At 54.5% G+C, this 134,911-nt stretch overlaps 11 protein-coding genes and 2 long non-coding RNA genes across 24 annotated transcripts in view; 7 read left to right on the top strand and 6 right to left on the bottom strand.

Annotated features, from left to right (window-relative positions):
- Positions 1–13,461: 13,461 nt before the first annotated feature.
- frem1b (Fras1 related extracellular matrix 1b) lies at positions 13,462–37,758 on the top strand. 2 transcript variants are annotated; one of them, XM_076045191.1, is made up of 36 exons: positions 13,467–13,697; positions 14,385–14,717; positions 14,828–14,928; positions 15,287–15,573; positions 15,646–15,869; positions 16,471–16,794; positions 16,871–16,979; positions 17,113–17,244; positions 19,822–20,187; positions 20,291–20,436; positions 20,506–20,702; positions 20,877–20,967; positions 21,171–21,338; positions 21,417–21,625; positions 21,808–21,901; positions 22,403–22,655; positions 22,868–23,053; positions 24,696–24,884; positions 24,982–25,178; positions 25,828–26,053; positions 26,148–26,292; positions 27,020–27,161; positions 27,229–27,427; positions 28,098–28,365; positions 31,209–31,632; positions 33,454–33,655; positions 33,765–33,909; positions 34,223–34,352; positions 34,436–34,511; positions 35,193–35,342; positions 35,527–35,744; positions 35,872–35,913; positions 36,023–36,166; positions 36,321–36,439; positions 36,723–36,811; positions 37,194–37,758. In XM_076045191.1, the coding sequence occupies exons 2-36, from the start codon at positions 14,505–14,507 to the stop codon at positions 37,367–37,369; spliced, it is 6,381 nt and encodes a 2,126-aa protein (XP_075901306.1). In that variant the 5' UTR covers positions 13,467–13,697; positions 14,385–14,504; the 3' UTR covers positions 37,370–37,758. The 2 variants fall into 2 exon arrangements, with proteins under 2 accessions (XP_075901307.1, XP_075901306.1); XM_076045192.1 differs by lacking the exons at positions 34,436–34,511; positions 35,193–35,342; positions 35,527–35,744; ... (3 more) ...; positions 36,723–36,811; positions 37,194–37,758 and having other exon boundaries at positions 13,462–13,697; positions 31,209–31,690; positions 34,223–34,354.
- On the bottom strand, positions 37,601–47,125 carry LOC142900734 (nardilysin-like). 3 transcript variants are annotated; one of them, XM_076045200.1, is made up of 32 exons: positions 46,986–47,125; positions 45,863–46,068; positions 45,407–45,694; positions 45,201–45,283; positions 44,910–45,063; positions 44,725–44,798; positions 44,351–44,446; positions 43,890–44,012; positions 43,671–43,728; positions 43,502–43,575; positions 43,343–43,412; positions 43,120–43,197; positions 42,918–43,038; positions 42,780–42,838; positions 42,611–42,665; positions 42,415–42,519; positions 42,179–42,302; positions 41,992–42,078; positions 41,733–41,852; positions 41,358–41,409; positions 41,126–41,276; positions 40,919–41,046; positions 40,648–40,810; positions 40,294–40,322; positions 39,989–40,127; positions 39,824–39,871; positions 39,669–39,721; positions 39,491–39,574; positions 39,058–39,265; positions 38,759–38,845; positions 38,617–38,681; positions 37,601–38,544 (listed from the first exon to the last, which is right to left on the bottom strand). In XM_076045200.1, exons 2-32 carry the CDS (start codon positions 46,033–46,035, stop codon positions 38,253–38,255), a joined length of 3,441 nt encoding a protein of 1,146 aa, XP_075901315.1. In that variant the 5' UTR covers positions 46,036–46,068; positions 46,986–47,125; the 3' UTR covers positions 37,601–38,252. The 3 variants fall into 3 exon arrangements, with proteins under 3 accessions (XP_075901315.1, XP_075901317.1, XP_075901316.1); XM_076045202.1 differs by having other exon boundaries at positions 37,601–38,454; XM_076045201.1 differs by lacking the exon at positions 46,986–47,125 and adding an exon at positions 46,586–46,725.
- A 173-nt stretch (positions 47,126–47,298) lies between these two features.
- On the bottom strand, positions 47,299–56,664 carry rab3b (RAB3B, member RAS oncogene family). Of its 2 annotated transcripts, XM_076045265.1 has the most exons (6): positions 56,438–56,664; positions 55,915–56,309; positions 54,587–54,811; positions 51,275–51,393; positions 51,002–51,126; positions 47,299–49,454 (listed from the first exon to the last, which is right to left on the bottom strand). In XM_076045265.1, the coding sequence occupies exons 3-6, from the start codon at positions 54,809–54,811 to the stop codon at positions 49,276–49,278; spliced, it is 648 nt and encodes a 215-aa protein (XP_075901380.1). In that variant the 5' UTR covers positions 55,915–56,309; positions 56,438–56,664; the 3' UTR covers positions 47,299–49,275. The 2 variants fall into 2 exon arrangements, with proteins under 2 accessions (XP_075901380.1, XP_075901381.1); XM_076045266.1 differs by lacking the exons at positions 55,915–56,309; positions 56,438–56,664 and adding an exon at positions 55,015–55,158.
- Positions 56,665–57,290: 626 nt separating this feature from the next.
- On the top strand, positions 57,291–61,833 carry LOC142900755 (ELAV-like protein 1). 4 transcript variants are annotated; one of them, XM_076045262.1, is made up of 8 exons: positions 57,291–57,464; positions 57,916–57,977; positions 58,074–58,142; positions 58,246–58,414; positions 59,401–59,504; positions 60,173–60,326; positions 60,477–60,702; positions 61,166–61,833. In XM_076045262.1, the coding sequence occupies exons 2-8, from the start codon at positions 57,942–57,944 to the stop codon at positions 61,500–61,502; spliced, it is 1,095 nt and encodes a 364-aa protein (XP_075901377.1). In that variant the 5' UTR covers positions 57,291–57,464; positions 57,916–57,941; the 3' UTR covers positions 61,503–61,833. The 4 variants fall into 4 exon arrangements, with proteins under 4 accessions (XP_075901377.1, XP_075901376.1, XP_075901375.1 ...); XM_076045261.1 differs by having other exon boundaries at positions 58,243–58,414; XM_076045260.1 differs by having other exon boundaries at positions 57,292–57,464; positions 60,173–60,335.
- Positions 61,834–62,737: 904 nt separating this feature from the next.
- Positions 62,738–66,698, top strand: wdr18 (WD repeat domain 18). The gene is made up of 10 exons (XM_076045254.1): positions 62,738–62,985; positions 63,679–63,789; positions 63,866–63,999; positions 64,085–64,226; positions 64,498–64,641; positions 64,724–64,788; positions 64,873–64,997; positions 66,104–66,258; positions 66,335–66,403; positions 66,504–66,698. The coding sequence occupies exons 1-10, from the start codon at positions 62,776–62,778 to the stop codon at positions 66,630–66,632; spliced, it is 1,284 nt and encodes a 427-aa protein (XP_075901369.1). The 5' UTR covers positions 62,738–62,775; the 3' UTR covers positions 66,633–66,698.
- A 1,373-nt stretch (positions 66,699–68,071) lies between these two features.
- On the top strand, positions 68,072–73,688 carry LOC142900988 (uncharacterized). Its single transcript, XM_076045637.1, has 11 exons — positions 68,072–68,181; positions 69,485–70,338; positions 70,429–70,576; positions 70,669–70,757; positions 70,831–70,877; positions 70,982–71,190; positions 71,278–71,516; positions 71,774–71,899; positions 71,976–72,153; positions 72,240–72,266; positions 72,644–73,688. Exons 2-11 carry the CDS (start codon positions 69,517–69,519, stop codon positions 72,889–72,891), a joined length of 2,133 nt encoding a protein of 710 aa, XP_075901752.1. The 5' UTR covers positions 68,072–68,181; positions 69,485–69,516; the 3' UTR covers positions 72,892–73,688.
- Positions 73,689–74,255: 567 nt separating this feature from the next.
- grin3bb (glutamate receptor, ionotropic, N-methyl-D-aspartate 3Bb) lies at positions 74,256–83,101 on the bottom strand. Of its 2 annotated transcripts, none has more exons than XM_076045199.1 (9): positions 82,281–83,101; positions 78,550–79,178; positions 76,945–78,082; positions 76,478–76,623; positions 76,270–76,385; positions 75,895–76,046; positions 75,633–75,797; positions 75,490–75,557; positions 74,256–75,336 (listed from the first exon to the last, which is right to left on the bottom strand). In XM_076045199.1, the coding sequence occupies exons 1-9, from the start codon at positions 82,869–82,871 to the stop codon at positions 74,679–74,681; spliced, it is 3,663 nt and encodes a 1,220-aa protein (XP_075901314.1). In that variant the 5' UTR covers positions 82,872–83,101; the 3' UTR covers positions 74,256–74,678. The 2 variants fall into 2 exon arrangements, with proteins under 2 accessions (XP_075901314.1, XP_075901313.1); XM_076045198.1 differs by having other exon boundaries at positions 74,256–75,339; positions 82,281–83,100.
- A 1,834-nt stretch (positions 83,102–84,935) lies between these two features.
- tmem259 (transmembrane protein 259) lies at positions 84,936–92,582 on the bottom strand. Of its 2 annotated transcripts, none has more exons than XM_076045236.1 (12): positions 92,222–92,582; positions 91,122–91,473; positions 89,318–89,638; positions 89,043–89,223; positions 88,151–88,261; positions 87,755–87,877; positions 87,564–87,664; positions 87,387–87,444; positions 87,001–87,084; positions 86,789–86,921; positions 86,350–86,449; positions 84,936–86,265 (listed from the first exon to the last, which is right to left on the bottom strand). In XM_076045236.1, exons 2-12 carry the CDS (start codon positions 91,341–91,343, stop codon positions 85,711–85,713), a joined length of 1,989 nt encoding a protein of 662 aa, XP_075901351.1. In that variant the 5' UTR covers positions 91,344–91,473; positions 92,222–92,582; the 3' UTR covers positions 84,936–85,710. The 2 variants fall into 2 exon arrangements, with proteins under 2 accessions (XP_075901351.1, XP_075901352.1); XM_076045237.1 differs by having other exon boundaries at positions 89,097–89,223; positions 92,222–92,581.
- Positions 92,583–93,887: 1,305 nt separating this feature from the next.
- On the bottom strand, positions 93,888–95,063 carry LOC142900762 (uncharacterized). The gene is made up of 2 exons (XR_012928932.1): positions 94,728–95,063; positions 93,888–94,246 (listed from the first exon to the last, which is right to left on the bottom strand). It is a non-coding gene; the product is annotated as an uncharacterized LOC142900762 (long non-coding RNA).
- Positions 94,133–100,196, top strand: med16 (mediator complex subunit 16). Its single transcript, XM_076045233.1, has 15 exons — positions 94,133–94,271; positions 94,538–94,645; positions 95,059–95,228; positions 95,392–95,673; positions 96,432–96,581; positions 96,664–96,769; positions 96,846–97,001; positions 97,479–97,702; positions 97,782–97,988; positions 98,154–98,364; positions 98,436–98,569; positions 98,650–98,842; positions 99,151–99,367; positions 99,556–99,639; positions 99,724–100,196. The coding sequence occupies exons 1-15, from the start codon at positions 94,133–94,135 to the stop codon at positions 99,848–99,850; spliced, it is 2,508 nt and encodes an 835-aa protein (XP_075901348.1). The 3' UTR covers positions 99,851–100,196.
- A 418-nt stretch (positions 100,197–100,614) lies between these two features.
- On the top strand, positions 100,615–104,894 carry plppr3b (phospholipid phosphatase related 3b). The gene is made up of 8 exons (XM_076045636.1): positions 100,615–100,767; positions 101,093–101,201; positions 101,311–101,496; positions 101,759–101,885; positions 101,974–102,169; positions 102,265–102,322; positions 102,926–103,099; positions 103,407–104,894. Exons 2-8 carry the CDS (start codon positions 101,109–101,111, stop codon positions 104,892–104,894), a joined length of 2,322 nt encoding a protein of 773 aa, XP_075901751.1. The 5' UTR covers positions 100,615–100,767; positions 101,093–101,108.
- Positions 104,895–121,183: 16,289 nt separating this feature from the next.
- LOC142900889 (uncharacterized) lies at positions 121,184–121,542 on the top strand. The gene is made up of 2 exons (XR_012928945.1): positions 121,184–121,289; positions 121,343–121,542. It is a non-coding gene; the product is annotated as an uncharacterized LOC142900889 (long non-coding RNA).
- Positions 121,543–124,361: 2,819 nt separating this feature from the next.
- The window catches only part of LOC142900731 (myomegalin-like), a 46,434-nt gene continuing 35,884 nt past the window's right edge, over positions 124,362–134,911 (bottom strand). For 2 of the 3 annotated variants that reach the window (XM_076045195.1, XM_076045194.1), the window contains exons 28-41: positions 133,214–133,440; positions 133,005–133,124; positions 131,936–132,142; positions 131,559–131,693; positions 129,047–129,166; positions 128,677–128,866; positions 128,472–128,590; positions 128,235–128,363; positions 127,950–128,134; positions 127,533–127,622; positions 127,113–127,281; positions 126,989–127,035; positions 126,824–126,915; positions 124,363–125,637 (exon numbers count right to left, since the gene is read on the bottom strand). In XM_076045195.1, coding sequence (XP_075901310.1) covers positions 126,826–126,915; positions 126,989–127,035; positions 127,113–127,281; positions 127,533–127,622; positions 127,950–128,134; positions 128,235–128,363; positions 128,472–128,590; positions 128,677–128,866; positions 129,047–129,166; positions 131,559–131,693; positions 131,936–132,142; positions 133,005–133,124; positions 133,214–133,440 — 1,828 coding nt within the window. In that variant the 3' untranslated portion in view covers positions 124,363–125,637; positions 126,824–126,825. Of the gene's footprint in view, positions 125,638–126,823; positions 126,916–126,988; positions 127,036–127,112; positions 127,282–127,532; positions 127,623–127,949; positions 128,135–128,234; positions 128,364–128,471; positions 128,591–128,676; positions 128,867–129,046; positions 129,167–131,558; positions 131,694–131,935; positions 132,143–133,004; positions 133,125–133,213; positions 133,441–134,911 lie in introns of all 3 variants that reach the window. The other variant, XM_076045193.1, reaches the window with a different exon arrangement.

The raw sequence follows: 134,911 nt of genomic DNA, 5'->3' as shown, positions 1-134,911 counted from the left end.
TTCTGGGGGAAACAAAGCAGCTCGTTAGCCGCCCCCCCGGCCCCCTCTCCCTCCACCCCCCACCCCCACCCCCACCCGCTGCCCCGACTGCTGCTTAGCATAATTAATGTGATCGGCCCACAGCGGCGCTGCGGCCTGCTGCCACTGGGGATCACCGTCCTCCTCCAGCGGCTGCACGGCTGGCTGGAGCTGGGCGGGGGGGGGGCGGGGGGGGGGGGGGGGGTCACTGAGGAGAGCGGGGGCGGGGCCATATGTGGGCCGGGGCAGAGCCCAGGAATAACCACCACCTCCTCCAACAAAGTTTCCAACTGGAGAAACAACACTTGTCAGATCAGACATGGAGCAAGCTATGGCCCGGGGGCCCATATGCAGCCCGTTTGAGCTTTTTAATGCGACCCTCCGAACTTGAAGAAACTGGATTCAAACTGAGCGAGTCATGGCACAGCTGGTTCTGGGCGGTCCTAAGTGGTTTTGGGTGGTTCTGGGTGGTTTTGGGTGGTTCTAGGTGGTTCTGGGGTGGTTCTAGGTGGTTCTGGGGTGGTGCTCACCCAAACACTCCATCCATCTGCTGGATATTTTACAACCCCTTGTGGCAAAACCAGTCATAAGGTCGACCACCACCTGGACTGGAGCTGCTTAACGTGGTCAATGTTGGCTCCATGTCCATGGAGGTCAGAGGTCAGAGGTCAGAGGTCAGAGGTGGGTGTGATGGGGGCAGGGTTGAGGAGGAGACCTTCATGGTCCAGGTGAACTGGGAGCCACTGGACGGCAACAACCAGCTGGTTCCCGGTTTTCCTTTTGGCTTCTGAACGATGCGTTTCCTCTCCTTGCCTGAGGGGGCACTGCAGCCAGTACTGCTGACTCCTCCTCTTCCTGCGACTGGGACCGGTTGGTGACCCTGCTGGCCCCTGATTGGCCGAGCGAATCACCTCAGCAGGGAGATCAAATGTAACCGGACCTTCTGGCAGAGAACTGGGCCTTTAACTGAGGAAACTGGTTTGACTGGTTTATAACTGAGGAGGAGGAGGTGGAGGAGGTGGAGGAGAAGCAAGGGGAGGGTGATGAGGAGGAAGAAAACCTCCTCTTCCAGGAGTCTGAACACCTCCCCGTCAACGCTCCCTTCAGTTGTGGCTTCGTCCTGTCAACGCTGCGTTCAAGGCCTGTGGGTCGTCTGGGTTGACATGTAGCACCACCTGCTGCTGCTGCAGCTCCTCATGATGCAGCTCCTCATGAGGAGTGAAGAAGAAGAAGAGGAAGAAGTAGAAGAAGAAGAAGAACTCTCAAGTGGTTATCAGGAAACAGTGGTGTCTTCACGTGGGGGGGGGGGTCAGGGGTCGAGGGGAGAGTGGGAGGGGTCAGAGGGGATGGGGGGGGCTTCATAAGCAGCTCGTGAGCAGCACCGTCTTTGTTCTCCTGCTCCTGCAGCTGTCTGCTGAAATCAAGATGAGATGGGACAGAAAGTTTGGCATTTCCCAGCGAGGCCTCGGCGGCAGCAGAGCAGCAGCAGCAGCAGCAGCAGCAGCAGCAGCAGCAGCAGCAACTCAACTCGACACGGTGGCTTAAATATTCATAGCAACATATTTTCATAATGTGTTTCCGAGCCGCTGCTCCTCCGTCCTGCTCGGCCGCCGCACGCCGAGCCGCTGCAGGCGCTCCTGAGTTAAAATATTTAAATTGGCGCTGGAGTGGCGCCAGGCGGGTTGCTGAACAGGGCCCTGCAGGCTCCGCCCCCCACAAGCTCCGCCCCCTCCTTGCCACCGTCCATACACAATGTGAAGTGGATGCAAACAGCTGCTGCTGTTCCTCCTCCGGCCTGCAGGACTGTGTCATCAGTCAGGGCTGTGACCAGCGCCACCTGCTGGCTGGTGTGGAGAGGGGGGGGGCAATATGGCTGTGTAATGAACGACCTCGTGTGATTGGGCGGAGAATGCTGCTTCCTCTCCCTCATTAGCGAGAGCTTTAACTAGCGTAGTTAACTAGATGTTTGTCCTCCTCTGTCTGTTGGGAGGAGCTTCAGACACGTCCAGGGTGGTCCTCAGATCACCAGGCTGGTCCTCAGATCACCAGGCTGGTCATCTGGTCCTCCAGGTTGGTCATCTGGTCCTCCAGGCTGGTCCGCAGATCTCCAAGCTGGTCCTCAGATCATCAGGCTGGTCTTTATATCACCAGGCTGGTCCTCTGATCCTCCAGGCTGGTCCTCTGATCCTCCAGGCTGGTCCTCAGATCATCAGGCTAGTCCTCAGATCACCAGGCTGGTCCTCAGATCACCAGGCTGGTCCTCAGATCTCCAGGCTGGTCCTCAGATCATCAGGCTGGTCCTCAGATCACCAGGCTGGTCATCTGGTCCTCCAGGCTAGTCCTCAGATCATCAGGCTGGTCCTCAGATCATCAGGGTGGTCCTCAGATCACCAGGCTGGTCCTCTGGTCCTCCAGGCTGGTCCTCAGATCTCCAAGCTGGTCCTCAGATCATCAGGCTGGTCCTCAGATCACCAGGCTGGTCCTCTGGTCCTCCAGGCTGGTCCTCTGGTCCTCCGGGCTGGTCCACAGATCTCCAGGCTGGTCCTCTGGTCCTCCAGGCTGGTCCTCAGATCTCCAAGATGGTCCTCAGATCACCAGGCTGGTCCTCTGGCCCTCCAGGCTGGTCCTCTGGTCCTCCAGGCTGGTCCACAGATCTCCAGGCTGGTCCTCAGATCACCAGGCTGTTCCTCTGGTCCTCCAGGCTGGTCCTCAGATTTCCAGGCTGGTCATCTGGTCCTCCAGGCTAGTCCTCAGATCATCAGGCTGGTCCTCAGATCATCAGGGTGGTCCTCAGATCACCAGGCTGGTCCTCTGGTCCTCCAGGCTGGTCCTCAGATCTCCAAGCTGGTCCTCAGATCATCAGGCTGGTCCTCAGATCACCAGGCTGGTCCTCTGGTCCTCCAGGCTGGTCCTCTGGTCCTCCGGGCTGGTCCACAGATCTCCAGGCTGGTCCTCTGGTCCTCCAGGCTGGTCCTCAGATCTCCAAGATGGTCCTCAGATCACCAGGCTGGTCCTCTGGCCCTCCAGGCTGGTCCTCTGGTCCTCCAGGCTGGTCCACAGATCTCCAGGCTGGTCCTCAGATCACCAGGCTGGTCCTCTGGTCCTCCAGGCTGGTCCTCAGATTTCCAGGCTGGTCCTCTGGTCCTCGAGGATGGTCCTCAGATCTCCAAGATGATCCTCTGGCCCTCCAGGCTGGTCCTCAGATCTCCAAGATGGTCCTCAGATCACCAGGCTGGTCCTGAAGGTATGCAGGAGGATCTTCTCTCCCCATGTGCCTCCCACCAGTCCAGACTGGTCGTCAGACTGGATTGAGGATTTGTATGTGAACTGGATCAGTACCAGTGGGGGGTGGTTGGTATTTCCTGGTACTGTGAGTCTTCCAGATTGTCGTCACACCTGAACAATCCTTGGCAAGAGCAGCGTGATGAGTTTGGAGGTTGTTCAGCAGCTGTCTCCACCAGGGGGAGCTGCTGCTGCTGCTGCTGCTGCTGCTGCTGCTGCTAGTTTGGCACTTTGTCTCCTGACGCTCCCACTGGACCCCCAGCAGGACAGCAGCTTTGCTCAGGCGCCCAAATGTTTCCATCGATGGCTGAGAAACCCGCTGCTGGATGGCGTTCCACCGAGGAGCTGCTGCCAAGAGCCAATCAGGCAACGGCAGGCGGCAAGGAGCTGCTGCCAAGAGCCAATCAGGCGACGGCGGGCGGCGAGCGGCAAGGCTCTTGGCAGCAGCGAGCACCGTCTCGTCCCGTGAAAGTGATTCTGCCAGAACTATCCAAAGAGGAGAGGAGGCCAGCAGGGGGCGGAGCCAAACCACTGGGTCTGGCTCCATCCCCTTCTGGCCAGTGGGTTAGGGTTAGCCCTAACCCTAACCCATCATCCTCAGTTTTAGCACCACTATAAATCTATCATTGAAGGTGCTGGTTAATTCACCAGTTAACTCATCACTGGTGAGTTAACTCACCAGTTGACCCTCCAGGTAACTCACCAGGTAACTCACAGTCCTGTTAACTGAAGTTAACTCATCAGTTAACCCTACGGATAGCTATAACTGACCAGTTAGCTGCAGTTAACCCTCCAGTTACCTCACAAGTTAACCCACTGTTACTATAACTGGTTGGTTAACTGGTGAGTTACTCACCAGTTAACCAACCAGATGATCTTCCAGTTAACCATCCAGCCCAGTTAACCCACAGTTAACTCCAACTGGTGAGTTAACTCCAGTTAACTCCAGTTAACTCACCGGTTGACCCTTGGCGGTGACCTTCAGGTTTAGACACTGTGGCTGGCTGGTGGTGGACCATGATGGTGGGAAGATGACGACCTTTGACCTCCTCCTCCTCCTCCTCCGGAAGACCAGCGGCTGGAGCTGCTGCAGAGGAAAAACCATCATCAATATTTCACACACCTCAATTCTCCATATGTTTGCGTGTGTGTGTGTGTGATCAATTAAAGCTGCTGAATGGCTGAGTGAGTGTGGGGGTCCAGGAGGAGCAGGAGGAGCAGCAGGAGGAGGAGGTGTGGGGGTCCAGGAGGAGGAGGTGTCCACTCATGTGAGAGGAGGAGCAGCATTTCTGGCAACATCTGGAGGCTCCTCATCCATAATGGAGGCCAGGAGAGAGGCCCCCAGTGGCCAGCGTCAGCACTGCAGCGCTCGCTTCACCGCCCCTCCCTCCTCCCACCGGAGAGGGGGGAGGGGAGGGGAGGGGGCGTGGCCTGGGAGCAACCTGAGCAGCAACACCCAGGTGTTACACAACCAGGAGACACACACCTGAATCTTTCATCAGCCACTGTGTGTGTGTGTGTGTGTGTGTGTGTGTGTGTGTGTGTGTGTGTGTGTGAGCTACTGTTCTTGTCTTCATCCAGGGCTGCAGGGGAGAACACACACACACACACACACACACATAAATATTTTGTCAGATTTTACGATCAGAAGATAAAACTTCTCCTCCTCCTCCTCCTCCGCCCTCTCGTGCTCCTTTTTCTCCTTCTGCTCCTACTTCACCTCCACCTTCATCTCCTTTTACTCCTCCTCCTCCCACATCTCTTTCTCCTCCTTTTCTTACTTAAAGTCCTCCTCCTTCACTGCCTCTTTCTCCTCCTCCACCTCCTTCTTCACCTCCTCCTTCACGGCCTCTTTCTCCTCCTCCACCTCCTTCTTCACCTCCTCCTCCCCGTCAACCCTCTCTTACTCCTCCTCCTCTATCGTCAACTCCTCCTCCTTCATGTCCTCTTTCTCCTGTTTGTCCTCCTCCTCTTTCTCTCCTCCTCCTCCTCCACCCTTTTCTTCACCTCCTCCTCCCTGTCCTCCTCCTCCTCCTGCCCTCCCCTCCCCCTCCAGGTCATGTGACTGATGACCACTGGGCCTCTTGTTGATTAGATTAACGAGCTCATCTCCATAACGTGGCTTCGGTGCTGAAGGCCTCGCTGTCCCTCCTCCCTCCCTCCCTCCGTCATCCGTCCGTCATCCATCCGTCCGTCCGTCCGTCCGCTCCGTCGCCCTCCATCAGCCGTCAGGGCGACGAGCTGCTGGTGCTGACGGCGGTGGAGGAGGTGGAGGAGGTGGGGGAGGTGGGGGGGAGCTGACAGCTCGGCCGCCGTCCAGACGGCTGCTTTGCATATCTGGCTCCGCCCCCCACCTCCCCCTCATCTATGCTAATTTGACATTTCTAAACTCATTTGCATATGTACACATCAAAGTTTATAATCCCCCCCCCCCCCCAGCCCCTCCTCCCGCTGTCTGGGATGCAGCGCCACCAGGCCCCACACGCTCACCTGGACCTCGAACGTCTCGCGGCCTGGAGGAAGTGTAGAAACACAGCCACGGCTACGACCTTTGACCCCTGCACAGGTGCTGCAGCCAATCAGCTCCCACTGAGGAGCGGGGAGGGGGAGGGAGGGAGGAGAGGAGGAGGAGGGGGGGGTCAGCTGACAGGAAGTGGTGACACGCAGCGGCAGCACCTGCAGAAGGCCTGGGCCTCTCGGAGGTCAAAGGTCAGAGCGAGACTGTTTCCTGTTTCCCCTCTGATGTGAATGTGACCTGAAAACATCGCGGCGCTGCGGCGCCGAGCCGCGGTGCTGCGAAGCGGACGGAGCGCCGGGCCGGACAGCCTGCATAACCAATCAGCACTTCCCCCCCACCCCCCACCCCACCCCTCCCCCCTGCTAGCCTCATTAGCTCCGTTAGCGACGGCGCCGCCACCAGGCTACTTAGCATTCAGCTGCATGTCACACCACCAGGCTGACATCATGTAAGCCGGTGTTTCCTCCCTTTGTGACATCAGAAAGGGAGCGACGCGTGTGTTAGCTCAGAGCGGTGGGTGGGGTGACTTTTAAAGCAGCACGATGACCTGAAATGAAGAAATAAATAATAATGAAAAAAACAGAGCCAAAGGTCAAAGGTCACGTGGGCTCTTTAAAAAAAGAACAACAACAATCTGGAGACGCTGTGAGTTGCAGCCAAACTGGTCGTCTGGAGACGTTTTCACACCTCTCTCACACACACACACACACATACACACACACACACACACTCTCTGGCACCAGGCGTCTGGGGAGGCGGCGGCCCAACGGACAGGTCAGCGGGCCGGGCCTTGGCGCCGCTCACCGTCTGTGTGCTGCTGATGTTGGCAGGTCACACACACACACACACACACACACAGACACACACACACACACTGTGACACCTCCTCTCCTGCTGGCTGCAGATTACACACCTAGATGCTGGATGGGAGGTGTGGAGGGAAGCCCCAAGTCCCCCCACACACACACACACACACACACACACACACACAGCAGGCCTGATGTCAGCTGGCTGTGAGAGACGGAGGTCGACGGCTCGCTGTGATTCAGCACCAACTGGGTTCCAGCCAGCAGGACTGGAGCCAGAGCCTGCTGCTGCACCTCCTCCTGCACCTCCTGCTGCTGCTGCTGGAGCCAGAGCCTGCTGCTGCACCTCCTGCTGCTCCTCCTGCTGCTGCTGCTGGAGCCAGAGCCTGCTGCTGCACCTCCTCCTGCACCTCCTGTACCTCCTGCTGCTCCTGGAGCCAGATCCTGCTGCTGCACCTCCTCCTGCACCTCCTGCTGCTGCTGGAGCCAGAGCCTGCTGCTGCACCTCCTGCTGCTGCTGCTGGTGCCAGAGCCTGCTGCTGCACCTCCTCCTGCACCTCCTGCTTCTCCTCCTGGAACCAGACCCTGCTGGTCCACTCCCTCCTCCTCACTGTCAACAGAAGCTCCACACAGTAGACGAATACTGAGCATCATCTGGTGTGTGTGCGTGTGTGTGTGTGTGTGTGTGTGTGTGTGTGTGTCACCAGTCTCCACCACCTTCTCACTCATCTCCAGTCCACACCTCCTTCTTCTAAAAAGAGGTGTCTCTGGCAGCAGCACTTGAGGTCTTCCAGCCACCAGGGGGCACTGTGGTTTCACCTCTCACAGATTGACTGAGAGCTTGAGACCTTCTGAAGGAGACCACCTGCAGCTGGGCGCCTCCTGCTGGCCAGCCGAGGCTTCTGATCTCTCATTCAATCAATAAGGAATCAATGGAAAAATCCTCAATCAGACAGCTGGAGAGCACAGAGTCACCAGCAGGGGGCAGAGACAGGCAGCCAGCCTGCTGTGATGATGTCATCCTCTGGGGACTCCAGCCAGCTCCTCTCCAGCCTCCACCGCTAATCTGAAGCTACTGCTGTCCTGCTGCTTCACTGAGCGCGCTCAGTACGACACGCAACATCCCGCCGCCTCCAGTCCGTCTGTCCATCCATCCATCCCTCCGTCCCTCATCCCTCCATCCCTCCGTCCCTGCCTGCTGAGGGCTGCTGGCTGCTGGCCCGGCCTGCCTGAGCTCCAGGCTCCACGTCAGGGGACTTTAGAGCCGTTTGGAGGAGAAGCGGCGCCGACGTGCAGGTGGGCGGAGCCAGAGAGGGAGAGCTGTCAATCACTCTGACGTCCAGGTCGTCTCCTCCCGGGAGGGGGGCACTGCTCCTGACTCACCTCTGGAGCTGCTGAAGCATCCAGGATGAAGATCATTTTTTCATCCCCAGCAGTTCCTCTGCAGGTTCAGCACCATGACGTTAGCACGTTAGCATGTTAGCACAGAGAGGCCCAGCTGCAGCTTCTCCGTTAACTGGTCAGGGTTTTCTTTAAATCCAAATTGTGGCTTAATTCTGTGATTTTCAGCGGAGAACATTGTGCCTGAAGAAGCCACCTGGAGGTCTGGAGGTCTGGGAGTCTGAGGGTCTAATGGTGGGGTCTGCGGGTCTGATGGTCTGGGGTTCTGGGGGTCTGATGGTGGGGTCTAGGGGTCTGGAGGTCTGGAGATCTGGGGGTCTGATGGTGGGGTCTGCGGGTCTGATGGTCTGGGGTTCTGGGGGTCTGATGGTGGGGTCTGGGGGTCTGGGAGTCTAGGAGTCTGGAGTTCTGGGGATCTGGGGGTCTGATGGTGGGGTCTGGGGGTCTGGGGGTCTGGAGGTCTGAGGGTCTAGAGGTCTTTAGGTCTTTGAGTCTGGAGTTCCTGGACCTCCTCCAGCTGCTCCACGCTGATGTTTCCTCAAACTTCTAAGTCCAAATTCCTTCAACAGTGACGACCAACATCAACATCAAAGTGCACCACCAGCAGTGACAACCTTCTTCTTTGTCTTTGTGCGTCGCTGCTGTGAGTGTTTGTGTGTGCTGTGGCGGCGGCGGTGCCCCCTGGAGGTGCCTGAGGGCTCCGTTAGCTCCGTTAGCTAAGCTAATAGTTGCCGTTCACAGATGAATCCGATCCAGGGGACTCTGCCGGTCGTCTGGTGGGGGTTGGTTAGGGGGAGGGGCCCGGGGTCAGAGGTCAGCGGCGGATATCAGAGGCGGCAGCCGAGCGGCCGGCTGTCCTCGCGGCAGTGAACGCACCGTCGAGCCGCTTCCTCATTTCATGTGGAAAAACCAACTAATTACGTGGAAATATGATAATGTATAACGCTGCAGGAGGTCATTACCCAGACTCCTCGGCTGCCCCCGCCCCACTCACCCCCCCGCCCTTCCCTCTCCTGGTATTTCTCCCAGGGAGTCTCGCCCTTTCACGACTGGGGAAACATTCGCAGCCAGTCTGGCTTGTTTTGCATCAAAAGCCCACCTCATTTGCATAATCTGAGAGTGAGCTCCGCCCCCCTCGGGGGGACCGGGGGTCAGAGGCCACGCCCACTGCCGCGCCTTCACCACCGCTGCCATCCGTTCATCCGTCCATCCACCAGTCAGTCCACCAGTCAGGCTGCAGGCTGCGTGTGTGTGTGTGTGTTTGTGTGTGGGTGTGTGGGTGTGTGTGTGTGTGTGTGTGTGTGTGTGTGTGTGTGTGTGTGTTCTGTTCTCAGGGGGCGTCAGTCACTCCGTCACTCAGTGACCCGACTGATGGGAGTTGACAGCCGCCCAGTGGGGGCGGAGTCTCCCAGTACCGCCCCTTTAATGGGACTAATGGGCCTGAGAGCAGGTCCAACACACACACACACACACACACAGCAGGGGGCGCTCCACCAGACACGGTGGACTTTAGGACCAGGGGGTGAAGGTGACAGGTGTCAGTCAGGTGGGTCAGCTGACCCTCTGAAAGTGATCAGCTGATCAGTCTGATGATGTTGTCACTGGAGGTCCAGTGGAGCCTGAAGAACCAGTGGTAGAGCAGCAGCAGCAGTTCCACGGTGGTCCAGCAGGAACCACTCCTTGACTGGAGTCAAAGGGTGAATTCCAATTCCTCCCTTAACCCTCAATCTCAACCCTCAATCTCAAAAACGCGCGCTCCCGCAAGGTGCAAGTGCTGTCCCGATTCTAAGAACGTCAAGTTGAGGGCTGTATCGCCCTCAATATTGAGATTCTCCGGCACCACCCTTGGCAGTAAGGGCTACCCAGAAGGCATTGCGAATTTTCGCCAAGACATCTTCGAAAAAGATCGCAATGTAAAAGCGAGCTACAAATGGAAGTATTTTCTTAGTTAATAAAGATATAAATATTACGAAACCATTGTATTGTCTTAGTTTAAGACTTTTTTTTTTATGGATTATTGACATCGTTGTTGCGTAACATTTTTTTTTTACTTTACAAGGTTTGTCAACCGGACCGGCGGTCCCGGCTTCACGTTACTTGTGTACATCGTTGTGTAGCAACGGAGGACTTCTTCCTTTTTCGTCGTCTTTTTCTTCTTCTCCTTCTTCTTTGTCGTCGTCGTCTTCTTGACAGACTGGACGTAGCTTTGGCGTAAGGCCTCCCCCCACAGTCTGAGGACGTAACTGCACTTAAGAGGTGTCCCATTTCTAAGCCCTTACACTTATTTTTGAGGGCCAAGATTGAGGGCCAAAGATTGAGGGTTAAGGGCGAGGGTTGAGATTGAGAAGTTAAGGGAGGAATTGGAATTGGCTCAAAGGCTCTGAACTGAACTGAAGTTACTGAAGTTACTGACTTTGATATAAAAGCACACAACTACACAGTACAAAGATCTCCGCTTCAAACTACTGTGACTACTTCTAATGTTAATACTCAGCAAATTACTTTGAAAACAATTTGTCTCTTTTAAATACGTTCAAAAACAAAAGTAACCAGCGGGATTTTCCAATGTAGCAGTAGAAAGTACACACACACACACACACACACACACACACACACATTTATATATACACACATTTGTGTACAAATGTAGTGAGTCAAAGTAAAAAGTTGTCAGGAAAATAAAAATGCAATTAAAGTGAAGACACCTTAAAATCCTGACAGTGCTGATTGCTGATACTCAAGATACACCAACAAAGTATTCACTTACTTCCTGAAGAAGCTCCGCCCCCTGCAGCCTCAGCCAGCCAGGTGGTGGTGCTCCTGGTGACTCCGCCCCCTGGTGGTAGGTGGTGCTGGTGCTCCTGGTGACTCCGCCCCCTGCTGGCTGCTGGTGTCGGTGGTGGCTGGCTCCGCCCCCTGGTGGTGGGTGGTGTTAGTGCCGGGTCAGTGGTGGAGGATCGAGGCTGACAGGAGGCCCGGGGCCTGGAGGTGGGCACGGCGCCAGTCCCCCTCCGCTGCCTCGCTCGCCCTCCCTCGCTCTCTCGCCACGCAAAGGGTAGCAGTCACATGTGATCAGGGCGCCGGACCCCCCCCCAATGAGCCGCCAGCCGCTCTGACAGACGAGCCTCAACTTCTCCAAACAACTTTCCACCACACATGACCTCACGTGACCCCATTTGACCCCCAGTAACCCCCCCACCCCCCCCCACCCCACGCACGCACAAGGAACATCAGAAGGCCGAGGAGAAGAAGAAGAAGAAGAAGAAGAAGATTCCTTTTTACAATGACTTTTTCTGTACCTTTAAATTTCGTCTTATTTTTCTGTCTTTCTTTTCAGTTAACATCACTTCTCTTCTCTCTGCGCTGCACAGTTGCTGTAACGATGCCACTGTGGGATTCGGAACGGCTTCTATTCTAAATCTGCACAGCAAAAATATAACATGAATAAATACACATTGACAAAAATATTTAACAAAAAAAAATAGATGAACGATTAAATACACAAATAAAGAGATCAATCATTTAATTTGTCTCCAACAACGCAAAAAATATTATTAATTATTAATTAATTATTATTATTATGGGCAACACGGTGCAGTGGTTAGCGCTGCGGCCTCACAGCAAGAAGTTCGTGGGTTCGATTCCGGGCCTTTGACCTTTCTGTGTGGAGTTTGCATGTTCTCCCTGTGTCTGCGTGGGTTCTCTCCAGGTTCTCCGGCTTCCTCCCACACTCCAAAAACATGCATGTGAGGTCAATTGAAGACTCTAAATTGTCCGTAGGTGTGAGTGTGAATGGTTGTTTGTTTCTATGTGGCCCTGCGATGAACTGGCGACTTGTCCAGGGTGTCCCCTGCCTTCGCCCTATGACAGCTGGGATAGGCTCCAGCAGACCCCCGTGATCCTGAGCTCGGGACTAAGCGGGTATGGAAAATGAATGAATGAATATTATTATTATTGTTGTTGTTGTGACTCCAAAATGTCTTTCAAGTCATTTTTCAATTTCAATAAAAGTTGAAATCCAGCCTCAATCTGATGCCTTCTGAGAGGAGGAGAAGGAGGAGGAGTAGGAAGAGGAGCCGGAGGAGGAGAAAGAGGAGGAGGAAGAGGAGCCGGAGGAGGAGCAGGAGGAGGAGGAGGAGGAGCAGGAGGAGGAGGAGCCGAGGAGGAGGAAGAGGAGCCGGAGGAGGAGCAGGAGGAGGAGGAGCAGGAGGAGGAGGTGGAGGAAGAGGAGCCAGAGGAGGAGGAGGAGGAGCAGGAGGAGGTGGAGGAGGAGGAGGAAAAGGAGCCGGAGGAGGAAGAGGAGCCGGAGGAGGAGGAGAAGGAGCCGGAGGAGGAGGAGTACCCGAGGAGGAGGAGGAGGAAGAGGAGCCGGAGGAGGAGGAGGAGGAGGAGAAGGAGGAGGGAAACCACAGAGCAGCAGAGACGATCAGTCAAACTCGGCAACAACAGTGATGACCACCAATCGGAAAATTTGAATCTAACCAGCGTCCAATCAGGTGAAGAAAATGAAGGAAAAAAAAACAGCTAATTAGTTTTTAATCCTGGATGGAAAAATATAAAAGGTCTTCATGAACACAGCAAGCTCGCTAATTAGCTTTCTAATTAGCTTTCTAATTAGCTTGCTGACCCGCTTCTAGAATCCAGCTTGTGATAGCACCTTTGTGCCACTGCGGGGCAGTGTGAGCAAAAACAGGAAGCAGAGAGCAGCAGACAGGAAGTGATGCAGCAGCGGCCATGACCCCCACTCACCCCTGATGGTTTTCCCAGAGTTCCGAGCGGCGCTCCGACATCACCTGTTGAAACCATCATAGCCGTGATGAGCAGCTGGGGACGGAAGACAGGAAGTAGAGGTCGCACCAGCAGGAGGTGGCTGGAGAGGGCGGAGCAATGCACACACACACACACACACACACACACACACACATACACACACAAAGAAAGTGGAAACCAAGACAAACTTTTAACCGTTTAAAGGGGCATTAGCCTCCGCTCCTAGATAGCATGTAGCTCGCCAGTAACAAGCAGTCAGTGAACAGCAGGTGGCGCTCACACCCAGACACCGAGTCAGCCAACCTTAGCAACCGTTAACTCAGACATTAGCAAGACAGCTAGCCAGCTAGCCCTCAGGGATTGGGGGCTTATGGGAGACGTTAGCGCTGTTAGCTCGCAGCCGCTAAAGACCCCTAGCAGTGACTTAGCACTTCTCACAAAGACTCCCAGGTCACATGACCCCAGGCAGGAAGTTCCCAAGTGAGAGGTGTGTGTGTGTGTGTGTGTGTGTGTGTGTGTGTGTGTGTGTGCAGGGGGAGAGAGAGCGAAATTAGGGGGGTGGGACGAGCGGGATTTAGGGGGGGGCTGTAAAAGTCCTGAACCACTTCCTCTCTCTCTCTCTCTCTCTCGCTCGCCCCGCTCCTTTGACTCCAGTGCAAACTCGTCCCCTCCATGAAAGTCTCTCTCTCCCTTTGTTGCAGTCTCTCCCTGTAGTTGATGTTGCTTAAGACCAACGAGAAGAGAGAGAGAGAGACAGAGCAGGAGAGAGACAGAGAGAGAGAGAGCGGGAGAGAGACAGAGAGACAGAGACAGAGAGAGAGACAGAGAGAGAAAACATTGTTTTGTGCTGTGTGCAGAAAAACAAGGAGAAGAAGAAGAGAGGAACTCTGGGACGACTGGAGGTAGGCGCCACACACACACACACACACACACACACACACACACACACACACACACACACACACACAGGTTCTCGTCCTGTAATTTTCTCCTCGCTCGCCCGTTCTGACATGACTGCGGTGTAAACACGCCTCCAGCCCTGTGATTGGCTGCTGCCACACACACACACGCACACACACACACACACACACACACACACACACACACACACAATCAGTCCCGGTCGTGTTTACGTTGTGGTTGTGACTCCGCCCCCTCTCGGCGCCACCGTGGGGACACTTCCTGTCCTGAAGCCCTGCCCACTACTTCCTGTGAAGACCCCCCGCAGGTCGAGAGGTCAAAGTGCAGCAGTGGAGGTCATATTGTGAAGAGCTAGAGAGAGAAGAGAGAGAGAGAGAGAGAGAGAGAGAGAGCGAGAGAGAGAGAGATGCTGAATGCTGCCGTCTGATTGGCCGACTGCAAAAAAAAACTACACACACTGAAACCCTTTGATCCCCCCCCCCCCCAGAGGTCAAACAGATTAACCCTTTGTTTCCTGCTGGTCTTCACTCTGAGGTGTGATGGGTGCTGGAAGGGGGGTGTATGTGGGAGGTCAAAGGTCAGGGGAGAGAGGGGAGGAGCGGGGGAGGGGTGGTGGCCTCTCAGCCAATCAGCTGCTTGTGCTCGTTTGTTTGTTTGTCCTCCTGCAGGTTGTGGGAGGAGTCAGAGTGAAGGCCACCTGACCCCTTGACGCATCACACGCCCCCCCCCACCCATCTTTGCAACCAGAGGCCCTGCCCCCTCCTATAGCCCCGCCCCCCCAGCTCCTCATGGCTGCTGTCCAGCTGCTGCTGCTGCTGCTAGCGGCGGTCGCTGCCCAGCGGCCGTCAACGGTGACCTCTGACCTCCGGGTGACCCGGGGTGGCGAGTCCTACCTGACAGAGGCGGAGCTGAAGGTGGAGGTGGTGGGCGGAGCCCAGTGCAAGGTGGAAGTGGTGCTGAACGAGCCGGTGACCCAGCGGGTGGGCCGGCTCACCCCCCAGGTGAGGACACACCCCCCAATCAGGCAGTAGCACCCCCAGTGGCAGCAGGGATCACTTCCTTTCTTTCTGTGTGTGTGTGTGTGTGTGTGTGTGTGTGTGTGTGTGTGCAGGTGTTTGACTGCCCCCTGATGGAGCAGCAGCAGCAGGTCAAGTACGTCCACAACGGCAGCCCCCTCCTGGAGGAGGACGCTGTCATGCTGCGAGTCTACAGGTCGGTCCGGGAAGAAGTCCCGCCCCCTGACCACCTTGAATGCCGACCCTCCCCCCTCATTCTGATTGGCTGGAGTTAAGGGAGGGGGTGGAGTCAGTGCGCAACATAAAGGGGATCCGGGGGGGTCGTGTATGTGCATATTCACACATATATATATACACATATACACAAATACACATATATATGTGTATATGAGGAGTTTATACCAGCACTGCTCCCCTGACGTCCCAACCAATCCCACAGAGCCATCCTCAAGGAGGGCGGAGCCTCCAGAAGGCAGTGAGGGTCGAGCTGGAAGCTGATTGGTCGACGATGCCGTTTCATTCCTTTTTTCTTTCTTTCTCTGTTTTTGCTGCAGGCTGTCGGCCACGGAGACGCAGGTGGAGACAGTGGTGCTGCAGGTGAAGGTGCTGGCTCCGCCCCCCGGCGCCGTACAGCTGACAGGGCGTCCCCTGCTGGTGCCTCACTTCTACGGCCTGTCCAACCCCATCGACCGCTCCGTCCTCCACCTGCAGCCCCCCCCACACCTGCTCTGCACCGTCCGCCTCGTGACCTCTGACCTCGTCGTGCCCGCCCTGGGCCGCTTGGTGCGGGAGGTGGAGGAGGGGGTGGAGGCTAACACCACCGCTGCCACCCACAGGAAGGGTGAGGAACTGCAGCCAGCAGCCCTATGCACAGCAGCTCGCCAACAAGACGTTTCTCTGTCGCCCTCTGCAGGCCGAGAGGTGGAGGAGGCAGAGGAGGTGCAGGAGGTGGAGCTCTGCCCCGGGAATGCCCCCTGCCCCCACCGCACCACGCCAGTCCGCTTCCTGAAGACCAGCTGCCACCACTTCCTGACCTCTGACCTCAAGTACCAGCACCTCCGACCTCCGTCACCAGAGGTCGACTACGTCCCCATCAGGGTGGAGCTGAGGGAGAAGGAGAGTCGGGCCCTGCTGGAGGTACACGGTGCAGAGGAGGAAGAGGAGGAAGAGGAGGAGGAGGTGGTTGAGGAAGAGGAGGTGGATGGGGAAGATAAAGATGGGTAGGAGGAGGAGGAGGAGGAGGAGGAGGTGTGGAGGGAGGAGTCGGCCAGCTGGCAGCAGGGAGGCGTCACTTCCCACCTCCGAAATTAGCCTCCTCGTTATCACCTAGCGCTAGCTGGCACCTCCTCACAGAGGCTGTGGGAGGAGGTGCCAGCTCATCAGAGAGTCAGAGAGTCAGTGAGTTAGTGAGTCAGTGAATCAATGAGTCTGTGTGTCAGTCAGTCAGTGAGTCAGTGAGTCAATGAGTCTGTGTGTCAGTCAGTCAATGAGTCAGTGAGTCAGGGTGTCAGTGAGTCAGTGAGTCAGTGAATCAATGAGTCTGTGTGTCAGTCAGTCAGTCAGTGAGTCAATGAGTCAGTGAATCAGTGAATCAGTGAATCAGTGAGTCAGAGAGTCAGTCAGTCAGTCAGTCGGTCGGTCATTCAGGAAGTCAATGAGTCTGTGTATCAATGAATCAATGGGCCAGTTAGTCAGTGAGTCAGTGGCCCAGCAGGAAGCTGACCGTGTGCTTCTGCAGGCCCGGTCAGTGTGGCTGCCGGTTGAGATTGGGGGTGCAGTGCCCAACACGCGGCCCCGGGCCTCCTTCTCGGCCTCCCTGCTGCTGGAGGTGGACCAGTTCATCCTGACTCCGCTCAGCACCGCCTCCCTGGACGCCCTGGACCACGAGACGCCGCAGGAGCAGCTGGTGTTCAACGTGACGGCGCCGCCCGCCGCCGGCTACATCACCCACCTGGACGACCCCACCCGGCCCAGCACCTCCTTCACCTGGGCGGACCTGCACCACCTGCGGATGGCCTACCAGCCGCCCGCACACGGCCAATCGCAGCGCACCAACTACCAGGTCGGCCCCAAAGCCTGGATGCTAACGAGCTAGCGGGCTGGCTGTGAGGCTAACAGCTGATGGGTGGTGTCCGCAGGTGGAGTTCCAGGTGATCGACGCCCACTTCCTGAGAAGCCCACCCCTCCTGCTGCACATCTCCATCAGGTCGGCCGAAACAAACGCACCCCGAGTCTCCTGGAACACAGGTGGGTGGAGCTATTGGTGGGTGGGTGGAGCTACTGGTGGCTGGGCGGGGCTACTGGTGGCTGGATGGGTGGAGCCAGCAGTGGGTTCCAATTCCTCTCTCTCTCTCTCTCTCTCTCTCTCCTCCCCCCCCAGGCCTGGACCTGCTGGAGGGTCAGTCTCGGCCAATCAGCTGGCAGCAGCTGCAGGTGGTGGACAGGGACAACCCCCAGGACGTCGTCCTAGTGGCCGTGGACGGACCGCTGCACGGACGGCTCACCGTCAGAGGTTAGCCCCGCCCCCTGAGGTGCAGAGGGAGGTGTGGGGTGGGGGTGGGGGTAGGGGGGAGGCTTGTCTAGCTTGTTTTCAAACATTGTTTCATCGTTGAATCGGTTCAGCGTGAACGGATCAGCAGTGAATCATCCAAAGACGAACGGTGCAGGTCGAGCGTGACAGCTGCTGCTCCGGCTCCCTCCCTCCCCCTGCTGGCTGTGCTGGTATTTCCACACTGCTTCCCAGGAGCGTCCTTGTCGTCTGTCCGCTCCTCTGTTCTTTTCCGCCTGCTTTGCTGCGTCCCTCCAGGACCAGCGGGGACCACCGGGGAGCGCCGCTGAGCAGCATATGTCCAGTGGCCCTGCGTGTGTTTGCTAATCAGGTGTAAAATGGGGCCGCGGTGGCGCAGCCAGGGGGCGCCGAGCGCCGCCGTGCAGCCGCGTCTGGGTGGTGCGGGGGGGCGGAGCAGATTGGAGCCACTGCTGCTGCTTCACGCCGCGCTGCACAGACGGCAGCTGCTGCTCCGTCTCCCCGCAAACACACTCACTCACTGCCATCACTACCAGCTCCCAGGGAGGGGGAGGGGCTTCAGCAGGAAGTTGACCTTCCTTGGCCGGCATGATGGTGGAGGTGTGTGTGTGTGCGGGGGGGGTCAGCTTGATTCTCTGCTTCATTTCATCGCAGTCGCCGCCTAACGAGCCGAAAATTAACACATGATGGAGCTGAAGCATGACAACAAGGTCGCACAACACACGCACACACACACACGCACACACACACACACACACAAACACACACACACACAGGCCCACAACTGAGACATCTGAACTGTCACAGCAACAACATCGGAACGCAAAACAATGCAGCAGAGACAACCGCTGCAATCCAGCGACGAGGAGCCACCAGGTATTAACCTGCACCGCCCATCGAGCACCGCCCATCCAGACATTAACTGCACCGCCCATCCAGCACCGCCCATCCAGATATTAACCTGCACCGCCCATCCAGCACTGCAAATCCAGCACCGCCCATCCAGATATTAACCTGCACCACCCATCCAGCACCGCCCATCCAGTTATTAACCTGCACTGCCCACCCAGATATTAACCTGCACCACCGATCCAGCACCGGCCATCTAGTTATTAACCAGCACCGCCCATCCAGATATTAACCTGCACCGCCCATCCTGCACCGCCCATCCAGATATTAACCTGCACCGCCCACCCAGGGAATTAACCTTCACCGCCCATCCAGCACCGCCCATCTAGATATTAACCTGCACCACCCATCCAGCACCGCCCATCCAGCACCGCCCATCCAGTTATTAACCTGCACCGCCCATCCAGGTATTAACCTGCACCACCCATCCAGATATTAACCTGCACCGCCCACCCAGATATTAACCTGCACCGCCCATGCAGTCTCAAAAGCCACTGTGCCACCAGTAACCAGTCAGTCTGCTCCAGAGATTATCCAGTACCTAGATGGCAGCGGCAGGCACAGCCCTCCAGGTGTTAGTCTGCTCCGTGTCTCATCCCAACATTCTCGGTTTCCTTAGTTGGAGGAACAAAGCTGACAAAAGTTTTGGCGGCGGCGGCGACGCTCGTGTTGAGGCCCCCGCTGGATGAGAGGGGTGGGGGGGGGGGGTCTCTGAGGGGCCCCACTGACCCGGGACCCCCCCTCCCCCTCACACTGCAGGCTCCATCCAACCGCCTTCAGCCAAATGGATGGCTGCCTGTCCTACACACACACACACACACACACACACACACACACACACACACACACTGGGACACACAGATACTCGCAGCGCTGCCTTTATGGGCCGGCTGCCCAGCGCCACCTTTGGGCCCAATTACTGGCTGCTTTGCGTCACTTGGACGAGCCGCAGCTTCTCTCGCTAAAGTTGCTAATGAGCTTCGGAACCGACGGCCGTCCAATCTGTGTGGCGACCCGGCCGGCTGTCTGCCTGGCACGCGCAGGCAGGGGGGGGGGACAGAAAGCCCACCCCCCGACACCCCCGACACCCCCAACGCAACATCCCTGGGAAGGACGCCATGTTTGACGCCGCCCCCTGTTGGCGGCGCCAGCTAGCGCCTGGCGCTGCCTTCAGGCGCCAACAGGAAACTTGTTATTTCCAAGTGACAATTGAAGGGGGGGGATTAGGTGGGGGCGTGGGGGGCGCCAACGCTAACACCAACGCCGCCGCCGCACGTGTGGGAGGCAGTAATTGAATGAAAAAGTTTGGCTGGAAACACAAGATTCTCTCAAACAACAACAACAGCAACCAGAGTCATGTGACACATTGTAGCGGGTGAGGGAGGGGGGGGGGAGGGAGGAGTGAGGGAGGGGGGGGGAGAGAGACAGATGTCTGGTCGACCCACTTTCATCGTCCGTCCGCGGCTCTGAAACTAGCTGACAGCAGCGGAGCTCACTGATTGGCTGGACCACGTTGGTCCAAGTCCACCAGGACTGAGTGATGATGGTCTGAAGGGACGGTGGCTCTGGGTCAGTGGTTCTGACCTGGTCCAACTGGTTCTGATCGGACCCTTTGATTCTGTGTGATGATGCAGTGCTCCGTGTGTCCTGCAGGGGGGGCTGCCTTCATGTTCCGGCTGGTGGACCTGCAGGAGGGGGTGGTGGTGTACCACCACTCTGGCAGCGACACCACCCGCGACCACGTGGTGTTCCGGGTGAGCGACGGCGGCAGCGGCGGGCGCCGCGGCGGCAGCGGCGGACGCCACCGCTTCCCCATCCGCATCCTGCCGCTGGACGACTCGCCGCCCTTCCTGCTGGCCCAGCGCCCCCTGCAGGTCAGGGAGGGCGGGGCCGTCCGGCTGGGGGCGGAGTCTCTGCTGGCCGCCGACCTCGACTCCAGCGATGACCTCATCACCTACCGCCTGGAGGCTCTGCCCACCGCCGGTCAGCTGGTCAGGAGGAGCTCCGCCCATGACCCAGGTGAGAGGGGAGGGGGAAGGAGGGAGGTGGTACTGATGATGTCACTGATGATGATGGTGATGATGAGGTCACTGATGACATCACTGATGCCATGGTCCTGCAGGCTCTCCAGTGTCCAGTGGCTTCCAGCAGCAGGAGCTGCTGCAAGGTCGGATCTTCTACGTCCACTGGGGGGAGGAGCTCTTCCACGACTCCTTCCAGGTGTCTCTGGCCGACTGCCAGCAGCCCCCCAACCTGTCAGAGACATTCGTGAGTGGCTCGCTCGCCCCCACCTCTCTCTCTCTCTGTCTGAGCTCACCCTGACTCCCCCACCCCCAGGTGCTGGAGGTGCAGGTGTTCCCGGTGGAGGACCAGGTGCCAGTGGAGGTGGAGGGGAGTCGTCGCTGGTTGACTCTGAGGGAGACGGAGGTGCTGCAGGTGACACAGCAGCACCTGCACTTCAGGGACGGAGAGCAGCCGGGGGCGGAGCTAACCTACACCATCACCACGCCCTGCTGGAGCCCAGAGCATCCTGGGTAAGGAGGGGGGGTGTGTGGAGCTAACTAGCAGTTGACAGGGCTAACTGGGAGCTAACGGAGCTAACTGGGAGCTAACAGAGCTAACGGAGCGCTAACGGGGAGCTAACGGAGCTAACGGGGAGCTAACGGAGCAAACTGGGAGCTAACGGAGCTAACTGCTTGTGTCTCCAGGCTGATGGACGCTGGACGTCTCTTCTTGAGGGACGGTGCTGGATCCATGAAGAGAGACCCCACAGTGGCCGTGCTGAAGACCTTCACCCAGGTCCCACCGAGCACCTCCTTCTTCTGCACCTTCTTCTGTAGCCTTGCTTTTCTTCTTCTTCTGTTATCTACAACTTCTTCCTCTTTGTTCCCTTTTTCTCCTTCTGACATCTCCTCCTCCTCCTCCTCCTCCTCCTCCTGACCTTCCTCCTCCTCCTCTTGACCCCCCTCCTCCTCCTGAGCCTCCTCTCCCTCCACCTCCAGGAGGCCATCAACCACCTGAAGGTGGCCTTCATGCCCCCGGTGGAGGACATCGGCCCCGATCCGCTGCAGCTGCACTTCATCTTCTCGGTCAGCGACCAACAGGGCGGCGCCGTGTCGGGCCTGTTCTTCAACATCACCGTGCTGCCGGTGGACGACCAGGCGCCAGAGGTCAGAGGTCAAAGTTCACACTGTAGCCCCCTGCAGATAGAGGCCCTGGTAACGGCAGCTCCTCTCTGGTTCCTCTAGGTGTTCACCAACCTGCTGCGGGTGGAGGAGGGGGGGGCGGCGCTGCTGACGGAGCAGCACCTGCTGGTCCGGGACCGGGACACCCGGGGGGAGGGGCTGAAGGCGGCGCTACAGGCCACGCCCCTCCACGGTCACCTGGAGCTGCAGGGACGAGCGCTACGGAGGGGAGAGGGCTTCAGCCTGCAGGACCTTAAGGAGCTCAGAGTCAGGTCAGGGGTCAAAGGTCACAGGGTCAGAGGAGGTACCTCCTACTGGTATCTGTAACTGGTAACTGATGCTGATACTGGTGTCAGGTACCGATACCATCAGTAGCATCATGACCAACTGTGACAGGAAGTGCGGTGTTGAGGAGGCGGGGCTTGAGGACCAGGTGGGTTTTTCTGTGCTGCAGGTACGTCCACGATGACTCAGAGACCAGTGAGGACCAGGTGGAGCTGCTGGTGAGTGACGGAGTCAACACTGCCGAGGCCTCGCTGAGCATCCAGGTGGGCAAGGAAAACTAACTAGCTAGTATCCATCTATCTATCTATCTCTCTATCTAGTATCTATCCATCTATCTAACTATCTATCTAGTATCTATCTATCTATCTAGTATATATCTATCTATCTAGCTAGTATCTATCTATCTATCTAGTATCTATCTAACTATCTATCTAGTATCTACATATCTATCTAGTATATATCTATCTATCTAGCTAGTATCTATCTATCGATCTAACTATCTATCTATCTATTTAGTATCTATCTATCTATCTAGTATCTATCCATCTATCTATCAATCTAGTATCCATCTATCTATCTATCTAGTATCTAGCTAGCTAGCTAGCTATTGAATTTCTATCTATTTACTCCTCATCACGTGTGACTCCCTCTCCTCCTCTCCTCCTCCATTTCTCTCTACCCCTCCTTCTTCTCTTCCTTTCCCTCCTCTCCCTCTCCTCCTCCCTCCACTCCTTCTCCTCCACCACCTCCACCTCCACCTCCAGGTGCTCCCAGTCAACGACCAGCCCCCCCAGCTGGGTGGGGCTCTGTGGGCGGGGCTGAGCTGTCCTGAAGGTGGGCGTGTCCAGGTGACGCAGGACTTCCTGTGGGCCAGTGATGGAGACAGTGAGGAGGAGCTGCTCCTCTTCCTATTGGCCAGGAGCCCCAGCAGGGGGCAGCTGCAGCGGGGGGGGCAGCCCACCGACAGGTTCTCCCAGCACGACCTGCTGCAGGGTCTCGTCTACTACGTCCACACAGGTGAGGGGGCGGGGCCCAGAAGGGGGGAGGGGCTCCAATCCCTTCATTCACGATCCCAGAACTTTATTAGTCAGAAACACCCAGAAACACCTCAGGACCACCAGAACCAACCAGAACCACCACCAGGACCAACCAGAACCAACCAGAACCACTCAAACCAGCTCAGTGTGAGTCTCTGAGAGTCTCCTTGCTGTTCCCCCTGTCACCACCAGGGGGCGAGATCGGACCCGAGCCGGTGCTGGACGTGCTAACCCTCATCATCTCGGACGGTGAGGCGGGCGGCGGCGCTGGAGCACAAGCCCCGCCCCCTCCGGTGCCTCTGCACGGCACACTTCCTGTCTACGACCTCAACGTCACGCTACTTCCTGTCAACAACCAGGTCCCCGTGGTCACACTGGGTAAGAGGCTCCGCCCCCACACACACACACACTCACATAGTGGGCGCGGCATTGTATGACGCCACAAGGGGCGGGGCTAGAAATGCCACACCCCTAAAAGAACTAAACATAACAACACTGTCGGTGGATGCTGAGCTGCTATTGGATGATTCTAGCTGTGACATCACAGCCGGATATCAGGTTCTCCCTTTGTGACATCATCATGACCCCTCACACACTTCCTGTCCGTTCAATCAGCCAACAGGGGAAAATGTCATCGTCACGTTTTCACCTTCAGACGACCTCCAGCGTCACGAAAGACACACACACACACACACACACACACACACACACACACACACACACAGTCATTCATTTAAAAGATAACACAATATTTTATGTGTGTGTGTGTGTGTGTGTGTGTGTACGCACACTGATAAGGAGTGCTGAGACACACGCACACACACACACACACACCATCTCCCCTGGGGTGTGTGTGTGTTTGAGAGGCTGCCAGGAGGAGGACAGGAGCTCTGTGGTTCTCAATGGGGACTCACACTGGGAGGACTGGTGTGTGTGTGTGTGCGTGTGTGTGTGTGTGTGTGTGTGTTTCCACACTGTCACAGGACACCAGGTTTGTTGTCTCTCCACACTAATGCGACTTGCAAAGTGTTTGTCATTGGCTCCCACGTCCCTCTGCAAGCGGCTGCTGCTGGAGGTCATGTGACCCTGGCAGAGCCACTCACAGCGGGTTTTACTGGAGCAGCAAAACTGTGAGACCCACTGACGCCACTTTGCAACAACAGTTCCAACTAAATATTATTGTTAACACAACAAACTACCATCTAGGAAGCCACAACACGAGTGAGTGAGTGAGTGAGTGTGTGTGTGAGTGTGTGTGTGGGGGGAGGGGGGGGCTTCAGTCTTTAGTCTGTTCTTATTGTTTGCGTGTTGCATTGTGTAGTTTGTTGCCTGTGGCCAGTTGTTGTGTTGTTGTCGGTCGCTAACGAGGTTAGCACGGGCGGCGCTTAAGTGAAATCTGCCTTTTGTCTCCTGGAATTACATGGACACACACACACACACACACACAGAGCAACCATAATCTCACTGTGTGTGTGTGTCTGGGAACAAAAGCAGTGTCTCTCCGTCACAATAGGTTCCGTCTACGTGCTGCTAGCGGCCTCGCTAGCTGGATTAGCGCTGCGCCACCAGCGGTGGGATAACACACTAATCCTGGCGCCGCTCGCAGCTCGGCCTGAGCCGGCAGGGAGGGGGCGCTCTCATTAATTAACAGTGAATAGAGACGCAGCGGAGAAGATTTAGCCACCGCCTCCACGGCCAGTTTATCAGCCTGATCCAGAGCTGTCCGTCATTAGCAGCTGGCTAGCACACACACACACACACACTCACACACACACACACACACACACACACACACACACACACACACACAGACACACACACACGGATTACAAGGACATGGATCCAGAGGATTGTGTTTAATTAGCAGCAATGCGATGATGGACAGAAGGATGGAAGGATGGAGGGATGGACGGGGGGAGGGATGGAGGGATGGATGGATGATGGTTGCAGTATCGTGTACCTGCAGTGCTGCAGTACCGCCTCCAGCCACCAGGGGTCTCACCCTCTCTGTGTGCCCCAGGCCCCTCCCTGCTGGTGGTGGACGAGGGCTCCAGGGCCTGTCTCTGCGGGGGGCTCCTGGGGGCCAGCGACCTGGACAGCCCCCCTGACCTCTTGACCTTTCACCTGGAGGCCCCACCCCTCCACGGCTTCCTGGAGAACACGCTGCCAACACCGGGCTCAGAGAAGAGCAACGCTGGAGTAGCAGTGGGTCTGTCACGGAGTGTGTGTGTGTGTGTGTGTGTGTCTGTGTGTGTGTGTCAGTGACCTGATCCCTGACCCCTGACTCCTCCCCCAACTCCTGCCAGAATCCTTCACTCTGGCCCACCTGACCTCTGGCTTCATCAACTACGTCCAATCAGAGAGCAGGGGGGTGGAGCCAACGGCTGACCAGCTGTCCGTCAGTGTGAGTGACGGGCTGCACCGCTCAGGCCCCGCCCCCTTCTACATCATCATCCAGCCAACCAATGACGAGGAGCCGTCGCTGCACTTCACCAACTTCACCGTACGTGGATGGAGGGAGGGATGATGGAGGGATGGAGGGATGGATGGTGGAGGGATGGATGAGGGATGGATGGATGGATGGAGGGATGGATGGATGGATGGAGGGATGGAGGGAGGGATGATGGATGGATGATGGAGGGATGGAGGGAGGGATGGATGATGGAGGGATGCATGATGGAGGGATGGATGATGGATGGATGGATGATGGAGGGATGGATGGAGGGATGGATGAGGGATGGATGATGGAGGGATGGAGGGAGGGATGGATGATGGAGGGATGCATGATGGAGGGATGGATGATGGATGGATGGATGATGGAGGGATGCATGATGGAGGGATGGATGAGGGATGGATGATGGAGGGATGGAGGGAGGGATGGATGATGGAGGGATGCATGATGGAGGGATGGATGATGGATGGATGGATGATGGAGGGATGCATGATGGATGGAGGGATGATGGAGGGATGGAGGGAGGGATGAAGGGATGGAGGGATGGATGATGGAGGGATGGATGATGGACGGATGATGGAGGGATGGATGATGGATGGATGGATGATGGACAGATAGATGGATGGTGGAGGGATGGAGGGATGATGGACGGATGGATGATGGAAGGATGGACCCCTCACCTGTTTCTCCTCCCCTTCAGGTGGAGGAGGGCGGGGCCAGCCAGTTGACCTCCTCCGTGCTGAGCGCCGCTGACCTGGACGCCCCCGCTGACCTCTTGACCTTCACCGTGGTGACCCCTCCGACCCACGGACGCCTGTTCCGCGTTGGCCAGGGCGGCCAGGGGGCGGAGCTTCTCCTGCGCCGGCCCCGCCCCCTGCCCCTATCCCCCGCCGTCACCTCCTTCAGCCTGCAGGAGCTGCAGCATGGTGAGGGGGAGGGGCTTAGCACACCTGTCAATCACAGCACCGCTGGACGCTTGGATTGGTTGCTGTGTGTTTAACTGCCACCTCACCTGGCCAGGTGTGCTGATCTGGTACCTGCACGACGACAGCGAGACGCTGACGGACGCCGTCGCCTTGCAGCTCACTGATGGCCACCACAGCGTCCAGAGGTCAGCCAAGGTCACCGTGCTGCCAGTCAACGACCAGGAGCCCCGGCTCCTCAGGTACACACACACACACACACACACACACACACACACACGGTTCAAGTGTGTCTGGACTGGCTGCTCCCTCTGTTTGTCCCCACCTACCTGCTGCTGCTGCTGCTGCTCCGCCCCACTACTTGAGGGCAATGATGATGATGATGATGGTGGTGATGGTGGTGATGGTGGTGATGGTGATGATGTTGATGATGGTGATGGTGATGATGTTGATGATGGTGATGGTGATGGTGATGATGGTGATGATGGTGATGGTGATGATGATGATGGTGATGATGGTGATGATGGTTTCTGAGTAGCTTCCCTCCTGAAGACCTGGTGGGTGTGTCCTAATGTTCTGTGTTGACCCTGAGGAGGGGGTGTGAGGTGTGGGGGGAAGGGGAGCTGAGGGGAGGAGAGCCCGCCCCCCCCTCCCCGGTCCCCGGTCGGCAGCGGCGCTGGCTGCCGATGTCGCGGCCGACCAACCAGAAGGAACAAGCAGACTTGGCAGCTGGCGTCCTGCAGGAAGAGCCCGTTAGTGACGAGTGAGGAAGCAGCCAGACGGCTGCCTGCGACACACACACACACACACACACATACACACACACACACACACACAGTTTTCTCCTCTGATCTCTGGACGCATCAACTCAAACTCTTCATACAAGGTCGCCATCGCTCAGGGGTCGCAGAGGTCAAGTGACCTCACTGTGTGTGTGTGTGTGTGTGTGTGTGTGTGTGTGTGTGTCAGGAATGTGGGCGTGGCCGTGGTGCCTGGCGAGCGGCGCCTGATCTCCAGTGTGGCCCTGGACTCCCAGGACCTGGACTCACCCCCCCAGCACCTCTTCTACTTCCTGCAGGCCGGGCCCAGACTGGGCAGCCTGCAGCTCAAGGTGGGTCTGGGGTCAGGGCTCAGGGGGTCAGGGGGCGGGACTTTGACCTTGGTTCCGCCCCCTACAGACAGCCGAGGGCTGGGCACCGCCGCTGGCGCCAGGTCTCAACTTCACGCAGGAAGACGTGGACCAGAACCGAGTGTGGTACCAACACCGGGAGACCGCAGAGGTCAAAGGTCACGACAGCTTCCGCTTCACCCTCAGCGACCTGGAGCACCAGACCCCGGCACACACCTTCTTCATCACCATACACACCCCACACAGAGGTCAGAGGTCACCGTCGGTTTTTAACCCCCCCATCCACCTCCTGTCTGCACTGCAGGGAGCCACGCCCATGCTAACTGCTGCTAACTCGCACTAACTGCTGCTAAGTGATGCTAACTGGCGCTAACTGGCACTAACTGCCGCTAACTGCTGCTAACTCGCATTAACTGCTGCTAACTGCTGCTAACTGCCGCTAGCCTAGCGATGCCTTCAGTCCTGCACTGGTTCACTGGCTGGTGTCGTCCAACCAGCTGCTGCTAAATCAGGCAGCTACTGTAGTTTGCTAATTCAGCTAGCCGTGCAATACACACACACGCACGGCGCCCCCTGCTGCTGTTGTCCAGCTTCATCTATTATTGATCCCACCTGATCCACCTGGGGTCACCCCCCCCTCCCCTTGGCCCCTCCCCTCCTGATCCTGGAGGAGCAGAGGTGAGAACCAATGACCTGCTCAGCTGATGAATAATTAATGAGCTGGGGGGGGCGTCGGCCTCCGTCCTCTGGGACACACCTCCAACCTGTGTGTGTGTGTGTGTGTGTGTGTGTGTGTGTGTGTGTGTGTGTAGCAGCAGCAGGTTAGAGTCACGCAGCTCCAGGTTTGTTGCTGGACCCTGAAGCTCCGCCCTCTCTCCCTCTACCTTCCCCCGCCCCCGCTCCCTCCCCCTCCTCCAGGTGAGCTGCAGCTGACCACCAGTGGTGACGCTGTGGTGTTGGCGGGCCAGCGGCTGGTTCTGAGCACCGACCTGCTGCTGGCCCGGGACCAGTCGGGTCGTCCCGAGCGGCTGCGGTACCGCCTGACAGCGGCGCCGCAGCACGGGCTGCTGCACAGCGCCGGGCGGCCAGGAGTCCCACTCAGCACCTGGAGCCAACTGGACCTGGCAGCGCAGAGGCTCTGCTACACACACGATAACAGCAGACACACACACACCGACTCCTTCAGGTCAGAACACTGGGACACACACACACACACACACTGGGACACACACACACACACACACACACACACACACAATCCTCAGTAACAGAACTGTGTTCAATTTTCAACACGACAACAGCAGCTGACAATAGAGAAAATAGAAAGAGAGAGAGAGAGAGAGAGAGAGGTTAGAATTAAATCAAGTATTAAATAGTAAAACTAATTCTGTACAAGTGTTCAATGAATTAAACACAAATTAACTGAAAACTCTTAAATTGAAGTAAAATTGATGGAACAATAATTAAAAAAAAAAATGCTAAAATGAGAATCTGACTCGTGTGTGTGTGTGTGTGTGTGTGTGTGTGTGTGTGTGTGTGTGTCAGTCAGTATAAACTCTGGGTAAATCTGTGTTCTTATCAAAGACAGAGTCATGTGACAGATCCAAAAGACACACACCTGTCTGTCTGTGTGTGTGCGTGTGTGTGTGTGTGTGTGTGTGTGTGTGTGTGTGTGTGTGTTTTTGACAGCGCATGATGAATGTGTGTTATCAGGACAACAACAGCAGTGCGGCCACCGGGGGCAGAGCAGCCGACATCAGAGCCAGATGTTAGTGTGTGTGTGTGTGTGTGTCTGTGTGTGTGTGTGTGTGTGTGTGTGTGTGTGTCCGGTGTGCTGAGGCCTGAGGACAGTTTGTCAGCTGGAGGCCTGGAAGGCAGAGTGTGTTGGCAGGACTGAGAGGACAAGACAAAACACACACACACACACACACAGGAGACCTGAGCTGTGTGTGTGTGTGTGTGTGTGTGTGTGTGTGTGTGTTTCAGTAGTGGCTGATATTGCAAATACAAACAGGTCGTTAAATGAGACAGTAGTATCATTATTATTATTATTATTATTACATTATTATTACATTACTATATTATTATTATTATTATTATTATTATTATTATTATTATTATTATTATTATGATTTTAAATTGTATGAAGAGTTGAAAAGGACAGAATTGTGCTTTAGGTTTTGCTGTGATATTTTTCTCTGACTCCTTCAAGTTGATTCTTTCCTCCGCTATCATATTAAAATCCTGGTGTTCAGGATGAATTCTTAATTTAGTCTCTGGTGAATATTGAACAGGTTTTTTATTTATTCTATTTATTTAGAATTTCATAATCACTAGAGTGCATTTCTGACCTTCAGCAGTGAATCATCGAGTCCTTCTTCCCATGATGCACCTGGACAGTTTCCTTAGGCATCTGGAGGGGATTTAATATTGACAGGGATCAATGGCAAAATAGTAACGTAAACATAATAATAATAATCTGTCAAAAACAAACTGAAGAGCACGGATTTGTCTTGAGAATCTCTGAGAGGACTTCCATTTTAAAAAGAAAACATGAAAAATACAAACAAATTCACCTTAAACACTGTGGGGTAGAGCCTCAAAAAAGGGCGCGCAGCGCTAAAATGCGGCGCATTTTGCGGCGGGATTGCGCCCGCAATTTGCGCCACAGATGCGGGGATCCACAAAGGTTTAGGCGCTAATGACATGCAGGCGCAAACACGCCCACGAATGCGGCACCTGAAACAGGTGCGAATGTTGCGGTCTGGCAACCTGAGAGCAGTTTGCGCCAAAGGTTGTTCATGAATGCGTGTGTTTGACAGCGAAACTCTGCTAGGATAAACGCGCTCCTGTGCGCGCCTAGCATTACGATGCAAGACGCGTTTGTCACCAACACCTGAGTACCATTTGTATTTTTCATGGCCGATCTAAAATATTGGCATATATACTCTAGTCTATGCCGATCTATATATACGATTTGGGGAGCCATATATATATATATATTTCAGGCTTTTCAGAGAGGAAAGTTTCACTCAGAAGCCAGAAACACTCTGACAGACAGAAGCTGCGCCTGGTTTTGGCTTGCGGTGTTTGCGTCTGTCAAACTGCGCGCGGACACGAGCGCAAACTCTTTCTGGATCTGCCGCTGTTTGAATTAGGCATATTTGCATAGAAGGGGGTGTCATTTTGCGCGCAATGACTAATTTCAATACATTCAAATGAATCTGGCGCGACCCTGCCGCTACTTGCGCCTCAGCGCATTTTGCGCCGATTTTCACGTTTGCGTCCCCTCTGTGGATCGGAATCACCGTTTTTGGCGCTATTTACACGGATTGTCTGGCGCAAAAGCCGCGCAATCGCTTTGTGGATCTACCCCTGTGAGTGAAGAGCAGCGAGGCCGAGGAGACAAAATGTCCTCGATTTAAATTTTTCTTCTCACACATTATTTTATTATTTAAAAGAAAACAAGACGGAAACTCAGGATTCGTCTATTTGGATCCTTTTTATTTTGAAGCTTTCAGCAGGTTCATTTATTTATTTATTTATTCAACTGTATTTAAAACCTGAATGTTTCTACACAATAATAGAAATATACACCACCTTTATTTTAATTGTATAGTTTTTTTTATTTGCATTTGAACATAAACAAAAATATGGCAATGCATTGACAACAGTAGAGGACGAGGCTGAATGCAATGCGAGGCTTGGAGGAGATAAGAAGGAAGAATTCCTCAGCAGACTGCGATGCTGGAAAGTGAAGACTGAAGACGCCAAAGTACAGCATGAAATAATAGAAGGAGAAATTACAAGATGAAAGAATACATACGTGCATACACAAATAAAAAAATTATATATATATATATATATATATATATATATATATATATGTACACACACACACATACATACATTTACATATGTTTATGTATGGTTATATATATGCATACATATACAAATACACACACATGTCCAATGAGGCATTCAATGACCAGTCTCAGTCTCAGTGATGTTGTGTTGTGTTGTGTGTAGTTTTGTGGTGACCAATGGCGAGTCGTCTCGCAGCGGCGTGCTGCACCTCACCATCCGCCACGCCGACCGCGTCCCGCCCACGCTGCTGCGCAACACCGGCCTTCGCCTGCAGGGCAGCGCCAGCGAGCCCGTCACCTCCCAGCACCTGCAGCTCAGTGACCCCGACACGGCGGCCGCCAACCTCACCTTCCGCCTGACGGTGGCGCCGCGCCACGGCGAGCTGCTGCTGCTGGGCGGGGCCCCGCTGGCTCCGCCCCTCAGCTTCACCCAGGACCACCTGGACCAGCAGGACCTGGTCTACCAGCACCACCCAGGCAGCCTGGAGACCTTCGACTCCTTCAGCTTCCTGCCCAGCGATGGAACCAACGCTGGATACCTGCAGTTCGGCCAGCTGAGGGAGGAGCCTCAGGTCTTCAGCATCCAGGTGAGTCCACACCTGCACCATCACACTGAGGGAGGAGCCTCAGATCTTCAGCATCCAGGTGAGTCCACACCTGCACCATCACCATCAGCAGCACCGGAGGAGCTTCAGGAACCTCACACACCTTAGGCTGCTGCTGCTGTGGAAGGAAGTCCTCAGGTCCACAGGTCAAACCCCTCCACAATAAAATACCAAGCCAAGTTCTGAGGGTTCTGAGGTTCTGAGGTGTGGAGGAGGTCTGGTGGTTCTGAGTTGTGCAGGAGGTCTGGAGGAGGTCTGGTGGTTCTGAGGTCTGAAAGGAGGTTTGCAAGAACTGGAGGAGGTTCTGAGGTGTGCAGGAGGTCTGGAGGAGGTCTGGTGGTTCTGAGGTCTGAAAGAAGGTTTGCAAGAACTGGAGGTTCTGAGGTGTGCAGGAGGTCTGGAGGAGGTCTGGAAGATCCGGTAGGACCTTCGTAGACTCCAGAAGGTTGAAATGTCAGATGTGTAGCTTCCCATCATGCCTCAGTGCAACACTGAGCATCACACCTGGTGACCAGGCCAGGTAGGTCTGGTTGGTCTGGACCGAAGTTGTGAACTGAGCAGGACCAGCCTCAGACTGAACTGCACCATTACTGCGGTTGTAGCGCCACCCAGTGGCTGGATAGCAGGTTATTATTATTATCATTCAGAGCAGCAAGTGGGTCAAGATGCCTTCACTCACACTTTATTATTTCTCTGGACTTTGAGACTAAAGTAATATTTTTACCCTCTATGTTAGATTTGAATTCTACAACCATTCTGTTTCTGACGGACTTTCGTGTTTCACTCAGACTCAAACAGCTCTGCGCTGCGCTGCGCTTCTTTTCATGATTTACTTTACACAGAGCAAGTGCGACGCTCAGTGGCTGCAGCGCGACACTGCAGCAGTTCGATGAGCTGCCTGCCAAGAGTCCAGCAGAGGGCGCAGCTCGTCCCATAGTGGTTGTTGAACAGAAACATAAATAAATCCCCCGAAGTCCTGCAGGATATAGTTTTAAGCAACACCGAAGTCATTTTAATTGTAGTTGTTTCAAAGTAATTTTCAAAACAAACTACAGAAACTGGAAAACAGTGTCTAAAAAAATATCAAACTGGAAGAAAACCCGCATATCTAACCTGAAGAAACAGGGACTCGGCTCTGTTAAGATGTTAATTTTTACGAGGTCGTCGGAGAAAGAGAAGGCGTGGTGACGTCACCACGGAACCACCGCTGTCTGCTCACAGGAGTGTTGTCGTTCCTACTGAATCTACAGTGCGTTTGTGTTGCTCACCGTGTTTCTGCTGCTGCTGCTGCTCCACCTTCACTCACTCACTGTTGACTCAAACCGGAAACAGGAAGCACAACACAAGCCACAGAAACAGAACCAGGGTAATGGCTAGATAGTATCAGAACCGGCTCCAGCAGCTCCTCCACCTGCAGCTGTGATCCGCCAATCAAACGATACCTGCGCCAGCAGGAACAACTCTAGGCTGCCCCCAGTGGCTGGGAGGAACATGACATGACATCTCTGTCTTCAGGCGGATCAGCAGGCGCAGAGCTGCTGCTGTATGTGACTGTGAAACATCGATGTGACATCATCGGCTTCAACACTGTTCAGCTGTCAATCAATAACTCAATAAAGCAGGATTACCTTTAAATCTGGAACTAGAATGAACAAAATGCAGGTAAACTTTAAATACCTGCATTTCACTTTAGTATCCATCCATCTATCTATCTATCCATCCATCCATCCATCTATCTATCTATCTATCCATCCATCCATCCATCTTGACGCTGCAGTCACTCAGTTTGCTGTGTCTCCCCAGGTGGAGTTGGCGGACAGTGCGCCTCCCTCCCTGACCACCAGGCAGAGCCCCAGCACCGTGGTGTCGCTGGGCGGTGGCCGCCACGCTGTCTTCATCACCTCGGCCCACCTGGCAGCGAGCGACCGCGACAGTCCGGCCGAGCGGCTGCAGTTCTCCGTCACCGCGGAGCCGCGCTTCGGCCACCTGGAGAACCACCTGACAGGTGAGGTACGGGGGAGAGCCGGGGGGGGGTGCGCTTCGGCCACCTGGAGAACTGGGGGAGTGGGGGGGGAGCAGCGCACACACATGCACTCAGCCCGCATCTCCCGCAGGCGCCTACATCCAGAGCCGCTTCACCCAGAAGGACCTGCGGCAGCGCGCCGTGCTCTACGTCATCCCGCCCGACCAGGAAGTGACGTCAGACAGCTTCCAGTTCCGTCTCAGCGACCCGGCAGGGAACTCAGCCGCACCTGAGACGTAGGTGCAAAATGAGTCAGGGTGGTTTTAATTTCATTTCCTGTTTCCTGTCAGGGATCTACGGAGGCCTGGAGAGGACAAGCACCATGAGAGAGCCTCACTCCTCCTCCTTCATCCTCCACCTCCTCTTATTCGTCAACCTCCTTATGCTCCTCTTACTCCTCCTCCTGCTCCACAGAAGAACTGAGGAGAGAGAGACTCCTCCCTTGGTTCTCCAGGTTCTCCTGGTTCCTCTCAGGTTTCCTGTGGTTCCCCAGGTTCCTCTAGTCCTGGGCCAGCGTGCTCAGAAGTTCTGACCCTGGTCTCTCCTCAGGCTGGAGGTGTCCTGGTCCAGGATTCAGTTCTCGGCCTCCTGCTACAGAACCTGCGAGACGTCCGGGACGCTGGAGCTCCACATTACCCGCAGCGGGCGCAGCGCCGATCCAGCCTACGTCACTGTGCAGGTAGGAGGCCCTGCCCACCTGGAAGGCCCCGCCTACCAGGCTGGCTCCGCCTTCCTTGACTGTGACTTCCTGTCTGTGTGCAGGTGGAGGAGGGGGGGTCGGCCCGGCCCGGCAGAGACTTCACACACAGCAGCAGTGGACTGGTGCAGTTCGACCCAGGTGGGACGACCTTTGACCTTTGACTTCTACACTCACCTTCACTCTCCCAGAATGCACTGCAGTCATCATAATGATCTTCAGTTGACACAGTGAATGAGAAGCAGAGCTGTAACGATACCACGTCAGAACCAGTAGAAGTACTTCAGTACCGATACCAACACTGAGTACTTCGTAAGGCCAATACACATTATAGTAGTGCTTTGAATTTTTCTTTTTTTCCCCACAGATGTTGTGTACATTCCTCAGCAATAAGTTTCACTGCAGTACAAATACACATTTAACACAATTATCATACAGTTATCGTATACATAGATATACAACTGGTCCCAGCACCGTGGTATCGGTGCGTAGTTCAAAAGTACGAGTAGAGTACTCAACCCGGTCATCTGTACCGACACCAGTATATAGAGTATTGACACTGATATAATGGTATTGATAACAGTATCTTGATACCAGTGTATCAGTACCAATACCCAATACTGACTGGTATTGGTACCGATGTACTATAGATATATTGGTACATCGGTACCAATACCGGACATACTGGCATCGGTACCAACACCAGTATATCAGTGCCGATACCCAATACTAGTATCTGTATCCGTGCATTCCTAGTTCAACGTTGATGAATGAACTTATTCCAGTGAAGTGAGCTGATATTAACCCAGTGTTTGTGTCCAGGTGTCAACATGAAGAGCTGGAAGGTGCAGCTGGTGGACGACGGGTTGGAGGAGAACCACGAGACCTTCACTGTCACCCTTAGAACACCTCACAACGCCGTGTTGGGCCAACAGAGCTCAGCCAGCGTGGAGATCCTGGACCCCCGAGGAGGTGGGCCAGCTGGGGACCTGGATCTGGACCCAGTCCGGGTGGGAGGGGGGGGTTGGCTTGTAGGAGACCTGGACCTGCAGAGCGGGGATGTGGGCCAGCTGGGGACCTGGACCTGGTCTGGGTATTGGAGGGGGAGGTGGACCAGTCTCGTCTGGGGGTCTAATGGTCTCTCTGCCTCTTGCAGGTCGCTGTAGCCACCAGGACTTGCAGCCAGGGGGCGCTGGAAGGAAGGCCCCGCCCCCACCCACTCAGGGGGCGGAGCCTGTGGCCGAAATTGAGGCAGAGCTTCTGTGGGAAGTCCCGTCCCCTCACCCCCCCCGGGGGGACGTCCCAGACCATAGGCCCCTCCCCCAGGACCACCAGACTGGGGTCACTGGGGTCACTGGGAGCGGACTGGTGAAGGTCAGTCCATGTTTCCACCTCATGAAGTCTGAGATGTTTGAATAAGAGTTGATGGTCCAATCACCTCCCCCTCTAACCAGGGGCTTCACTGACTGACTGATGTTGTGTTTTACCTCTTGACCTTTAGGGTGGCGTGTCGGCTGAGGGGACGGCGGACCGAGTGTGGACGGTGAGAATCACTGATGCAGTTCCTCTCTGATCCTCTGGGGGCTCTGCTGCACCTCCTCCTCCTCTTCCTCATCTTGTTGCTCCTCCTCCTCTTCTTCCTCCTCCGTCAGTTCCACAGCCTGACTCCTCTCCGGCTGGAGAAGGTGCAGCCAGGTGACCTCTGGAGCTCCTCAGCTCACAGTCGCCCCCTGCAGGAGCCATCAGTCAGCGACGCTCCTCAGATGGACCATCCAGAGGCAGCACAGCAGCGCAAGGTACACACACACACACACACACACACACACACACACACACACACACACACACAGTGGAGGTGGAGCTGCTCTCTGTGTTGTGTGTGAAGATCTCAGCAGGCCACTGCTGGTCCTCCTTCCTCCTTCTCCTCCTCCTCCTCCTGCTCCCCCTCAGGTGGGGAGGTGGCAGAACAGCTGGTGCGCTGAAGGCTGGACGCTCTACAGGGGGCGCTGTTACCTGCTGGACTCTTCTCTGGCCAGCTGGGGGAGCGCCAGAAGGAGCTGCTCCCTGCGGTGAGGAGCCACTGCCCATCACTCTTCACCTCACCTCCTCGCACCTGCACCAGCTGACCAATCAGAGAGAGGCACGGGTTTATCAGCCCCGCCCCCCTGGTGGCTGGTGGCAGTAGTGCATGAAACATCCTCAACAACTGTCATGTTCCAGCAGAAGGGAAAGGGGGTGGGGCATCATGATTGATAGTTGAACAGTGTCCCTGATTGGACGGGCCAGAACCGTCGGAGGGACAAGATGATGACATCACAAAATAACTTTTGTGTGTGTGTGTGTGTGTGTCAGCTCCAACAGCAGTCTGGTCACTGTGGCCTCCAGGAGGGAGGTGTCCTGGCTCTGGAAGTTCTCCTCCAGGAAGCCCTTCTGGATCGCTGGTGAGACCTTCAATAAATATATGTGTGTATATATATGTATAAATGTTTTATATATGGTTGGTTTCCTCTTGAGCATAGGTGTCAAACTCTGGCCCGCAGGCCAAATTTGGCCCGCAGTGTCATTTTGCATTGGCGCACAAGGCCAATGCAAAATCACTGCTAGCGCTGCTAGCCCGCCGCTATTATACAGCACATGCAGCTGCTAATACTACAAATCCCAGGATGCTCTGCTCAATCCGGACAGGAAGGATTTTATTATGATAATCATAATCATAAATATGAAATGAAATTAATAAAAAACAAGCCTCTGTGTCATGTGACCTGCTGAGGCTCCGCCCACTCTGGTTCCAATGCGCTGACTCCTCCCCTGCCCCTCCCTCAGGCCTCTCCGGGGATCCCTGGTCCTGGGCTGAGGGCGGGAGGTCCTCCTCCAGGCTGCAGGGGGCGCCAGAGGGCTCCTGCCTGCTGGTGGAGGGTCCTCGCAGGTGGCGCTCCACCCCCTGCAGCCCCCACACCCAGCACGCCTTCATCTGCTCCTCCCCCACCGTCCCCCACTAAGCCCCGCCCTCACCAAATGAGGTTCCGCCCACTCCCACCCACTACCAACTCGCTGAGCCCCCAACTCCAGCTGAGGCCCCGCCCTCACCCATTGAGCCCCGCCCACTTCTGCCCGCCCACCACTTTGTACATTAGCTCACTTCCTGTTGTCCTAATAAAGACTTTGTTTGGAGCTCCGCCTCCTGCATGATGATCCTGCATGATGACTCAATCAACCAACCAGCGGCAACATCAGAAACAAAAACTCTCTTTTTACTTTCAAATACTGCAGTACAAAGGACTCCAATAATTTAAGTGATATTTATATGTGTGTAAACATACAAGTCAAACATACAAATGAGTCGAGCTGAACGATTCACCGATTCAATAAAAGGACTCAGAGCTCAGAATCAGAGTCGGTGTGTTGCATGGCGTGGCGTTCACTGCACCTGGGAGAAGAGAGAGACACCGCTGCTACCACCGCTAACGTAGCTATTGACCCTGCAGCTGCTTTGACAGAAAGTGTCACATGACTCTGGCCTTGTAGTGAGGAAAATTATAAAATTAAATTGACCAATCAGCTGCCTCCACGCCACAAAACTGCCTTAAGAAAAACACACTTTAGCCTTGGCTAGGCTCGGCTAATGACAACATCACAGTTTAGCCTTGGCTAGGCTAATGCTAACATTACAGTTTAGCCTAGTCTAGGCAAATGCCAATTTCATAGTTTAGCCTAGGCTAGGCTAATGCTAAGGTGACCAGTGCTCCCCCTACTGGCTCTCCACTGAATAAAACCATTTGACAACCAAAGTGTCTCCAAGCTCCTGCTTGCTCCACAGTCTTCTGGTTCATCCTGCAGCACTTGAACGCAGCTGTGGTCCTGAGGGCCCCGAGTGGGCGGGGCCTAGCTGAGGACCTTGTGGTAGGGGTGGAGGGGGAGGGAGGAGGTGAAGGCTCTGATGTCAGTGATGGGCGTGTCCTCCTGCAGAGAGGGCGTGGTCGCCACCAGGAAGCTCAGCTGCTCCACCTCTTCGTAGCCTGAGGGGGGCGGGGGAGGGGTCTCGGTCGGGGTCAAGGTCTCGGTCTGGGTCTCAGTCGCGGTCAAGGTCTCAGTCTGGGTCGGGGTCAGGGTCTTGGTCTGGGTCTGGGTCTCGGTGGCGGTCAAGGTCTCAGTCTGGGTCTCGGTCGGGGTCAGGGTCTTGGTCTGGGTCTTGGTCTCAGTCGGGGTCAGGGTCTGGGTCCAATAATTGGTCTGGGTCTTGGTCAAGGTCTCGATCTGGGCGCCACCCTCAGGGGGTGGGGCGTCGTCCTCGTGCTCTCCGAAGCCCACCACCTGAAAGACATCGGGGATCGACTGGTTGGGTCTGAAGGTTGGACGCTGGTCCAGCAGGAGGTCAGGAGGTCACTCACGTGCACGCTGAGCTTCCTGCTGCTGCTCCGCTGCTCCTGGAACCACGACAGCAGCTCCTCCTGGGTCACCTGCTTCAGGGCCTCCACCTGCAGGAGAGGGGGTGGGTGGGGGGGTACAAGAACCAATCAGAACCAGGACCAGGACCTGAACTAGAAGCAGGACTCTCAGCTGGAGGCCCTTCTCTGCCACACAAACAGGAAGTGGCTGCAGTTCCAGATCCAGGAAGTCAGCGGGTTCCACTGCTTCTGTCTGGGTGTGTGTGTGTGTGTGTGTGTGTGTGTCTCCCTCTCTCACTCACCTCCTTGCTGAGCCTGGTGAAGATGTACTGCTGCGTGACCACCTCGAACCAGTGGCGCTCCACCTCCTCGCCCAGGTGGGCGTCCTCACACTGCTTGAGCTGGATCAGCGCCCTCACCTGGCTCCTGAAGGCATCGCGGCTCAGGCTGGACAGACGCTGGCCAAACACCTGCAGGAACTCCTCGATCTTCACCTCCACAAACTCTGAGCTGGAGGACACAGAGGGAGTGAGGGGGGTGAGAGAGGGAGGAGGGAGGAGGAAGAGGGAGAGCAGGAAGGCGTGAAGGAGAAGAAGGAGGAAAGAGAAGGACAGTGTGGAGGAGAAGAAGGAGGAGGAGGAAAGGGAGGAGGGGTGGAGGTAGAGGAGGAAGAAAGGTGTGGAAGAGAAGAAGAGGTGAAAGAGGACAAGACGAAGGAGGAGGAGCTGGGCTCACCTGAACTTGGTGGCCTGTGTCTCCACGGTGACGGAGAAGCCCAGCACTCCAGACGTGTTCCTGCAGGTGGGATACACCTGGTACCTGGAGGAGGAGGAGGAGCAGCAGGAGAGACACCCGCAGGGTCAGACGGGAGGTGCAGTGATGGCAAGTGGCCACACGGGGGCGTCTCACTCACCCCAGAGTCTCCTTGGTCCGCAGGAAGTCAAAACACGGCTCCTCCATGTGCATCTGCAGACAGACAGACAGACAGACAGTCAGATAGTGAGTCAGACAGACAGACAGACAGTCAGTCAGTCAGACAGACAGACAGCAGTGATCTCCAACACTCACCACCATCAGCTCCATCAGAGCGTGTTCCCTCAGGTTCTTCAGCCCTGACTGACACACACAGTGACAGGAAGTGGTCAGTGATAGGAAGTGGTCAGTGACAGTGGGGGAATGATTGGCTGATCTGACCCCCCTGTGAGTGCCCAGCAGGGGCTCTTCAGGACCGACCTGGTAGTAGACGGTGACCTCAGAGTTGGCGTCTCCTCTGTTGAGGGACTTGACCTTCAGCAGGTGGCGCTGCTGAGGAAGCTCCACCACCTGGAACAGCACGGGGGCCTCTGCTGTCAGGGCCCGGAACTGCAGCTGGCTGCACGCACACACACACACACACACACACACACGCACACACACACACACACACACACACACACACACACACACACACACACACACACACACACACACACACTCAGTCCCAATAGGACCAGTTGACAGACAGACCGTCCAATCAGGTAAAGGGGGCGGAGACTCACTCAAAGTACTGCAGGAACTCTCTGGACTCCTATTGGACAGAGCAGAGCAAACATTCAGACCCCAGAGTGAGTGTTGTGTCTCTCTCTCCTCCCTCTCTCTCCTCCCCCACCTCCCTCCCTCTCTCCCTCCTTCTCTCTCTCTCTCTCTCCTCCCCCCCTCCTCCTCTTTCTCCTCCCTCCCTCTCTCTCTCTCTCTCTCCTTCCTCTCTCTCTCCCCCCCTCTCTCCCTCCTTCTCTCTCTCTCTCCTCCCCCCTCCCTTTCTCTCTATCTCTCTCCTCCCCCTCTCTCTCCCTCTCTCCCTCTCTCTCCTCCCTCTCCTACCTCTCTCCCTACCCCCCCTCCCCTCTCCTCACCTTGCTGGTGTAGTTGCCCTGCACCAGTCCCTCCACGTACAGCTCCTCCTTCAGCCTGGTGACAAAGGTCAAGAGGTCGTCAAGGGTCAGCCCCTTGACCAGGGCCTGCAGCTTCTGGACCACCGACCAGCGGTGGGGCTCCAGCACCAGCAGACGGAGGTCCCTGAGGAGGAGGAGGAGGAGGAGGAGGAGGGTCACCTGAGGTCACCTGTCTGTCTGTCTGTCAGTGTGTGTGTGTGTGTGTGTGTGTGTGTGTGTGTGTGAGACCTACTTGCCCAGCCTGTCAGGCTTGATGAGGATGTTGTAGTAGGTCTTCCTCAGCTGCTCGCTGAACATGCTGAAGACCCCCTGCTGGGCCGAGAAGTGGGCCAGGTGCTCCACGATCAGCTGGAGCAGCAGCTGGAGAGGGGGTGGGGTCAGTCAGGGTGGGGCCAGGGGGGCCCAGGTGTGTGTGTGTGTGTGTGTGCGCGCGGCCCACCGGCAGCTTGTGGTTGAAGCCCCTCAGCCGCAGCACCAGGCCGTGCTCTCCAGCCACCAGCTTGTACTCCAGCTGGGCCACGTCCGCCTCGTAGGCCGGTTCTGCCAGGTTGTGGGCCAGGACGTTGACCAGCAGGTCCATCAGAACCAGGCTGAGCACACACACACATACACAACAGGATGTCAACCCCTGCTCTGTGCTGTGTGTGTGTGCGTGTGTGTGTGTGTCCTACTTCTCTGGGCTCTTCTGGATCAGCGGTGAGATCAGGTGGAAGCGGATGTAGGCTGAAAGAAGCGAGAACCACTAAGTGACCTTGAGTGACCTTGAGCCAAACACACCATCACACTGACTGGAAATGTAGCGGTTTATATTTGCAGTTCTGAAATGAACACACCAGCAGGTGGCGAGACTGTCCACCAGAGGGCAGACACACACACACACACACACACACACACACACACACACACACACACACACACACACACACACACACACACACACACACACACACACACACACACACACACACACACACCTCTCCCCCCCGCCCCGCCCCCCCCTCTCTCCCTCTCTCTCCCTCTCCTCTTACCCCACCCCCCTCTCTCACCCTTGGGGATCTTGAACTTGTTGTCCTTCTTGTACCACAGGCAGCCTCGCTCCGTGGAGGCGATGCGGACGGGGACGTCTGAGTCCGGCCAATCAGAGGCCTTCAACTCAAAGTCAGTGGCTGAGGGAGAGAGACAGGGGGGGTGGGGGGGGTGGGGGTGGGGGGGCAGAGAGAGACAGTGAAGGTGGTGTCAAAGGTGGTGGTCTCCTCCTCCTCCTCCTCCTCCTCCTCCTCCTCCTCCTCCTCCTCCTCCACTGACCTATGAACCTGTTCTCCGCTGGGAGGTGGAGCTCCGGGTGGAGAGGGAGGGCCGACGCCCACCGCTCCGCCCACTCAGCTGGGAGGTCTGGCAGGGCAGAGAAAACAAGCGCACCTTTACAACTCAAAGCCTGCACATGTGTGTGTGTGTGTGTGTGTGTGTGTGTGTGTGTGTGTGTGAGTCCCACCCTCCACACTGTAGCTGGTTCCAAACCACCTCTCCCTCAGTGGACACAGACCCTGGTGGTCCGGAGACAGCAGCAGGAGGTTGGCCCGGTACGGGGTCAGCAGGGTCAGCGCCGCACTGATCACCTGGACACACACACACATACATACACATACAGCAGGTTAAAGGCCTCAGCCTAGTCCTGGTCCTGGTCCTGGTTCTAGTCCTAGAACTTGTCCTAGCCCTGGTCCTGCTCACCTCTGCATTGAACTGGAACATGAGCTGGTCTCCAGTCAGGAAGTCCTCCTTGGGGAACAGATGCATGTTCTCGCAGATGTTCTCCACAAACTCAATGGGGTCCGTCTGCATGAGAAGCAGAGCAGAGCATTGACATCATCACCGCCATGACATCATCATCGCAGACAGTGAGGTGTCTCAGCAGGATGATGGTCACCTGCTCCTGGTAGTGGAACTCGTTGGCCTCGATCTTCTGGATCTCCTCATAAATCCTGAAAAATCAGACCACAGTTGGCTTGGTGAGCACCGGGGAATGAAGATGATGAAGATGAAGATGATGATGATGATGAGGAGGAGTGTGTGAATACTGCCATCATCAGTCTGACCTCTGCTGGGGTCCCACAGTCTGCAGCATCTTCAGGTACTGGAAGACCAGGTCCACCACCTGCAGGACACACAGCACAGTATGAGAAACACCTGTGTGTGTGTGTGTGTGTGTGTGTGTGTGTGTGTGTGGAGCGGACCTGGTAGAAGTTCTGGTAGCCCTCGTTGGTCAGTGTGATGGAGATGGAGAAGATGGAGTATGTGGTGTTCTGGTCGAAGCCCGTCTCACTGTTGCCCCCAAACAGAGCCAGAGCCCAGCACCTACACACACACACCCACACAGCCAGGTGAGCCCTGCTCCTCTGGTTCCTGCTGGTTCTCCTGCAGAGGTTTTGGACTCACCTCTTCCTGAGCAGTGATAGGATGCTGCCAGTTCCTTCATGTCCAATCAGCCAGGAGATGTAGTGGAGAGGCTTCACCCTGGTGGACACACACACACACACACACACACACACACACACACACACACACACACACACACACACACACACACACACACACACACACACAGAGGCTCCAGCAGGTAGCATGGTACGGTGGTGATGATGTCACTTCCTGTGCTCACCGGTAGTGTTTCCCCTGCGGGGGGACGGCCCAGCTGATGGTCAGGGCGTGGACCTTCCTCACTGGAACCACTGGGGGCACCGTCACATCATGGTCACATGACCACGCACAGAAACAAACAGACATACACACACACACACACAGACACACATACACACACCTCTGTACAGCTTGTTGAAGGACGGAGAGTCAAAGGGCTGCTGGAGGTGTGAGAAGTCTGCTGCCGCCTCGCCACTGCAAACAGCTCACAGGTTAGTCTGACTCACTGACTCACTGAGTCAATCACTGACTCACTGTGTGAATCACTGACTCACTGCGGTGTGTCTTACTTGTTGGGCACTTTGCTGAAGATCTCCCTGACCCACTGCTCCAGAGTGTCCAGAGTCTCTGACACACACACACACACACACACACACACACACACACACACACACACACACACAATAAAGTTATTAAAAAACAGCCATCAGCACCAATGACGGCCTCACTCACACCTGAGCAGGTGAGTGTTCTGAGTGGGTGGAGCCTCTGCAGGGGGCGGAGCTTACCTCTGGACTGGACGGCCAGCGTCATGTAGTGGGCAGAGTAGTAGCGCCGCCAGAAGAGCCGCAGCCGCTCGTACGTGTTGATCTGCTTCTCTCTGGGCTCGTGCTTTAATGTCTGGGCGTTACCTGGGTGGGCGGGGAGGGGTGAGAGAGGGTCAGGTGTTTGGATGGGTGGGGGGTGGGGGGCAGAGCCACACCTTCACGTCCTCCTGCTGCTCCCTTATATGGTCATAAAACCAACCGTCGACCTTTCACCTGTAGTTTTGCCATCGGCTCTCCTCATTTCGACTGAGAGGTCAGAGGTCAGAGGGTCACTCGCGTCTGGGATTTCATCACGGTGCAAAAGTCTCAAGTCTCATGTTGCTGATCACAAAACAACAAGCTTCACTTGTTCAGTTTTCAATCCCGACTGACCGCTGTGACTCCTCTGAACTCACTCCACAGTGTGTGTGTGTGTGTCTCACCCCAGAAGAACTTGCCCATGGGGTGTCCTGCTCTGGCCAGACTGCCAAACAGCATCTCCTTGCGGTGGGAGTCTGAGGGCCGGGCCAGCTGGTACTCTGCACAGGAGAGTTGCAGATGAAGACTGTGTACAGTGCAGTGCAGTACTGCAGTACTACTGTCGTACTACTGAGTACTGTGTGGTCACAACTGCACTGTGCTCCTTCACCTTTCAGGTCCAAACCTCAACAGAAACAAAGGTGAAGAAGTGAAAGTGACTGCAAAGCATTGTGGGTGGGTGGGCGGGCAGGGGTGTCACAGGAATGTGACTGCACCCCCCCACCCCTCCGACTGACACCGTGAGCGCCACCTGGAGGTCAGGAGGTGGGAGACTCACCGCTGTCCACCGCCTCCACCTCCCTGTCGATGGCGTCTTCTATCATCAGAGGGCCGATGAAGAACTGAGCCCACCTGGACACACACACACACACACACACACACACACACACACACACACACACAAAAACAGGGTGAGTCAGGGTGAGTCAGGGTGAGTCGGGGGGGTGACCCCGCCCTGCCCACCTGTCCAGGGCGTCTCTGAAGAACTTCCTCTGGACGTCGAACTGGAAGATGGTCCTCTCACAGTCGGTGGAGGCGTTGTCGCTGCCGCCGTGCTTCTTCAGGAAGGCATCGAAACCGTTCTCTGCTGGGTACTTCTCACTGCCCATGAAGACCACTGGAGGAGGAGCAGGAGGTGGGGGGTGGGGGAGGAGGAGGACAGAGGGAGGAGGAGGAAGAGGAGAAGAAAAAGGAGGATGAAGACAGGGCTCATCTATTGGTCAGTGAGGCTGAGGCTGAGGTCACATGACTCACTGTGCTCCAGGAAGTGGGCGAGGCCGGGGAGGTCGTCAGGGTCGCTGAAGCTGCCCACACTGATGCACAGAGCAGCCGCCGCCGTAGGACACACACACACACACACACACACACACACACACACACACACACACACACACTGATGACCCCACCCCCTCCAGCCACTCCCAGCTGACCATGTGACTGATCACATGACTCCTCCCACCTGTTTCTCCGAGCTCCCTCTCTTCTTCTTCTTCTCCTCATCCAGCTCGTCAAAGTCGCTGTCCTGCTCCTCCTCCTCCTCCTCCTCCTCCGGCTGCTCCTCCTCCTCGGACCCCTCGCCAGAGTCCCCCTCCTCCTCCCCGTCGTCCTCCTCCTCCTCCTCCCCGTCCTCTTCCTCCTCAACCTCCTCCCCCTGCTCCTCTTCAGGGCCGTCACCACATCCGTCCCCCTCTGCTCGGCTGAAGTCGGAGATGAGCAGCGCTCGCAGGCCGTTGCTCAGCACGATGTACCTGAAGGCCACAATCACACAGCAACACAATCACACAACAACTCAACAACAACACACAATCATAGTCACACGACCACAATAACACAGAAACAACACACAAGAACACACAATACAACAACACCAGTTCTCAGCGTGACCGACAGAGCGCCTCATGGCTCCTCTCCCTCACCTGTATCTCTTGGGGTCGCTGGGGGACTTGACGATGTCAGGGTCGCCCTGGTCCTGGTCAGCAGGAGCAGAAGCTCCACCCACCTGCTGTGACCTCACTTCCTGTGGAGGAGGAGGAGGCTCGTCCTGGTCCGAGCCGCTCTGGAGGCCCGGAGCCTTGTTGGTCTGAGGCATCTCCGCCCAGTCCTGAGGGTCCAGCAGTAGGTCCTGCAGGGGCGGGGGTCACACTGGGGGTCAACCACCTGATTCCACCAGGTGAGAGCAGTGCAGGAGCCTCAGTCTGGTATCTGACCAGGTAGCTGCAGGCTATGGATCATGGATCTGCAGTCACTGCTCCACACACTGTGAAGCCCTGATCAGCTGATGCAATGTGAAGCATTTATGTTCTGATGTGGCAGTCACGTGGCCACCTGTTGCTACATGTGGTGCTCCCGGTTTTGTTTTTTTGTAAACTTTATCTCAGACTTCTGATACAAACAAGCAAGTTCATAAAAGAATAATGGTTTTTAAAAAAATACTGACAATGTAAACATTTATTTCTTTCCTTTCCTTTCCTTTTCCTTTTATTTCAAATCCGAAATGGAACAGGAGGACGCAGAGCTAAGCTAGTCTTGGACGTTTGGAAGTTTTTTTTTTTTTGCCTTATACACGAATTGTGCGGTTTCAAATTCTACCAGGTCTCTAAACTTCATGCACTTTGAAGAACTGTATGTTGTGTACTCACGAGACTATGCGACTTCTACACAGTCATTCAGACAAGACAGAACAATACACAGTACCCAGTGGTCCTTGATTCAAAATGTGACCTGCTTTTCCCAGCACTCCAATGCTCCGTTCACTGACTGTACATCGTCTTTACCGGCTCGACTGCAGGCGTTAGCCTAGCTTTAGCCACACACACACACACACACACACACACACACACACACACACACACACACACACACACACACACACACACACACACACACACACACACAGACCAGTGCCTGTAGCTCGAAGCTAAGCTACCGCTTGGTCACGTCTCTAGCTAGCTGGCTAGTTAGCCATCAAAGTGGCTAACTATGACTCGGCAGGGTATTTTTTTTGGCTCTTTTAAACTTTTTGCAAGGAGACAAGCTCACCTTTTGCTTCGGCTACTAGCTTACGCGGCTGAAGTTAGCGCAGGGCGAGCAGCGAGTAACAACGTCTGTGATTGGCTGGAGATCGCTGGGGCGGCAGTGTGGGCCGTTGTGATTGGCCGCGCCAGGTGACGCAGACGGTTAATTCCTGTTTCGTGTTTTGACAATTCCGGTGCTGTGAAAATCTGCTTAATGCTGCGTCCGTATGTCGCTTGGAACGAGTGTGACGTCACGGAGAACGTGACGTCAAATTGGTGTCATCGTTTTGGATTTTTATACACTTTGGACGGCCAAACAAACAAGAAGTAGGCCAGGCTGTTTCTCAGGAAAGATTTTTATTGTACTAAATCGCATCTATAATATACAAACATTCACAATATTTTTTTTTTTGTACAATCACTTTGTGCTTCTCCCCTCGAGCAGGAGTGAACCGTAAGACGACAAGTTTACATGAACCCTACATGTATATATGGATATATACGTCATTTGTCCATGGTATAGCTACACTGCATAAAAATAAATTCATAATCAACAACGGGTATCGTTTCTAACTCTATCATTTACAAATTCACTGAAAAAATAATCATGTGACGACAATGTCAACGTTTTTACAGCATGTTTTCATCACTCAGAGGACACAGTGGTGAGAGGAACACGGAGACGTGGGCTGCGGTAGCTACACAACAACTTGGCAGGATACACATTTTTTTATTTTGTTTTATTGTCTATCGTTGTAATATTTATTATTAATAATAATAATAATAATAATAATAATAATAAAGACACAATTTTTTTGGATCCATCCCTTCTTTTTTTCTCTTCATTTTAAATAATGCACACTGCATCTCACCCGACGTCATCAAAAACATCATCACACTTCCGTCAAAGGTACTCGACACAAACACAAAAAACCCTCACAACTGAACACGCAATAAATATGCAACACGCAAACTCTCTCGCGCGCACACACTCATACAAACACACACGACGCACTCAATGTACTGTAGGAAACACTGTAGACCGCTGTGGGGGCAGGGGGGGCCTTCTGTGTGTGTCTGTGTGTGTACTGTAAACATGGACGTGATGTTTAGCGGCAGTGATGGCGTTGTTGTAGTTGTTGTGCAACCGAGAGGGGGGCAGTGCAGTGCAATCTGGCTGGCAGCAGGGGGGGCACTCTCAACAAACCCAGGGAAGTAGGAGGAGTTTGCACTGACAGGAAGGGGTCGCTAGAGATCATCGGCCTGGTCTGGATCTGATCTAACCTTCCTCATGACTGACGCTGTTTCAGGAAGAATATCATCACATATATGTGTGTATATATATAAATACATACACACACACACACATATACATACGAGTGAAAGAATCACTAGGACACAAGGCTAACGTTTTCCATTGTGTCCCGACTCAACGGCTCCACCAAAACCAAGAACCAGGCTGCAAACAACCGGGTGAACCACAGTAGCAGCTAACTTCGTTAGCATCAGTGCTATAGCTAGTCTATCACTGGGCCCATTGGGGGCGATCTGAGATTGCGTGTTCGCCGCGGCGGCAGCACAACCTGTACTCTCTCAAGAAAAAGAGTTTTGATCCAGGCCAGTGGAGATTCTGCCAACACTGTAATGACGCAGTAATACCAGTAACGCCCAGTTGCAGCTTTACACTCTGTTGGTGACACCCAGAGTGACACCCCAGCCCCTTATTCCTAGTTCCTTATTCCTAGTTCATTTATTTGTTTAATTTTATGAAGCAAAGTTGTTGTTGTGTGTTTTTTTTTTTAAATGGTTCAAAATAGTTGGCAAAGCAGCGACACGTTCCAGAAAAGCACTGGACTCCTGAAAAGAGATGTTGCCGTTCCATTTGGAAGCAAACTGGAATTTAAAAAGAGGTGCTGGTCATTTTTTTTTTTCAGTTTTGTTGTTATTTTTCAATGATACACAAACTTTTGGTCTGGTGTCCATCTCGATGCTCTCTAGTCTAGATAACGTCTTGGTCTGGGTTGGTCTGGCCGTCTGGAGTGCAACACTACACCGGTGGCAGTTAGCGAAGCAGCAAAACCCCACTGACAGAGAGCCCCAGCGTCTGGAGCACACTGCCCCCCTCAAGCCAAAGGTAGGCGGGAACAGGGAGGAGATCAAAGTGGCTGCAGGAGAGTTAGCAGACTGCTCACAAACATAGACAGAAGCAGAGGAGGCTAGCGTGGTAGCGGTCTGAATGGATCTGGTGTGACTGGTTCACAGCAGGGCTGGGGGGGTGGGGCGGGGGAAGTGACAGGAGGAAGGGGGAGGGGCCATCAGCAGCACTTCTGGGGCAGCTGGGCGGGCTTGTCGGTCAGCTTGGTGGTCTTGGGGGCCGCCGGCGCCTCCACGTCCACGCGCTCCGACATCTTGACGCAGATGATGTCGACCAGCCGCTCAAACACCTGCCGCACGTTGATGTTCTCCTTGGCGCTGGCCTCGTAGTACTCGAAGCCTGCAGCAGGGGGCGACATTCAGCAGCAGCAGCAGCAGCAGCAGCAGCAGCAGCAAGAGCTTCAGAGCTCAGCTGCGTACTTCATCATCATTATCATCATCGTTATTATTACGTGGAGAAGTTAACAATGTTTTTCTTTGGTTTTTAATTCCACCACCAGGTGGCGTCAGTGTGTCCACTCCGAAGAAAAACAAGACCGCGCCACCAGCCTCCGTTCTGCATGAGAAACTGCAGCAACAAATCAAATATGCAAATCAATGCTGCTGTGTGGTTGGCAGCTGCGGCGACCCCTGGAGGGGGAAAGAGGGCGTGTTCGAGGGGGCGTGGCCTCACCTCACCGCCACCTTGGAGTGGGGCTGCCACGGTGTGCAGGAAGCCTGCAGTGTGTACAGAGATCAGCCGCTACCACTGGTGAGCAGCCCTGCAGCGGACTGGGAACCAGTCCGACTCACTCTGAACACACAGTGGAGGGCGAGGGGCCTGGTTGACAGTTTCTCCAGGTAAACACACCGCAGGCTGCAGGGCTCTGGTCCAGGTTCTACCTGCAGAACCTTCACACACCAGCCTGCAGTGGTGCTGGTCCACCAGGACCAGTCAGGGCTTCTCTACCGGACTCAGCCTACTTGGAAACGCACGTTGTCCCATATATATGATCTTCAGGTTATTCTCCATAGTCTGTTCTTTTCATATCATATAATATCCACTAGGTGGCGCTGCCTCCAGTGTTATATATTACAGTAGAGTTTCTATCCAATCAGATTTCAGCTGGCTTGTGTTGCCAGGTTCTATGAAATCTGCCTGAGGCCTTCAAGGAACATCGAAGGCTCCCGTTGGCTGTCAGCGAACGCACCACCGTCAATCAGATCTGAGCCAATCAGATGTGAGCCAGTCAGATCTGAGCCAATCAGATCAGAGCCAATCAGATCGGAGCCAATCAGATCGGAGCCAATCAGATCTGAGCCAATCAGGGGCGATCTGAGCCAATCAGATCTGGAGTCAGCGATGGCGAGAACGGCTTCACGCGCAGGCGTCCTGCGGTTGGAGAAGAAGCCCTGAGAACCTCAAAGACTCAACTCAACCTGGAGCTGTGGTTGCCACCACGATGAAGACTTGGCCGCTGAATCCTCTGCAGTGAAGAATGGAAACGAGGCGCATTGACGCAGTGGCTGCAGCGACATTGTTCAGTAGTTTGTTTGGTTATCGTCTCATTGGACCAGTTTGGACCTGAGCTGAAGTTCAGTGTAGTTTTGGTGGTGCCATTAAAACTTTGTTCATCGGTGACCTGGGAAAATGACCTTCATGTCGTAACTGTGATTGAAATGCTCCAGAAACTGAGTTCTGCTGGACCGGGTCTCCTGGATGGAGGGGTGATGGTTGCCAGTGTGATGCTCCATACATCCTGCAGCCTTCATCACATTGAGAACATCATGAGGTGGACTGATGGTCTACACAAGTGAAGTGCACGGCCTACCACTTCCTTTCTGACTGTCTGTAGCTCCAGTCCAGGTGTGTGTGTGTGTGTGTGTGTGTGTGTGCGGGCTCCTCACCCAGCTGGTCGGCCAGATGTTTGCCCTTCTCCGGCGCCACCACTCGCTCCTCGTCCATGTCGCACTTGTTGCCCACCATGATGACCTGGGCGTTGTCCCAGGAGTAGGTCTTGATCTGGGTGGCCCTGCAGGGTGCACACAGAGTGGTCACACACACACACACACACACACACACACACACACACACACACACACACACACACACACACACACACACACACACACACACACACACGTAGACGCACGCACACACACACACACACACACACCCACCAGTCCTGCACAGCGTTGAAGGACTCCTCGTTGGTGATGTCGTACATGAGGATGAAGCCCATGGCGCCGCGGTAGTAGGCCGTGGTGATGGTGCGGTAGCGCTCCTGGCCCGCAGTGTCCTGTACACACACACACACACACACACACACACACACACACACACACACACACACACACACACACACGTGTCACACACTCACTCACACCATCCCCTGCAGGCTGAAGGGCTCATTACAGCCTGGGGCAAGACATCAAGGCAGGAGGCAGCGGAGCACAGTGGTGATGTTGGACACAAGGACTCGGAGGAAAACCAGGAAGTCTGTCTGCTGTTAGCCATTAGCTTGATGCTAACTGAGGCTAATGCTAGGTGATGCTATCAGGCTGGAAGGTTGTGAGATAACAGCAGGTCCCGGAGGGGCTCATCAGGACACCTCCTCCTCTTCCTCATCCTCCTCTTCCTCATCTTTCTCTTTCTCCTCCTCCTCTTCCTCATCCTTCTCCTCATCCTCCTCTTCCTCATCTTTCTCTTTCTCCTCATCCCTCCCTTTCTCCTCCTCCTTCTCCTCTTCCTCCTCCTCCTCCTTCTCTTTCTCCTCCTCTTCCTCATCCTTCTCTTTCTCCTCCTGCTCTTCCTCATCCTTCTCTTCCTCCTCCTCATCCTTCTTTCTCCTCCTCCTCTTCCTCATCCTTCTCCTCTTTCTCATCCTTCTCTTTCTCCTCCTTCCTCTTCCTCATCCTTCTCCTCCTCTCCTCCTCCTCCTCCTCCTCATCATTTTCCTCATCCTTCTCCTCCTCCTTCTCATCCTTCTCTTTCTCCTTCTCCTCTTCCTCATCTCGCACTGGAGGAGCTCAAGGAGGAGAACCCCGGTCAGGACTGCTCACCTCCTAGAGGAGGAGCGGCAGCAGCAGGAGGAGTCAGCGCTGGTCTGGATGCTGCTCAGGACCTTCAACCAGTGTGAGGGTCTGAGTCACATCATGGTTTCCTTTCAGCTCCTCACTGCTGCTGCTGCTGCTGTTACTGCTGCTGCTGCTGTTACTGCTGTTACTGCTGCTGTTACTGTTACTATTGCTGCTGCTGCTGTTACTGTTACTATTGCTGCTGCTGTTACTGCTGCTGCTGCTGCTACTGCTGCTGCTACTGCTGCTGCTGCTGCTGCTGCTGTTACTGCTGCTGCTGCTGCTACTGCTGCTGTTACTGCTGCTGCTGCTGTTACTGCTGCTGCTGCTGCTACTGCTGCTACTGCTGCTGCTGCTGCTACTGCTGCTGCTTTTACTGTTACTATTGCTGCTGCTGCTGCTGTTACTGCTGCTGCCATCAGTCCTTCTAAATTTAGCTCCATTGTGTTGCTTCTCTGCAGCCACTTGCTAATCGCTGCTGCTCCAGAGGAACCAGACTGTGGTGCATCCACTCTGATGTGCACACCGATTATTCTGTGTGTGTGTGTGTGTGTGTGTGTGTGTGTGTGTGTGTGTGTGTGTGTGGCACACAGTGCCTGAGGCCATCAGTCAGTCAGTCTTTGGTTGGAAAACTGTCTCAGTGTGTCCAGCTGATGCCAACATGTTTTCAGCCAATCAGAGAGCAGATGATCGGTGATCATGGGCATGGCCAACTGTTTCAGCTCCGCCCACTGAGGAGGAGGAGGACCTAATCGAAGCCTGACCAATCACATCCTGCTGAGCCATCGCAGGCAATTGGTACCAGCTGTGGACTTCCTGTTGGGTGGGGGAGTGGGGGAGGGGCCGAGCAGCGATGGTGGGCGGTGTCGAGGTCAAACTGTGAGGCCAGTCGGCCAATCAGCAGCCTGAACAGGGTGACCATTCTGTTTACCACTGAGGGGTAGATCCTCAAAGCGATTGCGCGGCTTTTGCGCCTGAAAATCCATGTAAACAGCGCCAAAAACGGTGATTCCGATCCACAGAGAGGACGCAAACGTGAAAATCGGCGCACAATGCGCCGAGGCGCAAGGAGCGGCAGGGCTGCGCCAGACTCATTTGAATGTATTGAAATTAGTTATTATGCGCAAAATGACACCCCCTTCAATGCAAATATGCCTCATTCAAACAGCGGCAGATCCAGAAAGAGTTTGTGCTCGTGTCCGCGCGCAGTTTGACAGACGCAAACACCGCAAGCCAAAACCAGGCGCAGCTTCTGTCTGTCAAAGTGTTCCTGGCTTCTGAGTGAAACTTTCCTCTCTGAAAAGCCTGAAATATGTATATGGCTCCCCAAATCTTATATCGATCGGCATAGACTACAGTATATATGCCAATATTTTAGATAGACTATGAAAAATACAAACGGTACTCAGGTGTTGGTGACAAACGCGTCTTGACTTTCTTTCCATTATGGCAGCAGTCTTGGTAGACTGAGGAGGCATCGTAACGCCAGGCGCGCGCAGGAGCGCCTTTATCCCAGCAGAGTTTCGCTGTCAAACACACGCACTCACGAACAACCTTTGGCGCAAACTGCTCTCGGGTTGCCAGACCGCAACATTCGCACCTGTTTCAGGTGCCGCATTCGTGGGCGTGTTTGCGCCTGCATGTCATTAGCGCAAAAACCTTTGTGGATCCCCGCATCTGTGGCACAGATTGCGTGCGCAATCCCGCCGCAAAATGCGCCGTATTTTAGCGCTGCGTGCCCTTTTTTGAGGATCTGCTGCTGAGACTCCATTTGGAATCAATTGTCTCTGATTGGGACTTGTCCAGGGTGTCCCCTGCCTTCGCCCTAAGACAGCTGGGATAGGCTCCAGCAGACCCCCGTGACCCTGAATAGGAATAAGCGGGTATAGAAGATGAATGATGAATGTCTCTGATTGGACCTACTTATGGACACACACACACACACACACACACACACACACACACACACACACACCCTGCTGGGTCTTAACCTCTTTGCGGCAAGCGGTCTCTTTAATTGCCACCAAGGAAGGTTTCAGTGTGTGTGTGTGTGTGTGTGTGTGTGTGTGTGTGTGTGTGTGTGTGTGTGTTGCCAAGAGAAAGAGTGTGAGGAGCTGCTGCCATGGCAACAACATCGCCGGCGATGATACAAGCTGTGGTGTGTGTGTGCGTGTGTGTCTGTGTGTGTGTGTGTGTGTGTGCCTGTCTGTGTGTGTGTGTGTGTGTGTGTGTGTCCTCTCCACCCAGCAGCTCCTCCAGAACATTGTGTTACGGCCTCCACACATGTTGTGTTACTGTGATATGTTGCGTGTGTGTGTGAAAGAGAGAGAGAGACACACACACACACACACACACACACACACACACACACACACACACACACACACACACACACACACAGTGAGTGCGACTCACCCAGATCTGCAGCTTGATCCTCTTGTCGTTGCGGTAGACGGTCTTCACCTTGAAGTCGATGCCCACCGTGCTGACGAAGGAGTTGCTGAAGGAGTCGTCGGCGTAGCGGAAGAGGAAGGACGTCTTCCCCACGCTGCTGTTCCCGATGATCAGCAGCTTGAACATGTAGTCAAAGTTCTGGTCCGAGCCGTCCCGCTGGCCCAGCCGCTGGTCTGCCTTGGCCATCTGGATCAGCGCCCAGGACCAGGACCAGGACCGAGAGAGAGAGAGAGAGAGAGGGGAGGGGTCAGTGGTACCAGCAGGAGGAGGAGGGAGGAGGTGGAGTAGCGGCAGTGGATTCTCAGGTGAGGCCAATCTGGTGGATCAGGTGGATCAGACTCCGCCCCCAGCCACACCTGAGCCACTCCCCCTGCTCTGCAAATACACACACCAAACTGCCACTTCCTGTTCCTGCTTGACTGCCCAGCCAGAAGAAGTTCAGCCTGAAAGGTCCTCCAGGTCCTCCAGGTCCAGCAGGTCCAGCAGGTCCTGCAGGTCCTGCTGAAATCCAAACCTCCAGACCACCAGGTCCTTTTAGACCGCTAGGTCCTCTAGACCTCCAGACCTCCAGACCACCAGGTCCTTTTAGACCGCTAGGTCCTCCCAGACGTCCAGATCTGCAGATCCTGAAGGTCCTCCTGAAATTCAGACCTCCAGACCTGAACGTCCTCTAGACCTCCAGACCTCCAGACCACCAGACTTCCAGGACCTCCAGACCTGAAGGTCCTGAAGGTCCAGTGGCCTCAGCCTACTGGCTGAATGAAGCTCCTCTGGGAGACCTCTGGAGGTTCCTGGTCAACTGATCTTCTCCACCTCTTCCTGTCTGCTCCTGGGGTTGGCCCCGCCCCTTCCTGTCTGCTCCAGCCTCCGTGGTTGCTGCTCAGCCAATCAGCAGCAGTGGAGCAGCGACCAGCAAACCCCAGGGACACCCCCCCACACACTGAGCTACCATCTGACCCTGCTGACCACGTGACCTCTCTGTGACTCCTCACACCTGCAGAGCTAGCTGGAGTTAGCCTTTAGCCTGTAGCTGTCAACACACACACACACTCACACACACACACACACACACACACACACACACACACACACACACACTGCACCTGTCATATCATGGTGTGTCTGTTTTCGGTCAAAAACAGGACCGTGTTCAATGTTCAACACGACGCAATAACAGCTGACAATAGAGAAAATGATATGGTGTGGAGTCATGGTGTGTGTGTGTGTGTGTGTGTGTGTGTGTGTGTGTGTGTGTGTGTGTGTGTGTGTGTGTGTGCGTCCCTCCCTACCTCTGCTGGGCGGGTTCGATGCGCGCTTTTTTCGGCCCGGTTCGGTTTTTCTCCTGCTTTCTTTCCTCCTCGTCGTCGCGGACGGGAATCCGGATCAGAGGTTGCTGCAGGTGTCGGACCCTGGTCCCGGTTCCGGTGATGGTCCTAGTCTTGGTCTTGGTTCTGCTCCTAGTTCTGGTTCTGTGCGTGTGCGTGTGCGTGTAGCGGCGCGGCGGCCGTGGTTCTCCAGTGGTCCTGCGGGAATGGCTCGGTTCGAAGGCGGCCGGTTCGCTGCTCTGCCCGCTCAGCTCGGCTCTCCGCTGACATCCTGCGTTGATTCAAGGTGGAGCGAGGCGCCAGCAGCCTGACTCCGCCCCCCTCCGCCGGGCGGCTAAAAATAGCCCCTGCCGGCCTCCCTGTGAATGAAGGAGGGAGCGCTTATTTATTTATTTAGTGGTTTATTGACTTATTTATTTATTTCCCACCATGACTCATTGAGGGGGGCGGGGGGTAGGGGGGATCAGCCAGGTGTGTCTCCGCTCACCTGGCTGCAGGAGGAGCAGAACCACCCACGACCACTGACTGGACCCACCACATCACCATCATCGTGTCTGAAGCACCGACCATCAACCAACCCGGAAGCTGCTTGGCAGCACTGACGCTAATCGGGTTGATAGCATGGATGCGACAGTGACAGTGTCGTAATATCTGGCCCGCGAGGCGGTCATCTTAAATGACTACGAGAGCTGCTGGTTCGCCGCTACTACTAATACTACAAATCCCAGCATGCTCTGCTGCTATCCTGCCAGACTATTTACTTGAACAGACTTTCCTTGATGCACGTTTGCTTGCTAGTTCAAGGCTTATTATTGTTATTATTATTATTATTATTATTATTATTATGAGTTGACACGGTGGTGCAGTGGTCAGCACTGCTGCCTCACAGCAAGAAGGTTGTGGGCCTGGGACCTTTCTGTGTGGAGGTGCTATGTTATCTGCTGGGTTCTCTCCATGTTCTCCAGCTTCCTCCCACAGTGAGGAGTGTGTGTGTGTGTGTGTGTGTGTGTGTGTGACACTGGTCCAGGGTGTCACCCTGCCTTCGCCCTGTGATGGCTGGCAGAGGCTTCAGCAGACAGGAGGAAGCAGGTATTGACAACTGATTGTCTGGCTCTATAATAAAAGGTTCACTGCTCTGTCTAGAGGAAGTTTTGATATTTTGGCCGGCGGGGCAGAGTTCGATCCGACACATCCGTGCAGTAAACAGGCTGAAACCGTCAGTCTGACTCCTCCTTGGAGCAGTAACACGCTCTGTCCACTAGGTGGCTCCGGAGCACCGCGTCTTCCATCTGTTCCCCCCTCCCAGCCCCCGACACGTTGAAGAAGGCCAAATCTCGCGATATCTGGTCGCACTTCGCTTCCTTTGTGTGTGGCGCGGAGAGCAGCGGATCGTTCGGAGCTTTTCTTTCCCACCGCGTTTCGTTTTCGTTGACTTTGCAGCCGTTCAACTCGTGTCCGCGGATCAATCCGAGTGCAGTACCCAGGCGCCAGTAACCCGTGACTCACGGCAGCAGGTAAAGAGCTCCAATCCAACGCCGTTAGCCGCTTAGCTGCTTTGTGCGCTAACATGTGGCTGGGATTAGCCAGTTAGCTGCTAGCGCCCGCGTAGGTTCTGGTCCGTTAGTTTTCCGTTGGTTATTTTTTTTTTTACAGGTGGTTCGAGTCGGTTCTGACCGGTTCGGGACTAGTTGTCTACAATGTTGAAGCTAATTCTGGTCGGATTCGTCACAAAGAGCGGCCGCATTTCTGACAATCTTGTGGTGTAAAAAAAAAAAAAAAAAAGAAGGGGGAAAAAAAAATCGCCTTATCCAACGCCGTGCAGTGACGTCACCGGCGCTAACGCGGGCCACAGCTCCGCGCCGGCTTTGATCTGCAGCTAGCAGCTAGGTGGTTGTCTTCGGTTCGGGTTCACTGTTCCCGGTCGATCGGCGCTAACACCCGCTGCTCCTCCTCCTCCTCCCCCAGACCCGCTGAGACGCCGGAGCGACTCGATGGCCCTGAGACGAGGACACATCCGGTATCTGAAGGTGCGCAAATCTATCGCATCCATCTCGGAGTTGATCGTGCAAACAAGCACGCTGTGCGTGTGTGTGTGTAACCACCGTGTGTATTTTCGTTCTCAGGTGTGCGAGGTTCAGAACTCTCAGAGTGACGTCGGAGGTCAACACGTTACTAAAGGTGGTGCTGGGAAGGTGAGCGCTGATTGGCTGGCGGTGTGTCGCTAGAGAGACACCGAGCAGGAAGTTCCCGCTGTGCCAGTGAAGTTGACTCTCTTACCCCCCCACCCCCCAGCAGGAGCTGTACGATAACGGCTTTGCGGAGCAGCTGATGGAGGACGACGAGTCTCGGACCAACCTGATCGTCAACTACCTGCCTCAGAGCATGAGCCAGGATGAGCTGCGCAGCCTCTTCAGCAGCGTGGGGGAGGTCGAGTCGGCCAAGCTCATCAGAGACAAAGTAGCAGGTAAAACCACCACCGCCGCCGCTGCTGCCCCCCAGGGGGCCGCCGTGGTACTGCAGCACCACTGACTACAGGACCCCCACTACTACTGCTACTGCTAGTACACACACAGCACTGCAAACACTGCATGTGACAGCAACACACGTGTACCCCCCCCAGTAGCCCGCAGTACTTCCTGTGTACTCTACTTATTTCCTGTTTCTTTTTCCTCAGCCGCTTCGTGAGCTGATTTTTTTCGTTAATTCCTGTTTTTCAAAAGTGATGTTAATGGATTTATTTCTAGACGCTATTGTGTGATGTTTTTTTATCTTTATGGAAGTGTTCATGTGATGGCTCTCTCTGATTGGATGGTGAATCTTTGATTTGATTTCTTTGATTCAACCAGGATTGGGAGGTTTTTTTGCAGATTGTTTTTTTATTATTCCTTTTCTGGTGTCCTCATCAAAAAAGATTCACCCTGAATCTGAAACACTGCAGTGATGAAACCTTTATTTACTTTTTTTTTATAAAAATAATTTAAAGAGCAGAAGTCTAAACTATGCTGACTGAGGATGAACGATGTGTTTGAGAAAATGTTTTCACTTGTCTTTTATTTTGTTTTTCAGGTTTTTACGCAATGTCTGTAACGTTATTATGATTCTGAGCAAGCGGAGCAAACTGTCCACCCGTTTCCTCACAGTGACTGTAGCGCCTCCTGCTGGCGGCGGCGCACAACATCTCTCTCTCTCGCTCGCTCGCTCGCTCATACCAACAAGCCTCCAGTTTGAACCCCTCCAGATGATTCCAGCAGGGGGCGTCACTCTGAGGAAACGATGCGTTCGAGGTCCCTCCGCCGTCGGTTCCACTCCGACCCTGCGGTCGCTGCTCTGATATTGTGTGCTCTTATTTTCTGGCTGCTGTCTGTGAGCCCGTGCGATGCGAGGCCTCTTCCTAACGCACCACAGTTTGGTTGTTTTATTTTGTTGTTTTCCTTTTTGTGTTTTTTCTAGGCCACAGTTTAGGTTACGGCTTTGTTAACTTTGTTAACCCTAATGATGCAGAGAGGGCTATCAGTACCCTCAATGGCCTGAGGCTACAGTCTAAAACTATCAAGGTAAAGTGCCACAGGTGCTCTTTGATTTTCCCTGTCTCCACTGATAGCTGTCTTATTGTTCCTTGGGCAGTAGAGGGCGATCTCTCTCTCTCTCTCTCTCTACCCCCCTCCCCTCACCTGCAAACTGTCTCATGGATGAAGGTATTTTTTTATTTTTTATTTGATTTTTTTTTTTTGCTCCGCTGTCATGTTGTTGGTTGTTTTTTTCCTCCGACTCGATGATAAATGAGATTTTTTTTTTTAACGACACGTGTTGCCACAGAACCTGTGACTTTGATTCAGTTCAGTGCGACACTGTGCCGAGCTGCTTTTATTTTGATAAGAAAAAAACCTGCCTTTATTTTGACGAGATTGTCAATAAATCATCTCACAATGTTGGATTATTTTTTATTTTTTTGTTGTATTTATTTTTTTGGTTTTATTTCATTTCAGAAAAGTTCTGGTAATGTTTTTTTTTTTGTTTTTTTTTTTTACTTTATTTAAAATTTAAACTTTGGATATTTTCTTTAAAAGAAGACTGAATGTAACTTGATTTATTTTTCTCCTGCTGAATCTTTAATTTGATTATTTTTTTTCTTTTTTTCTTTCTTTCTTTCTTTTTTTTGCTGCCGATCTGACTCGATCCGGCGGCCGACGACTGACGCTGCTCCGTCTCCCCCCTCCACCAGGTGTCGTTTGCGCGGCCCAGCTCGGACATGATCAAGGACGCTAACTTGTACATCAGCGGGCTGCCCAGGACGGTGAGCCAGCAGGACCTGGAGGACATGTTCAGCCGCTTCGGACACATCATCAACTCCAGGGTGCTGGTGGACCAGGCCTCGGGTGAGTCAGGTGACCCGACCCGCCCACCAAACACCGCACATTTCCATCAAACACAGCTAGTTTATAACTTAACAGGGCTACATCTGGGCCCCTGGGCCGTAGCTTGCCCACCCCAGGACTAACCACTCGTCTCCCCCTGCCCCACTGCAGGTCTGTCCCGAGGCGTGGCCTTCATCCGCTACGACAAGCGGTCGGAGGCGGAGGACGCCATCAAGCACCTGAATGGCCACGCCCCCCCCGGCAGCTCGGAGCCAATCACGGTCAAGTTTGCCACCAACCCCAACCAGGCCAGGAACTCCCAGATGATGCAGCAGATGTACCACGGACAGTCGCGCCGCTTCGGAGGCCCTGTCCACCACCAGGCCCAGAGGTTCAGGTAGGCCTCGCCCCTGCAGGGACCGGCAAATCAGAGCACGGCATGCCTTCTGGAGCCAAATTGAACCTCGAAAATCAAACATATCTCTGTCTGCCTTTCTATCTCTACGCACATAGAAATGTAAATAGCAGAGTGCCACTGGCATACAAATACACTACAGCAGATATTGATCAGTTCCAACAATCATTTCTAATTGATTAGTAAGGGCCAGATCAAAGGCTTGAACAGGGACACACATGGATCCCTGGGCTGGAGTCTGCCTAGGTGGTTCTGGGTGGATCGAGGTGGTCAAATACGGCTTCACCTTCAAGTTGGACAGGCCGGATTAAAAATGTTTAACAGGCCACAATTTGCCCCCATGCTTGGTTCTTAGACAGACTGGTGTTGTGCACTGACCTCCACATGGTGGTGCTGCTGCTGCTCCTCCTCACGCCATGCATCGCTTCCTGCCCCTCCCCTCCAGGTTCTCTCCCATGAACGCCGACCACATGGGCAGCGGCGGCGGCGGCGGAGGCGGCGGCACCTCGCCGGGCAACTCCCCCAACGGCTGGTGCATCTTCATCTACAACCTGGGCCAGGAGGCGGACGAGGCCATCCTGTGGCAGATGTTCGGACCCTTCGGCGCCGTGGTCAACGTCAAGGTCATCCGAGACTTCAACACCAACAAGTGCAAAGGTTTCGGCTTCGTCACCATGACCAACTACGAGGACGCCGCCATGGCCATCCACAGCCTCAACGGCTACCGGCTGGGAGACAAGGTGCTGCAGGTGTCCTTCAAGACCAGCAAGGGCCACAAGTAGGGGGCGCTGTTCCCCTAAACCACCACCACCACCTTTTTATTTCTCTTCTCTAGCTGTCAGTGGAGCCCAGTGTTGATATATTCATGTATGTTTACTTTGATTTGGGTTTTTTTTTTTTTGGTTTTTTTTCTCCCCCCCCACCCTTGCCGCCCAGTTCAGGAAGTGTTTTGTGTCCCAGCATGCTTTGTGTTTCCCCGCGCTGTGACATCATCAGCCAGGGACGGCAAATGAAAGTTTGAATGTCGGCTCGCTCACTTTGTTTCTGTTCTGTTCCCGTGTAGAAAAGCAGCCGTGTCTTTAAAATGCGTCTCTATTAAAGGTTCAAGTAGAAGCAGCTACTGTTGATTGACAGCTCCCCCCTGTGATTGACAGCTCCAACAGCCCAATAAGCTGGAAGATGAAGCTTCCGCTCACTAAACAACCTTGAACTCTGGGGGGGATGGGGGCTCATTTTATTTAGTGTTTTTAGAGTGCAGCCGCCGCAGCAGCAGCAGCAGCAGCGCTTCAAGTGTTGTTGTCATAATAAAAGGTGTCTTTGATGGAGAACCTGTGAGCCCTGCACCATCTCATATCTCTGCTTGTGTATGTCCTGCATGAATTAAAGAATGTTTGACAAACAACGCCGCTGCTCTCCTGCTAATGAATAAATAATGCATCGTTCGTAGTGATGATGGCAGTAATATTAGTTGAAGACAGAAGAGCAGACTGGCTGCTGTCAGAACGCAGCTCTCCTGCCAGTGCTGTGTTCTTATTAATATTGGTGGAATACCCCAGAAGAAGAGCCGCTGCTCTCCTGCTAATGTAATAAAACCAGTAAAATGTCTTCTTCACAATGATGATTAAAAAAAAAACTTAACTGTAGCTATATATATTATAGTAGAATACAACAGCAGTAAAGCTGCAGAATACTGCAAATAAATAAATGATAGAATACAGCAGAAGAAAAGCTGCTGCTGGTCACTGATGACTTCATGGTAATACCAGTAGAATATATGGAAGAGCAGCTGCTCTCAAGTATTGTTATTGATAATATCAGAATACGCAAGAAAGAAAAGCTGCTGCTCTCTTCATTAAAAAATGTATTTTATCATTAAAATAATATCACTGGAATTCTGACCGTCATCGAGGGCTACGGTTTCAACCTACCACTGTAGTTTGGTCAGACCAGCAGCAGGGGGCAGCAGTGCACCGGTCAGGCAGTGAGGCGCAGGGGTCGAGGAAGAGCTCTCCTCCAGCACCCAGGGTGCACCGCGGCGGCGGCTCCCTCGTTGTGATGGCGGCCCCGGTGGAGGTGATCGTGAGCAGCGACTCGGGCTCGCAGCTGTGGAACGTGTCAGTGCTGGAGCTCCACAGCGGCTCCAGCCTGCTCTCCTACCGCGGGGGGAACAGCGCGGCCCGCGGCCTGGCGGTGCTGGCGGGCCGCTACCTGCTGTCGGCGCAGCTGGCCAAGAACTTCATCAACGTCTGGGAGATACACAAGAAGGTAGGATGGTAGGATGGCGAGGGTCAGGGAGGGAGACTGGAGCGCTGCGACCAACTCGTGAGGGCTGCTGGTTCGACCACGGACCGGTTCGAAGAGCCGGATCCTGATTGGCTGGGAGCCGTGGAGGAATTCTGATCTATATTAAATATTAGAATAATAAATACCGTAATATAACACACAGACACGCACACACTTATGAAGCGATTGTTTTTAGCTGTATGCTGTTTTTTTTGTTTGTTTTTGTCTTGTTTTTGTGTTGTGTTGTTGGTGTTCTTTCACCTGTGCATAGTTGTGTCTTGGTGCCTGTTTTTACGGAGTTGTGTTCCATGTTGAGTGCAGGAATAATACACATGTAATATTGTTGAAATCAGGAGCGTTAGTCTTTCATGTTAGCAGCACGTGATTTGGTCACAAAAATAATAATGCTGCCCTTTCCTTGTGATGCATTGTGGGACGCAGTGAGTGGACTGTACAGTGGATACTGATGTTCACTGGTGTAGTGACTGTATACTGACAGTGGGCTGCGCTGGAGGACACAGGAAGTAAATCAATGACCGTATGGTTCAAGCAGCTGACCTTACGAGTCCTGCAGATGTTGGTTATTGGTGGTGCTCCTCTGTGGGCCCGCCCCCTGCAGCCGCTGCCCTGTGATTGGCTGTTAGACGTCTCACCAGCTCCCCCTGCTGGTTGCAGGACCAGCTGCAGCAGAAGATCGTGTGTCCAGGTGTGGTCACCTGCCTGAGCGCCTCACCCGACGGCCTCTACCTGATCGCTGCCGTGGCCGACGCCCTCTACCTGTGGGAGGTGAGAACTCCTTCCTGGCTCCGCCCCCCCGCGGCCCCACCCCCTCCACTGACTCCAAACACTGTGATTGGTCCAGGTGTCGACAGGTGCGCTGCTGGCCGTGCTCAGCCGTCACTACCAGGATGTCACCTGTCTGCGCTTCTCCACCGACGGCAGCCACTTTGTGTCCGGAGGGAAGGACAACCTGGCGCTGGTCTGGAGCCTGGCCAGGTAGCCACGCCCACCGCCCGGCCACGCCCACCACCTCTCCTCCATCGCCTCCACCTTCTCCACCTGTCCTGTGTCTGTCTTGCAGCGTGGTGCAGCTGGATCTAGGCCACGCCCCCGAGCCTCGCCACGTCCTGTCTCGCCACACGCTGCCAATCACAGACCTGCACTGCGGCCTCATGGGAGCTCAGGCCAGAGTGGCCACTTCCTCCTTGGACCAGACCGTCAAGGTGACCCTCAGCACCTGCAACACCTGCAGCACTGCTTCCTGTTCCTGTCCCCTCTGCTTCCTGTTCCTGTCCCCTCTGCTTCCTGTCTGTCTCCACTGCTTCCTGTTCCTGTCCCCTCTGCTTCCTGTCTGTCTCCACTGCTTCCTGTTCCTGTCCCTTCTGCTTCCTGTCTGTCTCCACTGCTTCCTGTTCCAGTCCGCTCTGCTTCCTCTTCCTGTCCCCTCTGCTTCCTGTCTGTCTCCCCTACCTCACTTCCTGTGGGCGTGTCCAGGTGTGGGAGTTGTCCTCGGGTGAGCTGCTGCTCTCGGTCCTCTTCGACGTGGAGATCATGTCGGTCACCACGGACCCCTGCGACTACTTCCTGTTCTGCGGCGGCAGCGATGGCAACATCTTCCAGGTGTCCCTGTGCAGCCAGGTAAGCCAGGCCCCGCCTCCCTCCATCCACCGCCCGCTGTCCATAAAGTTCCTGTTTGAACGGTCCTGGCCGCCTCCCTCAGGGTCTCAGCCGGGACAAGTCGTTCCAGTCGGACGGAGACGGGAACCAGGTGTTCAAAGGTCACAGGTGAGCGCAGCCCCCCTCTCCCCCTCCCCCCCTCTGGACCAGGTGTGTGAGATCTGAGCCTGCCCCGCCCCTCCCCCCTCTCAGGAACATGGTCACCTGCCTGTCGGTGTCCATGGACGGGACGCTGCTCCTCTCCGGGTCACATGACGAGACGGTGCGACTGTGGGACGTCCACAGCAAACAGAGCCTCCGCTGCATCGCACATAAAGGTAGGCCACGCCCACACACAGGTAGGCCACGGCCACAACACAGACAGGCCATGCCCACACAACGGCAGACCACGCCCACGATATAGGTGGGACCTGCCCTCACAGAGGTAGATTATGCCCCACAAATGTAGGCCACGCCCACTCCAAGGGAGGTGGTGGTAGAGGAGGTGGAGGAGTTGTGGGAGGAGGTGGTGGTGTAGTGGGTGGTGGTGGAGGAGGTGGTGTAGGAGGAGGAGGGGAGGAGGCTCCATGGTGCTGCTGTGACTGGCAGCTCATTAAGAAGATCCTCTCAGTGCTGACACCTCCTCACTGCTCACTGCCTCCTAATCCCCCTGCTGGCAGCTCCACCACTACCCCCCCCCAACCCAACATCAAGGAGGGGGAGGCTGATCCTCCGTGACAGCACTGTGATTGGTCAGCAACAATTCTGCTGTTTGGACCGAGCCTCCTCCTCCTCCTCCTCTGCCTCCTCATCCTCCTGCCTCCTCCTCCTCCACCTCTTCCTCTGCCCCCTTCCTCCTCTGCCGCCTCCTCCACCTCCTCCTCCTCCTCTGCCCCCTTCCTCCTCCTCCTCCTCTGCTGCCGCCTCCTCCTCCTCCACCAGACGGGTCCACTTCTGCTGCTGACTGAGCCCCTGGGGGCGCTGCAGAGCCACAGTAGGTGGTGGTGACTGAGGCGGTAGTGGGGACAGCGCCCCCTGCTGCCTGCAGCCTGCTAACATGTAGCACAGCAGATATTTTTGGCTCTGAACATTTTGCTGCTGCAGGAATCTTTTAAAAAGTGATTCCTGTCACTCGCTGGTCTGCAGTTAATGCACTGCATAATCCAGTGGTGGTGATGACAATGATGTGGGCGGAGTCTCAGGGCAGGAAGTTTGTTTGAGTTAAGCTCTCAGTCTGGAGCCTCATTGACATTAAGAGGCGGAGCCATCAGGATTAACTTCTCAACATGAGGGGCCGTGGCCTCAGATCAAAAGAGGGTGTGTCTGAGGCTCGGGCAGGTTCTGTGACCTCACTTCCTCTGTGTGTGTGTGTGTGTGTGTGTGTGTGTGTGTGTGTGTGTGTGTGTGTGTGTGTGTGTGTGTGTGTGTGTGTGTGTGTGTGTAGGTCAGGTGACCAACGCGGTCATCATGGCGGCGCCGGCCAACATGTTCCTGCCAGACAGCCGCCCCCCCGCCCACCTCCCCCGCTTCTCCAGACACCTGGGGGGAGGAGGGGGGGAGGGGGGACATGTGTGTGTCCGTCTGGGCCTCTACACACAGGTGAGTGTCTACCTGGGGGGGGGGGCCTGCTGGACACCTCACACTCTGCTAACTCTGTGTGTGTGTGTGTGTCCAGGAGGAGGAGGAGTCCTACCTGCAGCGAGCTGATAGGCTCAACAGTCTGATGAACGCTGTGACGGACAAGGTGAGGGGGCGGGGCTTAGCAAGTCACCTGCCTGACCTGGGGAGCAGCAGGTCACAGTCACTCTGTGTGTGTGTGTGTGTGTGTGTGTGTGTTGGTCCAGACGGTGTTTGGGGACGGTGAGAACACCAAGGTCAGGGTGTCGGAGCTGGAGGAGGAGGTCCAGACCCTGAAGAAGATCAACAAGGATCTGTACGACTTCTCCAGCCAGCTGCTCACCAAGCCCACATGAACACACACACACACACACTTGTTCCTCACTGTTGGTGTTGTTTTTTCCTAATAAATTGTCTTTTTTTCTAACCCTTGTGTCTTTGTCCTCATTGGCTCAGGCTGGATGATGCTGATTGGCTGCTGGTGTGGGAATGTGCAGACACACAAACATGAAATGTTCAGTTAAGACGTTATAAACTTGATCACCAGCGATACTTGACCTTGAATATCTGCCGTCACCAGCGGTCATTCAGCGGTCATTTCTTCTTCTGTGTGGAACACAAGATCTCGACCTCTTCCTGGGCTCAAAGTGTTTAAGACTTAATTCAATATATAATATGAGAAAAATGAAAAAGCTGTAATAGATGGGATAGATCTATAGATATAGATACAACAGATACAGCCAGAGTCATTATACAGCTGAGCCTCAAGACGATCCCACCTGGCCTTTGTCTGCTTTGACTGACATCCATTAGCACAGGTGTGCTAGAAGCTTTTCTATGTAACCAACAACCGCCAGCAGGGGTCATGAATGCAACGACTTCACTTAAAGGAAGACTGAAAAATAAATAGAAGGAACAAATACAAAATGGCTCCTACAGAAATATATTCATGCATATAGATCCATAAATACACTATATTCATTATTTACTGTTATGTTGTGTGTGTGTGTGTGTATATATATATGTATATATATGTATATATATATATATATATATATATATATGTATGTATGTATGTATGTATGTATGTGTATGTATATCTATGTATGTATGTATATGTATATATATATATATATATATATATGTATGTATGTATATGTATATATATATATATATACATATATATGTATATATATATACATATGAAGTACACGCTTTAAAAGGAGGCATTACAAAGTTTGAAAACCATTTTTTTTTGCACAAATATTTGGAACCCTGGAAATATTTGGAACTCTCACTTGGAATATAATTCTTTTTTTCCTCCCTTCAATTGGAATATCATTTTCTCTCTTTCTTCACTCGAAATATTGTGGATTCCAATGACTTGGAATCAGTAACAGCAGCAGCAGCAACAGCAGCAGCAACAGCAGCAGCAGCAGCAGCAGTACCAGCAGCAGTTCCTACCTCAGCAGTTGAACAGTCGCTCTACTTCCTCTCTCTCGCTTTATGTGGAAGAAGGCCTGTTAACCTTCTTCCTTTATAAGCAGCTCTCAGAAACTTTAGTAACTTTCCATTAGCGACCTCAGGCACAGGTGAAAAACCACATATGCATAAATATATTTATGTTGGAGCCATTTTGTATTTGTTCTATCTTCTATTTATTTTTCATGTATTTAGTATATATATCTACTATACATACATATATATATATACTATGTATATATATATATAGTGTGTGTGTGTGTGTGTATGTGTGTGTGTGTGTGTGTGTGTGTGTGTGTGTGTGTGTGTGTGTGTGGAAAATTGTGTTTTTTCTGAGAGCTGCTTATAAAGAAAGAAGGTCAAGGATGCCACATAAAGAGCGAGACAGGAAGTAGAGACTGTTCAACTGCTGCTGCTGCTGAGGTAGGAACTGCTGCTGTTACTGCTGCTGTTACTGCTGCTTTTACTGCTGTTGTTACTGCTGCTGCTGTTTTTACTGCTGTTGTTACTGCTGTTGTTACTGTTGCTGTTACTGCCTCGGTTACTGCTGTTGTTACTATTGCTGTTACTGCTGCTGCTGCTGTTACTGCTGCTTTTACTGCTGCTGTTACTGCTGTTGTTACTGCTGCTGTTACTGCTCACACACAGTCATCGTCACTCACACACAGTGTGTGTGTGTGTGTGTGGGAGACTCTGCCTCACCCCTGTTTTACACCAGAAGCGTTTGCAGAGCGTCAGCAGAGCGTCAGCAGAGCGTCCGCGTCGACGCAGTGAAACGCGGCCACTAAAGTCAATGAGCAGGTTTACACCAGGCGCAGAGCGTCCGCGTTTCAGAAGTGTCCCAGAAACATCCCAGAAGCAGTAAAACGCGACCCGTTGGAAAAGAACGCCAGAATTTATTCTTTGACGCTTGCCGCGTCCCTCCTGCGTCAATTGTAGCAGGTGGGATCGTTCCGACAGGAAATCAATAGTGTAAAAACACGGTGGATCCGGTTGATTTTCATCATAACACACAATGTGCTGTATTTTGTATTTGTATGTGCTGTACTTTACTGTGAAACATCAACGTGACACATCGGCTTCAACGCTGTTCAGGTCGGCCGTCAAACAAAAACAAATTTCACTTTGAATCTCAAACTATGATGAACAAAATGCATCTATACTTTAAATACCTGCATTTTGTATGATGCCAGCAGTTCGCGTTATTATTTTTTTTCTTTTTTACACACATCGATACTTCGAGACACTGTTGGGACAGTGTCTCGAAGTATCGATGTTTTGTTTCATTGTTGTTTTCTTTAAAAACACGCGAAAACTACCTGGGTTGTCGCGCGATCTTGCAATCCTCGCGTGAACCGATCGAGACGCTCTGCTCGTAAAACGCGCCCTGTGTGGGAGGGTGCTGGAGCGTGAGCAGAGCGTCAACGCGGACGCTCTGCTGACGCTCTGCAGACGCTTCTGGTGTAAAACAGGGGTCACTCTCAGCTCTCCTCACTGAGGTCTTGGTTCACTGTAACTCCTGGAAGGGTCTGAAGACTCAATCATCCATTTGGCAGCATAACTGGTTAGACCGAGGTCAAAGGTCACCTCAGTTCAAAGGTCACTCCAGGTCAGGCCTGACTGAGGGCTTGAACAATATCTCCAGTGTCCAGGATGAGTTGTGAGCCCTGAGGAGCGCCCCCTGTGGTGGTGAAGGTGTGACACCTTGCTGTTGTTGTTCTTGCAGGTGTCTTCTGGTCTCCAGCAGCAGGTTGCATCATGGGAAACAAGCTAACTGACAGCCACCACTGCAGTGGCCCTGCACCGCCGGCCCCAGGCGTCCAGCAGGGGGAGCAGGAGAGCGAGGCGCTGCTGTCCCAGCTGCTGGAGCTGGACGACATGCGGCTGTGGCAGCTCCACTGGCTGCTGGGCCAGCAGAAACTGCTAGACCTGCTGGCCCTGCCCGCCCTCCCGCAGCACTGGCTGCACCCCGCCAGCCCCCAGACCACCGCCAAACTGCTGCAGCGCTGCTACCACCAGGACGGCACCATCAGGGTCCTCAGCGCAGGCCTGGGCCTCCTGCCCCAGCTGCACCAGCAGGGGGAAGCCAAGCACACACTGGTTCCCAGGCCAGGTCTGGGTCGGGGCCCGAGTCCAGTCCCGGGACTGCCAAAGAGTCTGTGCCGGGACCCAGACCCGGACCCAGACCTGTTCCAGGACCTGGGCACAGACCCAGACCTGGAGCTGGTGAAGAACGAGCACCAGGAGCTGGTGCAGCAGGTGGAGGGTCTGGAGCAGGTCCAGGTCCTTGGTGAGGTCCTGGACGTGGACCCGGACCTGGTGAAGAACCAGCGGCAGGAGCTGGTGCAGCAGGTGGACAGGCTGGAGCAGGTCCTGGACCTGCTGCAGCAGCGAGGGGTCCTCACCACCTCCAACCTGGAGGCTATCCTGGTCTTTGGCCTGCAGCAGCACAGGACCCGGGCCCTGCTGGACCTGCTGATCCAGAAGGGGGACCAGGCCCAGCGGCTCTTCCTGCAGGCACTCAGCCAATCAGAGCCCTTCTTGCTGCAGATGCTGGCGGAAGCAGGTCCGGGGTTAAAGGTAAGTGACATCATCCAATCAGACTCCAGCCTGCTGAAGCCCCGCCCCCCTGACCTAGCTGTCTGTTCTACTTCCTGTGTGTGTGTCCAGACCTTCACAGACTTCCTGGACCAGGAGGAGCTGGACCTGTTCCACTGGGCACTGAGAGGTCATGTGACTGATGACAAAGTTGGAGAAGGGGCGGAGCTTCCTAGAGGAGAAGCCCTGAGGCTGCTGCTGAAGATCGTCCCCACCTTAAGTAGGCTCGGCTAGGCTAAGCTAGGCTAGGCTGGGCTAGGCTAGGCTAGGCTCTAACCACAGGTCATGTGACCCGATGATGTCATCCCGCAGGCGTGCACCTGCCAAAGTATGACTGCCAGGAAGTGACATCTCAGAGGGGGCGTGGCTGGGGCGAGAGGCCCATCATCATGGATGCAGAGGTGAGGGAGGAGGGAGGGGGAGGGGGGAGGTTGCTGATTGGCTGCTGACTGATGGCAATGTTGCCACCTGCAGGTGAAGGAGGTCACACCTGAGGTCACCGAGGGCGGAGACGTCTTCAGGTAACTCCGCCTACTCATGGCCGAGACGATTGGTTGACAGCCGTGATACCCTGCCCCCTCCCTGCTCTGACTTCTCCCCGCTCCTCTGACTCCTCCCCCTCCAGGCTGCGCTGCCAGAAGCCAGGTGTGTTCCGCTGCAGTGCCACTGGTCTGCAGCTGGAGGGCGCCGGCGAGCTAGTGTACGGGCCTCGGCCCTGGAACCTGGACTTCCTCAAGAGACGGGGCCTCCAGCCGGCCGGCCCCCTCTTCAGCTTCACCATCCTATCAGGGAGCTTCCAGCGGCTGCACCTGCCACACTGCTGCCTGCTCACTGGTCAGTTCCCCTGGGGGGGGGGGGGGGTGTCTTCAGGAGGGAGGGGGTGGGACTTCCTCCCCTAACCACCACCCCTGTGCCCAGCAGGTGGGGGTGGCCACTTCCTGTCGGTAGCCCACGTGACCGATGTCGGGCTGGAGCTCCTCCCACCCGAGCAGGTGACGTCCAGTCATGTGACCGTGGCGCCGCCGGGCTTCTCCTGCTTCGGCCTGGTGCAGGCGGTGGCCAGCAGGGCGGCGCTGCGCGGCCTGGTGCTGCTCTTCCGCCAGCACAGCACGAGGGCGCTGTTTGTGCTGCTGCTGCCCAGCAACATCAACCTGGGCCAGGTGGGACCAGGCCACGCCCACTCACACCCAGGCCACGCCCACTCACTCACACACAAACACAGAGAGTGTCGTGTCCTTTGCACTCGGTGCTGTCAATCAAACAGTTCCTCCAGTCAGCGTGCAGCTCCATCATCCTGGCCCCGCCCACCGCTGCCGAAGAGTCACGTGTTCACGATGACCTCAGCGGGGACGGTTGAGTGGGGGGGTGGGGGGTGGGCGGATCTTCCTGACGGTGGCCGTGTCATGTGACCTGTCAGGTGATCCAGGAGTGCCGCCAGCGCAGCGGCCTGGAGTTCGTGGAGACCAGCGGCGAGTGTCAGCTGATCCCTCAGCAGACCTATCGGCTGAGGGCCTCGCCAGGCCACGCCCACATCCAGCCAGAGGTCAGTGACCCCTGGGGGGGAGGGGAGGGGAGCGCCGACCAATCAGCTGCCCTGACCCCTCCCCCTCCCCCTCCAGACGTGTACCTTTGTGAACGACTGCAGCTACAACCACTTCCTGCCGTCCTTCCATGTCCTGCTGCCGCCAGGCCTCTCCCAGCTGGAGCTGCAGCTGTGCAGCCGCAGCACCTCGCTGCCTCTGATTGGCTGGCTACTCGGAGACACCGAGATCTGGCGCCGCCTCGTCCCCCTGGAAGGTCAGTATCCCCCCCCCCCCTAACACAGAGCTAACAGACCAAAACACCACCAGCTGATCTTCATCTTCTCATCTTCTGCCCTGCAGGTCCTGACAGCAGCCTGGAAACTAAAGGTAGCAAAACCTCTGAAGAGACTGACTGACTGGTTGACTGACTGACTGACTGACTGACTGGTTCACTGACTGACTGGCTGGTTGACTGGTTGACTAACTGACTGACTGGCTGGTTGACTGACTGGTTGACTGGTTGACTGACTCACTGACTGGCTGGTTGACTGACTGGTTGACTGGTTGACTGACTCACTGACTGACTGGTTGACTGACTGGTTGACTGACTGACTGGTTGACTGACTCACTGACTGGCTGGTTGACTGACTGGCTGGTTGACTGACTGGTTGACTGGCTGACTGACTCACTGACTGACTGGTTGACTGACTCACTGACTGGCTGGTTGACTGACTGGCTGGTTGACTGTCTCTGCTGTGTCCCAGACCTGCAGACCACCACCATGCAACTGCTGGGTGTTCTGGACCAGATGACCTCTGATGAACTTCGGCTCTTCCACAGTCTCCTCAGCAAGAGGCCGGCGCCGGTCCCGGCGGGCCGGCTGGAGGCGGCCGACCGCAGCAGGACCGTGGACCTGCTGCTGCAGCAGTACCAGGCAGGGGGCGCCATACAGGTGGCACAGGAGATCCTGGAGAAGATGAACCTCAAGCTGCTGGCCAGTCAGCTGTCCTGAGCCTGAAGGGAGGAAAGGATTGATGAGCATCATTTCCAGTGCATGGCGTGATCAGAAGGTCAACGTGAACGTCCCACCAAGTCCCTCCCACTCCTGTGAACGTTTTTTTTCTGCTGCAGTGCAGCAGTGAGACTGCAGAGGAAGTGGTTCTCTGTGGGACTTCCTGCTCAGAATGAAGGTCATTGGAAAAAACAACTCCGACCTCTTTTGAGAATTGTGAGGTTTGGCGCTGAAGTTAGCTGCTACGGTTAGCCGCAGGTTGTCAGGTGTCTCTCACCAACCACATCCTACACTTGAGCGGAGTTGATTTCAAGGCCTGAATAAAGATCTGTGTGACAGAGTGACTCACGGCGGCTCATTTCAATCAGAGTGCACTGGTGGGAAAAGGTTTCTTCCTGGTTCCAACTAAAAGCTTCTTTTATTGAAGCGGGACAGTCGCTGGCGAGTCATGAGTCGACTTCGTGAAAACAGGGAGTGCATTAACTTCTGACTCAAAGTTCTTTGACTTCTTGTCATTTTACGTACGTCCCTGCTGATTATTTTATTTATTTCACTCAGGTATTTGTGATTATTTTAATGTCCTTGTAAATGGGTTTTATGAATAGTGCTGTTGCAGCCGTTTTTAAATTGATAATTTTTGAAAATATAAGTTGCATAATGCAGATATGCAAATATATATATATGTATATGTATGTATGTATGTATTTCAACTTCATTCTTAAAATGGAACTTTCTTTTTTTCTCTCTTCCTGGTACTCAGACTGTCACCCTTGAAAATAATAAAAGCCACTCAGAGGCAAACTGGACATTTTGTTTTACTTACTTTCATTTGTTCATTTTCCACACCTGCGTCTTCCTGAGCTCAGGGTCCTGGGGTCTGGGGGGTCCGGGGGGTTCGGGGGCTCCTGGGGGTCTGGGGGGTCTACTGGAGCCTCTCCCAGCTGTCACTGGGTGAAGGCAGGGTGGCACCCTGGTCGCCAGTCGCCAGTTCATCCAGGGCCACACACACACACACAAACAACCATTCACACTCACACCACGGATAATTCACAGTGTTCCACTGGAGAACCCGGAGAACCCGGCAGACCCCACACAGAAAGGTCCCAGGCCCGGAACTGAAGCGTAGAAAAACAGCAATAATGATAGTTGTGTTTTTGTCTGGATGGAGGGAGCAAATGAACCCGATGACGCCGCTCATATCGCCCCCTAGTGTCGAGGAGGAGGAGTCCCAGCTGCATGTGAACTGGGACCAGGACTGAAGTCTTGAGTCTCTGATTGGACGGCACGGCCCAATTTGGAACAAAATCAGCAAAACACAACTTTGTACTACAATCACTGAATTTATTGATTGATGGATTGATTGATTGATTGATTGATTGATTGATTGGTGTCCTCTCCAAAAGTAATAAAGAATAACAAACTCGCATTATCAACAAGTGACAGTAAGAAAGTGAAGACATCTGAGATTCTGGGAAGGAGGTCAAAGGTCAAGAGGAAGTAGTGGACCAGTTGGAAACAGGAAGTAGACGTCTGCTGCCCGGTGACCTCACTTCCTGTCGGCGACTGTGGTCAACCAATTGGCTGCCGATGTGAAGGCTCTGCTTGGTCGAGTGGTTTCCGCCTCGACGCCCTTCGCCCCGATTGGTCGACCCGCAGACGTCCTGCAGTGAAAGTGGGCGGAGCCTAAGAGTTCCCATATCACTTCCTGTTTAGGAACTTTATTGCTCTGATTGATCTGATTGATCGCTGCCTGATTGTCACGTGACCTTGGCGGTGCTGCTGCAGCATCAGCTCCTCTGATTGGCCGGCCGGTTCCGCGGGGGCGGGACCTGGGTCATGTCCGTCATGGTGGTCACACACCTGGTGTCAGCGGGGAGGGGCGTGGCTGGGGCAGCAGTGGTGGTGGGCGGGGCTTGAGTGGCTGAGACCGTGGCCACGGTGGTCTGTAGCTCCGCGCTCCCAGTGGGCGTGGCCACGGCGGTCTGTAGCTCCGCCCTCCTGGCCAGCGCCGCCCGCAGCCGCTCCCTCATCTCCTCGATCTCCTGCTGCAGCTGCTGCAGCTCGCCGGGCCTGGGCGGGGCCACGGCGGCAGGGGGCGGGGCTATAGCAGCAGGGGTGTTCCTTAATTGGCTGGAGGAGGCAGTGGTGGGCGCAGCCGAGGGCAGCGAGCGCAGAAGGCTGGCGAGGGAGGGCGGCGGCGGTGGTGGTGGCGGCGGGCCGCCGTTCTCACAGCGCCCGCCGCCACCACTGTCAGCTTTGGCTCCACCCACCTTGGCGTGGGCGCCGCCCAGCCGGGCCAGCAGGCGGCGAGTGTTGAGGGTCTCCAGGCTGAAGTGGACCCGCTTGAAGTCCTGCCCATCCTTCGCGGCAGTGGCGGTGGCGGCGTCCTTCTCACACTGGTTGTTCAACACAGTGGATGAAGTGGGCGGAGCCTTGTGAAGGTTACTGCTGAAACAGGAAGTGAAGGAGGAAGAGGAGGAGGAGACCTTAGACTGAGCTGAAGAAGGTGATGAAGACGATGGTGATGGTGATGAAACAGGAAGACATTGGTGAAGGTGCTTCCGCCGCCACCTGGTGGCGCTGTGACATCACACCAACCTCTTCTCCTGCTGCTCGCGCTGCCGCTTCACGTCCTCAAACGTCATGTTGAGGGCTCGATGGATCTTCTGCCAGAGGAGGAGGAGAAGGAGAAGGTCAGCAGGGTGATGTCACTGGCTGAGGCCACGCCCCCTGGGCCTCACCTGTGACGTGTGCAGCCAGTACTTGAGGTTCTGGTGGCGGCGGATGTGCGGCAGCACCAGCTGGTAGAAGCCGTGCTCGCCTGCCAAGGTGAGCAAGGCTCCGCCCACTCCAATACACAGCAGCAGGAAGAGCCCCGAGAAGTGACCAATCCCCATCTGCAGGGTCTGAGAGGGCGGAGACAGCAGAGTCAGCCTCTCATTGGTCCGCCAGACAGAAAGTGAGCAGCAGACAGGAAGTGAGCAGCAGACAGGAAGTGCTGACCTCGGTGACGGCGAAGACCCGGTTCCCACAGGGAACCACCTTGTACCACTTGTCGTGCAGGAGGTCCATGAAACCCTCAGACTTGTACCTGCTGATGAACTCTGACAGGTTGGAGGTCAGAGGGGAGTTCTGGGGCAGCCCGATCCCGTAACCTGGGCCAAGGGGTCACCAGAGGTCAACAGCAGGGGTCAACAGCAGGGGTCAACAACACCGGTCAACTTCAGGGGTCACCAGAGGTCAAAATACAGGGGTCAACAACAGAGGTCAACGTCAGGGGTCAACTTCAGGGGTCACCAGAGGCTTGGCCCCGTCTGATTGGTCCAGATCAGAGAGTCAGGGCGTGGTCTGCTACCCCCCACCCCCCAGGGGTCTCACCCTCGATGGCGAAGGGCTTCCCCACCGTGGCCAGCTGGCAGTCTGCATCGATGGAGACCTCGTAGTCCAGCAGAGCCTTGTCCATGATGAAGGCATCCAGCTGAGGAGGATCTGCCCTGCGCACACACACACACACACACACACACACAAAGTCAGCACCTCCTCCTGCTGCCTCACTCCTCCCTCAGGAGGTGGGCGCTCCTCCTACTTGAGGGTGGCCACTCCTCCAGGAGTGGTGGGCTCGTTGAACCGCCTCATGTACTCGTGCATCTCCGGGAAGCTCTTCTTCATGTAGTCCTCAGCACTGCTGTCCCTCACCGTCCCAAACCTGAAGCCCCAGGAGGGGTGGTGGAGCTGGAAGAGGAAGAGGAGGAGGTGGAGGAGGAGGAGGTGGAGGAGGAGGAGAACATCAGCTGAAGATCGAAACTGAAGCGGTGATGAAAACTATGAAGTTGATGGTGATGAAGATGGTGATGAAGATGGTGATGAAGATGGTGATGACACTAGAAGGTTCCTCAAGGTGTCTCCACTGAAGGAACCTCCTGCTCTACTTGCTGCTTGTTCTCCCTCCACTTCCAGCTGGACTGAGGAGCTCCAGTAGGTAGGAGAACCTCCTCAGGACCTCCAGCAAGAGGACCTCCCCACCCCCGACCCCTCACCCCCTCTTCTCCTCACCTTGGCGTCGTGGATGCCCGACAGGTCCTCGAAGGTCTTCTCCCCCACCATGACGGCGGCCAGGTTGGCGGTGTAGCTGGAGAGCACCAGCAGGCAGAAGATGGCCCAGAGGTTCATGAGGAAGCGTCCCGTCCAGCACTTGGGCGTCTTGGAGGAGACGGTGCGTCCGAAGAGGATGGCGTAGCAGAGGTTGAGGGCCGAGGAGTAGGAGAAGACCCTGGAGCGGTTGCGTCCGTGGGGCGTCATGCCGTAGGGGCTGTTCCACTCGTACAGCGTGAGGAAGAGGGCGGTGAGGTGCAGCGAGACGAAGATGCCGGCCCACATGGACCAGTGCAGCGGCCACATGAAGGCGCCGATGGGCGCCGCCGTGTCCTTGCTGCGCACCAGCACGCCCAGGCTGGTGGAGAAGAAGGGCGAGGTGAAGTCCACCACGCGGCTACGGGCCGAGTTGATGCTGAAGGAGGCCACGGCCAGGTCAGCGCCGCCCGCCAGCAGCTCGCCCACCAGGCCCGTCCAGCGTCCGCCCGAGCGGGCGCCGTAGCGCCCGTCCGCCACGATGTAGAGGTCAAAGGTGAAGCCCAGGTCCCGGGCCAACTTCTCCAGCAGGTCCATGCAGTAGCCGTAGCAGCAGCGGGCGCCGAGCGCCGCCGCCGCCGCCCGCGACTCATCTTGGCCCGAGTCCTCGCCCGCTGCCCGGGCGAAGAGGCGATCCAGCGCCTGCGAGGTGTTGGCGGCGGCGGCACCGGCGTCCAGGCAGAGCAGGCCGGCGGGGCAGCCGCCCTCCTGGTCCACGTCCCGGGTGAAGACGAAGGGGTGCTCCACCAGGGTCACCACCCGCAGCCGCCCGCCCGCCACCGGCTGGCCCGGCCGCCAGCGAGGCTGCCGCCGCTGGCTGGGCCCGCCGCCGCTGGCCCCGCCCCCTGAGGCCGGGGGGGCGGCGCCAGCAGAACCCCGCCACACCTCCTGGTCCTCCACCAGCAGCTGGCCCCCCTCCCAGCGGCCCACCGTCACCCAGGCGGGCTGGCCCAGGGCGTCCCTACGCAGGCTCCACACGTGGAAGCGCCGCCCGGTGGCCACCAGCTGCTGCTGCACCTGCACCCGACCAGTCAGACCAGGGAAGGAGACCGAGGACAGGAACCTGCAGAGCAGGGAGACAGGAGGACAGACAGACAGTCGGACAGACAGGAGGAAAGACAGGAGGACAGACAGACAGACAGACAGACAGTAGGACAGACAGAAAGTAGGAGGACAGAAAGACAGACAGACAGACAGTAGAACAGACAGGAGGACAGACAGGAGGACAGGAGGACAGACAGGAGGACAGTAGGAAAGACAGGAGGAAAGACAGGAGGACAGACAGTAGGACAGACAGACAGACAGGCAGGCAGACAGGCAGGCAGGCAGGCAGGCAGACAGACAGACAGTAGGAGGACAGACAGACAGACGGTAGGACAGACAGACAGACTGGTCAAATCTGGTCATGAATAATACTTATTATATGTAGTTGAGGCCACTAGGGGTCACTCAGGAGGCAGCAGAAGCTAATGTGGTCATAGGGTGGGTGTGGCCAGTGTGGAGGGCTGGTCCTCCGCTGTGCTGACTCACCTGGTCAGGTAGGGTCCTGGTCCTGGGTGGGGCGGCTCCTCCTCCTCCTCCTCCTGCTCCTCCTGCTCCTCCTGGTGGTGGCAGTCCAGCGGGGTCCCCAGCAGCGCCAGCTCGGGTCTCAGTGCCGCCGCCGCCGCCACGGCCCTGCTGAGCAGCTGCAGGACGTCCCGCAGGTAGGAGTCCAGTGGGTGGCGCTGCACCTGGCCATAGGCCAGCAGGCCCAGCGGCAGCCCGATGGCCTGCAGGGCGTCGGGCCGCAGCGGCCGGCCCAGCACCCAGTGCACCCTGGGTAGGGTGAGGCCCAGCCGCTGGGCGCCGCGCAGTACCGCCGCTGCGCACAGGGGGTCGGCGCCGAGCAGCAGCGCCGACAGCGGCGCCGAGCTGTTGCGGCCCAGGTGGCGCGACAGGAAGTCCAGGATCTGGGTGTCGTCGTGGGCCGAACGGCTCAGGTCCAGGACCGGACCCCCTCCCTCCAGCCGAGACAGCAGGACCCGAGACTCCTCCCACCCCCCACACAGCACCACCCACACCTTCCCCCAACCAGAACCAGAACCAGACAGAACTGTCAGCAGAACCTCAGACACAACTGAGTCTGGGACCCCCGTCAGCATCTGCAGGTGATAGGGGTTCTGGGAGTGGGAGCAGGAGGACGTGGAGGAGGTGCAGGAGGAGGAGGGGCAGGAGGAGGAGCAGGAGGAGCAAGAGGAGGAGAGGCAGGAGGAGCAGGAGGAGCAAGAGGAGGAGGAGGAGCAAGAGGAGAAGAAGAATCATCATCAGTCAGATAAACACCCCACCACGTCCACAAGATTAAATGTGCATTTTTCTCTCTCTCTCACACACACACACACACACACACACACACACACACACACACACACACAAGCAGCTGTTTTCAGAGGGAGGTGGAGGAGGAGGTGAAGGTCTGAAGGTTCCAGGACCATCAGTGAAACAGCAGGAACATCAAACAGGAGGAGGCCCGGAGGAGGTGAAGAGAGGAGGAGGCCCGGAGGAGGAGGCCGGAGGAGGTGAGGTGGAGGTGAAGAGGAGGCCCAGAGGAGGTGAGGAGGAGGTGAAGAGGAGGTGAGGATGAGGTGAGGAGAGGAGGAGGCCCGGAGGAGGTGATGAGGCGAGGAGGAGGTGAAGAGGAGGTGAGGAAGCCCGGAGGAGGTGAGGAGGAGGTGAGGAGGAGGCGAGGAGGAGGTGAAGAGGAGGTGAGGAGGAGGCGAGGAGGCGAGGAGGAGGTGAGGAAGAGGTGAGGAGGAGGCGAGGAGGCGAGGAGGAGGTGAAGAGGAGGTGAGGAGGAGGTGAGGAGGATGATCCAGGAGATCTTCTGATCTCAGCTGGACTGCAGGAGGCTTCAGCTCCACCCTGCACCTCCTGTTGCTGTGCTGTAGTTTCTCCTCCTCCTCCTCCTCCTGGTCAGGTGACCCTCCCAGTGACACAGAGCATTGTGGGAGTTGTTTTTGTTCCGTGTCCAACAGGTTCATCTCACTAAGAGCCCCTCAGAGAAGATCAATGATTCTGAGCTGGAGCGCAGCCACGGATCATCCGTCTCATCCAGCCGCTCACAGCCGCCCCCTGCTGGCCGGCCGCGGCACTGCAGCAGCCCGCCGCTGAGCACCAGAGCCGAGGAGGAGAAACACACACACACACACACACACACACACACACACGCACACACACACACACACACACACACACACACAGAGCCGCCTGGCTGTCTCTGATTGGCGGGGGGGCTTCCAGAAGGGGGGCGGAGCTACAGCAGCGCCAAGGGTCCAGCAGTAGCAGCTGTTTCCTGTCTGACAGGAAGCAGATCAAAGGCTGAGAGCAGCTGCTGCTCCTCCGCCCTCAGGAGCCTCCACCACCAGCCTCCTTAGCACTAGCTTAGCACGGCTAGCGGCTAACTCCTGTTGGACTGCAGCAGCTCCACCTGAAGCTCTGTGGTCCAAAACCTCCTCCACCTCCTCCTCCAGGTGTCCAGCAGAATTAGCCCGCTGTTTGCAGCCACGGTTGGCACCTTCCACACAGAGCGGTCTCAGAGGGGCGGAGCCAACACCCTAGGGCGGTAGCAGCACCCTTTGTGACATCACAGAGGGCTGCTTTCCGGAGGTGAGCGTGAACACTGGAGGTGTTTCCTCCCCTCATTTCTGACTGGACAGTGACTGGGGTCACTTCAGGTCACTTAAGAGATTGTTTTCCCACCCGGGCTCGAGGGGTCATGTGATCAAGACTCTGCATTAATTGATGAGTGACTCTGATTGGCTGCTGCGTCACCACCTCCCAGTCAGAGTCTGGAGCTGCTGTTGACGTCGCAGAGAAAATCTTCATCATCATCATCATCATCATCATCCTGCAGCTCTCTCTCTCTCTCTCTCTCTCTCTCTCACACACACACACACACACACACACACACACACACACACACACACACACACACACACACACACACACAACAAAGAGAGTCACTCTGACTGACACATGAAACACGACTCGGCTGTGAGGAGCGGAGATGAAACAGTGTCGCACAAACTGCATCGACAACCAGCTCAGAGTTCACAACACAACCACACCAACAACAACAACACAACCAATGACAATAACAAGTGACAAAACCACCCTGAAGATACGAGTCGTCCTGAGCAACAACAGCGACCATCCAACTGTGTGTGTGTGTGTGTGTGTGTGTGTGTGTGTGTGTGTGTGTGCGCGTGTTCAGCTAATCATCAGCTGCTAAATTCCTATTAGCAGCCAGTCTGAACTACAATGTGAGTGTGACAGGTCGTCTCAGCCGGGCTGATAAATCCCCCACAATGCACTACTGCCGCTGCTGCTGCTGCTGCTGTCAGGAGTCGTTATTTCTTGGACGTGTCGATAAAGTTTTTCCATTAATTTAACAAAATGAAGAAGAAAATGTGAGAATGTCTGAAGATCCTAATGACGTAAAGTCTTTGTTTTTGTCTGTGTTCTGCTGCAGCAGCAGGTGGCAGCAGACTGTCCTGCACTCTGATTGGTCAACAGGTGAGGACACCTGTCTGTCCGTCCGTCCCTCAGTGCTCCAGGGGGACGAAGGTCATTGGAGTCGTGATGGGGGGGGACTGGTGGCCTACACACACACACACACAACACACACACACACACACACACACACACACACACACACACACCTGCTCAGTGGTTCCACAGTGAGCGGCGAGTGGGAGGGGACCAGGGTCACCTGACTCTGAGGGGGGAGAGGGCGGGATTATAATCTGGGATGAAGTGATTGGCTGTTTTTTTCTGCCTCCAATGGGATCTGTTCAATAATAGTCAGCGGTGCTTTTACTGTGAAGGTCCTGACAGGAAGGTAGAGCTGCTGCACTTTCTGGGTCAACACGAGGAGGAGTTTGGAGGGAAAAATGTATAGAGGACACACACACACACACACACACACGCACACGCACACACAGCAGCCAATCCAGATGACTGTCACTGTAGTTACTGTGAGGAAGGTTCTTTAAAAAACTGAGCAGGACTCACACAGACAGACTGACAGACAGACAGACAGAGACAGAGTGTCTGTCAGTGATCAAAACAGGCGGGTGTCACGTGACGAACGTGTCATCGCCCGGTTCCCCCTCAGGTGTCTCTCACTGGTCCGAGTGGGACCAGTGGACTCAGTCAGAACCGGAACAAAGCGGTGGTCGCTCAGACAGACAGTTGGGGGGGGGGTCAAGGTCACGGTGGTTTACCTGCGTGCGCAGCGGCTCGTGGTGCTCCAGCAGGCTGAGCACGGGCAGGTGCAGCGCGGTGGCCAGCAGGTCGAGCTGCAGCAGCTCCTCGCGGCTCTGCGGGAAGGCCAGCAGGGCGGACACCCCCCGCGGCGCCGCGCCCGTGCACACGCACCGGAACAGCGACTCCGGGTCGGCTGCGGCCGGCTGGCGTGACAGCAGCTCCAGGCTCAGGTTGTAGGGCAGGAAGTTCTCCCGCCCCGGGGGCCGCTCCCGGTCCCGGTCCCGGTCCAGGTCCAGCTCCCAGTCTCGGTCCCGATCCCGGTCATGGTCCAGACCGCGCTGCCGGTCCATGTCCCAGTCCCGGTCCAGGTCCTGGTCCCAGTCCCGGTCCCGGTTCATCGCGGCCACCGCGAGGTTGAGCGCCGTCTGGACGCGCGCTCGAGCCGCGCGCTGCGCCGGCAGGAGCGCGCCCACGCGCACCGTGTGCCCGATCCGCTCCAGGAGGTGACACGGCTGCGGGTGGAGGAGGCACGGAGCCGCCATGAGGAGGAGGTGCAGGAGGAGCACCGGAGGAGTCCGGCGCCGCGAGGACGAGCAGGTGCAAGACATCGTGCCGCGCGCTCAGCATCGCTCTGAAGGCTCCTCCAGACTCCTGCTGCTGAGGAGGAGGAGGAGCAGGAGGAGTTCCCAAATCCTGGCCGAGGAGGAGGAAGAGAGGGGAGGAGGGGGGCGATGGGAGGAAGAGGAGCAGCGAGCCGGAGCGGCTGATTGACAGGAGCAGGGAGGAGGAGGAGGAGGAAGTGAGGAGGTGCCTGTGGCTTCAATTTCTGTCTGCGTTGTCCACAACGCAGACACACACACGCTGTGTGTGTGTGTGTGTGTGTGTGTGTGAACAGCGACTCACTTTCTTTTTCTTTTTACGACAGTTGGTGTCAAACTTCACAATAAAACCCTCCACGTTTTTCATGCCGTCCTAGATTAGCCGCTTTGTGACGTCACGTAACAGGTTGGATATGTGCGTCGGCTCTTTTTGTGTCACGTGACTCCAGAGCTCCGACTCACCGGTGGTCAAAGGTGCGTCGGCCCACCTGCTGCTGCTGCTGGAGGATCCAGCAGGTTTTCCTTCGTCATCCTGAGAACATCAGAGCCCAGCCAGTTACATAACACACACACACACACACACACACACACACACACACACACACACACACACACACACACACACACACTCCCTCACACACACACTATTAATCACATCTCCTTGAAAAAAGCTTGACAGCACAAATCAACATTAATTAGGAAAATAAACGGAGCCGTTTGGGGAACTGACGCTGATGAAGAGCCTCCAGAGTTGAGTCTCTCTCTCTCTCTCTCTCTCACACACACACACACACACACACACACACACACACACACACACACACACACACACACACACACACACACACACACACACAGCAGTGGGTCCCTGGTGAGCTGCTGGAATTATAAAGATGATGATGTTCAAGGAAGCAAAACGCAGGAACAAGACAGGTAGAGGTCTCTGGGACCCTGGGGGTTGAGAGAAGACGGGGGGGCCCTATCAGGAGGCGGCTTCAGATGGGTCACCTGACCAGCAGTGACCCGGCCAGAAGCAGTGGTTGCCGCCGCCGCTATGCTCTGATGTCCTGCAGCCTCCAGCAGGACTGCGTTTCTTCCTTTGACTCCGCCTCCTCCTGCCAGTAGGAGGCGCCACCGCTCTCTTCCTGGCTGGACATCCAGGACCTGGACCATGATACACCTGGGCGGCACTATTTGTGAAGGCCGCTGGTGGTCAATCCTGTAAACACTTGCTGTGTCTCAATTCAAGTTCTGCACCCTTCAGACCGAGTGTCCTCCGTCTGAAGGAAGCGTTCTTCGAGGACCCAGCCTAGAAGGACGGACCAAACCCCGCCTCCCCGGTAACCACTCGGGACGGTCTAGCCTTCGGCGTATTTCCTCGTTTCGTCACCGCCGTTCCCTCTGGCTGGCCAACCCCGGAAGTGACATTTTTATAGTATCAAGCTAACCATTGGTTCGCCATCTAACAATGCCGTTGGATGATCAAATAAATAAAATCCTACGTTAAAAACTGGATACTTTATGTGAAACGTCAACATTTAGATTTATATGTCGTGTCTTAACCAGTACATGCCGCTAATTTCAGCTGACTTCCCAGGATCCCACAATGCTTTGCAGCAGCACGCAAAGCATCATGGGATACCCAAGTGCGCAAAGGATAGTAGCGGTGTATCCTTGGAATCGGCTAAAACTAGTGTGTATTTCCGAGGGCTCATTTTCAGCGTCCTAAGCACCCTCGGGAATTGGGACAAGCCTTTGTGCAGTGCTATGATGCAACTTCCTTTCAAAATGCACACTTCAAGGACGCAGAACCTGAATTGAGACACAGCAACTGTGTTCACCGTGTGTGTGTGTGTGTGTGTGTGTGTGCTCTATGCAGTGACACAGACCAAATGGGGAGAGCTGACTCCGCCCCTCCCCTGTCCCCTCCCCCCACAACTAATAACATGCGCAAGAAGAAGAAAAACAGACGTGGCGAGCAGGCTGTGCACTGCGTTTACTGGACAGGTGGCGCTCACGAGCTACAGTCATCCAGCAGAGGCACCGAGGAGGAGGAGAAGAACCACAACCTGCTGCTGACATCACACCACAGGCTCCACCCCCATCTCCTTTTATTTATTCTCTGGGCACCAAACCCACCCACCTGTGGGAAGGGGTTGGGGGGGGGCATCATAGTGACAAGCTCCGCCCACAGGAAGGAGGGGGCGGGGCCTGATATTGCACATCCATCCAATCAGTTTTTATTTCTCCCCGCTGTCAGCAAACAAACACACAACTGGTGAGCCCACAGGAGGACTGACGATAAGGCATCCACTCCAGACAGGAAGCACAACTGTCTGGCCACGCCCACTTCCTGTTCTCCTCCAACGGGGAAAAAAAAACAGCAGGTAGGTGAATGGAAAAGAAAGAAAAAAAAGGAGGAAAAAACAACCCAAAAAAAAGCAATGGCCAATCTGCAGTCTGTCAATCAGTAATCAATAATCAATGTTGTGAGACGGCCCCACCCACTTCCTGTCCAGGAGTGTGGGGGATTGGGGGTGGGCTGTTCAGGGTGACTAAGGTAGCAGTTAGCATGTTAGCAACATCTTTCCAGGTCATCCATGTGCGCGTGCTAACGTCCCACTCTGATGATGTCATCACTGACGACCTGTGTGTGTGTGTGTGTGGGGAGGGGTATTTACAGCAGAGAGAGAGAGAGAGAGAGAGAGAGAGAGAGAGAGAGAGAGAGAGAGAGAGAGAGAGAGAGACCGCCTAGCGTCATCCTGGGACCTCCTGTGGGGCCGGGACCCTCAGGTTGAGTCTCTGGATGGATGGGTGGAGCAGGTATTGACTGACAGGCACTGAGTCACTAGGGGGCGGGGCTTGGCTCTGAGCAGTCCCAGTCTGTGGCTGCACTCTGTGTGGGGGGGCAGTCTATCTGCGGGGGTGGTGGTGGAGGCCCCGCCCACCTGACCTGCTCTGCACCTCCCTGCTCCCCTCCTGGAAGGGAGTCCACTGAGTCAGAGCAGGAGGTGGAGGAGGGCGGAGGAGGAGGCAGCTGATTGGACAGAGACACCCAGTTCAGCTCCGCCCTCGCCTCCCCGGCTGAGGAGGAGGGTCCGGGTACTGGTCCTGGTCCTGGTCCTGGTCCAGGTCCGGGCTGGGAAGTGCCGCTAGGTCCGGGTTCTGCAGGAGCAGCAGGAGGAGGAGCAGCTGGAGGAGCAGCAGCAGCAGCAGCCGGAGCAGCAGCAGCAGCAGCAGCCGGAGCAGCTGCAGGAGCAGCAGCTGCACTGTGGTTGTTGTTGAGGTTGTCCTGCAGCGCCGTCTGGTTGGCCTGCTGGTTCTGCAGCAGCATCTCCTGGATGCGGATCTGCTGCAGGATGGCAGGAAGCTCGTAGTGGTGGAAGAAGTAGATCATGGAGTGCTGGGGTGGAGGAGGGAGGGGTTGAGGGGGTCAGAGGTCATGTCTCTTACTGTGAGAGCAGGTGAGGTGGTGAGATGTTCCTACCTGGATGAAGAGCCAGGAGGTGACCAGGGCCAGGCTGCTGTACTGGCCGTTGAAGCGGTAGTGGTAGGCATAGAAGGCAAAGTGGTAGAGATAGAAGAACCTGCAAGACAGCAGCAGCACCAGCAGCACCATCAGCTCCACCTGACACCACCCACTGATCTGCTGATCTCCACCGACTCCGCCCACTGATCAGATGATCTCCACCGACTCCACCCACTGATTAGGTGACCCCTTCTGACTCCACCCACTGATCAGTTGACACCCTCCGCCTCCCCCCACATTCTGACTCCACCCACCATCAGCTGACCCCTTCTGACTCCACCCACTGTTTAGGTGACCCACCCCTTCTGGCTCCGCCCACTGATCAGGTGAGCTTCTTTGACTCCACCCACTGATCAGCTGATCTCCACTGACTCCGCCCACTGATCAGGTGACCCACCTCAGCCAGTGGCGCTTGCTGGTGTTGGTGTGGCAGCAGATGGCGTCGTACTGGTCGGCCAGCCAGACGATGAGGATGATGTAGAAGGCCGTGGTGGTGTCGTTGAAGAACTCCGACATGATGGCCTCCATCCCTGACAGACAGGAAGTGACATCATCAGGGGGCTCTCTCAGGGGAGCAGTGGGAGCAGGGGGATCAGGGTGAGCACTCACCCACGAGGGCCAGGATGACGGTGAGCAGAGGGGCTGCTGGGAAGGCGATGGTCATGTTCATCTCCAACATCTGCAGGAGGTCCACTGAGGACACACAGCAAACAGCTCGTCCTCACACACACGCACACGCACAGCCAGGGGGCAGCAGAGAGCACATCCACCACCTCCACAACAGCCACAACAAGCAACTCAAGTCTGAAGGTCCTCAAGAAACCAAGTTCACCGCCTGGGCCGTCAGTCTGGACCAGAAAACAACTGGGTACTGGAGTCTACTGGTGTATACTGGGGACTGCTGGTGTATGTACTGGTATATACTGGTGTGCACTAGGGTATGCTGTGGTCTACCACTGTATACTGAGGTGCACTTGTGTGTACTGGGAACAGACCGATGAAGACGAAGATCTGGTGGTGAGAGTATCTGAGCAGCATGGACACAGACAGGGTCTGGAAAAGACAGGAGGACAGTGAAGGCATCATCATCATCATCATCATCATCAGCAGCAGCAGCACCACCACCAGTGGAACCAGTGCAACCATAGGAGGCCTACGACTGGTCCACTTACAAAGATGACCATGATGACGAAGGCGGCCAGGTAGGAGGTCCTGGCCATCCACATGCTGACGAAGCGGTAATGTTCTCCAGACACCACGTTCCTGAGGAACCCTGAGGAGACACAGAGCCGAGCGGCCGTCAGCCCGGCGGTGCGGGAGAGGTTGTGGGGTCAGACAGGCGGTGACCTCCGGCTCCTCCAACCTTTGTTCTCCTCGTTCTCAGCCAGGGCCTTCACGCTGGACATCAGGATGTCGTCGTAGCCCAGGAACTCGTCCAGCAGGAAGCGGCTGAAGCGGTCGCCGAAGCACTCGTCCTTCATGGGGTCTGGACACACACACACACACACACACACACACACACACACACACACACACACACACACACACACACACACACACACACACACACACACACACACACACACACACACACACACACGACTGAGTTGACTCATTGCATGGAGAACAGACCCTGGTAATTGGTTGATGGGGATCTCCTGCTGTTTCTTCAGATGTATGTGTATGTCTGCCTCTGTCGATCAATAAAGATCTTTCAAAGCGGCAGCAGCAGGTGAGTGTGAGGAGGGCGGGGCCTCACCCAGGGTGACCACCATGACGGGGATGTGGAGCCTCTGCCTGGTGCTCTGGGACAGGCGCAGGAAGCCATACTCCAGCGAGTACTCCACCATGTACTCCTCCTGGGGCCACACTGACACACAACAGCACACACTCAGCACGTGTGCACATGCGCGCGCGCGCGCGCACACACACACACACACACACACACACACACACACACACACACACACACACACACACACACACACACACACACACACACACACACACAGCAGGGGGAGAGGAGCTACACCCGTCTCCAGCCTGGACTGGAAGCTGCCACGTTCTGCCAGGTTCTCCTGCTCCAGGTTCTCCATCCAGGAGTCCAGCCTTCACTTCTGCTGCTGCTCCTGCTGCTGCTGCTGTTACTGCTCCTGCTGCTGTTACTGCTGCTCCTGCTCCTGTTACTGCTGCTCCTGCTGCTGTTACTGCTGCTGCTGTTACTGCTGCTGCCGCTGTTAATGCTGCTCCTGCTGCCGCTACTGCTGGCTCCTCCACTGGGGTCCAGGAGGAACACACAGAGCTGGAGATAGGCAGAACGTGGGAGTCTACTGCCCCCTGCTGGTGTCTCAGGACTAAACATGTCACAGCGGTCGCACTAGAATCTATGTTTTAAATAATAATAATAACAACAACAACAAAACCACAACTCACTAAACATTTTGAGTGGAGTGTATTGTGAGCCATCAACTCAGAGAGAGAAACTCTAATGTTCACAAGGTGGCACTCTGTCCTGGAGGAGGAGCAGGAGGAGGACGATGAGGAGGAGGAGAAGAGAAAGAAAAAGCAGGAGAAGAAGAAGAGGAAGAAGAAGGTGGAGGAGGGGGTGGAGCCAAAGAAGAAGAGGAAGAGGAAGAGAAGCAGGAGTTTACCTGCTCTGGTCATCATCTCCAGCTCAGACACTGAGTCCTGCAGCGGCTGCGTACCTTTAGTGGTCTGGCTGAAGGAGACGTCCTGGCTGTCATTGGCTCCTCCTCTTCCTGCTCCGCCCCCTCCTGCAGCACCTCCTCCAATCAGAGACGGCTTCAGGCGGGGTTCAATGTCCAGCTCAAACTGCAGCAGGGACACACACACACACACACAGGTGCCAGAGGCTTAGCCCCGCCCACTGCTGCCCCCTGGTGTCCACTGAGGGAAGTGCTCCCACCTGCACCGAGCTGTTGTCAAACATCTCCAGGGTGAGCTCCTCCTCCTCCTCCTGCTCCTGCTGCAGCGCCGCCAGACTCAGGGACGGCACCGCTTCTCCTGCTCCTCCTCGCGCCTCCTCCTCGGCCTCCAGCTGCTCCTGCAGGCCGGCTGCCGAGTCGTAGTACTGCAGGAAGACGGAGGCGCGGCTGGAGTTCCTCTGGATCTCCACCCGTAGGATGCCGTCGCGCGGCCAGCGCTCCCTCACCGCCTCCAGGCAGTTGATGGGCGAGCGAGAGAAGGCGATGTGGATGTAGGCGAGGATGAAGAGGACGAAGAGAGCCTGAGGAGGAGGTGAAGGGAGAGGATCAGGTGACCAGGTGTACTGCAAGAAGAGGTGCAGGTGCAGCTCATCTGATATCTCTTCCTGATCCTGCAGATTAGCTCCGCCCCCTCCCACTGCTTGGTGTGCTTCTCCCGAACACCACCAGCACCTCCAGAACCTGCTGCTGGACCCAATATTGGTCTCAGTAGCCGACAGCACCTCCGCTGTGGGCCTGAAGGGGGCGTTAGATACCTGTGTGATTGCACAGGAGAACTTCCAACCTGTACCTCAAATCATCAACAACGCCTTCCATCAGCGCTGCACTCAGCAGTCATGTGGCAACACTGCCCCCTGCTGGAAGGGAGAGGAAAGTGCGAGCGGAGAAGTGGATTATGGCCGCTGTTGTGTCAGTGGTCAGTGAATGAGCCTCTGTGTGCCGAGAGTAAGGTCGGGTGACTCTGCCCCTGGTGGGCGTGGCTACGACTTGGCTCGCCGCCGACTAAGCCGACACGGAGGTGGTGCATGATGATGTCATTAGGGGCCGTCGGGGCCAGCAAGGTCTTCTCCGCTGCCCTCAACACAAGCAGAAAAGTGACTGTTGTCCTGTAAATATGCCAATAAAGTCAACGGCTAAAGTTGGAAAAACCTCTCATCAGGTGGTTTTTCACACGGATCCATACAGAGGAATATCGCTAAAGTGTCATACAAACAGATGATGTACGGGGTCACATGACCAGTTCACTGACCAGTGAAAATGGGGCATTATGATTGGACGGAGGAGGAGACGGAATTTTCTTTCTTTTCTTTTTCTTACAAGTCATCAAAGAGAAAACTCAAACAGCAAACAAATGTAAACAAAAAACAGCAGACTTAACTCGGGTCAAAGTCTGATGCCCTTCACACCATTCAGTGCACACATCTGCAGTCAAAACTGTAAAATTTTTAGAAATATCGCCTTTATTTTGAAAGAAACAGTCATGGAAACGTAACTTGTGATTGGATAATGGGCTGGAGAGACTAAACTAAAGCTGAGAGAACTGATGGCAGGAGGGGGAGGAAGACGAGGAGTAGGGGGAGCTAAACTACCCAATCAGCTGCACTTTATCTTGTAAATAACGAGGCGTGTTATTGCTCAAGTGCTTTGCTGTTGCATTCTCTTTAAAACCAATGCATTTATTGACCGGCTTGTTGCGTCACCGTCTCATCGTTGGCGTCTTCTAGGAAACGGCAACAGTGTGCGTGAAGTCAAATGGAAACAAACTTGTTTTAAGCTCACAGAGCAGCGCTTCAGCTGCACTCGTTTCTGTTGACTAATGTCTCAAAAACACCATTCCTTCTTTGAGTTTCGACAGTACTGACGGTATTGTGAGGTGCGACTATGCATCTAGGTGGGACTAAGTGACAACGTTGTTGAAGGCCTGGACGTGAAGCGCACGGCTCGACCCGGTCTAGACGGCGCCGAGAAAAGGCGTGTCTACAGAGTGTGTGGACAGACACAAACCTTGAGCAGGACAAAGAACTCAAAGACTCTCCTGAAGGACGGAGGGAAGAGCCGAGCGTAGGTGACGGCCATCTTGAAGAAGAGTGCGTGGAAGAGGCGGTCCCGCACGTTGATCAGGGGGTTCTGGTTCATGTTGGGGTTCCGGATGCGGTTGCCCCCCGTGTTGTTATTGTTGTTCAGGGGGACATTGTTGTTGTTGTTGGCGGCCTGGTTGTCAGACATGATGACCTCTGGCGACACCTCTGCCTCACACACTCACACTCACACACACAATCACACACACACTCACACAGCAGCGGGCCTTTAGGTCGGCATGGCTGCGAGCCCGACACGCGGCGCTGGACTCTTCACACTGTGGGACGGAACCGACAACAGTCTCAGAAGTATGACAACACGGCCGCCACACTGGTGATACAGTCAGATTACCCATGATGCAGTCTGGTGAGCAGGACAGGTGGGTACAACACTAGACAGCACACACCTGTCCCAGGTGATAGCGCAGTACAGATTAGCAGCTGTTAGCTTGCCACAGTCCGGGCGCCTCTTGTTATTGCAGTTAAAAATATGACTCAAGAGAATAGAGGTCAGGTGATAGCCTGTCACGTGACATCTGCCACTGACGGACAGCCAATCGGGTGGGTGCGAACAGATGGCGGCGTCGCCGCGATCAATGTGTGTCATCGACGTTGCACAGGAGCGACGACATGTTGTGCAATTCCAGGAATTTACAGTTATAATCGGATTCAACCTGATTGTAGTGACGAATCAACAGAGCCCTCCGTGACATCAGCTCGACAGCTGTGAACGCATGCAACAATACTGGCGTGCATAACCGAACGGAGCGCGTCCTCGGAGACATTGGCGCACTTTGCGAGCACCAAGCAGCGTCATTGTCACACACCTGCCGTGTGTTCACCTCACTGCATCACACAGTGAATTAAGCTCCGCAGATTATGCGCTGTGTATGAAGCGTGTTAGCTCCAGCGGTTGTTAGGTGTTCCTCCGAGGCCCTCAGCTGGTAAACCTTCCCCAGGACGGTGCCCTAGTGCGCCCGCCTCAGCTGTTAGCATAAGCGGCGGCTTGGCATGCAGCTATCTTACCTGCTCAGCAGCACACAGCAGCCGCCTCCATGCTCAGGTCTTGGCCTCGGGTGTTTAAACACAGCAGATTGGCACCAGAGCAGCTGCTAGCAGCTTAGCTGCTAGTGGAGCTAGTTGGCACAGGCAGATAGCCTCGGAGGAGCTAGCAGCGAGCTACAGCGCTAACTTGGGGATAACAAGCTTCAGGCGCTGACTGGAGACATTTCAGTCGGATCCGCTGGACTAAGAGGGGGAAGACGCTCGTTCTCTTCCTCTGGCGGCTCCACTCCAACTCTGATATGAATCAGTAGTGAAATAAACTCACAGCAAACGGGAACTAGCTGCTCGACTGACGGCTGCTGTTACGAGGCGGAACCACAACTGGGGAGGAAATAGTGACGGAGGCCGTGAGGTCCAAACTCCCTCACTTCTGTCTGCAAGGTGGCCGACGGCTGCCTGGAGTCAGAAGGGTTTCATCCATTAAAATGTCTCAGAACTTTGTTTGCGGTCACCCGGGTTCGATACTGACTAAATAAATAAATCAGACTAATATGTATTCTGCTGTGCTGTCGCTGGGGTGACCACGCCTGACTGTGGATGCTAACTGTTGTGTATCTCTTGTCTTATCCTGCATCGTTGTGTTGCCTTGTCTTGTCTTGTTATGTTTCTGCTATGGGCAGCTGAGAGTAAAGTGAATTATCCTTCAGGGATTAATAATTAAAGTTTTCTCAACTGAACTGAACTGTACTGAACTGAACTGGCTAAATAAGTGGTACCGACGTGCCGGTGCCCTGCGCTCGGGGCTTTAAACGTTCACGGCGGGGCGCCCTGATCCGGTGGCTCTGCTCAGCAGGTCCAGACGTCCAGGGGTCCAGTTGTCCAGGCACCGTGCAGAGGATGCAGGACTGCCTTCATGTTTGTTCTATGTACTCCATCGAGTCGGCTGCATGTTTTCTTCTAACCTGCTGCAAAAGTATTCGAAGACAAACACATAGTCACACACAAACTCTGACAATAAGGTCACGTTTCGTCATTGTTTGATTACATTTTCCACCGAATTCACTGACAAACATTCTTGAACAAAACGTGTACAGTTCAGTTGGTGCAGATTAATGTTTAGTTTGGGCTCCATAGGAGCCTTTCAAACTTTCCCGAGCAAGAAAGCGCTTCGCAGCGATACGAGGTTGTCTGCCACCGCCTGGCGTAATTAATGTCAGTGCACTAATACACAGTTCGCGTATTCATCACACATGCCGTACAGCGGTATAGTGCGAAAGCACGACCGAGTTAAATACTGACTGACCGCATGCGCAGTTCTTATGAACTGTATGATGAAGAATTTACAGACAGGCAGTGGAGGAGACGGCCCCGGCCCTGCGGGGTCCTGAGACACCGCCAGAGCGGAGATCGGCGGAAGGTTTGTTAGAACAACGGAACATCATCGGCTCGTTCTCCCACTGGACCGGACTAAACTGCCTCCCCTCAGTTATTTCATGCTTTTATTGAGCAGGTCGAGACTAAACCCACTGACGCAGCCGCAGTAGTAGAAAGTAGGTAAGCAAGCAGCAGCTCGAGTAGAATCTGTGTTGTGGCACAATGAACGGAGCAGAGTCAACCGTCACGGTGCTCCAAGATGATCAATAATAGGAACGAGATGCCTAACGAGTGCGATTGATTTCAGGCAAAGTGTCTTTCTGGACTATTTAGTTTCTATTGCGGTGTTCATTTGAATCAAACAGCGATGTGCTGTGGCTGGCATCCTCCTGTGAACTTCACACTTCCAGCTTCATCCTCAGCCCCATGTATTTCACTGTGTGTGTGTGTGTGTGTGTGTGTGTGTGTGTGTGTGTGTGTGTGTGTGTGTGTGTGTGTGTGTGTGTGTGTATGTGTGCGACCTCCTGGCCTCCTGCAGTCCCTCTCTGAGCTCTCGTCATGGAGTTGGCTTATGTTTGTGAGTGGGAGAAGCGTCCCAAGAGCACCCACTGTCCCTCCATCCCGCTGGTCTGCTCCTGGTCCTGCAGGAACCTGGTGGCCTTCACCACCGACCTGAAGAACGAGGACGATGACAAAGGTGAACGCTGACTGGCATCACGACGGGCACCTGCTGGGTGGACACGCCCACGGGGGGCGTAGTCAGTCAGTTTGATGACTGGCTGACTATCATTACCATTTCTTTAAGTTGGGTGGGCCGGATTATAAAGCTTCACGGGCGGTTATGGCTCTCAGGCTGTAAGTTTGCCCCATGCCTGGACTAGAGTGTGTGTGTGTGTGTGTGTGTGTGTGTGTGTGTGTGTGTGTGTGTGTGTGTGTGTGTGTGTGTGTGTGTGTGTGTTTCAGATGTTAGTCATATGATCCACATCATTGACACGGAGCACCCCTGGGACGTCTACTCCATCAACTCTGGACACAGCGAGGTCATTTCCTGTCTGGAGTGGGACCAGTCAGGTGAGCCCAGTGTGCTTCTGAGGAACAAACCCCTGTATTCTCTGGTTCAGACAAATAGGAACTGGAGGAAAAGATGTTTTACCTGCCTCGACAGTTTGGACCGTGACACCGGTCCAGAATGTGGTTATTCCTCCTGCACTGGTCCGGATTGGCTGACGTCAAATTTTCCTGGTCCGCTGTGGAACTTTGTAGGCGTGGATTTGTCTGAAGAAAATAATATAAGAGTTAATCTCTCACTGAAGACAGTATGAACGTTTGTAGCGAGAGAGAGTGTCCTCTCACTGCACTTCATCAGCATCATCGCTCTGTGTGTGTGTGTGTGTGTGTGTGTGTGTGTGTGTGTGTGTGTGTGTGTGTGTGTGTGTGTGTGTGTGTGTGTGTGTGTGTGTGTGTGTGTGTGTGTGTGTGTGTAGGCTCCAAGCTGCTGTCAGCAGACGGCGATGGTCACATCAAGTGCTGGTCCATGTCGGAGCACCTGGTCAACAGCTGGGAGAGCATCCTGAGCAGCTCCCTGGATGGAGATCCCATCGTGGCCCTCAGCTGGCTGCACAACGGCGTCAAGCTGGCGCTGCACGTGGAGATGGTAACTGTGTGTGTGTGTGTGTGTGTGTGTGTGTGTGTGTGTGTGTGTGTGTGTGTGTGTGTGTGTGTGTGTGTGTGTGTGTGTGTGTGTGTGTGTGTGTGTGTGTGTGTGTGTGTGTGTGTGTGTGAAGCCAGCGGCTGAGGGTCTCCTCCGTCCTCCACAGTCTGGTTCCTCCAACTTTGGCGAGAAGTTCTCCAGGGTGAAGTTCTCCCCGTCGCTGACCCTGTTTGGCGGGAAGCCCATGGAGGGCTGGCTGGCGGTGACGGTGAGCGGCCTGGTCACCGTGTCGCTGCTGAAGCCAGGGGGCGCTCTGCTCACCGCCAGCGAGAGCCTGTGCCGGCTGCGGGGCCGCGTGGCGCTGGCCGACATCGCCTTCACGGGGGGAGGGAACATCGTGGTGGCCGCCACCGACGGCAGCAGCTCGTCCCCGGTCCAGTTCTACAAGGTCAGAACCAGAACCAGAACCGGAGGCAGACCCTGGTCAGGGGCTCCAGGCGTCCAGGGGATGTGACTCTGTGGACGTCTCCAGTAGACACACGAGTCAATTCTCGATTCAGACGATTCTTGATTCAAATCATTTTGAAAACTCTTCAAAAATGAGTGAGAGTGCATTAGCTAAAGATAGAATACAATAGAATAGAACGCCTCTATTAATGCCACAAATTTTGCATAATGACAGCAACAATGTAGTGCAAAGACAAGGAACATTATTTGAATTAAAAATAAATCGAGGAATAAAATATTTCTAGAATAAGAATCAGCTTCACCGACCCGGTTTGCACTTCCCAGACTGGGAGTTGGACTCTGGTTTAGCGCCGTTCTCTAACAAACAGACAGTCAACAGAATGTGCTGCTCGCTGGTGGAATCAAAAATATACACAAGTCTACATATATACTGCAAGAAGAAAAAACAAGAGAAACACAGGTGCAGCGGTACCAGGTGGAGGTGGAGGTGTAATGCAGTAAGACAGGAATCACAAGACACTCACCTCTGATGGACAGGTGAATTATTTACAGTCCTCTGAATCATAATGAACGACCAAATGATGCATTAAAAACTGAATTTAACTTCTGTCAGGTGTGATTTCTAAATTTGGAGGGAACGTTGCTAAAAATCAAGTTTCCAAGTTTATGAATGGATCCAGAGGATGAGAATGGCGATGCCCCCTAGTGTCCTGAGAGTGTGTGTGTGTGTGCGCTCAGGTGGTGGTCAGTGTGGTGAGTGAGAAGTGCCGCATCGACACGGAGCTGCTGCCCTCGCTGTTCCTGCGCTGCACCACCGACCCGCTGAGGAGGGAGAAGTACCCGGCCGTCACCCACCTCAAGTTCCTGACCAGGGAGAACTCTGAGCAGGTACCAACCCCGGCCCAGGAGAGCCCCCTGCTGGCCACCAGGAGCACTGGCGCCACTCTGTCTGTGTGTGTGTGTGTTGCAGGTGCTGCTGTGTGCGTCCAATCAGAGCGGCAGCATCGTGGAGTGTTGGTCCCTGAGGAAGGAGGGACTTCCTGTCAACAACATCTTCCAGCACCGCTCACCAGTCGGTAAGAAGGGCCGGCCAGGTGGACCAGCTGATGGCTGGCCGTTGACCTCTGACCTCTGACCCCTGCCTGTGCCCAGTCGGGGAGAAGCAGCCGACCATCCTGAAGTGGAGGATCCTCACCACCACCGGAGACCTGGAGCGCGTCTCAGCCGTCGCTCTGCCAAAGCTGCCCATCTCCATTTCCAACACTGACCTGAAGGTGGCATCAGACACCAAGTTCTGCCCTGGCCTGGGTGAGGGGGATGTTTGTGAACCACTCTCTGACTCACTCATTCCGTGACTCTGTGACTCTCAGGTCTGGCGCTCTGGCTCTCTGAATCCTTGACTCTCTGACTCCTTGACTCACTCACTCTCTGACTCCTTGACTCTCTGCCCCCTTGATCCTCTGACTCCTTGACTCACTCACTCAGTGACTCTCTGACTCTCAGGTCTGACTCTCTGACTCCTTGCTCACTCACTCAGTGACTCTCTGACTGTCTGACTCCTTGGCTCACCGACTCACCGACTCACTCTCTGACTCACTTACTCACTGATTCTCTGACTCCTTGACTCACTGACTCTCAGGTCTGACTCCTAGACTCTCTGACTCCTTGGCTCACTGACTCTCTGACTCAGTGACTCTCTGACTCACAGGTCTGACTCTTAGACTCTCTGACTCCTTGGCTCACCGACTCACTGACTCTCTGACTCAGTGACTCTGTGACTCTCAGGTCTGGCTCTGGGCTTCCATGACGGCAGTATTCAGATCCTGCACCGTCTCTCCCTTCACACCATGGGGGTGTTTTACGGCTCCTCCTCCTCCTCGTCGGCTCAGAGGCCCGGAGACGAGTCGGCCATCAAACGCCAGAGAACCGGCGCCCCCGGCTTGCACTTCAAGGCGCTGCAGTTCTCCTGGACCTCGCTGGCGCTGGCCGGAGTGGACAACCACGGCAAGGTGAGCCGCTGCCCCCCGGAGGTCAGGAGGTCACACGACCACCGCGAGCAGGAAGTGAACCCGTGTCTCCCCCGTCCAGCTCCACATGCTGCGGGTGTCGCCCTCCATGGGCCAGATGGTGGAGATGAACACGACGCTGCGCCACCTGCTGTTCCTGCTGGAGTACTGCATGGTGACGGGCTACGACTGGTGGGACGTCCTGCTGCACGTGCAGCCCACCATGGTGCACAACCTGGTGGAGCGGCTGCATGAGGAGTACATGAGGCAGAACCAGGCGCTGCAGCAGGTCAGGAGGTCACGGGGGAGGAGGAGGGTCAGGGGTCGCCAGGTGGTCATATGACTGAGCTCATGTGACCAGGTGGTCCCTGGGTAGTTCTCCTCTGAGCTTCCGCCTCAGGGACCACACTTCCCACGATGCCTCAGTTCGGCCCCCCTTCCTCCACCTCCACAGGTCCTGGCCACTCGTATTTTGGCGGTGAAGGCATCGCTGTGCAAGCTGTCGACGGCGACGGCGGCACGAGCATGTGACTTCCACGCCAAGCTGCTGCTGATCGCCATCAGCTCCACCCTCAAGTCCCTGCTGAGGCCCCACGTCCTCAACAACCCCGACAAGAGCCCCGGGGACCGGCTCACCGAGATCTGTGCCAAGAACACAGACACAGGTGGGTCTGGGGGTGGGGGTGGGGGTGGGGGGGAGTGGCGGAGGGGCTGATGATGACCGTGGTCTCCTCAGATATCGACAAGGTGATGATCAACCTGAAGACGGAGGAGTTTGTGCTGGACGGACCCCCTCTGCAGTCCCTGCAGCAGCTCATCCAGTGGGTGGGGGACTTTGTCTTGTACCTGCTGGCCAATCTGCCCAACCAGGTGAGGACCAGAAGGTCCAGGTGGAGAAGGGTCAGGGCCCAGTGGGACCCCCTGGACTCAGGTCTCCTCTGTCCCCGCAGGGCTCCATGGTGCGGCCGGGCTTCGGCTTCATGAGGGACGGCGCCTCCTTGGGGATGCTGAGGGAGATGCTGGTGATGATCCGGATCTGGGGCCTCCTGAAGGCCGGCTGCCTGCCCACCTTCACCGCCACCTCCGACAACCAGGACAGCATGCAGCTGCTCTTCAGGCTGCTCACCAAGCTATGGCTCTGCTGTAGGAACGATCTCACACAACAACACTCTGGACCAGGACCTGGAACTGATCCTGGTCCTGGTCCTGGTCCTGGACTGAGACTTGGTTCTGGACCAGGACTGAGTCCTGATCCTGGTCCTGGTCCTGAAATTGGTCCTGGTCCTATTCCTTGTTGTAGTCCTTTTACAGGTCTTGGTCCTAGTCCCGGTCCTGGCTGTAGTTGTAGTCCTGGTCCTGGTCCTGGTTCCAGTCCTGACTGATGGTGTAGCTGTGGTTTCCAGTGGTGCTCAGTAACTGTTGTGTAACTGTTGCGTGACTGTGTGTGTCAGCCCGGGACGACGGCCCCGGCCAGGACCCGGACGAGAGCCTGATTGACGAGTGCTGCCTGCTGCCCAGTCAGCTGCTGGTCCCCAGTATGGACTGGCTGCCCGTCAACGACGGCGTCATCGTCAAGCTGCAGGGGAAACACCCGCTGAGGCTGCAGTTTGGAAAGGCCTCCTCTCTGCCAGGAGGGGGCACCACCGCCCCGCTGGAGGCCTTCACCAGGTACCCACACCCCCTAGAGACTCCAAGAGACCCTTAGAGACTTCCCAAGACCCGCCGAGACCTCCTGAGACCCTCAGAGACCTGAAGAGACCCTCTGAGGACCCTTCTATATATGTGTGTGTGTGTGTGTGTGTGTGTGTGTGTGTGTGTGTGTGTGTGTGTGTGTGTGTGTGTGTGTGTGTGCGCAGGTGTCCAGGCTCACAGAAGATGGACAACCTGCGCTGTGTTCACATGGGGGTCTGTCCCACGGAGGAGAGCAAGGCCTGCACCAGGTGAGTCAACAGGAAGTGACCTCATGACCTCCACCCTCCCCCTCCAGGTGGCACATTTCATGGTGTTGGCCGTGTTGCATTCAGGTGCGGCTGCGTGACGATGCTGCGCTCCCCCAACAAGACCAACGCCATGAAGCAGTGGGAGCAGCGCTGGATCAAGAACTGCCTGTGTGGAGGTCTGTGGAGGAGGATCCCCCCCACGCTCACCTGACCCTGAACGCATCATGGCGACACACCTGGACACGGGTTGAACCAACCTGAGGACGTCATATACGACCTTAAATGCATCATTAAAGTTGAACACAACATCTAATGAGCATATGATCTGAAGACACCTGACCGCATCACGACAGCTGACCAAACATAATGCCAGGATGTGGCCGACACCCCTGACCACTCCTGAACCCATCCTGCCTGGACAGGGCAGGCGAAGCAGAAACTCCAGAACATATCGGAGGCACCTGAACGCATCACACGGCCCCGACTTTACCTGTAAATAAAGCTTATTTTATTTCCGGTTTGTAATAAAACTTTCAAAATAAAAGACCAGTTTGATATTGTTTGAGTCTTTGGGGTTTTGTGATGAATTCAAATGGAAAGAACCGGAACCAGGACCTTCGACTGGTCTATGGTTGCTCCAGACCAGATGGACTGGGACCAGCAGAACCTCCCTCTGTTACAGTGGCTGAGCTCATCTCTTCCTATAGAGAACACACACACACACACACACACACACACACACACACAGACACACACACGTATAGCAGCACGCGGGGGCGCGGCGCGCGCACTGTCGGCGCGACCAAAACACGCGTACAGACTGGACGGCACGCGCGCCGCCGCTGAACGAACACACTGACAGACGTCGCGCGGCTCGAGACCCTGCGAACCGCAGGAGACGAAGAGAGCGAGCACGTGACGCACGCACGCACGCAGGCAGGCAGGAACACACACACACACACACACACACACACACACACACACACACACAGACTGCGCAGCAGCGGCGGGTCTCCGCGAGGAGCAGCAGCAGCAGCAGCAGGATCTGCACACAGGAGCCGATACCGGAGCGGTTCTGGTACCGGAGGACGAGTCGTGACAGGAGGCAGCGCGGTTCGGTGGTCTGAGGTGAGAACCGTGCGTGCTTTGGTTCGTGTGATCGTGTGAGTGGGTGTGTGTGCGCGCGCGCGCGTGCGTGCGCAGGTGTTCTGTTGGCTGTTTCATTCAGCCGTCACAGACCTGACCGAACCTGACCCGAAAGAACCGGGGGGCTGGTTCGGTCCGCACACGGTGGTCCGCACCGTCACCTGTCCGTCTGTCTGTCCGTATGTGTTCTGATTGGCTGGAGGTGTGTTCGCATCAGCCTTCAGCATATCAGCAGCCCTGTGTGTGTGTGTGTGTGTGTGTGTGTGTGTGTGTGTGTGTGTGTGTGTGTGTGTGTGTCGCTCTGCAGGACCTTGAGGAGGAAGATGATGATGATGGTGATGAGGTCTTCAGAGAAGATGAAGAAGAAACCTCCGAAGGACAGTCTGACTCTGCTGCCCTGCTTCTACTTCGTGGAGGTGAAGAGACCTGACCACGCCCCCTCCCACCTCCCCGGCCCCGCCCCTCCTGGTTCCGCCCCTTCATCACCTGGCCGCTCACCTGTTCTGTGTGTGTGTGTGCGTGCAGCTGCCCATCGTGGCCTCCTCCATGGTGTCGCTCTACTTCCTGGAGCTGACCGATGTTCTCCAGCCCCCCCTGGTGGGCTTCAGGTGCCACGACCGCCACCTCAGCAAGCCTTATGTGGACGGAGGAGACGAGCTCATCCCACTGCTGATGCTGCTGAGCCTGGCCTTCGCTGGACCTGCAGCCTCCGTAACACACTGCACACTGCACACACACACACACACACACACACACACACACACACACACACACACACACACACACACACAGAGGCTTTTGGAGGCATCTCTAACTTATGCAGTTGTGTAGTGCGCCCCCTGCTGGAGGCTGGTGTTGATGTTATCGATGTTATTTTGGGTGTTTGGTCCAATTCAGTCGAAACGCTTTTCAAATACATCTACATGTGTGTTGCTGTGTTGTTTTGTGTCGCTGTGTGTGTGTGTCGCTCCAGATCATGCTGCTGGAGGCTCTGCTCTACTGCCTGCAGTCCAGGCTGAAGCTGCGGATGCCTGAAGGCAGCATCACTGCAGGAGGCTGCAGCTTCAACTCCTTCCTGAGGAGGACGGTGCGCTTCGTGGGTACGAGCACGCACACACACACACACACACACTCTCCCTGGTCTTCTCTCTCTCTGGCTGCGGTGCTGAGCAGATTCGCCCCCTGCAGGCGTGCATGTGTTTGGCCTGTGTGCCACAGCGCTGGTGACGGACGTCATCCAGCTGTCCACGGGTCACCACGCCCCCTTCTTCCTCACCGTCTGCAAGCCCAATTACACGCTGGCTCCAGGGTCATGTGACTCCAACGCCTTCATCACCAGGGACATCTGCTCTGGCCACGACCAGCACGCCATCCTGGCGGCCAGGTGGGGGCGCCACCACACCTCCCGCCCCTCCTCCACCTCCCCCTCCTGCCCCTGACTGACCGCTGCTGCTGCTTCTTCTTCTGTGTCTCCGACAGGAAGAGCTTCCCTTCCCAGCATGCAACGCTGTCGGCCTTCGCAGCCGTTTACGTCTCAGTAAGAGCCAGTGTTGCTACTCCTCCTCTTCCACCACCTCCTCCTCCTCCTTCACCTCCTTCTGTACCTGCTCCTCCATCTCTCCATCTTTGAACCTTCTCCTCCTTTTTGCTTCTCCTCCACCTCCTTCTCCTCTTCCTCCTCTTCCTCATTGCTCCTCTTCCTCCACTTTCTCCTTTTTGCCCCCCCCACCTCTTTTTTGGTCCTCCTCCTGCTCTACCTTCTCCTCCTCCTCCTCCTCACCACCACCAGCAGGACCTCCTGAGATGATGACCTTCTTCTCTTCTCCCTCTCACCTCCTCCTCCTCCTCCTCCACCTCCACCTCCATCTCCTCCATCTCCTCCACCTCCTTCTCCTCCCTGTCCTTCGTCTCTTCCATCTCTCCATCTTTGCACCTTCTCCTCCTTTTTGCTTCTCCTCCTGCTCCTCACCACCAGCAGCAGCAGGACCTCCAGAGATGATGACCTTCTTCTCTTCTCCCTCTCACCTCCACCTCCTCCTCCTCCTCCTCCTCCTCGCAACCACCAGCAGGACCTCCTGAGATGATGACCTTCTTCTCTTCTCCCTCTCACCTCCTCCTCCTCCTCCTCCTCCACCTCCAGATGTACTTCAACTCCACCATCTCTGACAGCACCAAGCTCCTCAAGCCTCTCCTGGTCTTTGGCTTTGCCATAGCAGCAGCTCTGACCGGTCTGACCCAGATCACGCAGCACCGCAGCCACCCTGTCGACGTCTACGTGGGCTTCCTCATCGGGGCCTTCATCGCCGCCTACCTGGTCAGTCCACCTCCCAGCATGAGGCATCGGCCAATCAGAACGAGCCCAGAAACACACACTGAAAATCATTTTTAGAAGGATTTGAATTCAAAATGAAGGCAATAAAAACATTTCAACTGTAATAATAATAATAATAATAATAATAATAATAATAATAATAATAATAATTAATTATTATTTCTCTATGTATTTATTTATTGATGTCTGGGGGAAGATTTCTGGCTGCAGTACCTCGAGGGGCCACTAGAACTGAGCCTCAGCAGTCCAGGTCCAGTGGTGATAACTGGTCGGTGGTTCTGGTCCTCAGGCTCTTCACGCCGTGGCCAACTTCAAGTCCCCTGATGACGTCACTGTGGCCCCGCCCCCGGCCCCTCCCAAGGACGACCCCCTGCGGGCGCTGACGGAGCGGGGCCACCACTCGGTCTACAACAAGGGCCCTGCTTCGGCCTCCGAGAGCCACGACGAGATCACGGTGGCGACGGGGGCCGGCGGGACCGTGGCTCCGCCCCCTCTGGACCGGCTGGAGGCCCTGGGACCCCTGGGAACCCTGGGACCCCTACAGAGGGAGCAGGACTCCATGGGGAGCCTGAAGAGGGCCAGCGTGGACGTAGAACTGCTGGCCCCCCGCAGCCCCATGGGGAAGGAGACCATGCTGACCTTCAGCCACACGCTGCCCCGGGCCAGCATCAACATCGCCCCCGTCGGGCCGGAGGAGGTACTGCAGGCGCCGGTGCAGCCGGTGCAGCCGGTGCAACCGGTGCAGCGGCGCCTGAAGGCGGTGCAGGTCCCGGTGGACCCCATGCGATCGCAGCAGCTGGTGACGGAGTGGAAGCAGCGCTCGCTGGAGATGAGGGGTCTGGGGGGGCAGGACCAGGGTCTGGGGGGGCGGGACCAGGTCATGGGGGTGCAAGACCAGGGTCTGGCGGGACGGCACCAGGGTGGGCGGGATCATGGTCTTCCAGGTCGGAACCAAGGTCTAAGTGGTCGGGACCAGGGCGACGCCAGCGAGGACGGTTCTGACGGGGGCTCGGTGGGCGAGGGCGGGGCTCCGACCGGCGGAGGGAGGGCGGGACGCCCGCCCAGCCGCAACGCCACGCCACCTCCGGGGGGTGCCAAAGCCGTGGCCACGCCTCGACCCCCCCAGACCCCCGAGGCTGGCCCCCCGCCCGTCTCCCCCAAGAGCGCCGTGACCCGAGCCAAGTGGCTTGCCATCCGCGAGAAGGCAGGGGGTTCGGGGGGCACAGGGCGCTCCAGCCAGCCTCCCCGTCTCATGCAGGTGGTGGCGCTGTCCAAGCAGCAGGGGCTCCTCCCCCCCCACTCTCCCTCCACCTCCTCCTCAGGCTCCGCCTCCTCTTCCTCAGGCTCCGCCTCCTCCGCCCCCACGGAGTCGCCGCGCTACCAGCAGCGGGAGGGAGGGGGCGGGGCCATCGTCACGGTCGACGCCCACGCCGCCCACCACCCTGTTGTCCAGGCCCCGCCCCCCCCACACGCCCCACCCCTCACGGGGAACGGCGGCCCCTGGGAGTGGGCGGGGCCCCGTGACCCCTACGACCTCGGCAGCAGCAGCTTCAGGCCCCAGCGCCGGGCCGCCTCGCCGCGGGCCGCTGCCACTCCCCTCCCGCCGGACCCGGACCTGGGCCTGGCCCCGCCCACTCAGGCCCCGCCCACCCAGGTGGCCATGAGGCGCAAGACGGCGCTGGTGCTACTGGAGCGGGAGGGCGGCGGGCCGGGCCAGCAGGACCACTACTACCTGCAGGGTCCGCAGGGTCCGCAGGGCCGGCATTACAAGGACTAGAGACCCTTTCAAAATAAAAGCCTTACTCTGGAAACCTCGACGGCGCCACCCAGCTGTGGCTGGGAGGGGGAAGGAGCTTCCCTTCCAGAAGACTCCTCAATGGCTCGACACTCGGCTCCACCCACCACCACCACCACCACCACCAGCTGCAGCAGTGCCACCTGACGACCAGCAGGGGGCCTCGCTGATCCCAACCAGTTGAGCCACTGAACCATCAACCAACCATCCAGTCTGGTTCAGGACAGTTTGGGACAAACTCCGCCCACTCCGGGTGGGATGGGGTGGGGGTGGGGTGAAGTGGGCGTGGCCAACGTCCCTCTGATTGTACATTCTGGGATGAGTGTTGTTGCCTTCCTGTCGTGACGTGCGGTTGCTTCCGTGATTCTCAGCATGTCTGTGTGCTGCTGCTCTCCGATTGGTCCATGCAGTTTGGTGTGGGTGTGTCCCGATAGGCCGACACAATGTGGAGTGTGTGTATGTGTGTATGTGTGTGTCTGTACATAACAAGTGTTGTTGCATGTTTGACCTGATGTAACCTCTCCTCCTCCGTCTGTGCAGTTTGAAACAGTGAAGAAACTTAAAGTGCTGCTATGAGCCGGCCCAGTGGGGGGCGCTGCATGCTCTGTACCATTAAAACTATTCCTCCTCATTGGCTGCGGCCTCCTGTTGTTTCACTTCTTCCTCCTTGAAGCTCAACACCATGCAGTCCACGACGTCGGTGTGTTTTTAACCTTCTGAGGTTTCCTCTGACCAACAGTGTCTCACCCCTGGCTCACCCCTGGCTCACCCCTGGGTCAGGGTCACTTCCAGGTCACTGCCAGGTCACTCTGGCTCAGGGTTAGCCTCCTCCTGTGCTCCTGAGGCCATCAGAGCAGAACCAGACCTTCTCCTTCAGCCCGCGGTCCCCTGGTCCTGGACCTCCAGCGGCTCTTCTGGAGGAACCTCAGCTTGGAAACATCTCCTCTTCAGGCTTCTCCTCACTCCGTCACTTCTTGTTGGTGTGGACCTCCTGGCAGCGAGTCCAGGGGCCAGCGTGAGGAGATGTTCATAGTCCACCTGCACAGCGACAGAGACACTGAAATAAGGCTCTGATTGGTGTGAGAGGTTAACCTGGCCCGACACTGCCTGCAGCTGTGCCCTGCAGAGGGCGCTGGACCTTCATGTTGTTGCGTTGAAGGACTCGCTCAGTGCCACATCAGCTGCTTCCTGATTGGACAACAAACACAGCCTGGCGCTGCCTGCACACCTTCAGCTTCTTCATGCAGTTTCCATGGCAACAATGTTGGCTGATGTTAAGATAGCCTCCACACACACACACACACACACACACACACACACACACACAGAAATGTGAGCAGGTTGTCAGGTTGTTTGTGTGAAGATTCTCTCCATGCTGCAGTTGCCTCTCTCTCTCTCTTTCCTTCTCTCTCTCAATCTCTCTCACTCTCCTTCTCCCCCCCTCTCTCACTCTCTCTCCCTCTCCTTCTCTCTCTCCCCCTCTCTCTCTCTCTCTCTCCTTCTCCTTCTCTCTCTCCCTCTCTCTCCTTCTCTCTCTCTCTTTCTCTCTCTCCTTCTCCCTCTCTCCCTCTCCTTCTCCCTCTCCTTCTCTCTCTCCCTCCCGCCTCTCTCCTTCTCCCCCTCTCTCTCTCCTTCTCTCTCTCCTTCTCCTTCTCCCTCTCTCCCTCTCTCCCTTTCTCTCTCTCCTTCTCTCTCTCTCTCTCTCCCTCTCCTTCTCCCTCTCTCTCCTTCTCCCTCTCTCTCTCCCTCTTTCTGTGTGTGTGTGTGTGTGTGTGATGACACTGCATATTGAAACTACACCAATTCCAATATCTGTTCACACACAGACTGTCTCTCTCTCTCACACTCACACACTAGATGCGCCTCTCACTGCAGTCCTCACAACAATCAGTCGCTTCCCACACACTCTTCAGCCAGCAGCATGTTGCCATGGCAACAGCAACCAGGAATGTCAGTGTGTGTGTGTGTGTGTCAGTGTGTGTATGTGTGTTCAATTTATCATTTTAACATCTTGCCAGCGAGGCCTTTTTCATGCTGCAGGTCTTTTGCTTTGAAAGGTTAAGTCTGGGGATGGAACCCTGGTGTAACACTCCTTCTATGTTTGGCTACAGTGAAGTGTAGAATTATAATTACTGCTGGGTTCAATCTGAGGAGCTGTGTGAGGAGTAATGAAACTCGAATGTACCGCGAGTGTATTTAAAATATATTTTAACCAAAGATGCTTGAAATTCATCAAGATAACAGTCATAAATAATAATAATAATAATAATAATAATAATAATAATAATAATTATATAGCAAAACAAAACAATTAATCAATCAATAAAGTCCTGCTAGTCGTATTTCAATCAATTCAATTCAATTTTCTTTGCAATTCTTTTCAAGGCACCCTTTAACTTATCATATACGTATATATATATATATATATATACATATATATATATATATATATATATATAAATACATATATATATATATATACACACATCATACTTTCACATTGTGGAAATTAAAGACATTCAATCACTTGAACGAATTTTAACCGGATGAATGGAAATCAAAAGGCACCGTCAAAGTAAAACAATCAGAATGTAATTGTTCTGATTAACTATCAGTGAGGCCAGTTGGGTCCTACCACACCACTGGGGGAGGCACTGGCAGCAGAAGACTGACTTGAGGCTGGCCAATCACGCTGGGTCCACAGAGTTCAATAGTAGTTGTTTTCCAAAGTGTGGCTCGCCATCTGGTCTGGGGTCCAGTTCTTCATCTCTCCCGAATCCAAGTTTCTCTCACTTCTTCAAAGTGTGTCCAGAGTCCACAGCATTGCAGCAACACGTCCGCACAGTTAGCAGGAGTGCACTCCCATGGAAGGGAGAGGAGTGATGAGGGGAGGACCGAGGCCTTGCTGCTCTGAGGTCTTCTTGCTCTCCTGAAGACAGACAGAGAGAGAGAGAGAGATCAAATAAAGAAATGCATACATATAGTGTACATGTATATGAATGTATGTTGCTGAGCAGTTACACATCAAATTATTATCACATTTAAATTTAAATGTAACTTTAAAGATACAGCGTGTATAATTCTGGTTTTAGTTTGATTGTCAGAGTGATCTTCCTGACCTGCTTCTTCCCGAGCTCAGGGTCTCAGGGGTCTGCTGGAGCCTCACCCAGCTGTCACTGGGTGACGGCAGGGTGACACCCTGGACCAGCCGCCAGGTCATCCAGGGCCCACGCAGACACAGGGAGAACGTGCGCCACCGTGTGGCTCTCATTATAAACTCTCCATCATTTATTCTCTATTCAGGTTGAGTGACTGCAGGTTGTCAGAGCTCAGCTGTGATTGGCTGCTCTCAGCTCTGAAGTCCAACCCCTCCCACCTTAGACTCCTGTACCTGAGTGGGAACCACCTGAAGGAATCATCAGTGAAGCCACTGATGGATCTTGTCCACAGCAGAGACTATCAACTGGAGAGTGTGAGGTCAGTCCTGGTTTGGAAGCAGTGGATGATGGTTCCAGCACCAAAGCCAGTTGATCCCACAGCAGAGGTCCAGTGTTCCCAGTCACAGTGTGAGAGGAGGATGGTGACGTCCAGCTGCTCCTCATTCATCCAACATCTGCTGCCAAACTGCTTCTTCTCTCAGTTCACCACTCAATTATTGATCAGTTCATCTTCATCAGGCCTCAGTATCAGTCCAACACTCCATGGTCACATGACCTTCATATGTTCCACACTTGACATGTGACTGAGAGTCTGCTTCTTCTCACCAGTCACTCCATCATCTCCATTAACAGTCAACATCTCTGTGATGATGCCTTCAAGGACCCTGAGTCCTGACTCCTGCTGTCTCTTCTTCTCTCTACAGCTGGTACTGAGGGAGGATGAGGAGGAGAGTGAAGAGGAGAGCTCCATCTGGTGGTGGCTGGTGGACTGCTTCTCCCTACAAGCTGCTGTGGTTACTGGGAGAGACGTCTGTGGTGGCAAAAATGAAGATCTGCAAGAGGAATCCAGGGTCTACTGAGAGTTTTATTACGGAGCTCCGGACACGCACCCAAGGCAGGCTCGGTGTGTGTGTGGAGGAAAATGGAACAGTCAGGTTTTAAGCAAGTTTGGTCAAAGGGGGAGGGAGAAGAGGAACAAAGGTGGTTTGATACAGGAAGGGCAACTGGTAAAACAAAGGTTCAGAGTGGGACGGCAGTCATGCCACAGGAGATGGCCCAGTGCACAACAGGGGACCACTGCGGGAAACCAGACGTGTGGAGGGAAAGAGGTGTGATGTCCACGCAGACAAGGCAATCAATTATGCGGTGCCTTAACAGTTAGTGGTAAGGCAGAAACCGCCATCACACGTCCCAGAAGCCACTGGTGGAGCTGAATCCTCAGTGGAAGAAGCAGGACTTGGAGATGGAGGCCGGAGCAGATGGAGCTCAGCATGAAGCCTCCTCCTCACTTTGGATCAAAGGTTCTGCTTGTGTGCCACCACTTTCAATGTTGCTTCTGAGCTCGTTGGTTGCACCTGGTTGGTTGCACCTGGTTGATTGAACGTGACTGAACGTGACGTCACTGTGTGACCCATGACCCCTGACCCTGACCACCGACCCGTCTGTTTCCCCTCGTTTCATTGATTGTGGCTTCATTTGATCAGTTTTTAGATTTTTTAAGGTTTCTAGAAGACTTCTGATGATTCTCAGCCAATTTTTCAGGAGAAAAACAAGCACACAACTAGTTACACAACACACACACACACACACACACACACACACACACACACAGTGAGTCCGCTCTCATCAGCTTAATGAGTCTTGACAAGTTGCTCAGTTTAATCCGTCTTCCTCAGTCACAGCAGCCAATCACAGCCGCTGATGTCATCGTTATACCCTCCCCCACACCGTCTGTGTGTGTGTGTGTGTGTGTGTGTGTGTGTGTGTGTGATGAGCCTCTTTGTGTGGGTGCACTTGAAGCAGCAGCAACAGTTTGCATGAAGCGTCGTAGCGTTTCGCTGAGAGCCCAACACAAGACCCCCGACACACACACACACACAGTGAGTACACACACACACACACACACACACACACACACACACACACACACTAGCTGACCTCTAACTTGTCCTCTCAGGTCAGATGCTGTGATGTCATCACACCTGGTGACACCCGGCGGCCAATCAGGGCCCACCGCTCGTCGGCTGCGGTTCGAGGACGAGACGGAGAAGGAGGCGGAGTCTCGCTACCGGGACCGGCGGAGGGCAGGGGGCAGGGCCAGAGGGGGCATGGCCACGGGGGGCAGCGTCCTGCCGTCCAGACCCCAACTGAAGCTGTCCGTCACAGACAGGGGGGCGGGGCCACAGAGAGGCAGGACAGGAAGTGGATTCAGTCCGATCCTCCCTCGTCCCCCTGATGAGGTCAGAGAGTGGGGGTGGAGTTTGACTAGGCCACGCCCCTGTGGACCGTCAGAGCCAATCAGAGAAACCTACATTGGTCATGTGACCCCCAGCGAGACCAGCAGAAGGCTCCACCACCACCAGGGGCTAGCCCCGCCCCCCATCACCGCCCAGCTGCCAATCAAGCCCTCATGTTTAGCCCCGCCCTCCACCACCGACCTGCCAATCAACCCCTACGCCTGTGACCGACCAGTCGCTGTGGTTGGACGACCTCGGCTGGCCCTGCCCCCCACCACCGCCCGCCTGCCAATCAAGCCATCATGTCTGGCTCCGCCCCCCAGTGGTGGGAGGAGCCCAGCAGCTGCTCACCAGCAGCAGGAGAGTCGCCCTCTGGTGGCGGCAGGAAGAGCTGCAGCCAGCTGGACCCTGACAGCAGGTGGCAGCAGCGAGCATCTTCATCATCACTTCATCCTCGCTTCTCCTCTTCATCCTCTCGTCTCTTCTTCACTGTAGACGTGAAACCAGCAGCAGGGACCTCAGACCACCGGCGCAGCAGCAGCAGCAGCAGCAGCAGCAGCAGCAGCGACGGGCAGCAGCCACAGCCAATCAAAGCAGAGCTTGGCAGCGAGAGTTCTGCCCCAAAGCAGTGAGTCCAAACCACATGATCAACTTGTGCTCTGACCTGATTGGCTGATTAGAAAGACTGAACAAATTATAACCAGGAAGTGATGTTGATGATGTTGGGGGCGGGGCTAAACTGTCAGTGTCACCTGGACGATTGACAGGTTGCTGATGTCCCGCCTCCCTCCTCGCACTCGAACCGGCAGCCTGGACCGCCTTGGCCCTGCCCCCTCTCCTGGCCCCGCCCTCTGGGCACAGCAGACCACTTCCTCCTGCCACAGGAAGTCTGTGGGCCTCCTGAGGAAAAGTCCGTCTGTCCAGTCGCTGAGTGAAGTGAGAAGCACCTCAGTGTCTGTCTGTCCTTCTGACTGTCTGTCTCTCTGTCTGTCTGTCCTACTGTCTGTCTGTCCTACTGTCTGTCCTTCTGACTGTCTGTCTCTCTGTCATACTGTCTGTCCTTCTGTCTGTCTGTCCTTCTGACTGTCTGTCTCTCTGTCCTACTGTCTGTCCTTCTGACTGTCTGTCCTACTGTCTGTCTCTCTGTCCTACTGTCTGTTCTACTGTCTGTCCTACTGACTGTCTGTCCTACTGTCTGTCCTTCTGACTGTCTCTCTGACCGGCACCGCTGCTCCTCCACCAGCAGGTGGCTCCAGTCTTCCAGCTTGTGAAATCCTGGTCGGCTCTCAGCATCTCTGCAGGCCAGAAGAAGAAGAAGAAGAAGAAGAGGAAGAAGAAGGAGGAGGACCGTTCGGTCGCCTACAGACTCGCTGACGACCTGTAGCTCTGCCCCCAGTGACATCATCACCTGACTGGCTCCTGCTCTCAGCCTCACCTGATGCTGCTGCTGTTGCTGCTGCTTCTTTCGTCCCGACTCTGCTGAAGCCACTGGTGACTGTTGGCTGAAGGCGAAGGTCAGCCAAGGTCAAGGTCAGTCAAGAACAGAAGCGTGCGCTCACAGAGGTGTCAGTCAGTCAATCGATCGATCGATCAATCAACCAACCTCTATTGGTACGGCTCCAGAGGCGTCTCAAAGAGGAAAACCCAACTGAGCCCTCCAGGGCAGCAGAGGGCAGCAGTGGCCAAGCAAACGCCCCTGTGGGAAGAAACCTATAGCAGGTCCACCAACTCCAGAGGGTCAGAGGTCATCAGCTTTGACCTTTAGGTTCCCTGGGATGGCTGTTCTCTCACCCCTTCAGCGTGAAACAGGGTCACATGACCCACGTTCTGACCTCCTCTCTGGTCCGGACACACCTGCAGCCGAGCGTCCAACCCCTCTGCTCTGGTCAGGTGACCGCAGAGGTGTGCAGCAGGCACGTACAAGTACCTCACACACACACAGAGGAGGGTGAACCCAGGCCTCCTGCACCACAGTCAGCAGTCGCACACGAGCGGCTGTTCCACCTGCAGTCCTGCACCTCTGCAGGACTGCGGCGGTGTACTCAGGGCCGCTAGCAGCCACAAGCTGGATCCCCTGAATCCACACTGACCTGCACGGTGAAACGCCTCCTGCTGGCGGTCCGGTGGAAACACATTCTCTGCCGGTCCATCTGTTGCTGAATACATCATAGATGTTATTGAGACCGAAGACGTTCACCAAAAGAAAAAAACAAAAACATACAGACATAGAATATAGAGGGTCACTTGCCTGGCAGCAGCAGCAGTGCCCTTTGTGACGTCATCGGGCCAGATTCAGGACACACACGAGGAAAAAGTAGGAAGCAGACATGAAGATCATCAAACAATCCAAACTTTACTATGAGAAGACATGAAACAGTGAAGGACGTGAAGAGCATCAGTGGCAGAGTGAGGAGGTGCTTCTGGACCCTCGTGGTGTCCACACTCGCGGACCTGTTGCCTCCAGAGAGAGATGGTCAATGTGATCGTCCTTCAGCCACCAGAGGTGGCGCCCTCGAGGTAGAAGCGAGAGACTTCGCAGCGAGTTCGGGTGAGTTGAGTTGGGGGCGTGGTCATCTGAAAGTTCACTCGCAGCATCTGGTGTCGCTCTGTCAAGCAACTTCAATATTTCGACGGCCAATTGGCCACGCCCCCATTTGATGTCACGATCGGGTGATCCGTGGAAACCCCCTCCCCCTGGTGGCGTCGTCGCACTGTGAGCAGCAGCGACCTGGTCCTGGCCTTCAGAGATGGACCTGCTGCCCCTCACGCGGACCTTCAGGACTCCGGGTGGGTCTCTCTCTCTCTCTCTCTCTCTCTCTCTCTCTCACTCTCTCTCTCTCTCTATCTCTCACACTCACTCTGTGTGTGTGTGTGTCTGAGAGACCCAAACCGAGGGAATTTTAAGTGTTTTCAACTGGGAGGGTGAAGCCTCTTCCTCTTCCTGTGGGCGGTTCGACGACGAGGCTCCGCTGTCTAGTGATGTCCAAACGAGGCTTCATGAGGCTTTGTTTGAACCCTTTTGAACCATTGTGTTGAAAATTGGTTCATTACTCGAAGCTTTATTCATTAAGAACGTGGGGGTCATCTGCTGGCACATTGGTTGTATTGCAGCCATGCAAAAGGTTGATGACCCTACCAAGTGTGCACTTTGGGATTTGCTGGCCTGCTCTCATTATTATTATTATTATCGTTGATAACTTTTACTCTGTGTTTTATGACTCTGTGTTTTTGTATGACCTTGTATGTATGTTGGCAACTGCACACACAAATTTCCCCCTCTGACATTAATAAAGCATCTATTTCTAAATAAAACTGAAGCAAACTTCATTTCATGTGTTGCTCTTTCTTCTTGTTCAGTCCTACCAATATATCAAGGTTGACCTTGATATATTGTTCATCTGTGGAACGAAATTTGTTCCTCAGGCCAACATTAAATAAATAATGAATAATAAATAAATAAATAAACCATTGCCAAAAGCTTGGGTGAACGTGGATGCTTATGCGTTTTCATTTTAAAACAACAGTTTCTCCACAGTAAAAGGGTTTGAGGCGGTTTCTCTTTTTGGAAACTATTTCCCCAGCTTTAGAAAACACCCTCTCGCAGGGCACAGAGGATGCTGGTGTTGCCAGGTACTGGTTTGCCAGCTTGTATAGGTTTGGGTATACAGCTTTGTGTGTCGTCCAGTAAACCAGAGGGTCCTGTGATCGTTCAAGTGGAGGGGCTGACAGATAACACTGCACCTCCACTATGGCATCAGCAGTGGCATTGCTGGATGCCCTCGCTTCTTCAGCGTCCCTGTCCAACAGCTTCCACAGGTCAATGACCGAAAATAAAACATAACATAAAGTTTAGTCTGTATATGAAAAAATGCAAATAAAGTCTATTGATCCAAACTCTATCATTTTTGTACCTTGGAAAAATGCAGCTGGTTCTGGCTGTGCTTTCGAAGTAGATGGCGGCTCCTCTTCATGCGGCAACAATGCCACACACTCAGATTTTAACCGGCGCACAGCTGACTCTGCATTTGCAGGGCTTTGGAATCCGAGTGTTTTAAATCTTGGATCAAGTAATGAAGACAATGAGAAGATACTTTTGGTCTCACTTTCACAATGTGTGTGTGTGTGTGTGCGGTTTATTTGTTACTGTATGAATAAATTGAGTAATACGCTTGTAACAAATTATCTTGTTCGGCGAAATGATTTCAAAATGCTCCCAGACTTGAGATCTCTTCCTGGTTGGTTCCATTGCAGAGCAATACGAAAGCAAACCGAAAGCCCTATGACTGCTAATCAAATCAATCCAAAAGGTATCGACCAGATAGGCGTCGCATAGCGCTGTTTCATCCATTTTAAACTCAACTGAGACCCGCCAGACTTTCAAAGCCCCGCCCATTGAACCAAACCAGTCAGCCGATTCAGTCTGAATGAAGCGGTGAAGTGGTTCAAACGTCATCAGTCACGTGATTTGAAGCAAGCTCCGGCGCAGTGCTTTAGAAAAAAACCCGACCGAGTTTTGGGGCGTGGTTCGAAGCCCAGTGTCAGAGGGAACATCACTACCGCTGCCTGTAGCGGAGTGCGAGGGGGTTTCCTGGTCCTCTGCTAGAACTTTGGACTCGTTCCTGCTCGCGACGCTGATAAAAAACAGAAGAAGGAAAAACTCAAAAGAAAAAACCCGCAGGCCAACTTTTGTCCGTGTAACTTTGTGTTTGTGACTCGCGGTCCTCAACAGCTTGACAGACAGATGGCTGTGTGAGCGCGCGAGTCTCTCCCTCCACTCTTCCTGAAACTTTTTGCCGATGTTCCCCCGCGAGGCACTGTAGCGTTGCATATACTTCAGATAGCTCGTGCTACGTCTGTTTCACTCACTTTGAAAAACTTCCACACCTCCGACATGTTTGTTTGTGTCGCCCATGGATGTTGCTGTCGTGAAGATTCAAAGAAACTTTATTGTCCGTCACATAGCGACAGTAATCAAAACAGGAAGAGGCACGAAGACGAAATTAAGTTTTTTAAATCATGAATCATGAATCATGAATCATTAGCCCTCGGATACAAACAAATAAACACGTCGATGCTGTGAAACTACTTTGGAGTAGATGAGACAGATGAAAAAAGACACGACCATGACGTCATTGATCGGACCGGTGATTTATGACATGACGCCCGATCACGAACATTAAAAAAAAAAAAAAAAGCCATATGTCGGCCGATATGGTCGCTGTAAAGCCGACTCGTGACCCTCTGCTTCTGTCCGTCCGTCAGTCTGCCTGTCATCAAATCACTGCGGCTCTTCCAACTCCACTCACTTCCGGGTTGCTTCGAGTTGCGTCATCACAACAAACCCCACGTGTGACCTATTTGTATCCCACTCTTGTGAAGCGAGGTTATTATTGTTATTATTATTATTATTATTGGAGAGCAGACAGTGGAGACGTGGTGGAGGGGGCGGAGCCTGTGGCCACACCTTCCGCACTCTGAGATCTGAACCAACAGGTGAACTGTGTTTTCCGCCCTCTGGTGGAGCTGCTTGGCCGCTGCAGCGACTCCCACTGGCCTGTCATGTGACCACCAGCTGCTGGCCAATGGTCATCACTCCTTCCTGCTGAGGGGAATCTCCAGCTTCCCCCCCACTGCTCCTCCTCCAGCTGGGAGGACCAGAGTGTGAGTGGAGCTGCTGCTCCTACTGCTGCTGCTGCTGCTCCAGCTGCAGTCCCGCCTCAGCCTCAGGTGTTCTCCTGATCTCCTCTGTGCAGGGCAAGGTTCTGGCCCGGGGAGCCGGGTTTGACCCGGACCAGGTTGTCAGTGTGACCAACGTCAGCATCACCTACAGGCAGTGTGTCAACCTCACCATCTACAAGAATGAGTGCCAGGTAGGAGGAGCCTCCATCGAGACATGCTTGTATGTTTCTATGTCTGAACAGGAAGTGGTGAACTTTGACCTCACTCTTGTCTCCTGTCCTCCTCAGAACCTGCTGATGGTCCAGTGCAATGGTGGGTGTCTCTGATTGGCTGTTGTGACTCCTGTAGCGATGATGGCATCAGTGTTGGTTCTCACTAGAACCTTGTGCTCTTCCTCTGACCGATGTCCTTCCTCCTCTTCCTTCCCCTCCTTTTACTCCTCCTCCTTCCCCTCCTTTTACTCCTCCTCCTCCTCCTCCTCCCCCTCCTTTTACTCCTCCTCTTCCTCCTCCTCCTTCCCCTCCTTTTACTCCTCCTCCTTCCCCTCCTTTTACTCCTCCTCCTCCTCCTCCTTCCCCTCCTTTTACTCCTCCCCGACCTCCTCTTCCTTCCCCTCCTATTACTCCTCTTCCTCCTCCTCACCTTCCTGTTCCTCCTCCTCTTCCTCCTCCTTCCTCTCCTTTTACTCCTCCTCCTCTTCCTCCTCCTTCCCCTCCTTTTACTCCTCCTCCTTCGCCTCCTTTTACTCCTCCTCCACCTCCTCCTCCACCTCATCTTCCTTTTACTCCTCCTCCTCGTCCTCGTCCTCCTCGTCCTCCTCTCCAGCCTCCTGCAGCCTCCAGACGTCCATCAACCAAACAGTCGACGGTGAGCAGAGACGTCTTCATTCAAGCTGCGCCGTGCTAGCCTGTTAGCCTGACAGATGCTAACCCCCCCCTCCTGTCTTCTCCCTCCAGTGAGCAGGACCTGTTTCTCTGAGGGCTTCTGTCTGGCCGCTGCCACGCTGGCTGCCGCTCTCCTCTTGGCCTTGGTCGTCCCCAGACTGCGGAGGCGGTGCCGAGCCAGGCACCGGCAGGCACTGAGAGACGTTGAGCTGCAGGAGGTCAACGTGAAGGTGGCGCCCCACAAGTCTCAGCTGCTGGCGGCCACTAGCTTCTGGTGGAGACAAAGCACCTGCAGTCGTCTGCACCCTCAGTCACACCGTCATGGAAACACAACATAGAACACACATATATACATATATACATATACATATATACATATATATAAATATAAATACATACCTGGATCTCTATGCTCTATAGATAATATAAGATAAGATAATAAAAGCTCTCCCTCTGTGGAAGTGGGGAGTGCCTACATAGATACATGCATTATTATTATGGGACCCATCGATGGTTGAAGATTTTATACAGCGAGTCAACTGCGGCCTTCCTGTCCTGCTTGGCTTGAACGACCATGGTGTGTTTTGTGCTGGTTCTGATTCTGGAACCAGGACTTTCTCTCTCTTGCTGGCTTTGTGTGAAGGGGTGAGGTTTTAATGGAGACCCCAGCACCAACGGATGCAGCGAGGCCTCGGCGCCCGGCTGGCCTCCGCAGCGACTGAATTGGATTCGTAGACGTGATCATCGAGGGGGACGTCAGCGCGGACCTTCCAGAGCCAGAACCAGGACTTTGGTGTGTTCACCTCCATGACCTGTGTACAGAAACAAAGGCCTCTAAACTGGCAGCCAGGATGACCTTTGACCTGAGCTTTAACCACAGTTCATAATTAATCCTGCTATCGGTTTTATTTTTTGAAGTGACAGGATTTTATTATTGTTATTATTATCATTATTATTATTATTATTATTATATTTTACTGTACTAGTTTGTTACAGTATTATTGCTTTGTTTTTTTACCCATGCTTGTTGCGATGCTTTTGCTATTTTTTCACTTTGCTGATGGAAATTTTCCCCAAAAATAAAGAAGCAACAATTAAATGGAGAAAAGGAGCCAAACGTCTTTTAGCCTCGTTTCTTTCCTCCACTTTAAAGTCATTCAAATAAACGGGTTGATTTCCCGTCCTGCTGAGTCGGGTTCTGGACCCTGAAACCAGACTGGATCCACCGCAGCTGCCAGAGGCCATGGCCAACTACGGGAGTTGAGATGATGGAACTACTGAAGCCTTAATTTCATGAGCGTCACACATCACCGACCTGCTTGGACGACGCTGTGCTGAGGCCACGCCTCTCAGCCACCACCAGGCCGGGAGGCGGAGGTGCAGCAGGTGGGCGGAGCCCCGGTGGAGGCCACCCTTCATCTTCGGCAGTTCTTCATGGTTCTGAGCAGAAGTCTGAAATCACAAAGTTTCAAATCAGTCCGACTTCCAAAGAAAAGACCACGTGCAGACGACACTCAGGCTCCTCCCCCTCAGTGGGCTGTCCAATAGTTTGTAGGCGACGTTGTGCTGCACTTCCTGTTTTAAAGACTGGCAGCCCCAGTGGCCACTAGAAGTACTGCAGCCAAAAAAAACCTGTATGACGCACAAAGATAAAGGCTCTACTTCTTCTTCTTCTTCTTCTTCTAATTATTATTATTATTATTTCATTTTTCTATATTGCTTGATTGTGCAACACGGTGGCTCTGGGGTCAGCGCTGCTCGACTATTGCAGACTGGATCATCCCAGCTGTGGTCCTGGTGTCCAGCCGTGATCCCAGTGTCCAGCCGTGGTCCCGGTGTCCAGCCGTGATCCTGGTGTCCAGCCGTGGTCCTGGTGTCGGTCCTGGTGTCCAGCCGTGGTCCCGGTGTCAGCCCTGGTGTCTAGCCGTGGTCCTGGTGTCCAGCCGTGATCCTGGTGTCCAGCCGTGGTCCCGGTGTCCAGCCGTGGTCCTGGTGTCCAGCCGTGATCCCGGTGTCCAGCCGTGGTCCTGGTGTCCAGCCGTGATCCTGGTGTCCAGCCGTGATCCTGGTGTCCTCAGACACTCTTAGGTCTTGGCCACGGTGGAGATGTTGCAGTCTGACTGTTTCAAGCTGTGCACAGGTGTCCATTATACGGACCACCAGTTCAAACTGGTGCCATTGATACAGGGAGCCAGTGGAGGACAGAAGAGCTTCTCCATGAAGGTCCTGCCGTGGTCCTGGTGTCCAGCTGTGATCGCGGTATCCAGCCATGGTCCCGGTGTCCAGCCATGGTCCTGGTGTCCAGCCGTGGTCCCGGTGTCGGTCCTGGTGTCCAGCCGTGGTCCTGGTGTCCAGCCGTGATCCTGGTGTCCTCAGACACTCTGAGGTCTTGGCCACGGTGGAGATGTTGCAGTCTGACTGTTTCAGGCTGTGCACAGGTGTCCATTATATGGACCGCCAGTTCAAACTGGTGCCATTGATACAGGGAGCCAGTGGAGGACAGAAGAGCTTCTCCATAAAGTCTTTGAAGGTCCTACAGCGTGACTTCCTGGATTGTTTGTGACCTTCTGTCCCTCAGGTGGAGCTACGATGAACATCTCAGACCTCTCATATACTGTATGTACATATACATACATGTATGTACATGCGATTACATACTTTATTGTGGACACCAGTCTGTCAAACAGCAGACTTCAGGATGCACACAACAAGCAGGATGAGTGCAACAAAGTAAAGGAGACACAAAACGTTTGCACATTACAGTAGCTGTTCAGGGGGCGGAGCTTGGTTTCTATTGGCTCCTCCACACCAGGAAGCCGACCAGTAAACAGCTCTTATCTGAAGAATGCATCAAGTCGACATCCTAGCGGATACAAAGAATTGACTGGCACAGTGCCACCTAGACCTCTGGGTTTGACTCAACACGGCACCGTCTGCACTCACAGTCACGTTCCAAACTGGACGAGGTCTCACTCTGGTTCCGTCCTGTCCAGGAACGAGAGGCTCCTCCCAGCGTTGGATGTTTGGTTGCTGGGAGGAGCCACGCTAACACTAACAGGAAAGGCGTACACAGGTATCGCTCGTTCGTCCGAGTTGGAGACGACTCTTCACTCTGGATTCTTCTCCTGCTGCATTGCTGTCGGGATGAAATCGTTGTTGCTACAAACCACCTGCTATCTGATGGTGGTTTTCCATCAGATATCAGGACCCTGCACAGTTTTGTGAAGGAACGCGGTGACGTGAGTGAGGCCATGGTTCTTAGGCCAATCAGGGAGAGCCACGACTACATACCGACTACATAGTCCGGCTCGCGGTCGGAGCGCCACTCCACGAGGTTCAGCTCAGCCATGGACAACCTGACACTCCACACAGGTGAGTTCCTCCAACTTTCTGTCTTTTATTGTTCGTCTCTGAAGTTTCTCCAGAGGCTCCCAGCGTCACAACCAAGGGTTCCTCTCTCCCAGTGCACCACACAGTGTGTGGGTGTGCGTCAGAAGTGCATTGTAGAAGTGAACACACCGCCACGACGGGTGAGACAGTGTTTAGAACTGATGTTTGCTGGCTCGCCAGTTGCAGCGGAGCAACGACGCATCAGCGATGTCCCAGACACACACACAGTAGGACAGACAGACAGTAGGACAGACAGACAGACAGACAGTAGGACAGACAGACAGTCGGACAGACAGACAATAGAACAGACAGACAGACAGACAGACAGTAGGACAGACAGACACACAGATTTTTGGCAGGCATTTTAGATTTAGTTTTAGTCATAGTCTTTTGGACGAAATGCTTCTTCGTTTTCGTCACATTTTAGTCATTTTGTATCTTTAATAGTTTTAGTCGACTAAAACTCTCATAGATTTTAGTAATTGTTTTGTCAACCAACCATGAACCATGATTCCAACGAAATCCATGATGATTCCATGATTCTGATGGTCCAGGTTCAGTTAGTTTTTTAAAAAGATGTTTATCAATAAGGCCAAAATTACATTGAATCCAAAAGTTGACTGGTCATATGAAGTGCAATTGAATTCATAAAACAGTTCATTTGCCTAACGCTTTTGTAAAATAACTCATTCCTTACCACCACTTATCAGATTGATATCTCTCTAGCCTAGACTTCCCCATTGAGTGGAATCTGTTTATTATTATACTCTACAAGTTAAGAGACAAAAGATTCTTTCTTTGGTTTTGTTTTTGAGAACCATCAAAAGTGCAATCACAAAGTCAAACAGATATAACACTAGGCAATCAGAGGGGCACACACACACACACACACACACACACACACACACACACACGTGTAGGTGTCATCCTGGTATTTGTCTTCTTCTCCTGGGTCCTCTGGAGGTCACTGCCTCTCAACTCCCCACATCCCCTTCCACTGCCTGCCTGAACAGACACACAAACCTGCAGGTGAGCAGAGCGTACATCATCATCATGTGACAACCACCTATGTATCCCAGCAGGTACGGCAGTGGGCGGGGCCTGCTGTGCACCTGGCCAGTCCACCTGACAGGATGGAGGTCTTCAGCAGTAGCTGTCACTCCTGCTGCTGCTGCTGCTCCACCAGCTGGGCTCAACTCACGGTGCTCTGGCTGGGACCTCCTGCTGTGGCCTTGGATGTCTGGTAGTTGTAGAAGCATTGATTAAAACCGCTGACTAGAAACCTGAGCTGCACCTGGACTTCTTTTCAACTCAAACACTTCTTCACACCAGACACTCTCAGAAATAGGGGTGCAGTCCAGGTCCTTTCCTGTCCCCCGAGGTACAGTCTCCACTAACGTACCCCCTTGGTCTAATGATTGCTCCTCAAGGTTGCTGTATGCACCCTTTTGTGGGACAAAAAGGTGCATACATGATCCCAAGCAGTGAAAGGCACATATAAGAACTGTTTATTGTAAATATCAGGAGACAATATCAGGAGACAGCCTGTGTGAAATACAAAAACTGCAAATATTAACATCATATTAATATTTCTCTTTCTTTAAGAGTAACTTTACTCGTAAATGTTGAGGTTTTCGTGTCTCCTTTTCACTGAAGTTATATTTTAACGTCAAAGCTGCAGTTGAATAAGCCTTGCAATAAAGGAAATACACGTTTTTGAGTGTAATTGTAGATGGGAACAAGGTGGATACAAGTATCCAGTCATTATGTATTTATTTAAGGAAATGATAAAAACACATGCATGCAGGCGGTCAAGCCTACACCGTGAAAGCAGTCTGTCCACAGCCTGGCAGACAAAGCACAGGTCCAACACCCATGTAGTAGATTCTAAGTTGGCTCCGCTTCATTACTGGCCTCCCTCTTCGTGGACGTCTGCTCTGGAGAATTTACCGTCTTCCTCGCACGCAACCAACAGCTGGACTTTATTCCCCCCCGCCCCCACCGTCCTCACGTGCGTCCCATCCTCGCAGGTATTGTTCCTCGCCCCGGTTCTCAGGTGAGTCTGCCGTCAATCAGTTTGTTTATTTGCAGAATTTCCCAGGCGAATGATCGGGAAACAGTGACGTTAAGTTTATTCACAACTTTCTGTGTCTCAAGCGTGACTTTGCAATGAGTCGGTAAGTCTTGGATTTCCCACACGTTGGTCTCAGCCAGTGGGCTGCCCGAGGAACTTAAAGCAGCTTCACTTACTCACTGCAGATATTGACTTCAGAGCAGCATCTTCTTCCTGCCCTGCATCTTCAAGGAGAAGAGAAGTGACTTCATTGCACTTGGAGTGGTAGGTTTACCTTCCAACTGTCCTGACATGAAGACCCACTGGTTGAAGCATCCCTACAGTTTCTAGGAAGAAAAAAAAAATCATAATAATTTCTCAAACCCAACACACCATTTGTGACTCTGTGAAGTCTATTGTTCTTTAGAAAGAACAGGAAGGAAGGACAGGAGGAGGAGGGGAACAGGGGATGGTCTGGAGGGAAGGAAAGAAAGGGGGAAAAAAGACTGGTTATTCTAAGCTTGCTTGAGTTCTTCCCTGTGGTCTTTAACAGAGTGGTCCTGCCACCCCATATCCAACTCAGGCCCGTGCGGTTTGCCGGACGGGGCCTTCTGACTGTTGATCCGCTTGTCAACAATGAGATGAATGCATGTAAATATTGTGAGAGAATTTTGTCTTTTGATTCTGCTTGTTGGCTCAATGTAACAATAGTCAATCAATAAGTCATGAAATATGCCATCAGTCTATATTGCATAACAATGTCAAGTCAATGATCAAGTGTTGAATTGAAGCAATAAAGAAACAAGACAATCCAGATAGCAGTGGCAGTGTTTCCTGATGTCAGGCTGCAGTACCAAATTACATTTAAATAAAATCATGTAACTAATCATACCATGTTGATTACTATGTTTATTATATTATACTGCAACATTAATATTATTATCCCCTGCTAATATTGAGTTATTTTACTTATTGTTGAAATTATTATTATGTATTATAACGGTATAATGCCATATTTTTGCATTCCATTGTTGGAACAAATTATATAATATAATATAATATTGTGGTGAACACTAGGGGGCATGGTCTCACACCAGCCCAGGGGAAGTGACGTCGAGGGATGGGGGTGTGTACACAGGGTGGCGGGAGACTATTATATTGTATTATATTGTATTATATTATGTTATATCTAGCCTAGGCCGTCAGCAGTCTTCTTCAAGTATTACGGGTTCGCCGTGGTGGCAACTGGATCTCCAGGTTGAGTTCAGTCTTCGAGGTTCTCAGGGCTTCTTGTCCAATCACAGGATGCTTACGTGTGAAGTTCAGTGTAAAGCCAGCTAGCTGACCTTGCCATCGGAGACTCCAGATCTGATATTGGCTATTGGAACTAACTGCTCAGTGGTCCAGTGGTAGAGTGTCGCCCTGAGACTGCTAGGTTCTGGGTTCCATCCCCGGATGGGTTTTAGCAAAGACAGTAGAAGTGGTCTCCATTGCCTCCCTGCCTGGCACTCAGTGGGCTGACGTGACTGATGTCAGGCTACAGGACCGGCTGCTCACCACAGGGGGGAGGCAGAGGGCAGGTTTCCAGTGGTTTCCAGTGTGAGCACAGAGAAGGGCACTGATTGGCTCAGAGTTTTGACCACAGACGAGTTTGAGTCCTTCACCAAAACCAAAAGCACCACTTTTAAATTTAGTGCCTGGAGATTTTTACATTTTCACCCATTGAAAACTTGAGGGTTTATGAAACTGTGCCGTGGGTCAACCAAGAGCTGCAGACGCTTTGGTTCTCGGTGGCCGAGGACAAAGGTCAAAGGTCGCTGGACGGAGGACCCTGCAGTTTAAAAGTCTCCTTGGTTCAACGGCTGATGGCCGCAGCACCAAGCGACTAGCGAAGCATCAAGGGCCACAACAGCCGCAGTGAAGAGAAGAGAAAAGGTGTTGTAGGTTTGTTCAGCCACATGGATGTTGACAAGTTGACTGACTTCACTGCAAAGAAAACAAGAACATGAGCAACTTTCATTCCTTTCTTTCTTTCTTTGATCCCCATCAGTTTCTAATGAAGAGAAAATGCATGAAAATACTGCCAGTCTTTGTCAAACAGCAACAAGAGAAACTTGAACACTCCACTCTTCTATTTATACACACATGACACACGCTTCTTAAAACTGCACATGCTACAAAACAACAGTTGGACCTGTCGGAGAGGAAAATCTAAACTGGATCATCACCTGAGGTCGCTCTTATTGCTCAAGAAAGCTCTTTAGTTGTGTTTAGAACCTAAGTTGGGCTGAAACAATCAAAGTGGGAAGACATCAGATCAGCCAATAAGAAGATGACTTGGCACTTTAGACATGCAGGCCTGACACAACTGCAGAAAGCAACAGCAAAGGCTTTTATTGCAGCGAGCCCACACATTGCATATTTCAGTAGAAGCAAAGGAGACACACACACACGCACGCACACACACACACACACGCACGCACGCACACACCAAACCATCAATCCCACTTTACAGAGAAATCCAATGTAAAACAAGCCAGTGTAAAACACTTCCAGTCCAGTGGCGCAGTGAGAGCTGCAGAGCTGCAGAGCTGCATCGTCCTTCTGCTGACTGTCACTTTCATCAGGAGTCCAGTTTTAAAAAACTAAAAAGCTAAAAAAATAAAATAAAATAAAATAAAATGTGGTCCGATTTTTCTTTTTTCCTTTGACTCCAGTAGGAGGCGCCCCGTGGCGCAGATTGTCAGAGAGGAACCTGAAGGCATCATCGGAGCTGCAGCAGCACCAGGAAGCTTCTCAACACAGAGAAGAAACAAAGCCAACTGTCCTGCAACCAATCAGAAAACACCTGGAGATGACTTTGCGCAGCAGTGGCGCTACGTCAGACTCGGGAGACGTCTCCGTCCAATCAGGAGCGCAGCAGCTGAAGGTAGTGGCTTTGTTTCCACCACTTCCTCAAGCATCAAGCTAAGCAGCTAGCCAGCTAACTAGCGACAGACACTCAGATGTTCTTTTTCTTGAAAGAGTCTCTGTCTCTGCTGCCGTGTGCTGGTGCATCCGGAGCTTCTGGTTTCAGTCCAGCAGAACATCTCAGACCTGCAGTGGAACCTGTGGTGGAACCTGCAGTGGAGCCTGCGGTGGAAGCTGCGGTGGAACCTCCAAACATTCGTCACAACCTTCACACACACATCTGCTGCTGCTGCTGCTGCTGCTGGTGGTGGAGCAGGAGGGAGATGAAGGGATCCCGAGGAGGCGTCACAACACTCCCACCAGCAGGGGGGGTGGTGGAGCCGCCGAGCTGGACGAGTCCTCCCGACTTCTGAGCTGCGACATTCAGAGAGAAGGAAGGTTGAGGAGATGGAGAGAGGTCAGGGGTCAAGGGTCAATGCCCTGAACAAAGATGGCCGCCACATCCTCCCACACAAACACAAACGGGCCAATCAGAGACAACCATGCGGCCACCAGGGGAAGGAGGCAGGAGTCCCAGATGACCCACTGGCTCCCCCTGCAGGCAGCTCCAAGTAGCCACTATACAGCAACTCATCAGCCACATTAACAACTGTCAGACCCTCTTGGTGCCCTTGATGACATCATCACTGTCACATTATTACAATGACCCGTCGGCAGGTGGTCATAAATATATTAATAATTGAATACGTACATTCATTTACACACATGTTTGCATAGTGGTGACTGCTTGACATTACACTGAGCCACCTCCCATGTTAAAAAATAACACCGCCATTCTCTACTGATGGGGTCAGCCTGAGCGATACAATGCATGATGGGATATATTGCCACTGGCTCAGTGACCCTATTGCTTGTACACTACTGTTAGCAATGCATTGTGGGATACATGGAGTGACTGTGTCGTGCAAAAGTGGGCCAACTGTTGGACTGGTGGGGCCACAGTGGCTTCTGCAGTGGGCCAGAGGGGGAGGGCGGGGGGCAGCGGAGCAGTAGCAGGTGGATGCAGTGTTGTGGTGAGGAAGCAATGCATCATGGGATATCATGGAGAAACCATGTTGCTGGAATGTCAATGGGAAATGAAGCAAAGCAAAGTTGCAACCAAGTCAGTGTCTTTGAAGGCCCACTAGGGGGCATTTAGGTCTTAGAACCTCCCAGAACCACCAGGGTGTTTAGCTCTTCACTGAAATGACTCTGGTATGTCTGATATAGTGATTGCTGATGTTCATCCAGGATTCAGACAGTCAGTACAACACGGTGCAATGACTTTATAGTGCCAGTAGGGGGGCACTGGAGGACTCAGGCAAAGTCAGGAGGGTCAGAAGATCCAGAAAAGAGGAAGTGAGTCTTTCACAAGCAAACAGAACAAATGTTAGTGACTTTAGTTTGTGAATCCCAGACGGGGCTTCACCGAGCTGCCAGCAGGGGGAGCAGCGGAGCAACATCAACCTGCTGATCAGGTTCACAATCAGGCTGGAAGCTTGTGAAACTGAGGAGGCCACTGCTTCATGCATCAGACAGCAGCAGGCAGCAAGGACGGTACCTTCAGCCAGACAGAGAGAGGAGAGGAGGGGAGGAGGAGGAGGAGGAGCAGGAAGAGGAGCGCTGGAGGAGGGAGATCCTGAGCTGGTTCTCCTGAAGGAGGAACATCATCATCATCATCTCCTGGCTCAGACCTGTGGAGCATGCTGGGGGGTAGTGGACTGACCTGCAGGTTGCTCTTGGCCTTCTTCAAAACATCCCGGGTTCTCGACACTGGAACACAAAACACACAGAGATGGATGGATGGATGGATGGATGGATGGAAAAGGAGAAGAAGAAGCCAAACTCACGCTGCCCGAGGACGAAGCGCTCCAGGCTCTCCTTGGTGCGGTCCGAGGAGCGGAGCTTCTCCAGGGCGTCGCCCAGGTCCTGCTCCTGCTGCCAGAGTTTCAGCCGGAGCGAGGCCACTTCCTGCTTCAGAGGCTCCGCCCCATCACCCGTCCCCTCCCCGTCCTCCTGCTGTGGACGCAAGAAGAACCAATCAGAGTCAGTCACTCAGCTCCAAGTTAAAAAACATCTTGCTGTCACTTCTGGAAGTGGCTCTCTGACTTCCCATTGGTTCCATTGGACGGGTTGCACTAAGCTCCTCCCCCTCCAATAATCAGGAAAATTCTTATTTTTTTCAGCCTCAGGTTTTTTGTACAGCCAATTGGCGGCCACCTTTGTTGAGGGCAGCAGCACCCCACCCTACCCCCCCCACCCCGACTCACCTGTGTGGCCTCGTCATCGTCTCTCCTGGTCCTGAGCAGCAGGTCCACTTCACACAGGGCACCACGAAGTGCCTCGGCATCAGCCAGCAGCTGGCACACACACACACACACACACACACACACACACACCACACACACAGACACACACACACACACACACACAACAAAGATCACATATTGTCACATTTAAATCTAACTGGAATCGAACCATTTTGATTATTTTTATCCCAGCAATGTCAGTCAGGTAACGGGAGACAGGTGTCAGATGACATCTCAGGTGACAGGTGATGGTTAACAGGTGTCAGGTGTCATAATCAGTGTCAGGTGACAGGTGTCAGGCGACAGGTGTCAGGCGACAGGTGTCAGATGACAGGTGTCAGATGACAGTGGAGTCATGTGACGTAAAGTGTGTCTCACCTGGTGCAGACGAAAGTCCTGAGAGGCGTTGACTGAACACAGGGCGAGCTGCATCCTGCGGAGGAGAGCGCCGCCCTGCTGGATGTGCTGCTGCAGCGCCACCAGGTGGCGCCCGCGGCGGTCGGTGGCCGACGGGCCCTCGGCGACGAGTCCCGTGTCCCTCACTGGCGGCGAGGGAACGTTGTCTGATGACACGGAAGACACAGCTTTCATTCTCAAGCCCCGCCCACAACAACCACTTCCTGTCTGTAAGTCTGTCTGTCTGTCCAACCAGGGAGCACTGACCACTGAACAGGCGTCTCCTGGATGGGGGCGGACCTCCACTCAGTTGCTGCTCCAGCTGCAGGTGCAGCTCTCTGGGGTTGAGGGTCGCAGTGCTGCCACCTAGCGGCACACCTGTGTCACTGATCCCACCTGGTGGACGATGACGGTCAGACACTCCGACATCTTCACACATTCTGTTTGTTCTGTCCTGTGCTGTTCAGCTGTGAGGCGTAGGGGGAGCTCAAGAGCTTACATTACCTTTGCTGGTGGCGCCCCCTGGCTGTCGGCGGTGCACCTGCAGCTCACACTGAAGAGAGTGGACCAGGCTGCGGCTCTCACACAGCTGCTGCTGGACGATGCTCAGCTCGTGTTGCAGTCTGCACACACACATACATGCATACACACACATCAGAAACACACACAAACATCACAAACACACAAACACACACACAAACACACGCACCTGTTGATGGCCTCCTGGTTGCTCTGTCTGTCCTGTTTCAGCAGCGCCACCTCCTGGCGGCGAGCTGCGTCCTCAGCCTGCAGCTTCCTGTGTTGCTCCGCCCACCTGTCACACTGCAGCTCCGCCTCCTTCAGTCTGGAGCGCTGCAGCTGCACCGCCTCCCTCGTCTGCTCCACCTGCCTGGTGCCTTCTGCGGGAGGTCACATGACCCAGAGAGAGGTTGAGAATGATGCTGGGGGGCGGGGCTATGAGGTCAGTACGGGGGGCGGGGCTATGAGTAGTGGGGGTGGAGTTGTGAGTATTGGGGGTGGAGTTATGACCACTGGGGATGGGGCTGTGAGTACTAGGGGGGCAGGGCTTGCGCTGGTACCTGTTCTGATCTCCTCCAGCTGCTGCTGCAGACTGACCTTCTCCTCCTTCAAGACTCTGAGCTCAGCAGACAGCTGGCCCACTGAGTCCAGACCCTGGATGTAGATGTTGGTAGGGCCTCCTGGAGGACACACACACACACACACAAAGCGACATTAGCATGCTAAAACTAAAGCGTAGTTGTCATCACCAGCTCAGCTGAAACTGAAACAAAGCTGAAATGAAGAAGCTATGTGATGCTAACAGCAGTAAAGAGATGAAGGTAAGGAGATGGTGACCAAGGTCAGGATCACGAGCTAGCGGCATGGCTACACTAAGCTAAACTAAGTGTGCAGCCAGACACGCATCAAAGAGGCCGCCCAGGGAATAAAGAATGGCCACGTGGCTTTGATGTAGCGCCTTTAAAGGCGGCATCCCGTCGCCCGGCTGGCGGCTCCCCACACGTTCCTGCTCCTCATGTAGCTTCCAGCAGTCACGAGCAGCAGCAACAGCAGAAGAAGAAGAGGAAGGAGAGAATGGAGGAGGAGGAGGAAGCACCAGAGAGCGCCGAGGGGCCCGGTGGAGCCCTGGCCTCCGACGACGTGGTGATCGAGGCCTTCGAGGGCGGGGACTCGGAGGAGGAGTCGGGGGCGGGGGCGGGGTCGGAGGAGTCGGGGGCGAGGTCGGAGGGGGCGGGGCCGGTGTTAGAGGGGACGGAGTCAGAGGGATCAGAGGGATCAGAGGGATCAGAGGGGGCGGAGTCGTCGTCGGAGGGGGCGCCTGATGACGGTGGCCTGCAGCTGTTTGCAACGCTGCTGACGCTGCAGCTGCTGAAGGACTGCGGCGCCCTGCACCACCGCCCGCACCGCCAGTGGATGGCGCACAGCCGCAGACTCATTGACTGCATGTTGGAGGAGCTGCAGCCGCCCGGCCCGGTCCGCCGGCCCTTCGAGGCCGCCCGGGTCGGCCCGCTCAGCGCCGCCGCTGCCCGCGAGCTGCGGCGCCGCCTTGGGGTCAAGGGTCGCCTGGACTTCCTGGTGCTGCTGCAGCATCCGGCTGTGGACGCTGTCATTGTGCAGACGCTGCGACAGCTCGTCTGCAACGAGGTGGAGCAGCTGGACTGCCACCCCCCCCAGCCCAGGTGGCTGCTGATTGGCTTGGCAGTGCTGGCAGTGGCGGCGGCCGTCGCCGGCGTGGTGGTGCTGGTGTTGTATTTGTACGGCTTCCTGTTCTGAAGGACGCACTGGACCGATTGGACCACTAGAACATCGGACCACTGTACTCAGGTCTCACTGGACTCACTGGATCAGTGGGTTCAATGGACTACTGGACCCACCAGACTCAGTAGTCTCACAGGACCCAATGGACTACTGGACCACTAGACTCACTGGACCAGTAGAGTCATTGGTCATAGTGGACCACTGGACTGACTGGACCACTAGAACACTGGACCACTGTACTCAAGTGTCACTGGACTCACTGTACTACTGGACCCACCAGACTCACTGTAACAGTGGACACACAGGACCCAATGGACTACTGGACCATTGGACTCATTGGTCATAGCGGACCATTGGACAACTGGACCACTGGACTCATTAGACCACTGGATCCACTGGACTCACTGGACCAGTAGAGTCATTGGTCATAGTGGACACTGGACTGATTGGACCACTAGAACATCAGTACACTGTAATCAGGTCTCACTGGACTCACTGGACCAGTGGACTCACTAGACCACTGGACTCAGTAGACTCATTAGACTCACTGGAACAGTGGACTCACTGGACTCACTTTACCAGTGGGCTCATGGGACTCATTGGACTCACTAGACTCACTGGACTCAATACAATCACTGGACCACTGCACCAGGTTGTAGCTCCTCCTCCCTCTCATCTGGACTGACCCACTGGAGCCTCGACATCTAAACTGTAAATAGAATTGTCCCGACCACAAGGTGAAGAGCAGCAAGCACCAGAACCTGCTCTCACTTGGACCTGTCGGTCTGGACCAGCTGGTCTGGAGCTGCTAGTCCAGTGCCGGTGGTGTGGACCTGCTGGTGTGGACCTGCTGGTGTGGACCTGATGGTCTGGTGCTGGTCAACGTGCTCAGGGAACATATTTTATAAATGATATCTGTATGTATGTAAATATTTTACATTTAAAAAGCGTTCATTGCAAACTATGTGCACTTTAAAACAAGTCTGGAAGGACGTGACAGGAAGTGGGACGCCCCCCCCCCCCCCCCCCCCGCCCCCACAGCTGGAGGCGCAGCAGCTGTACAGCCGCTAACACAGTACAGCGTCTTCCCCTCCTGTCCAGCAGAGGGCGATGCAGCCTCAGGGACAGACTGCTGCTGATTGGTCCTCAGCAAAGTTTTTAGACTTTGTCGTTTTTATTTTGTTTTTCTCCTTTTTTTATTGTCGCAATAAATGTTGATTTTTGTAGAAATGTTGATGAACGACTCACTGAATCACTAGAACCTGAGAATTGACCCTGTGTGTGTGTGTGTGTGTGTGTGTGTGTGTGTGTTACCCCTGTCAGTGTGGGGGGTCTCAGCCTCCACCTTCTGCTGCAGCTGCAGCCTCAGTCGGTCGTTGGTGATAATGGAGGCCTCCAGCCTCTGCCGCAGGCTGCGCACCTCCGACAGGTGCTCCCGCATCAGGTCACCTGCAGCCAGGGGTCACACAGGGGTCACAGGGGTCAGTCATTCTCCTTCTTCCTTAATTTTTTATTTTTAATTACGCTTGTTTTATTTTTTTTTGAGTGAATATTTGTTGCAGCAGGTGGCTGTTGCAATTCTCACTCTGGCCACAAGAGATGCCAACACTCGAAAATTAAAAAAAAAAAAAAAAAAATTGCATCAGTGGATAACATCAGTCAGACTGTGTTGAGTGACAGGTCTTGCCCACCTGTGTGACTGGTTCCGGACTGATACCCTGACGACCCCAAGGCCAGCTGGGCGCCCGGCCTGCCAACGTAGCTCACGTCCCACAATGCACTGCTGTCCAGCAGGGCTGGGGGGGGCGGAGCCAGCGGGGTGGGCGGGAATCCGTGGAAGGAAAGCGGGGGGAAGGAGGGCAGCGGCTGGACGGATCTGAACGGAGGAGTGGAGGCCCCTGGTGGAGACAGACAGAGGGGTCAAAGGTCAGGTGTTAGTTAGCAACAATTCTGAGGATTAAAAAAAAACCCTTCCATTGTCACTCATCCTCTGTCCATTATGCTAATGTGCTAACGATGTTAGCCTCCAGATTCACAGCAGTGAGTAGTGAGAACACCACAGCGCCCCCTGTAGGCCGGCCCCGGTACTGAGCCTCCTATCAGAGCCCCTTAATCCCGTGCAGGTGATTTATCAATTAATCCACGAGCTGCACTGCAAGCACACAGTTAGCAGCACACACACACACACTGGTGCACACACACACACACACACACACACACACACACACACACACACACACACACACACACACACACACACACACACACAGCGGGCGGAGCGACGCACTGTGGCCGCTGCCTCCCAGCTGCCGCTGCAGCGTCTGCAGCTCCTGGTGAACCTCAGCCAAGGAGAAACCCACCGAGCGGGGGGGGAGGTCCAGAGGAGAGGAGGAGGAAGTGAGGGAGGGAGGGGGGAGGAAGGAGGTCGGAGGAGGAGGAGCAGCTGAGGAGGAAGAAGAAGGAAGAGGAGGAGGAAGAGGAGAAGGAGGAGAAAGAGAAAACAACATTGAACCATTTCAGAGATACAAAAATATGCTGAGGTCACATCCAGTGCATCATGTTTGACAGTGAGTGAGATGAAATCTGATTGGCCCCTTTACATCTGATGACAACATGTGGCTGAAATGAAGCCACATGATTTGCTGTGAACACACACGCTCTCCTCGAGCGACGGAGCAGCATGAGCGAAAGATCGTCCGACAGCAGGAACTGTCCCAGCTGCCGCCAGCAGGGGGCAGTAGACACCCAGGAGGATCCTACCTGTGAGGCCGTCGGAAGCAGGTCTGGGCGGCTCACTGTTGCAATGCATGCTGGGAGAGCTGATCCAGGACTGGGCTCCAGACCGGCGCTCGGAGGAGTAGCTGCTGTGAGACAGGCAGTCTGGGAAGACAGGAGGTGACATCACAAAGGGGTCAGGGTGAGACCGGAAACAGGAAGTGATGTCCGGAAACAGGAAGTGATGCGCTCACCTGTGCCGATCGCTCCGACCTCCTGCTCCTCACCGACGGAGCCGCGCTCGTCTGACACGTAGGAGATGCGATCCGATTGGTCAGTGATGTCAGAGAGGGCGTGGCTACTGCAGGGCGTGTCGGAGCGCTGGGAGGGGGCGGAGTCAAGCGGCTGCTGCTGCTGCTGGCTGAGTTTGGAGCGCAGAGACTCAATGACCTGGTCCTTCTGCTGCAGCTCCTGACTGAGCCTGCACACACACACACACACACACACATTCAGGTTGAACTTTTAACACACGTTTGACACAGTCTGGTGTTTTGTGAAACGTTACGATTAAAATAGTCAGCGTTAATGCATTAATCGTGATTAGTTGTGTTAATTCTTCTAAAATCGCATTTCAAACGCGAGGCCGTGTTCACACCGGAAGCGGGCGGAAGCGCCGCAGAACGGAGCTCGCTTCCTTTTGCCGCCCTTGTTAACTGATGGTGTCGTTCACACCAGACCGGACGGAGGGCAGCGCGCACCTCCGCGGCTGCCAGCTAGCCGCATTAAGCTAGACAGGAAGTCACTCAAAGAAACACAAAAAAAGTACGGCAAATCTTCAAAATAAAAAAAACAATGAAAATACTGCGATTGACAAATGCGATCAATGACTAGCTACAGGGTGGGGTAGGGGGGTGGGGTTTGGGTGTCTAAACACACAAACAGGTAAAGAGTGAGAGGCAGAGAGGAGCCGTTGTCAAGATGGACGATCTAAATGTGCGTCTGGTGTGAACAGGACGGCCGGTGTGAACCTGGCCTTTTTGTCCCTTTTACAAACCCGTAGTACTTACGTATACTTCACATTATGGGATTAACACTGCCTTGAAATGCAAAATAACAACATTTTACACATGAAAATTGAACCGCAATTAATCGTAGTTAACGACAAAGATTCTGCGATTAATCGCAATTAAAAAAAAGTTAAAACAATTAAAAATCCCTTGAAGGCAACACACACAACAACATGCTGTGTGGTGGTCACAGAGTCAGCGGCAAAGCAACCAATCAGCTGCCTTCTTCTGATCATCAGGACGTCAGTTCCCACCGTAGCCAGCAGGTGGAGCCCCCAGTGGAAACATTCAACAACACATCAGACAATCTTTTTGTTCTGTGTGTGTGCGTTTGATTTGACGGCTGCCGCCCCGCCACCAGGTGGCCCCGTCCTTCCTCGGCCCCTCCCTCACCTGCTGAGCTGGGCGAGCAGCGCCCGGCGGTCTCGCTCGCCCAGCCTCCTCAGCAGCAGCAGCTCTCTCTCCTGCGCCCGCCACTCCCACAGCGAGAAGGAGAAGAGCGAGTCGCGATACAGCGGGCTGCTCCTGGACAGCATGGCCTTCCACAGCGGGGCCATCGGGGGGCGCTCTCACTCACAAACACCCACACACACACACTCTGACCAACTACCGGCCCACCCCCCAACCCCCTCCTCAGAATCACCACATCTACGACCTCCTGACCTGTAGTGTGTGTGTGTGTGTGTGTGTGTGTGTGTGAGTGTGAGTGAGAGAGTGTGTGTGTGTGTGTGTGTGTGTGTGTGTGTGTGTGTGTGTGTGAGTGTGTGTGTCAGATGTGAGTGAGTCAGGGATGAAGGGATGGAGAGACGACTGAGAAGCCCAGCAAAAAGGTCTCAAAGACCCAGAGAAACCAACACACACACACACACACACACACACACACAC

The sequence above is a fragment of the Nelusetta ayraudi genome, unplaced genomic scaffold, assembly GCF_046127955.1.
Source record: "Nelusetta ayraudi isolate G7.1 ecotype Tasmania unplaced genomic scaffold, CSIRO-AGI_Nayr_v1 ptg000084l, whole genome shotgun sequence".
Taxonomy (NCBI): domain Eukaryota; kingdom Metazoa; phylum Chordata; class Actinopteri; order Tetraodontiformes; family Monacanthidae; genus Nelusetta; species Nelusetta ayraudi.
Note: the sequence above shows the minus strand (reverse complement) of the source record. Positions and strands in the feature narration are given on the sequence as shown.

Bases quoted from the DNA above. Each gene is read 5' to 3' on its own strand.
- frem1b (XM_076045191.1), top strand. From the start codon at position 14,505: ATGGCTGCTGTCCAGCTGCTGCTGCTGCTGCTAGCGGCGGTCGCTGCC. The intron at 23,054-24,695 runs GTAAGAGGCTCC...TGTGTGCCCCAG, and splicing joins GGTCCCCGTGGTCACACTGG to GCCCCTCCCTGCTGGTGGTG. The intron at 36,167-36,320 runs GTACACACACAC...GCTCCCCCTCAG, and splicing joins AGGCAGCACAGCAGCGCAAG to GTGGGGAGGTGGCAGAACAG.
- LOC142900734 (XM_076045200.1), bottom strand. From the start codon at position 46,035: ATGCCTCAGACCAACAAGGCTCCGGGCCTCCAGAGCGGCTCGGACCAG. The intron at 42,839-42,917 runs GTCCGCTCCACA...TGTGTCCTGCAG, and splicing joins GCTACCAGAACTTCTACCAG to GTGGTGGACCTGGTCTTCCA. The intron at 38,846-39,057 runs GTGAGTGAGAGA...CCTCTCCTGCAG, and splicing joins TCACCAGGCTCAGCAAGGAG to GTGGAGGCCCTGAAGCAGGT.
- rab3b (XM_076045265.1), bottom strand. From the start codon at position 54,811: ATGGCCAAGGCAGACCAGCGGCTGGGCCAGCGGGACGGCTCGGACCAG. The intron at 51,394-54,586 runs GTGAGTCGCACT...GTGTGTGTACAG, and splicing joins GGATCAAGCTGCAGATCTGG to GACACTGCGGGCCAGGAGCG. The intron at 49,455-51,001 runs GTGAGGAGCCCG...CCCCTGCTGCAG, and splicing joins ACATCTGGCCGACCAGCTGG to GCTTCGAGTACTACGAGGCC.
- LOC142900755 (XM_076045259.1), top strand. From the start codon at position 57,942: ATGGCCCTGAGACGAGGACACATCCGGTATCTGAAG. The intron at 57,978-58,073 runs GTGCGCAAATCT...TTTCGTTCTCAG, and splicing joins GACACATCCGGTATCTGAAG to GTGTGCGAGGTTCAGAACTC. The intron at 59,505-60,172 runs GTAAAGTGCCAC...CCCCTCCACCAG, and splicing joins TACAGTCTAAAACTATCAAG to GTGTCGTTTGCGCGGCCCAG.
- wdr18 (XM_076045254.1), top strand. From the start codon at position 62,776: ATGGCGGCCCCGGTGGAGGTGATCGTGAGCAGCGACTCGGGCTCGCAG. The intron at 63,790-63,865 runs GTGAGAACTCCT...TGATTGGTCCAG, and splicing joins ACGCCCTCTACCTGTGGGAG to GTGTCGACAGGTGCGCTGCT. The intron at 64,000-64,084 runs GTAGCCACGCCC...TCTGTCTTGCAG, and splicing joins CTGGTCTGGAGCCTGGCCAG to CGTGGTGCAGCTGGATCTAG.
- LOC142900988 (XM_076045637.1), top strand. From the start codon at position 69,517: ATGGGAAACAAGCTAACTGACAGCCACCACTGCAGTGGCCCTGCACCG. The intron at 71,900-71,975 runs GTCAGTGACCCC...CTCCCCCTCCAG, and splicing joins ACGCCCACATCCAGCCAGAG to ACGTGTACCTTTGTGAACGA. The intron at 72,154-72,239 runs GTCAGTATCCCC...TCTGCCCTGCAG, and splicing joins CCGCCTCGTCCCCCTGGAAG to GTCCTGACAGCAGCCTGGAA.
- grin3bb (XM_076045198.1), bottom strand. From the start codon at position 82,871: ATGTCTTGCACCTGCTCGTCCTCGCGGCGCCGGACTCCTCCGGTGCTC. The intron at 76,047-76,269 runs GTGAGACCCCTG...CCCTTGGCCCAG, and splicing joins GAAGCCCTTCGCCATCGAGG to GTTACGGGATCGGGCTGCCC. The intron at 75,340-75,489 runs GTTGGTGTGATG...TTCCTGTTTCAG, and splicing joins CGCGAGCAGCAGGAGAAGAG to CAGTAACCTTCACAAGGCTC.
- tmem259 (XM_076045236.1), bottom strand. From the start codon at position 91,343: ATGTCTGACAACCAGGCCGCCAACAACAACAACAATGTCCCCCTGAAC. The intron at 89,224-89,317 runs GTGGGAGCACTT...TCCCTGCTGCAG, and splicing joins TTGACAACAGCTCGGTGCAG to TTTGAGCTGGACATTGAACC. The intron at 86,922-87,000 runs GTGAGTGCTCAC...CCTGTCTGTCAG, and splicing joins CGTCATCCTGGCCCTCGTGG to GGATGGAGGCCATCATGTCG.
- med16 (XM_076045233.1), top strand. From the start codon at position 94,133: ATGGAGTTGGCTTATGTTTGTGAGTGGGAGAAGCGTCCCAAGAGCACC. The intron at 95,229-95,391 runs GTAACTGTGTGT...CGTCCTCCACAG, and splicing joins TGGCGCTGCACGTGGAGATG to TCTGGTTCCTCCAACTTTGG. The intron at 97,002-97,478 runs GTGAGGGGGATG...TGTGACTCTCAG, and splicing joins CAAGTTCTGCCCTGGCCTGG to GTCTGGCTCTGGGCTTCCAT.
- plppr3b (XM_076045636.1), top strand. From the start codon at position 101,109: ATGATGATGATGGTGATGAGGTCTTCAGAGAAGATGAAGAAGAAACCT. The intron at 101,886-101,973 runs GTACGAGCACGC...CGCCCCCTGCAG, and splicing joins GAGGACGGTGCGCTTCGTGG to GCGTGCATGTGTTTGGCCTG. The intron at 103,100-103,406 runs GTCAGTCCACCT...TCTGGTCCTCAG, and splicing joins CCTTCATCGCCGCCTACCTG to GCTCTTCACGCCGTGGCCAA.